The following is a 144,179-nucleotide window of genomic DNA, read 5'->3' as shown; positions in this document are numbered from 1 at the left end:
AAGAAGGAAATCTTTTGAACCCCAAAAACGCACTTAGAACCCTTCACACACAAGGAATTAGACCGCAAAACCTGAAAAACCCTCCTGACCTGCTGGACATGAGAGTCCCAGTCATCCGAAAAAATCAGAATATCATCCAGATACACAATCATAAATTTATCCAAATAATCGCGGAAAATGTCATGCATAAAGGACTGGAAGACTGAAGGGGCATTTGAAAGACCAAAAGGCATCACCAAATACTCAAAGTGGCCCTCGGGCGTATTAAATGCGGTTTTCCACTCATCCCCCTGCTTGATTCGCACCAAATTATACGCCCCACGGAGATCAATCTTAGAGAACCACTTGGCCCCCTTTATACGAGCAAACAAATCAGTCAGCAGTGGTAACGGATATTGATATTTAACCGTGATTTTATTCAAAAGCCGATAATCAATACACGGCCTCAAAGAGCCATCTTTCTTAGACACAAAGAAAAACCCGGCTCCTAAGGGAGATGACGAAGGACGAATATGTCCCTTTTCCAAGGACTCCTTTATATATTCTCGCATAGCAGCGTGTTCAGGCACAGACAGATTAAATAAACGACCCTTAGGGTATTTACTACCCGGGATCAAATCTATGGCACAATCGCACTCCCGGTGCGGAGGTAGTGAACCAAGCTTGGGTTCTTCAAAAACGTCACGATAGTCAGACAAGAATTCAGGAATCTCAGAGGGAATAGATGATGAAATGGAAACCAAAGGTACGTCCCCATGAGTCCCTTTACATCCCCAGCTTAACACAGACATAGCTTTCCAGTCGAGGACTGGGTTATGAGATTGCAGCCATGGCAATCCTAGCACCAAAACATCATGTAGATTATACAGCACCAGAAAGCGAATAATCTCCTGGTGATCCGGATTAATACGCATAGTTACTTGTGTCCAGTATTGTGGTTTATTACTAGCCAATGGGGTGGAGTCAATCCCCTTCAGAGGTATAGGAGCTTCCAAAGGCTCCAAATCATACCCACAGCGTTTGGCAAAGGACCAATCCATAAGACTCAAAGCGGCGCCAGAGTCGACATAGGCGTCCGCGGTAATAGATGATAAAGAACAAATCAGGGTCACAGATAGAATAAACTTAGACTGTAAAGTGCTAATTGAAACAGACTTGTCAAGCTTCTTAGTACGCTTAGAGCATGCTGATATAACATGAGTTGAATCACCACAATAGAAGCACAACCCATTTTTTCGTCTAAAATTCTGCCGCTCGCTTCTGGACAGAATTCTATCACATTGCATATTTTCTGGCGTCTTCTCAGTAGACACCGCCAAATGGTGCACAGGTTTGCGCTCCCGCAGACGCCTATCGATCTGAATAGCCATTGTCATGGACTCATTCAGACCCGCAGGCACAGGGAACCCCACAATAACATCCTTAATGGCATCAGAGAGACCTTCTCTGAAAATCGCCGCCAGGGCGCACTCATTCCACTGAGTAAGCACAGACCATTTACGGAATTTCTGGCAGTATATTTCAGCTTCATCTTGCCCCTGAGATAGGGACATCAAAGCTTTTTCCGCCTGAAGCTCTAAATGAGGTTCCTCATAAAGCAACCCCAAGGCCAGAAAAAACGCATCCACATTGAGCAACGCAGGATCCCCTGGTGTCAATGCAAAAGCCCAATCTTGAGGGTCGCCCCGGAGCAAGGAAATTACAATCCTGACCTGCTGTGCAGGATCTCCGGCAGAGCGAGACTTCAGGGACAAAAACAATTTGCAATTATTTTTAAAATTTTGAAAGCAAGATCTATTCCCTGAAAAAAATTCAGGCAAAGGAATTCTAGGTTCAGACATAGGTGCATGAACAACAAAATCTTGCAAATTTTGTATCTTCGTGGCGAGATTATTCAAACCTGTAGCTACACTCTGAAGATCCATTTCAAACAGGTGAACACAGAGCCATTCAAGGATTAGAAGGAGAGAAAGAGAGGAAGGCTGCAGTATAGGCAGACTAGCAAGTGATTCAATTATGAGCACACTCAGAACTAGAGAAAAAAAAAAAAAAAATTTTCAGCAGACTTCTTTTTTCTCTCCTTTCTCAGCCAATAATTTAACCCTTTTGGGCCGGTCAAACTGTCATGATTCTCAATGGCGAGAGAACATAGCCCAGCATATATAAGAACTAGCTCTTGGAAGATGGAATCTAAACTGACCATGAACTAAACCTGCCGCACAATTAACAGTGGCCGGGTAGCGTGCCTACGTTTTATCCCTAGACGCCCAGCGCCAGCCGGAGGACTAACTAATCCTAGCAGAGGAAAATACAGTCCTGGCTCACCTCTAGAGAAATTTCCCCAAAAGGCAGACAGAGGCCCCCACATATATTGGCGGTGATTTTAGATGAAATGACAAACGTAGTATGAAAATAGGTTTAGCAAAATCGAGGTCCGCTTACTAGATAGCAGGAAGACAGAAAGGGCACTTTCATGGTCAGCTGAAAACCCTATCAAAACACCATCCAGAAATTACTTTAAGACTCTAGTATTAACTCATAACACCAGAGTGGCAATTTCAGATCACAAGAGCTTTCCAGACACAGTAACGAAACAGCAGCTGTGAACTGGAACAAAATGCAAAAACAAACAAGGACGAAAGTCCAACTTAGCTGGGAGTTGTCTAGTAGCAGGAACATGCAAAGAAAGGCTTCTGATTACATTGTTGACCGGCATGAAACTGACAGAGGAGCAAGGTTATATAGAGACTCCCACATCCTGATGGGAACAGGTGAACAGAGAGGATGATGCACACAAGTTCAATTCCACCAGTGGCCACCGGGGGAGCCCAGAATCCAATTTCACAACAGGTGTGGTTAGGTTTATGGTTAGGGTTGGGATTAGGGTTAGGGGTGAGTTTGGGTTAGGGTTTCAGTTAGAATTGGGGGGTTTCCACTGTTTAGGCACATCAGGGGCTCTTCAAACATGACATGGCGTCCGATCTCAATTCCAGCCAATTCTGCATTAAAAAAGTAAAACAGTGCTCCTTCCCTTCTGAGCTCTCCCGTGCGCCAAAACAGTTTACCCCAACACATAGGGTATCAGCATACTCAGGACAAATTGGGCAACAACTTTTGGTGTCCAATATCTCCTGTTACCCTTGGGAAAATAAAAATTTGGGGGGCTAAAAAATCATTTTTGTGGGAAAAAATATTTTTTATTTTCACGGCTCTGTGTTATAAACTGTAGTGAAACACTTGGGGGATCAAAGTGCTCACCACACATCTAGATAAGTTCCTTGGGGGGTCTAGTTTCCAATATGGGGTCACTTGTGGGGGGTTTCTACTTTTTAGGTACATCAGGGGCTCTACAAATGCAACGTGATGCCTGCAGACCAATCCATCTAAGTCTGCATTCCAAATGGCACTCCTTCCCTTCCGAGCTCTGCCATGTGCCCAAACGGTGGTCCCCCCCACATATGTGGTATCAGCGTACTCAGGACAAATTGTACAACAACTTTTTGTGTCCAATATCTCCTGTTACCCTTTGGAAAATGCAAAATTGGGGGCTAAAATATAATTTTTGTGGAAAAAAATGATTTTTTAATTTCACGGCTCTGCGTTATAAACTGTAGTGAAACACTTGGGGGTTCAAAGTTCTCACAACACATCTAGTTTCCAATATGGGGTCACTTGTGGGGGTTTCTACTGTTCAGGGACATTAGGGCCTCTGCAAATGCAATGTGACGCCTGCAGACCATTCCATCTAAGTCTGCATTTCAAACAGCGCTCCTTGTCTTCTGAGCTCTGCCATGCACCCAAACGGTGGTTACCCCAACATATGGGGTATCAGCGTACTCAGGACAAATTGGAAAACAACTTTTGGAGTCCAATTTCTCCTGTTACCCTTGGGAAAATACAAAACTGGGGGCTAAAAAATAATTTTTGTGGAAAAAAAAAGAATTTTTATTTGCACTGCTCTGCGTGATAAACTGTAGTGAAACACTTGGGGGTTCAAAGTGCTCACCACACATCTAGATAAGTTCCTTAGGGGGTCTACTTTCCAAAATGGTGTCACGTGTGGGGGGTTTCAATGTTTAGGCACATCAAGGGCTCTCCAAACACCACCTGGCGTCCCATCTCAATTCCAGTCAATTTTGCATTGAAAAGTCAAACGGTGCTCCTTCCCTTCCGAGCTCTGCCATGCACCCAAAAAGTAGTTTATCCCCACATATGGGGTATCAGAGTACTCAGGACAAATTGCACAGCAACTTTTGGGGTCCAATTTCTTCTCTTACACTTGGGAAAATAAAAAAGATAATTTTTGTGAAAAAATATGATTTTTTATTTTTACAGCTCTACATTATAAACTTCTGTGAAGCACTTGGTTGGTCAAAGTGCTCACCGTACATCTAGAGGGGGTCTACTTTCCAAAATGGTGTCACTTGTGGGGGGTTTCAATGTTTAGGCACATCTCAATTCCAGTCAATTTTGCATTGAAAAGTCAAATTGCGCTCCTTCCCTTCTGAGCTCTGCCATGCACCCAAACAGTAGTTTACCCCCACATATGGGATATCAGGATACTCAGAACAAATTGTACAACAACTTTTGGGGTCCAATTTCTCCTGTTACCCTTGGTAAAATTAAACAAATTGGAGCTGAATTAAATTTTTGGTGAAAAAAAGGAAAATGTTCATTTTTTTTTAAACATTCCAAAAATTCCTGTGAAATACCTGAAGTGTTAATAAACTTCTTGAATGTGGTTTTGAGCACCTTGAGGGGTGCAGTTTTTAGAATGGTGTCACACTTGTGTATTTTCTATTATATAGACCCCTCAAAGTGACTTCAAATGTTGTAGTCCCTAAAAAAAATGGTGTTGTAAAAATGAGAAATTGCTGGTCAAAATTTAACCCTTATAACTCCCTAACAAAAAAAACTGTTGGTTCCAAAATTGTGCTGATGTAAAGTAGACATATGGGTAATGTTACTTATTAAGTATTTTGTGTGACACAATTCTGTGATTTAAGGGCATAAAAATTCAAAGTTGGAAAATTGCAAAATTTTTTTTTTTTTTCCAAATTTCCATTTTTTTCACAGATAAACACAGGTAATATCAAAGAAATTTTACCACTATCATGAAGTACAATATGTCACGAGAAAACTTTGTTAGAATCTTCAGGATCCGTTGAAGCGTTCCAGAGTTATAACCTCATAAAGGGACAGTGGTCAGAATTGTAAAAATTGGCCCGGTCATTAACATGCTAAACACCCTTGGGGGTAAAGGGGTTAAATTGCTTAGATGTTCACAATAACAGTAATTTTGACCAGGGGTGCCCAACTTTTATATGCCACTGTATATTAGTAAGCTGTATAACTTACTATTTTAGGAACATTTTAGTATTTTTTTTTAACTGCACAACCCCTTTAATATTTAATTTATTTTTCTTCTGTAGGACTTGAAAAATGCCCTCAAAATGTGCTTCACAAAGATGAATAAAGTGTCAACAAAAGAAACTAGTAAAAAATGCTATGAAAAACACTTAGAATGTTTTTTTAAGTACTGAGAAAACACTGTGCATGAGAAGGAGGCCTATTGATCTATTTAACAGATACTTTCTTCACTGCCTTGTAAAATCTTAGTCAAGATTTAAGCTTTTGGGGTGAAAAATGATGGCGAGTTCCAACAAAAGAAGCTAAAAAAAAATTAGCCGCTGAATAGATCATTACACAAATTAGTATATGAGGGGAATGTATCAATCCCCAATAATGATCTCTTAGAAATTAAGAGGATCATTATGAGACATGACAGAAAATGAGGTCAGTAAATGACTTGTTGACATACCCACTCAGTCATCTTCAGCTCCACTAAAAGGCTCCAGTGGAGCTGAAAGGGAATAGCTAGCCAAAGTAAAAGCTTATTACATCCCATGCAATTTTACCTTCTATATGTATGGTAAAATGTATGTATCAAAAAGTGTTCCATAGTAATCAAAATTAATTTATTGTTTGGATCACAAGTAGTGTTGAGCAATACCGTCCGATACTTGAAAGTATCGGTATCGGATAGTATCGGCCGATACCCGAAAAGTATCGGATATCGCCGATACCGATACCCGATACCAATACAAGTCAATGGGACACCAAGTATCGGAAAGTATCCTGATGGATCCCAGGGTCTGAAGGAGAGGAAACTCTCCTTCAGGCCCTGGGATCCATATGAATGTGTAAAATAAAGAATTAAAATAAAAAATATTGATATACTCACCTCTCCGACGCAGCCTGGACCTTACCGCTGTGAACCGGCAGCCTTCTTTGCTTAAAATGAGCGCGTTCAGTAGCCGTGACATCATGGAAGGTGCTGAACGCGCTCATTTTAAGCAAAGCAGGCTGCCGGTTACTACCAGGCGCGTCAGAGGGTGAGTATATCCCTATTTTTAATTTTAATTCTTTATTTTTTACATGGATATGGATCCCAGGGCCTGAAGGAGAGTTTCCTCTCCTTCAGACCCTGGGAACCATACACTGGAAACTTCCGATTCCGATTCCCGATACCACAAAAGTATTGGATCTCGGTATCGGAATTCCGATACCGCAAGTATCGGCCGATACCCGATACTTGCGGTATCGGAATGCTCAACACTGATCACAAGTTAACTTATGTCATTTCTTCTGAATGAATACATGCAAGGTTCATAATCTTGTGTGGATATTAGAATAATTAGTCACAATGACTACATGCCTGTGTGTTTAAATACTCCTGAAAGTTGAAGCAATAGAGAATTACATGACAGACACTTGTTTGACCTTATTACCGTTTTTATATTTAGTAATGTTCAACTTCCTTAACTTTAAATATAGACAGTCTCCTACTGAACTCATAAAGCCTACCCCTTTCTTCCCATCCAATAACTTAAGTGAAGTGATAGTGTTCCCCCACCTCCCCAATGCACACTCTCACCGAGTATCTATGTAGCCTCCTTCTATGTAGCCTCCTTAGGCCCACAGTTGGTTGCCTCTGCTACACAGCCTTCTTAGTCACTCTATGTGATCCCAACCACACACTACTTTACTTCCTATGCTTAGACCCTTTTATAGTATTTACTATGCACCCACTTACACCTTTATAAAGAAAGAAGTGTTTCAGCTAAAGTCGCTGTGGAAGTCCCAGGATTATAATCACAAAACCAGACATGCCATTTCAACTGCATTTCAATTTGTGTTTATAATTACAAATCCACCTAGGAACTGAGTCTCTCATTCACCTTCCTTCCCCCCCCAATTCCAGCAACTATTGGTCTAAGGGTGGGTGGAACAATTTGTGTGAATTTTGGGGGGAGAATGATATATGGGAATAATCGTGAATTCTATAATAAGATCTTCTGTTAATTTGAGATGGGCGCACCCGAACAGTAAAGTTCGTCATCAATACGGAGCACCTATTGTTTGGGCAAGGACACTGAACACGGACTTCACCAGGAAGTCCGTGTTACTGTTCAAGTTCAGCCCTCCGAACACCAGGTATGGCAAACACTGCTTCTGATCGGCAGTAAAATCATCACTGCCGGTCAGACAGCCATGGTTCCCATGCTGTCAAAAGACTGCGTGAGCGGGCATCTGTGTCGAAGGTATAAAGTTTATCTCCAGTCATTGCTGTCAGCTGATGGGGCTACTGCTGCTAATAACAGCGAGAGCAGGAGCGAATGATGGGAGTATTCATCTGTCAGCACCCGTGCTGTAAACAAATAATTAAAAAAACATTGTGGGCTCCCATGTATATTTGATAACAAGCCAGGCAAAACTGACAGCTGGGGGCTGCAACCCTTATCTGTCAGTGTTAGCAAGGCTGGTTGTTATCAAGAATAGAGTGGTCCCCACTCTGATTTTTAAATTATTTAAATAAATAATTTTAAAAAACAGCATGGAATCCGCCCCAATTTTGACAACCAGGTAGAAAGCTGGGGGCTGGTATTCTCTGGCTGGTAAGGGGCCATGAATATTGGCTCCTACCAGCGTAAAAATTTCAGCCCATAGCCGTCCAGAAAATATGCAACTAATAGATGCGTCAATGCTGGCATTTTGCCCGGCTCTTAAGTGTGGTTCATATTTATGGGGTTGATGTCAACTTTTAATTTTCTGGTGACATCAAGCCCATAGGTTATTAATGGAGAGGCATCTATAAGACACTTATCCATTACTAATCCTATAGTTGTATGGCAAATAAAGACACAGCCAGAAAAAAGTCCTTTATTTGACATAAAACAAAACATGCTTTTCCATTTTTATTTAAAAATAACAAACACAGTTATACTCACCTAATGCACATTCCACTGAAGCCCTCATCTTCTGTAATGAAATATTGGTGACTAGTGGTGACGTCATCGAGTTTACTGCCAGTCACTGAGGCTGCGATCCCAGATGGAAAATGAACTGCAGTGACCTTGGTGAGACCACAACTAGTACGGTGAGAAAAAGTCTCAAAGTGCAGAGGCGAGCTCACCTCAGGTCACCGGGAGAATTTCACTGCAGCGAATTTGAACTGCGGTGAACTCACTTGTGCATCATGAGACTTTTTCTCACAGTGCCAGCGGTGAACTCACCAAGATCACTGGAGTTTTTTCTTTTCTGGGCAACAGCAGGTTGCTATTTTTAGGTTGGTGGAGGCCAATATCCATGGCCCCTTACCAGCCTGCGAATACCAGCCCCCAGCTGTCTGCTTTAGCTTGGCTGGTTGTCAAAAATGGGGGGAACCCCACAACATTTTTTAAAATTATTTATTTAAATCATTAAAAAATATAGTGTGGGGACCCCTCTATTCATTATAACCAACTTTGCTGAAGCTGACAGCTGAGGGTTGCAGCCTGTGGCTGTGATTTTTCCTTGGCAGGTTATCAAAAATAAAGGGGAACCTACACTATTTTTTTAAAATTATTTATTTACAGTGTGGGCGCTGCCTAAGCAGTAGTCTCATCAGCTCACACCAATGACCAGAGGTCAACTTTATACCTCCGATCACAGCTGCATGCTCACACTGTCTTTTGACAGCATGGTATCCAGTGCTGTCTGACCGGCGTTGATGATTTTACCGCCGATCAGAAGGGGTGTTTGCCACAGGATTTATAAAAAAATAATAGTTTATGTAAACCAAAATTGAACTTTTATTAAAACATTGGACACTTCAAGTTTAATTTATGAAGCAAGAAGTGGCAAAAATTTGGTGAAAGACGGACTCAGATACACCCTGTATTAGACATAAAGAAGGGCCTCATACACATTCTGTTCAAATTGTCATGTAGTGGTACTCCTAGATTCATAAAAGCTATACAAAGCCTTCCAAAAATTGCAAGCAGGAGCATCCATATCCCATTGAAGGCACCAACTGGAGTGCCTCATTCAAATATTAAGAAAGTGTAGTTGTGTTACACCTACACTCATAAAGGCTCTGTACACAGTGCAAAGCCAGAAAAAAAATAAGGAGGGTCATCCATAGACCCCTGAAGGTAGCAACTGGTGGGCCTCATTAAAATATTTTGAAAGCGTAGTTGATGTACTTCTACTCTCATAAATGCTTTGCACAAAGTGCAAAGCCAGGAAAAAATATAATAAAAAGGGTCATCCAGTCATCCATACGCCCTTGAAGACAACAACTGGAGGGCCTCACTCAAATACTGAAGATAAACATCACTTTATGTGTTAATGTCAATTGGTGGTGTGAAAAAGTTGGGCTAATCCAGGCTTTGTTAATTTTTATCAGAGTGAGCCTTTCAGCATTTTCTGTTAACATCCCAAAGTATCTGTCAGTTATGAGTTATGATCTTCCCATCGGCACTAAAAAGTCACTCAGACAAGACGCTAGCAGCACAACACCTCCAAGGCATAGAGGGACAAATCATGTCAGATGTTCAGCTTTGAGATCCAATAGCTGAAGTTCGCAAAGGAATTAGGAAGTATGGTGGTTTTGTCGGCCAGTTATTGCTTGATCATCTTTAAAAAGTTTTCTCTCCTTGTCAAAAATACTATCATCAGGGCATGGATGCCTTGAGGGTGTCTTGATATTGGCCCAAGCCTTTCACAGTGTGCAACAGACTCTGCTGTACCTGGTGTGTGTCTCCCTCGCCTTTCCTCCGTGGTTGGGCAAAGAAGCTTGCTCCCTGCCACTAGTGTTGTTAGATGGAAAATTTTTCAACATACTTTCCACAATGGCCTTCTGGTATAGAACCATTTTAGTAGACCTCTCCAGCTCAGCAAGGATCCTTGTAGCTTGTGTCTAGCAGGGTGAACAGCCAGTACTCTTTTTTGGCCAAGATGAGTGCAATGCAAGGGTCACGGGAAAAGCAGCAGTACATAAAGTCTGCCATATGTGGCAAGATCCCTACAGCCAACACTTCCCTATCTCCACCATGATGACTACTCTCATCTCCTCGTCCATCTCTGCCTCTTCTTTCCCCTCTCACCCCATGCATGTAGGAGATATGGGATGAAGCTTGTGTGGGTACTTGCCTCTGTTGCGCTATCAATCAGCTCCTGTTCCTCTTTATCCTCAGCCTCCACCTCCTCATTGTTACCCAATCTGTGCTGAGCAGATGAGATAAGGCTGGGCTTGGTAGTACCTCTTTGTCTCATGTCTTCCTCCATCTCCCCCTGGTATGCAAGCAAAGCTTCAGCTTTAGTTGCGAGCAATGACTGTTTAAGTAGCCACAGAGATGGGATCGTTGCACTGATTATGGTGTCACCATCTTTGTTTCAATCCTCAACATTTTGGAGAGCTGCACTAATGACAGACATCCATGCCCACTCTTCAGTCGTTATGTGTGTAGGGTGCCCAGAGTACCGAAGAGCATGTTGCAGCTGGAATTGACAACTGGCCTCTGCTGCTCACAAAGTCTTGCCAGCATGTGCAGTGTGGAGTTCTAGTGTGTGGTGATGTTGCACACCAGTCAGTGAGCTGTCACTTGTATGCGCTGCTGCAGCACTGCCAAAGTGGTGGAAGCAGTAGCCGACTTACGGAAATGTACGTTGATGCAATGTACATTTGACCAGTGTCTCTGACAAATCTGGGTAGGTTTTCAGAAGCTGCTGAACCACCAAGTTTAGCACATGGGCCAAACATGGTACATGTGTGAGCTTGCCAAGCTTCACAGCAGCCACCAGGTTACGGCTATTATCACACATCATCAGGCCTGGCTGGAGGATCAATGGCAGGAGCCACAGATCTGTCTAATCTGTTATTCCTTTCAATAACTCTGCCGTTGTGTGCGGATGTCTCCTAGACAAAATAGCCTAGGCAGAGTCTGTTGCTTTGCTGATGCAGTGTTGCAGAGCTTCCATCTTCTGGTTGATGTAGACAACATGCTCTGAAATACCAAATCGGAAATGGTGGATAAGGCAGAGCAGCAGGAGGTGCAGGAACTGGTGGAGGAGGTGGATGAAACCCTGATAGAAGTAGGGTCAGCAATCCTTGGTGTTGGTAGCACATATGCTGTGCCAGGGTAGGACTCAGCCTCAGCCTCTACAATGTTCATCCAGTGTGTCGTCAGAGAAATGTAGCATCCCTGGCCGCAAGCGCTTGTCCACATGTTGGTTATTAAGTATACAATTCCAGTAACTGTGTTGGTAAGGGCACGGGTGATGTTCCTGGACACATAATGGTGCAAGACGGGGATGCCATACCAGGAGAAATAATGGTGGCTGAGGACCGAGTACTGAGGGGTCGGCAGAAATACTCTATGTATACAATCCTTTATGGCAACATTTCCATGGCAAGCAGCCTGGAAATGTGCCAGTTTAGCATGTGGGAATGTGGGTGAGTGGCTGGGAACTTTCTTTTGCATTCTAAGGCCTGGGGTAGGAACAGCTGAACACTGTGCTGGGACAAGTATTTGGAAGTACCTGATGATGATGCCTCAGAAAGTGTAAGGACAGGTGCAGGACAGGAGGCATCTGCACCAGTGTCATGGACGGGGGATTGGGAAGCACCTAGCATGGGGGAAGAGGCAGTGCTGTCACCCGCTGGAAACAATTCTGGACCCGGAATTCGGCACACGGAGTCGGATGCTTAGATGATATGTGCTTCATTATGCTGGTGTTGGTTAAGCTCTTAGTGATCAGGCCCTTGAGGATCGTGGCATCACAAGTGTTTCAAATTACCATTTTTTTGATACAGAACTCTCTTTAAAAAAGTCCCAGACTGGAGAACATCTAAATTTCTGATAGAGAAATTCAACCTTGTCAGTGCTCTGCGAAACAGTTGCCTGCCTTCTCACTCTGGTCACCCTCTTCCTTTCTGTTTTAGTGCTGCTGATCCCTCCCCCTAAGTGCTGCTGGCCTCGCTCTGCATGCCAGCTTCTCAGGTTGGGTCGGTGACTTCGTCATTAACCACCCTGTCAAACACCGCTGCACCCTGGTGCTTCTTACTTGGTCACTTAAGAAAAACCTGACTTATCGGCAACTGTTTCTCATAAGCATCTACCTCCTTAGCCAAAACTTGCCATTCCCCATCATCATCTTCTTATGACTGTGGCTGTTCTAAATTTTGTGCATCACGAAACAACATCTCCTCTTGTCCCTCTTGGCGCATGCAGGGTGAGAGGCCACAATCAAGAAATTATGTTGTATAGAATTCCTCAGAGTGTTCTAGTGTGGGATTAATGATCTCCAGAAACTCAACATGGTCAGGGTGAGGATTAAGTGATCGAGACTGTTGTCTAGTGAGACTGGACTATGTGGTAGACTCGATGTTGCTGCCAGGCATGCAGGAAGCATTATCTTCTATCTAACTGGCCAACTATTCGTAGATAGTGTGTGACAGCAGTGTTGAAAAATGGTTTTATCTGGTGTCTAGCCATAGCCATGTATGTTAAAGTCACATTGACATTACAAAGGCTGAGTTTGTTTAAAAAGCTTGAGAGGGGTTGGATAAAGTAGGAGACCTTAGAGTATTACATGAGTCTTTTCAAGGCAATTGGAGGTTTTGCAGTATATAAAATTCACAGCAAAGCAATTTGCGAAGCACCAAGCATCAAATTTTTGGGAAAAGTTTGTCGAAGCTGGCAAATTCGAAACATTTGCTCATCTCTCAGACCAGTAAGCATGATAAGCAGAGCACAAAGGTGCAGTATATGCAAATCATGAGATGCAATATAACCCCAAGATGAGCTACTATAAATGTGGTTAAGTAGAACTTCGTAGTAGTGAGTATCTGGTTAGTCTACACCAGGAATCCCCAACATTTGGCTTGCTGGCCCATGTCGTGTAACTCGTGGTCGCCTGCCAGCTCGGTTCATTAGCATCAGGTCTAGCAAATACCTATAAAGAACCGGTCTCCAAATAGTAACTTTTGTTAGTACCCCACATAGAAGAGCAGATCTGGATATACATATACTGTCCTTAAAAATTTAGGTCTAATATTAAGTATGATAAGTTCGACATAGGATGATATTACCTGTCAGGAATAGTTTGAAGCTGAAGGCAATAGTGTCATGGGAATGCTGGATGCGAGAATACTGAAATGGGGTAATGTAAGAATCCCTGGATGTAAGTATAATGCCCCGTAGGATTTTTGTGGGAAAGCTTTGGCAATCATAATACCAAAAATGGGAGCCATCTGTATTACTACAGCGAGGCCGATGTCAGGGGGATCTTGATGTGGCTCATGACCCTTTCTCAGAGTTGAATGTGGCTTTCAAGGTCTAAAAGGTTGGATACCACTGGTCTACACTGACAACGGTGTACTTTAAAAGAGCAGTGTGAAGTAAAACGTATCAAATTGCTGGGAGTGTAGCAACTTCCATTGCATTCCATTCCATTACATTGATGTGAAGGCAAACAAAAAAAGTGACTTAAAGGGAACCTGTCAGCAGGATTGTGCACAGTAACCTACAGACAGTGTCAGGTCGGCATTTTATATTGATTAAAATGATACCTTGGTTGATGAAATCGGTCTTGTGGTTGTTCTTTAATCTTTATTTTCAGTTTTTAGTTAATGATATGCTTGTGCTCTGGGGAGGGGCTGTGGGTGGGGCTTTATGTGGTGCTCTTATTAGCTATTCATAACGAAGACTGCTGACAGGTCACTGATACCTCAGTGACCTTCCCCCTAGTTTGCATAATGAATATCTGTACATACTAAAAAAAAATCTTCTGCAGGCAGGTGCCAGCCGTGGCATGTTTCACGTCCCAATAATACATGTTCTTGATGTTATTCAGCTACAAAAAAAATCAATTTGAAAATGGCGCCCACTGCGCAATAGCAGCTATCGGTGTATATAGCTGTGATTCGATAGCTGCTACTGTGCATTTGCCGGCAGAACCATCTTACTGGAGAAGAAAAAAAAAACCTCCTCCAAGATGGAACCGCCCACGTCTGCACAGTAGCAGCTTTCGGCTATATCCGACACTGTCTGTAGGTTACTGTGCACAATCCTGCTGACAGTTTCCCTTAAAAAATGCAAATAATGAATTGGCATCTATATATCAGATTCTATAGACATGCCTTTCTAGCTGTAAACCTTTTTTTTTAAAGTAAGTATCCAAGATTAAGTTAAAAGAGCACTTCAGATGAGACTCTATCTACCACAATATTCTATTTTAACCCCTTAAGCCCCGAGGGTGGTTTGCACGTTAATGACTGGGCCAATTTTTACAATTCTGACCACTCTCCCTTTATGAGGTTATAACTCTGGAACGCTTCAACAGCTCTTAGCGATTATGACATTGTTTTCTTGAGAGATATTGTTCTTCATGATAGTGGTAAAATTTCTTTGATATAACTTGCGTTTATTTGTGAAAAAAAACGGAAATTTGGCAAAAATTTTGAAAATTTCACAATTTTCCAACTTTGAATTTTTATGCCCTTAAATCACAGAGATATGTCACGCAAAATACTTAAAAAGTAACATTTCCCACATATCTACTTTACATCAGCACAATTTTGGAACCAAAATTTTTTTTTGGTTAGGGAGTTATAAGGGTTAAAATTTGACCAGAAATTTCTCATTTTTACAACACCATTTTTTTTTAGGGACCACATCTCATTTGAAGTCATTTTGAGGGGTCTATATGATAGAAAATACCCAAGTGTGACACCATTCTAAAAACTGCACCCCTCAAGGTGCTCAAAACCACATTCAATAAGTTTATTAACCCTTCAGGTGTTTCACAGGAATTTTTGGAATATTTTTTAAAAAATGAACATTTAACTTTTTTTCACACAAAATTTATTTTAGCTCCAATTTGTTTGTTTTTTACCAAGGGTAACAGGAGAAAATGGACCCCAAAAGTTGTTGTACCATTTGTCCTGAGTACGCTGATACCCCATATGTGGGGGTAAACCACTGTTTGGGTGCATGGCAGAGCTCGGAAGGAAAGGAGCACCATTTTACTTTTCAATGCAAAATTGACTGGAATTGAGATGGAACACCATGTCGCGTTTGGAGAGCCCCTGATGTGCCTAAACATTGAAACCCCCCACAAGTGACACCATTTTGGAAAGTAGACCCTCTAAGGAACTTATCTAGATGTGTGGTGAGCACTTTGACCCACCAAGTGCTTCACAGAAGTTTATGATGCAGAGCCGTAAAAATAAAAAATCATATTTTTTCACAAAAATGATCTTTTTGCCCCCAATTTTTTATTTTCCCAAGGGTAAGAGAAGAAATTGGACCCCAAAAGTTGTTGTGCAATTTGTCCTGAGTACGCTGATTGTTGTGAACTCTGTGTTCAGGCTCCCTCTTGTGGTCACTGGTGGTATGGTGTGACTTTTGCTTTGGGCTCCCCCTGGTGGCTTTGCCTGTTATCCTGCTGGTCTCTGGCAATCAGCTGGTTCGTTATCCTCTGGGAGGTTCCTATATAGCTCTGTTTTACTTCCACTTGTTGCCGGCTGTCGATGTAATCAGTGCTACTCAGATTCCTTTTGACTACCTTGCTCCCAGTCCATCCAGGATAAGCTAAGTTTTGTTTGCTCATTTTTTTGATCAGCAGTGTTTATCATGTTTTCTGTTCCAGCTTGCTAAAATGTAATTCCCTCGCTTGCTGGTTGCTCTAGTGGGCTGAGTTTCTCCCCACACACCGTTAGTTGGTGTGTGGGTTCTTGAAATCTCAGGATGGATATTTTGTAAGGGTTTTTTATTGATTGCATAGACCCCTGCTCTATTTTCTGCTTTCTAGTACTAGTGGGCCTCTTTTGCTGAATCTGATTTCATCCCTATGTATGTGCCTTCTTCTTACTTCACCGTTAATATTTGTTGGGGGCTTCTATATCTTTGGGGATTATTTCTCTGGAGGCAAGCGAGGTCTTTCTCTCTCTTTAGGGGTAGCTAGTCTAGGAATTTTTTAGGCACGTTCACCGGCTACCTCTAGTTGTTTTGGATAGGTTCAGATTTGCGATCAGTCCAGTTACCATCTCCCTAGAGCTCGTCCTTAGTTTTATCACTTGCTGATTTATTTGTGATCCTCAGCCACTAGGGATCATAACAGTACAGCCGGCCCGCAAAGTGTTAATTGCATGGCAGAAGCAGGAGAAAAGAAGCCTTGAGAAATTTTTTTTTTTTTTTAGTTGTTGCCGTGTGTCTAGCTGCTGTGCTAGCTTCTCTCCTCCTCTTAATCTTGGTGTGGCTCTGAGTTCAGCTGCTGACATGGATGTCCAGAGCTTGGCTTCCAGTCTGGATCATCTTGCTGCTAGAGTTCAGAGTATTCAGGATTTTGTTGTTCACAGTCCTATGTCTGAGCCTAGGATACCTATTCCGGAGTTGTTTTCTGGAGATAGATCTAGGTTCCTAAATTTTAAGAACAATTGTAAGTTGTTTCTTTCTTTGAAACCTCGTTCCTCTGGTGATGCCGTTCAGCAAGTTAGGATTATTATTTCCTTTTTGCGTGGTGACCCTCAAGATTGGGCCTTCGCATTGGCGCCAGGGGATCCTGCATTGCTCAGTGTGGATGCGTTTTTTCTGGCCCTTGGATTGCTCTATGAAGAACCTAATCTTGAGAACCAGGCTGAAAAAGCGTTATTGGCCCTCTCGCAGGGGCAAGATGAAGCAGAGGTGTACTGCCAGAAATTTCGGAAATGGTCGGTGCTTACTCAGTGGAATGAGTGTGCCCTGGCTGCAAATTTCAGAGAAGGTCTTTCTGAAGCCATTAAGAATGTCATGGTGGGGTTCCCTACGCCTGCAGGTCTGAATGGGTCAATGACTCTGGCCATTCAGATTGATCGGCGGTTGCGGGAGCGCAAACCTGTGCACCATTTGGCGGTGTCTTCTGAACAGACACCTGAATCTATGCAATGTGACAGAATTCTGACCAGAAGTGAACGGCAAAATTATAGACGGCAAAATGGGTTGTGCTTTTACTGTGGTGACTCAGCTCATGTTATCTCAGCATGCTCTAAGCGCAAAAAAAAGGTTGATAAATCTGTCACCATTGGTACTTTACAGCCTAAGTTCATTTTGTCTGTTACCCTGATTTGTTCCCTGTCATCTTACCCGGTTAATGCCTTTGTAGATTCAGGTGCTGCCCTGAGTCTGATGGATTGGTCATTTGCCAGGCGCTGTGGTTTTGATTTGGAGCCTTTAAAATTCCCTATTCCACTAAGGGGAATTGACTCTACGCCATTGGCTACGAATAGACCTCAGTACTGGACACAAGTGACCATGTGCATGACTCCTGTTCATCAGGAGGTGATTCGCTTTCTTGTATTGCATAATTTGCATGATGTTGTCGTGTTGGGTCTACCATGGTTGCAGACTCATAATCCAGTCCTGGATTGGAAAGCTATGTCTGTGTCAAGTTGGGGTTGTCAGGGAATTCATGGTGACGCTCCTGTGGTGTCAATTGCTTCGTCCACTCCTTCTGAAGTCCCTTCGTTTTTGTCAGACTACCAGGATGTATTTGAGGAGCCCAAACTCAATTCTCTACCTCCTCATAGGGACTGTGATTGTGCTATAAATTTGATTCCTGGTAGTAAGTTTCCTAAGGGACAACGTTTCAATTTATCTGTGCCGGAGCATGCTGCCATGCGGAGTTATATAAAGGAGTCTTTGGAGAAGGGACATATTCGTCCATCCTCTTCCCCTCTTGGTGCGGGAATCTTTTTTGTGGCTAAGAAGGATGGTTCCCTGAGACCTTGTATTGATTATCGCCTTTTGAATAAAATCACGGTCAAATTTCAGTATCCTTTGCCATTGTTAACTGATTTGTTTGCTCGCATTAGGGGGTCTAGTTGGTTCACCAAGATAGATCTTCGTGGTGCGTATAACCTTGTGCGTATAAAACAGGGTGATGAATGGAAAACTGCATTTAATACGCCTGAAGGCCATTTTGAGTACCTGGTGATGCCTTTTGGACTTTCTAATGCTCCTTCAGTCTTTCAGTCCTTTATGCACGACATCTTCCGTGAATATCTGGATAAGTTTATGATTGTGTATCTGGATGATATTCTGGTTTTTTCGGATGATTGGGAGTCTCATGTTAAGCAGGTCAGGATGGTCTTTCAGGTCCTGCGTGACAATGCTTTATTTGTGAAGGGCTCAAAATGTCTTTTTGGAGTCCAGAAGATTTCTTTTTTGGGTTTCATTTTTTCTCCTTCTACTATTGAGATGGACCCAGTCAAGGTTCAGGCTATTCATGACTGGACGCAGCCTACATCGGTTAAGAGTCTTCAGAAGTTCTTGGGTTTTGCTAATTTTTACCGTCGCTTCATAGCTAATTTTTCTGGTGTTGTTAAGCCTTTGACGTATTTGACCAAGAAAGGTTCTGATGTGACTAATTGGTCCTCTGCGGCTGTGGAGGCCTTCCGGGAGCTGAAGCGCCAGTTTTCTTCGGCTCCGGTCTTATGTCAGCCAGATGTCTCACTTCCCTTCCAGGTGGAGGTTGATGCTTCCGAGATTGGAGCGGGTGCTGTTTTGTCACAGAGAAGCTCCGATGACTCTGTGATGAAGCCATGTGCTTTCTTTTCAAGAAAGTTTTCGCCTGCCGAGCGGAATTATGATGTCGGTAATCGGGAGTTGTTGGCTATGAAGTGGGCATTTGAGGAGTGGCGACATTGACTCGAGGGAGCTAAGCATCGTGTGGTGGTCTTGACTGATCACAAGAATTTGATTTATCTCGAGTCGGCCAAGCGGCTGAATCCCAGACAGGCTCGTTGGTCGTTGTTTTTCTCTTGTTTTGATTTCGTGGTTTCGTACCTGCCTGGTTCGAAGAATGTGAAGGCTGATGCTCTTTCTAGGAGTTTTGTGCCTGACTCTCCTGGAGATTCAGAGCTGGCTGGTATTCTTAGAGAAGGGGTGATTTTGTCTGCCATCTCCCCAGATTTGCGACGTGTGCTGCAAGAGTTTCAGGCGGATAGACCTGATCGCTGTCCACCGGAGAGACTGTTTGTCCCGGATAGATGGACCAACAGAGTCATCTCCGAGGTTCATTCTTCGGTGTTGGCGGGCCATCCTGGAATATTTGGTACCAGAGACTTGGTGGCCAGGTCTTTTTGGTGGCCTTCCTTGTCGTGGGATGTGCGTTCCTTTGTGCAGTCTTGTGGAATTTGTGCTCGGGCTAAGCCTTGCTGTTCTCGAGCCAGTGGTTTGCTGTTACCTTTGCCTGTCCCGAAGAGGCCTTGGACGCACATTTCCATGGATTTTATTTCAGATCTCCCTGTCCCTCAGAGAATGTCTGTCATCTGGGTGGTGTGTGATCGTTTTTCTAAGATGGTCCATTTGGTGCCCTTGCCTAAGTTGCCTTCCTCCTCTGAGTTGGTTCCACTGTTTTTTCAAAATGTGGTTCGTTTGCACGGGATTCCTGAGAACATTGTTTCTGACAGAGGATCCCAGTTTGTGTCTAGATTTTGGCGGACCTTTTGTGCTAAATTGGGCATTGATTTGTCTTTTTCGTCGGCCTTCCATCCTCAGACGAATGGCCAAACCGAGCGAACTAATCAGACCTTGGAGACTTATTTAAGATGTTTTGTTTCTGCTGATCAGGACGACTGGGTTACTTTTTTGCCGTTGGCCGAGTTTGCCCTTAATAATCGGGCTAGTTCTGCTACTTTGGTTTCTCCTTTCTTTTGTAATTCGGGGTTTCATCCTCGTTTTTCCTCGGGTCAGGTGGAGCCTTCTGACTGTCCTGGAGTGCATATTGTGGTTGATAGGTTGTATCAGATTTGGAATCATTTGGTGGACAATTTGAAGCTGTCTCAAGAGAAGGCTCAGCTCTTTGCCAACCGCCGTCGCTGTGTGGGTCCCCGACTTCGCGTTGGGGACTTGGTGTGGTTGTCTTCTCGCTTCGTTCCTATGAAGATCTCCTCTCCTAAGTTCAAGCCTCGGTTTATTGGTCCTTATAAGATTCTGGAAGTCCTTGACCCTGTGTCATTTCGTCTGGACCTCCCAGCATCATTTGCTATTCATAATGTGTTCCATCGCTCGTTGTTGCGGAGGTATGTGGTGCCTGTGGTTCCTCCGGTTGAGCCTCCTGCCCCGGTGCTGGTTGAGGGAGAATTGGAATACGTGGTGGAGAAAATCTTGGATTCTCGTATTTCTAGACGGAGGCTCCAGTATTTGGTTAAATGGAAGGGCTATGGTCAGGAGGATAATTCTTGGGTTGTCGCCTCTGATGTTCACGCAGCCGATTTGGTTCGTGCCTTCCATGTGGCTCATCCTGATCGCCCTGGTGGTTTTCATGAGGGTTCGGTGACCCCTCCTCAAGGGGGGGGGTACTGTTGTGAACTCTGTGTTCAGGCTCCCTCTTGTGGTCACTGGTGGTATGGTGTGACTTTTGCTTTGGGCTCCCCCTGGTGGCTTTGCCTGTTATCCTGCTTGTCTCTGGCTATCAGCTGGTTCGTTATCCTCTGGGAGGTTCCTATATAGCTCTGTTTTACTTCCACTTGTTGCCGGCTGTCGATGTAATCAGTGCTACTCAGATTCCTTCTGACTACCTTGCTCCCAGTCCATCCAGGATAAGCTAAGTTTTGTTTGCTCATTTTTTTGATCAGCAGTGTTTATCATGTTTTCTGTTCCAGCTTGCTAAAATGTAATTCCCTCGCTTGCTGGTTGCTCTAGTGGGCTGAGTTTCTCCCCACACACCGTTAGTTGGTGTGTGGGTTCTTGAAATCTCAGGATGGATATTTTGTAAGGGTTTTTTATTGATCGCATAGACCCCTGCTCTATTTTCTGCTTTCTAGTACTAGTGGGCCTCTTTTGCTGAATCTGATTTCATCCCTATGTATGTGCCTTCTTCTTACTTCACCATTAATATTTGTTGGGAGCTTCTATATCTTTGGGGATTATTTCTCTGGAGGCAAGCGAGGTCTTTCTCTCTCTTTAGGGGTAGCTAGTTCCTCAGGCTGGCTCGAGACGTCTAGGAATTTTTTAGGCATGTTCACCGGCTACCTCTAGTTGTTTTGGATAGGTTCAGATTTGCGATCAGTCCAGTTACCATCTCCCTAGAGCTCGTCCTTAGTTTTATCACTTGCTGATTTATTTATGATCCTCAGCCACTAGGGATCATAACAGCTGATACCCCATATGTAGGGGTAAACGACTGTTTGGGCGCATGGCAGACCTCGGAAGGGAAGGAGCACCGTTTGACTTTTCAATGCAAAATTGACTAATGTCAAAATGTAGGTCAATGACCTATAGTCACCTTCAGTCGCGGTGATGCGCCCCCTGGTGGATGTCCTCATATGACCTGGAGCGTGGGAAAAAGTTCCCAGGCTGCAGTTCATGAGGACATCCACCAGGGAGCGCATCACCGCGACTGAAGGTAACTATAGGTCATTGACCTAGATTTCCTTCATTCACCGGGGCTTACAGACACGAGCACAGCTGCATTAGCAGGGCTCCTGCATGTAAAATATTTTAACCCCTTCAGATGGATTACCTCGTGGGATGTGACAGTTCATTAGAGAGGGTATGTATATTGTGGGTTTATTATTTTGCCAAGCGAGGGTCTTCAAATGGATTGAGAGAGCAATAAAATATTAAAACAACCGGTGTGTTTATTTCATTAAAATACTTTTTAATCATGTGTGTGTGTGTTTTTTAACCCTTTAATACAATTGGATTAATAATGGATAGGTGACATAATTGACGCCTCTCCATTATTAATCTGGCTTAATGTCACCTTACAATAGCAAGGTCACATTAACCCTTCATTACCCCATATCCCACCGCTACACGGGAGTGGGAAGAGAGTGGCCAAGTGCCAGAATAGGCGCATCTTCCAGATGTGCCTTTTTTGGGGTGGCTGGGGGCAGATGTTTGTAGCCACGGGGGGCCAATAACCATGGACCCTCTCCTGGCTATTAATATCTGCCATCAGTCACTGGCTTTACCACTCTGGCGGAGAAAATTGCGCGGGAGCCCACGCCAATTTTTTCTGCGATTTAACCCTTAAATTTAATAGCTACAGCGCCGAAATTTTGCACATACACACTACTAACATTAGTAGTGTGGAATATGCAAAACAAAGGGGGATATGAGATGGTTTACTGTATGTAAACCATGTCTCATATCATGTCGGGTTTGGGAAGGAGAAATGAAAAGCCGGCAATTGAAATGCCGGCTTTTCTCTAACACCGCTGCGTATTTCTTGCAATGCACACGCATGGTCCGTGTGTAATCCGATTTTTTCTCGCACCCATAGACTTGCATTGGCGAGTCTCGGCCGAGATACGCTGACAATCGCAGCATGCTGCGATTTAACTCGGATCCTGAATACGGTGGAGAAAATATCGGATGATGGGAGCTGCACCATAGATTAACATTTGGCCGAGTGCTATGCGATTTTTTATTGCATAGCACTCATCTGTATTACGGTCTAGTGTGACCCCGGCCTAAATTGGACCCCAACCGTTGTTGTCCAATTTGTCCTGAGTATGCTGATACCCCATATGTGGAGGGAACCGCTGTTTAAGCGCATGGCAGAGCTCGGAAGGGAAGGAGCGCCATTTGGAATGCAGACTTAGATGGATTGGTCTGCAGGCGTCACGTTGCATTTGTAGAGCCCCTGATGTACCCAAACAGTAGAAACCCCACACAAGTGACCCCATATTGGAAACTAGACCTCCCAAGGAACTTATCTAGATGTGTTGTGAGAACTTTGAACCCCCAAGTGTTTCACTACAGTTTACAGCGCAGAGCCGTGAAAATAAAAAATCTTTTTTTCCCACAAAAATGATTTTTAGCCCCCCAAATTTGTATTTTCTCAAGGATAACAAGAGAACTTGGACTGCAAAAGTTGTTGTCCAATTTGTCCCGAGTACACTGATACCCCATATGTTGGGGTAAACCCCTTTTTGGGCGCACGGGAGAGCTCGGAAGGGAAGGAGCACTGTTTTACTTTTTCAACGCAGAATTGGCTGGAATTGAGATCGGACGCCATGTCGCGTTTGGAGAGCCCCTGATATGCCTGAACAGTGGAAACTCCCCAATTCTAGCTGAAACCCTAATCCAAACACACCCCTAACCCTAATCCCAGCTGTAACCCTAACCACACCCTTAACCCTGAAACACCCCTAACTCTAATCCCAACCCTAATCCCAACCGTAAATGTAATCCAAACCGTAACCCTAACTTTAGCCCCAACCCTAACCCTAACTTTAGCCCCAACCCTAACCCTAATTTTAGCCCCAACCCTAACCCTAACTTTAGCTCCAACCCTAGCCCCAACCCGAGCCCTAACCCTAGCCCTAACCCTAACCCTAGCCCTAACCCTAGCCCTAACCCTAGCCCTAACCCTAACCCTAGCCCTAATCCTAATGGGAAAATGGAAATAAATACATTTTTTAAATTGTATTATTTTTCCCTAACTAAGGGGGTGATGAAGGGGGGTTTGATTTACTTTTATAGCGTTTTTTATATCGGATTTTTATGATTGGCAGCTGTCACACACTAAAAGACGCTTTTTTATAGCAAAAAAGTTTTTGCGTCTCCACATTTTGAGAGCTATAATTTTTCCATATTTTAGTCCACAGAGTCATATGAGGTCTTGTTTTTTGCGGGACAAGTTGTCGTTTTTATTGGTAACATTTTCGGACACGTGACAGTTTTTGATCACTTTTTATTCCGATTTTTGTGAGGCAGAATGACCAAAAACCAGCTATTCATGAATTTCTTTTGGGGGAGGCGTTTATACCATTCCACGTTTGGTAAAATTGATAAAGCAGTTTTATTCATCGGGTCAGTACGATTACAGCGATATCTCATTTATATAATTTTTTTATGTTTTGGCGCTTTTATACGATAAAAGCTATTTTATAGAAAAAAAAATTATTTTGGCATCGCTTTATTCTGAGGACTATAACTTTTTTATTTTTTTGCTTATATTGCTGTGTTGTGGCTCGTTTTTTGCGGGACAAGATGACATTTTCAGCGGTACCATGGTTATGTTTATCCGTCTTTTTTATCGCGTGTTATTCCACTTTTAGTTCGGCAGTATAATAATAAAGCGTTGTATTTTTGCTAGTTTTTTTTTTCTTACGGTGTTCACTGAAGGGGTTAACTAGTGGGACAGTTTTATAGGTTGGGTCATTACGGATGCAGCGATACTAAATATGTGTACTTTTATTGTTTTTTTTTAATTTAGATAAAGAAATGTATTTATGGGAATAATATATATATATTTTTTTATTTAGGAATTTTTTTTTTTTTTTTTTTTTTTACACATGTGGAATTTTTTTTTTTAACTTTTTTACTTTGTCCCAGGGGGGGACATCACAGATCACTGATCTGACAGTTTGCACAGCACTCTGTCAGATCAGCGATCTGACTTACAGCGCTGCAGAGCCTGGTCTGCACCCGGAAGTAATCCCAGTAGGACCCGGATGCAGCCCCTCGGCCATTTTGGATCCGGGGCCTGCAGGGATAGGAGGTAAGAGACCCTCGGAGCAATGCGATCACATCGTGTTGCTCCGGGGGTCTCAGGGAAGCACGCAGGGAGCCCCCTCCCTGCGCGATGCTTGCCTATACCGCCAGAACACTGCGATCATGTTTGATCGCAGTGTGCTGGTGGTTAATGTGCCGGGGGCGGTCCGTGACCGCTTCTGGCACATAGTGCCGGATGTCAGCTGCAATAGTCAGCTGACACCCGGCCGCGATCGGCCGTGCTCCCCCCCGTGAGCGCGGCCGATCGCATATGACGTGCTATCCCGTCACTGGGAATTAAGTCCCAGGTCACCTTGATGGGATAGTACGTCCAATGGGATTAAGGGGTTAACTATTATTTACTGACAACCAGATTGCCAGGTCATTCCCCTCACTGAATAATATTCAACATGATCATTGGTGATAAAATGCTTCAAGGTGATTGTATTTGTTATCATGTGCAATTATGGTAGTTTTTGTGGATTTCCAGTGGCGTGGAATGATTGACTTAACAGCTATTAGAAAGTGCCTAAGGATATATTTCTTTGCCTTTGAGATTGAATCCGGAGTAATGTAAAATGGGCCTATTTGGGCAGAGTGTTTGACTCTGCTATCAGTGAGACTACTGTGCAATGATAAAATTGAATTCCATAACCCAGAAACCAATGGGAATTCCCACCGTATAGGTAACATAGACATGGCTACACATCCACACCATCAGCGCAAGTTCGAAACAGAGAGTAAGATCCTATGTAGCATAGTGGGACAACGGTACCATCTAACTAGAATCACATTTATTTTTAGGGGCACAACAAATAATAGGTAATTTGTGGGAGAGTATGAATGCCAATCTTATGCTGAAATTTGACTACTCAATTCTTTCTCCCAAGCCCCATTAAAGGATAGAGGGGCATTGCAGGTGTCACCTTTTGTGTTGCTTTGTACAAGTATATACAAGACAGAAGTTTAATACAAGGACCTACTTCAGTGATTAAGGTTTCAAACTGAGTGAGTTCATCCTTTATACTAGTCTGAGATGTTTGAGCATTTAAAAATGACCTGAGCTGGAAATAAGACAGCCATGATAGAAGTATGAGAGTGTATCTCAATCTAACCCCAGCAAATTTGTCCCAGATTGGAAATGAGTTTGCACCTGAAGTAGGGATGAAATCTGGTTGGCAAACAAGGGCAATAATGGTCCCAACCTACATTATGATGTTGATAGATTAAGAATTACTCCCATGTTTGAAAAAGTGTTGCATGAGAATTGGTAATTGTTTAGTTTGCACACATATTTTGTTGATCCATGGCAAAGATGTGAGTGTCCAGGAAAAGAGGTCTCTCAGTTTCAACCATTACTTATTTTCCACAGACCACTGTTCTCATAAGAATTGCAGATCGGGCAGATTCAGACCCCCATTTTTCTTGGGATGACACAATATTTTAATACGCATTCCCGGCCTTGACGTTCCTATTACAAACTTGCTAATGACTTTGTTGAGAAGGGAGAAAATGGTCTGTGGAACACAGACAGGAACGGTCTAGAATATATAAAACATTTTTGGCAAAATGTCCATTTTGATCACATTAATACGACCAAACCAGGACAAGAGTTTCAAGTTATCATTTATTAGATTCTGAAAAATTTGTTCAAGGATGGGAATATAATTTAGACTATACAGATCATCCAAGTTCCCTGGAATTTGTGTACCCAGGTAACCTAGTTGTTACTAAGGAAAGCTGGAAATTAGCTGTGGTGTCAGTTCAACATTAAAAGTTGTGTTCATGGTTTCTTTTTTTAGAGTAGTTGACTTTAGAATTACTTACATGGCCAAATTCTTCGAATTTCTTTATTTTAGAGTGAAATGAAATAATTGGGTTTTAAACACAGAGCAACAAGTTATCTGCATTTAGAGCTAGTTTACTGTGATGTCAGCCTATAGTATCTCCACTAATATCTGGAGTTTTACGTAATGCTACCTCTAAATGTTCCATCACTAATGTGTAAAGGAGAGTTGATAATGGACACCCTTGCCTTGCCTCATTTTTAATAGAAAATGTGTCAGATAGAAGGCCATTTAACCTACCTCTCACTTTAGGGTCAGTGTATAAGGATAGAATTTTAGATAACAAGAAAGGGCCCACCCCAATTTGTCATAAGTTGCTCTTCAAGAAAGTCCATTGCACTCTGTTGAATGCTTTTTAAACTTCGACAGAAACAAGGCACATTTGGATCCCCTGTTTTTTGCATTTGAAATTAACAACAATGTTTTATTTCTATTATCCCAAGGTTCTCTACCCTTAACGAAGCCAACCTGTAAACTTTTGTTCTATTTTTCCGTTTTGTTCCAATTCACCTTCTTTCTCCGTCATACAGTATATCAATGAAATGAGATCTGTACCACATCTATATTAATCACCGTCTTTAATCTCTATGGGAAACATATTGCTAAGTCCCAGATTGAAGTCAGAGTTACAGTCCTGAGACAATAGTTAAAATGCTAAATTGCAGGCTTGAATGGGAATAGACCTGACCTTTTTTAAATCAACTTTCCATTTACAATCTCGGTGCCGTCTGGTAGAGAACTGGTAGTGTTTGAGATGAAGGGTATGTAAGGTTCAACCTCAAAACCTTTTATTTAACAGTTGCAGATGAAACACAAAGAAATGAAGATTTTGTGGGTGAGCTATAAGGGAAGAAAAAGCCATACGGGGCTAAATAGTTGTAAGTCAGCAGCCAGGCAGAAGCAGACCAAGGACATTATGAACTAAAATGTCATAGTAACATTAGATCAAGCTGCGGCGTATATCAAGGCAATATCTAGTAAAGGTTATCAGAATACTGAACCTTGATGCGGTTCGAAGGCGCAGCTCTGAAGCATATTAACTGAGAATTTGTTTGGTTTTGTCAGCATGTCTGTGACCCTTAACATTATTTTATAACATAGTGTTTTTCATTTCATAAACTCTAATTGGACGAAATGTCAATGTTAACATCACCATAATTAAAACTATTGCTGACTAGTGATCTTTTCCCCTCTCAGTCATTAAACCTGAATCTCAGTTGCTCTGACCTTTCATTTCTGCAGAGGGACTACAATTTCAGTCCAAACTGCAAGTTGTAATCCTTTATGAAATTAGGTAGATGGTGCAGTTACGTCTCGGCAAGAAATGTGAGGCCATCGTCTCTATATAACTTCCACCTGTATTCTTTGTTGCCCTTGGTGGCTGCTGGAGGAAATACATTTCAAGGTTGATGTGATGCAGGTTAGGAGATGCTTTCTATGCAGAAAAGGATTAGACTATCAATCAGGTCGGAGGCGATTACCTGAGAGCCTTGTAAAAAGGAGAATGCCGCTTATCTCCAAGTGTTAGCCAGTGACCTTAACATTGCATGTCAATCATAACACAAAAAATATATATAGGCAATGCCTATTTTCACTGTATTCTACTAGTGTCTTCATATATGCAGCGGGGTCTTTGGACAATATCAGACAAGAGGATTTGAGTGGATCTTCTCCCGCTATAGGAACACCTTTAAATGTATTATTGAAGGGTTATTCAGTGGCATGACTAAATTATTTACTTGGTGATTTAAAAAATATATATATATATATATATATATATATATATATATATATATATATATATATATCTTTGATATACAAAAGTTTATGATTATTACTATTTTTTCCATTATATGCATATAGGAAAGGATATAACAGGCTTATAATTTACCTATAAGCAAAATGTTATAGATAAGATTACATCAACAGAACAAGCTGGTATCTTTACAAATCCTTTGCGGAGTGACATTGAGGGTATGTTCACATTTTTCTGCTTTTATAGATTCAGTGGTCAAATTTGTATACCTGCAAAAGGCTGGGCAAGGCTGCAGAACAATAGGTAAGCAGCTTGGTGTGAAGGCAACAACTGCTGGCTTAATTATTAGAAGATATAAAAGCACAACATGACTGTAATTCTTCCTTGTGGGTTCCATGCAATATCTCACCTCGTGGGGTAAGGATGATTCAGAGTAAGGTCAGGAATCAGTCTAGAAATACATGGAAGGACCTAGTCAATGAGCTGGGACCACAGTCTTAAACATTACCGTTAGTAACACACTACGCCGTCATGGATTAAAATCCTGCAGGGCACGCAAGATTTCCTTCTCACACAAGCACATGTCCAGGCCTTTTAAAGTTCACCAATGACCATCAGAATGATTCTGAGGAGGCTTGGGAGAAGGTCAGGTGGTCAGAAGAGACCAAAATAGAACTTTTTGGTATCAATTTCACTCATGTTTGGAGGAGGAAGAATTATGAGTGGGGGAAACATAATACTTTGAGGGTGCTTTTCTGCAATGGAGACAGGACGACTGCACCATATTGAAGGGAGGATGGATCCGATGTCATGCTACACAAGATTTGGCCAACAACCGGTTTCTCTCAGTAAGAGTATTGAAGATGGGTAGTGGCTGGGTCTTTCACCATGGCAATGAACTGAAACACACAGCAAGGTCAACTACGGAGTGGTTCTGTAAGAAGCATTTCAAGGTCCTGGAGTGGCTTAGCATGACTCCAGACCTGAACCCAACAGAAAATCTTTGGAGGGAGCTGAAACTCAATGTTGCCCAGTGACAAACCCGAAACCTGAAAGACATGGAGAAGATCTGTATGTAGGAGTGGGCTAAAATTCCTGCAGCAGTGTGTACAAACTTGTTTAAGAACTACAGGAAACATCAGACCTCTGTAATTGCAAACAAATGTTTTTGTATCAAATATTAAGTTCTGTTTTTCTATTGTATCAAATACTTATTTCATGCAATAAAATTCAAATTAATTATGTAAAATCATACAATGTGACTTTCTGGATTTTTTTTATATTCTGTCTCTCAAAGTTAAAGTGTATCTTTGATAAAATTTACTGACCTCTCCATTCTTTGCAAAAAGGAGAAAACTGGGAGCAGATAGGTATAAATATAATACAAAGTACTTTATTAGATAACACACAAGTTACATGCTTGATAGCAAGATACATAAAAACATATTAGCAACGCATAGAATGCCCAAGGATGGGAATAAAAGGAGGGAGACACCCCCGGTGTGCGCTGTTAGAGGAGATCACCACATGATAACATACAGTGTATAAAGGGTATGCTGCTGTGTATCCAAGGCTATCTATAGTAGCATAAAGACGCCATGTGGCGGTTGGAAAGGTATTTAGCTAGCAGCACTTACCCAAAGAGGAATCTCCAATGCGGGGCACACCGGGTGGGATCCACAAGACGCAACCCCCATTCTTTGTATGTGGGAAAACTTTCAAAATCGGCAGTGTATCAAATACTTATTTTCCCCACGGTATGTGTATTTATAAATAAATATTGTGGTAGATCGACTCACTCAGCTGTACACAGGGATAGACGCAGGAACACTGTTTCTTTAAGTCCTTCACAGGTTTATTGTACATGGGCAAAAACAGGAACACAAAAAACAAAGTGGTAACACAAAGCACAATCTTTGTAGTTGCAGGGATTTGCCCACTCCGGGTTAGCAAAATACATGGTTCTGATTAGCATAAACATGAACACCTCTCTTGAGCTAGCCTCTCCAGAGACACAGGGACACTGAATTCCTCAGCAGGCTGATGATTTAAATCCCAGACCACACCCAGGGGTGGAGATATGGAAAACAATCTCCCACCCACTCTTTGGCTGTTCTCAAAAACCCAGCCCTTAAAACGGCTGCTTAACCCCTCTCAACACTTAGCGTGCTGGAGCAAAAACTTCTGGGTTTCATATCACTGAAGTTAATAGCCTCAGTGAAACATATCTCCTCTCCAGCACTTTGCCAGTGACTTTGTCACATATTCCCCCTCTGCCCAAAGCCGGGAGTTTTGACACATTCACTCACTAAACAGGGCAGTCTGGAGAGGGCATCTGCATAGCCATGTAGTTTTCTGGGTCTGTGCTCCACATGAGAACTAAAGTCCTGGAGTGCTAGGAACCACCTAGTCAACTGGGCATTCTTCCCCTTCCTTCCCTCATCCATTTCAAGGGCACATGATCTATCATTAGCCTGAACTTCCGGCCTATCATGTAGTACTTCAACTGCCCATTTGATGGCCAATCACTCTTCTCTACGATGGCATAGTTCTTTTCACAGGAGGAGAGTTTCCTACTCAGGTATAGGACTAGATGATCATCTCCATCTATTTGTTAGGACAACACAGCTCCCAAACTGACCTCAGAGGCATCTGTCTGTACCACAAACTCTTTAGTGAAGTCCGGTGTGATCAAAACCGACTGTCTACATAGTGCGAGTTTGAACTCTTGGAACACCATTTCCAATTCAGATGTCCATTTGGCCATCGATGACTTTGTGCCCTTAAGAAGATCAGTCAGGCGGGTGGCTGTCTTGGCAAAATTTGTTATAAAATGCCAATAGTATCCCACAATTCCCAGAAACGCCCGAACTTGCTTCTTGGAGGCTGGTATCAGCCAGTTTTGGATTGCCTCCACCTTATTTACTTGCGGCTTTATTTTGCACCTTCCAACCATATAGCTCAAGCATTTTGCCTCTTCTTTCCCCATGGCACACTTCTTTGGGTTTATGGTAAACCCAGCCATCGTCAGTGCATCCAGTAACACCTGGACCTTCTGCATGTGACTTTCCCAATCCGGGCTGAAGATCACAATTTCATCCAGATAAGCTGCGGTGTACTTTTTTTGAGAGGCTAGGATCTGGTCCATGGCCCTATGGAATATAGCTGGCAGCTGGGACTCCCTGCAAACTAAAGGGCATTCTGGTATACTGAAAGCATCGGTCAACCTGGTAAATCCAAAAACAGGCCACGGTTCTGCTGAGACGACACGGTTGCTTCTGGGCTGGTGACAGTGTCTCTGCCACTGTGACATCCTCAACCTGGACTTCAGGATTGGCCCCCAGGCATGTAGTTTCCACTGGTTCCCTGTCTTGCCATGATTTGAGCAGGTGAATGTGGTATACCTGGTACGACTTTCTTCTCAATGGTTGGCGGACCTTGCAGTTGACATCACTCAACTTTTTGACCACCTCATGCGGCCCTTGCCATTATTTTATTTTATTTTTATTTTGTGGGGATTAACATCAACACGGTCTCCAGGGAGTAACTCCAGGTTGTAGACCCTTGCCTGGGCCTCTTGTGCTTGAAGGAGGCTCTCCTCCACAATTGGCATCACCCTCGCAATCCAGTCCTGCATCTAAGCCACATGTTCGATGATGCTTTGTGGGGTGTTACCTCTGCTTCCCAGGTCTTCCTTGCAATGTCCAGAAGTCTATCGAGAGTGCCATCCATATAGCAGCTCGAATGGTGAGAACCCTGTAGAGGACTGTGATACTTCTTTAATGAAGAACGGAAGGTACGGTAGTAGGCAATTCCAGTCTCAGGCATCCTTCTCCACGATCTTCTTAAGCATAGATTTCAAGGTGTTGTTGAACCTCTCCATAATGCCGTCCATCTGCGAATGGTACACCGATGTCCAGAGTTGGGTAATTTGGAGAGCCTTACACAACTCCCTCATCACTTGAGACATATAAGGAGTCCCTTGATCCATCAGGAGCTCCTTTGGCAGGCCCTTCTGGGAGAAAATATGGACTAGTTCTTGAGCTATACTCCTGGCAGAGGAGTTTCTCAGTGGTACCGCCTCTGGGTACTGCGTTGCATATTAATTTACCACCAGGATGTATTAATGACCCCTGGTGGACTTAACTAAGAGCCTGACAAGATCCATGGCAATCCGGTCAAATGGGACCTCTATAATGTGCAAAGGCAGTAGGGGACTGTGGAAATGGGATACGGAAGCATTTAGCTGACAGATAGGGCCAGATCAGCAGAAATTAACAATGTCTCGGTGACATCCAACCAGTAAAACCTCTGAAGGACCCGCTCTTGAGTTTTATCTACTGTCAGATGCCCACCCAAGACATGAGAATGGGCCAGATCTAATACCCTACAGTTATAGGGGTTTGGTTCCAACAACTGCTCTATCACTTTCCCTCTTGGTTTAGTGACCTGATAAAGCAGCTTTTCATTTAAAATGAAATATGGAGACCAAATGTCAGCCCTCGGCATTTGAGCAACCCCATTTATCACAGACATATTGTCAAATGCACTTTTTAACAAAAGATCCTGCATTTAGGCAGTCCCAAAATTCCCCCCAGGAACGCCCAACTCAGGAATTTTGGCCTCACTGGTCACCATCTCGAACTCGTCACCAGCAAGGGCTCACAGGGGGAACTCATCCACCTCCAATGCGATGAGGATTCATCACGGTTGAACCGGCTCCTGTCTGAGTCACTTGGCATCTCACCTTCCGCTGTAAGCCCCATAACAAGCTAAAGTCCCGCCCTATTATCACCAGATGTAGCAGGTTCTTAACCTCAGACTCCTCACAGTTGTGGCTCTACTAACCCTCTTTTGAGATTCGGACTCCTGGGTAACCCAGGAATCTAACTAGAGTAAGATTTTTGGAAAGTCTCACGGAGTCACACACCACTTTTAAGACATTTCTGATTCCTTAAGAGACCTCTTAATAATTCAGGAGCTACTCACTCTAGCATGGCCCCTCATCAACTTGAACAATGCTGGTTTAGAAGAATCAAACCTTTGTGTGCACACAACCTAAGAGTTCAACCAAAAAGTTAAAAACATCCATAGGCAAGAACCAACAACCCCTCTGATAAAACATAGGTTTATTAATCCATCCATAATGTGTGCTGAGCACTATTGCCAACATTTATATCCTTCTTCCAGTAAAGTGTCCATATCGTTACTGTGGCCCATTCATATTAAATAGCACTTCCTCTATACTTTAGCATAGCACAAACTTGGTCTCCCAGAACAGAAACTCATTGAAAGTGTTACTTCACCATTTGGTTACATCTCAATTCACTATTGACTTTGGGGAAATGTCATATTTTGTTGCGGTTGCTTTATATCTAAATGTATATATAGATTTTTTTCAAGTTCCGATGGAAATTTAAAGAAGTACAGAGTATAATCTGTGTGGCAGCCAATTTTTTATTACTCTAAATATTTGTGGGCACATGCATGTCAGAATGAATATGGAATAGATGATCTACAGGAGAAAAGTGCTTTTAACACTTTCTATTTCCTGACATGGCTTGATTCTATTGCTGCTATATTAATCATGTTGTACTGGGGAAGGTAATGTATTATGGCAGCAATATCAATATGGCACCACGATGGTTATAAATCTGAGATAAAATCCAAATGTTTATTTTATCGACGTAATAAAAACTGGAAAAAAAATTCCAAAGGAAAAAAATATATTTTTATAAAATATAGTCAGAGTTTGCAGGAAGAGTTGAGGGGGTAAGAGAAAGTGTTTGTAGTCTAACCTTGGAGACACAGTGGTGTGCATAGGAGCTGTATACCAAAATATATATAAAAATGTACTTTGTCTTTTAAATAGATTGTGGCAAGAAAAAAATAGATCTCATTGTTTCTCTTAAAGGGAACCTGTCATGTAAAATAATGCTATTAACCTGCAGATATAGGGTTCATCTGCAGGGTAATAGCATTCTGCAGCACCTACTCTGAGAGCCCCGCTGCCAGGAGGAAATTAACTTTATTCCCCCTGGCAGCCTCGCTGTTCCAGTGACATGGTTGGTGACTGCACAGTTTCAGTCACTGCTCAGTAACTGTGCCCCCAGCACTGACTGACAGCAGGCTTAGCATTAGGATTGACTGTCAGTCAGTACGGGGGCAACACGGTTACAGACACCATTCTCTATACACTTAGCAGTGACTGAAACTATCAGCGACAACATTTTGATTCAAAGAAAGCCTGCCGGGGTTAATAAAGTTAATTTCATCCCGGCAACAGGACTCTCAGTTCAGGCACCACACTGTGTCAGAAAACTACTAACCTATAGATTCGCCCCATATTTGCAGGTTATTAGTTTTATTTCACTTGACAGATTCCCTTTAACCCCTTAAGCCCCAAGGGTGGTTTGCACGTTAATGACCGGGCCAATTTTTACAATTCTGACCACTGTCCTTTTATGAGGTTATAACTCTGGAAAGCTTCAACGGATCCTGGAGATTCTGACACTGTTTTCTCGTGACATATTGTACTTCATGATAGTGGTAACATTTCTTCGATATAACTTGCGTTTATTTGTGGAAAAAAAACGGAAATTTGGCGAAAATTTTGAAAATTTTGCAATTTTCTAAATTTGAATTTTTATGCCCTTAAATCACAGAGATATGTCACACAAAATAATTAAAAAGTAACATTTCCAACATGTCTACTTTACATCAGCACAATTTTGGAACCCAAATTTTTTTTGTTAGGGAGTTGAAAGGGTTAAAAGTTGACCAGCAATTTCTCATTTTTACAACACCAATATTTTTTAGGGACCACATCACATTTGAAGCCATTTTGAGGGGTCTATATGATAGAAAATAACCAAGTGTGACACCATTCTAAAAACTGCACCCCTCAAGGTGCTCAAAACCACATTCAAGAAGTGTATTAACCCTTCAGGTGTTTTACAGGAATTTTTGGAATGTTTTAAAAAAAAATGAACATTTAACTTTTTTCACAAAAAATTTACTTCAGTTCCAATTTGTTTTATTTTACCAAGGGTAACAGGAGAAAATAGACCACAAAATTTGTTGTACAATTTGTTCTGAGTACGGTGATATCTCATATGTGGGGGTAAACCACTGTTTGGGTGCATGGCAGAGTTTGGAAGGGAAGGAGCACCATTTGACTTTTCAATGCAAAATTGACTGGAACTGAGATGGGACGCCATGTTGCGTTTGGAGAACCCCTGATATGCCTAAACATTGAAACCCCCCACAAGTGACACCATTTTGGAAAGTAGATCCCCTAAGGAACTTATCTAGATGTGTGGTGAGCACTTTAACCCACCAAGTGCTTCACAGAAGTTTATAATGCAGAGCTGTAAAAATAAAAAATCATATTTTTTCACAAATATTATATTTTCACCCCAAATTTTTTATTTTCCCAAGGGTAAGAGAAGAAATTGGACCCAAAAAGTTGTTGTGCCATTTGTTCTGAGTACGCCTATACCCTATATGTGGGGGTACACCATCGTTTGGGCGCATGGCAGAGCTCGGAAGGGAAGGAGTGCCATTTGAATTTTCAATGCAAAATTGACTGGAATTGAGATGGGACACCATGTCACGTTTGGAGAGCCCCTGATGTGCCTAAACATTGAAACCCCCCACAAGTGACACCATTTTGGAAAGTAGACCCCTAAGGAACTTATCTAGATGTGTTTTGACAGCTTTGAACCCCCAAGTGTTTCACTACAGTTTATAACGCAGACCCGTGAAAATAAAAATTCTTTTTTTTTCACAAAGATTATTTTTAGCCCCAGTTTTGTATTTTCCCAAGGGTAAAAGGAGAAATTCGACCCCAAAAGTTGTTATCCAATTTGTTCTGAGTACGCTGATACCCTATATGTGGGGGGAAGCACCGTTTGGGCGCATGGCAGAGCTCGAAAGGGAACAAGCGCCATTTGGAATGCAGACATAGATGGATTGGTCTGCAGGCGTCACGTTGCATTTGCAGAGCCCATGATGAACCTAAACAGTAGAAACCCAACACAAGTGACACCATTTTGGAAACTAGATCCACCAAGGAACTTATCTAGATGTGTTGTGAGAACTTCGAACCCCCAAGTGTTTCACTAAAGTTTATAACGCAGAGCCGTGAAAATAAAAAATATTTTTTTTTCCACAAAAAATATTTTTTAGCCCCGTTTTGTATTTTTCCAAGGGTAACAGGAGAAATTGGACCCCAAAAGTTGTTGTCCAATTTGTCCTGAGTACGCTGATACCCCATATGTGGGGGGAACCACCATTTGGGCGCATGGCAGAGCTCGGAAGGGAAGGAGCACCATTTGGAATGCAGACTTAGATGGATTGTTCTGCAGGCGTCACGCTACATTTGCAGAGCCCCTGATGCACCTAAACAGTAGAAACCCCCCACAAGTGACACCATTTTGGAAACTAGACCCCCCAAGGAACTTATCTAGATGTGTTGTGAGAACTTTGAACCCCCAAGTGTTTCACTACAGTTTATAACGCAGAGTCGTGAAAATAAAAATTAATTTTTTTCCCACAAAAATGTTTTTTTAGCCCCCAAAATTTTTATTTTCCCACGGGTAACAAGAAAAATTGGACCCCAATTGTTGTTGTTTGTCCAATTTGTCCTGAGTATGCTGATACCCCATATTTTGGGGTAAACCCCTGTTTTGGTGCATGGCAGAGCTCGGAAGGGAAGCAGAACTGTTTTACTTTTTCAACGCAGAATTGGCTGGAATTGAGATCAGACGCCATGTCGCGTTTTGAGAGGCCTGATGTGCCTAAACAGTGTAAACCCCCAATTCTAACTGAAACCCTATCCCAAACACACCCCTAACCCTAATCCCAACCATAACCCTAACCACACCCCTAATCCTGACACACCCGTAACCCTAATCCCAACCGTAAATGTAATCCAAACCCTAACCCTAACTTTAGCCCCAACCCTAACTCTAACTTTAGCCCCAACCCTAACCCTAACTTTAGCCTCCACCCTAACTGTAGCCCTAACCCTAACTGTAGCCCTAACCCTAGCCCCAACCCTAGCCCCAACCCTAACCCCAACCCTAGCCCCAACCCTAACCCCAGCCCTAGCCCCAACCCTAGCCCTAACCCTAGCCCTAACCCTAGCTCTAGCCCTAACTCTAGCCCTAACCCTAGCCCTAACCCTAACCCCAACCCTAGCCCTAACCCTAACCCTAGCCCTAACCCTAGCCCTAACCCTAACCCTAGCCCTAATGGGAAAATGGAAATAAATACATTTTTTAAAAATTTTTATGTTTCCCTAACTAAGGGGGTGATGAAGGGGGTTTGATTTACTTTCATAGCGGGTTTTTTAGCGGATTTTTATGATTGGCAGCTGTCACACACTAAAAGACGCTTTTTATTGCAAAAAATATTTTTTGCGTTACCACATTTTGAGACCTATAATTTTTCCAGATTTTCCAGGTCTTGTTTTTTGCGGGACGAGTTGACGTTTTTATTGGTACCACTTTTGGGCACGTGACATTTTTTGATCGCATTTTATTCAGATTTTTGTGAGGCAGAATGACCAAAAACCAGCTATTCATGAATTTCTTTTAGGGGGGGGGTTGTTTATACCATTCCTTGTTTGGTAAAATGGATAAGGCAGTTTTATTCTTTGGGTCAGTACGATTATAGCGATACCTCATTTATATCATTTTTTTAATGTTTTGGCGCTTTTATACGATAAAAACTATTTTATAGAAAATAATTATTTTTGCATCGCTTTATTCTGAGGACTATAACTTTTTTATTTTTTTGCTGATGATGCTGTATGGTGGCTCGATTTTTGCGGGACAAGATGACGTTTTCAGCGGTACCATGGTTATTTACTGTATATCCGTCTTTTTGATTGCGTGTTATTCCACTTTTTGTTTGGCGGTATGATAATAAAGCATTATTTTTTGCCTCATTTTTTTTTTACGGTGTTCACTGAAGGGGTTAACTAGTGGGACAGTTTTATAGGTCGGGTCGCTACGGACGCGGCGATACTAAATATGTGTACTTTTATTGTTTTTTTTATTATTTAGATAAAGAAATGTATTTATGGGAACAATATTTTTTTTTTATTTATTTATTTAGGATTTTTTTTTTTTTTACACATTTAAATATATATATTTTTTTTTTCGCAGTGTGCCAGGGGTTAATGTGTCGGGGGTGGTCCGTGACCACTCCTGGCACATAGTGCCGGATGTCAGCTGTGATAGTCAGCTGACACCCGGCCGCGATCGGCCGCGCTCCCCCCGAGAGTGCTGCCGAACGCATATGACGTACTATCCCGTCACTGGGAATTAAGTCCCAGGTCACCTTGACGGGATAGTACGTCATATGGGATTAAGGGGTTAAGGATACATTTCCATATTGGCCATTTATTTTATGTAACTTGTTAATGATGGTGACGCCTGTATACAGGGATTGCCCTGTGCTTGGCAACTTTCCAAACGTCCCTAGAAGTAAATAAGGTGCATTACTAGCTCTCTATTCCCAGTACTGCAAATTGTGCTCCCAGTTTATTTTTCTCCTTAGCCAGGCTATCGACTAAAAAAAAATGTTTCTTGGAAAACCTTTTTAACTATGTCTAACTACCTCATGCAAATCTAAATACCAAAAAAAATAAGAAAGGAAACGGGCATCAAAATACACAGAAATGAAGAAAGGAAATGAGATTGGTAGAAGAAGGAAGAGGCGGTTGGAAAAGGAGACGATTAAAAATCAGGACAGGAGTGGAATGTTGTATTGACGTAGGAAAAAATGTCTCGAATCATTGTAGTGAAAGTCACCTACAAATATCATTGTCTTTGAACTTGACCAAAACAATATGCCCCATGTCATCTGAATGAACATCCATGAGGAAACTCAGCTCGGGAAGGACGCCTGCAATGGTGAATGGAATGTGCAACTGAGCTGATCCCTTGCTTCCAGCACTGACGTATGTATGGTACACGGATTGGCCGGGGCTAGTACAGCATATGGGGGGGCAGTTGAAATAAGTGAGATGCATGGAGCCTTGTTAGACTTTGTCAGGAGGACTGATGGCCTAGCAGGAAGAACCGGAGACCCCGCTAGGGCCCATGTTAGAGGAAGAAGCAGTACAGTAGAGTCCTTCAGATTCACCGTTTCACTTGCCCCATGGGCAGGGCTTTGCAGTAGCTTAGGTATCCATGGTTACGACCACTCATATAATGACAGCTCTTAGTGGTCGCAACCATGGATAGCTAAGCTACTGCAAAGCCCTACATGAGGTAAGCGCCATAGCGAATCTGAAGAACTATACAACATTTCTAATTGTAGGTATTTACTAATATTATTAATATCACACATACTAAATATTGGGATAGGATCTTGGAGATGGGAATAACCCTTTAAGTACCATGTCTTGTATGGGACGAATATATATCAGCCCCTACTATAGCTATGGCCTGATTGTTTTAATTTTAACAAGGAAGTGGCTGCAGTCAGAGAGAAAGGCCATGGACTGAAATGCAAAGTAATTCTTATTAAGAACAATATTTAATTAGACTAGATAAAAAGGTAATTTCAGATACATATGATTTTGCACAGACAGTTTCCCTCTGTTATTACTAGGTAAGAAAATTAATAGACTCCATCTGAAACAATTTCACTGTGGACGATTCAGCGGTTTCCTAAATTCAGCGGACATTTCATTTATGAAAGCACTTTCAAGCTATGTTAAGCAAGTCACCCCTGAAATGATGATTTTATCCATTGTTGGAGGATACATGTTGCAGCCGAGTGCTTCACTTATTATTACACTTTTCCATTACATAAAAAAAATATAGAGAGAGCATGGTGAAACAGCTTCACCGCCTTATAATAGAGCCAATTTCTCATTAAGAAATTGGACCTTTAAATAATTTGCTACCAAATACCATATAATTATTGAGCCTCTTAGCTAGCATTTCCCAAATATAGCAACTTCCCCAGTCAGAAATTTTCAGAATCTTTGATAGAAAAGCACATCAATGGCAGGTACAAAGGCAGCGTTGGACTTCTGTTCAACTAGGGGTAAAGGTGTACTTTGAGATACTAGTCCAGCATCGAAATATCTTAGGCAAGACAAAGCAGCTTATTGACCACCCATGGCACACAGGGTATATTCAACAACAGCCCTCTGCATCACCCACCATCTATGAATTGTTTCCCTCAAATGTAATTCCTTTATTCTTTCCTGGTAAAAATAAATCTAAATAGATATTGTCAATGGCATGTAATTCCCAATTTAGGCAAAAGAATAATTTTTAGGCGGCATCATGTCTAAGGCTACGTTCACATTTGTGTTGTGCGCCGCAGCGTCGGCGACGCAACGCACAACGCAAACAAAAACGCAGCAAAACGCATGCACAACGCTGCGCTTTGCGACGCATGCGTCCTTTTTTTGGTTGATTTTGGATGCAGCAAAAATGCAACTTGCTGCGTCCTCTGTGCCCGGACACGTGCACTGCAGTGACGCATGCGTCGCAAAACGCAAGTGCAACGCATGTCCATGCGCCCCCATGTTAAATATAGGGGCGCATGACGCATGCGGCGACGCTGCGGCGCCCGACGCTGCGGCACAGACCGCAAATGTGAACGTAGACTAATTGTGTGGCGGCAATTAAAAAAGTTGACATTTTCTTGATATAAGCTATATATTAACTTCAAATTTACTAAATTGCAGGTTTTCCATAACTGAATCTATATACTCAAAATGACAATAAATTAACACATAGTTATTATTTGTGCAAAGTTAACAAAGGGAAAGGTGCTGTCCACTTTGCATAACCAGTAGGGATGAGCGAACATGCTCGATGATACTCGGATATCACTAGAGTATCTGCGTGCTTGGATGTACTCAGCACTCGACGAGCATTGACTGGTGCTTGCATTAGAATTCCCGCCCCACATGTTTGGCACCTGTTACATAGTAAATAAACATACGGGGATTGCCTGCCAGTCACTGTAATGCCATAGCCATCTTGGTAGTGGCATTACTGTGATTGGCTGGCTGCATTACCTCATCAGAAGTTATAAAAGGACAGGCGCCACCATGCTCGGCACACTGACGCCATTGCACAGCTCAGGGACAGTTGTGATTGGAGGGAGAGAGCAGTTATCCAGGCCTGTGTGTGCATAATTTAAACTAATCAGAGTTCTCTGGTGGTGATACTGGTGCTGATGCTGAACCATCATACTAACAGTCCTCCTAAGGGCTAATTTTGCCCTTTGCTGTTTGTATCAAACACATTCTTCATTTAGCCTAGGAACAGTTACAGGAGCAGGCAGAATACAGCCTCTAGGCAAGGCTTAGGGCTTTGTAGTCTATTGCCAAATATATAGCTGCTGCACTTGACCACATTCTTTCTTGGGAGGGGTGAAAAAATTGACTATATTGTTATCCATACAGTTTAGCTTAGTGCTACATTATAGTTTTATCTAACACTCAAAAAAAGTCTTTAAAAATTCTCGACTGAATTAGTCATCCATAGAGTTTAATGTGGTTAGTGCTACATTCTGGTTGTATATAAAACTCACAAAAACTGTTCAATTTTCTTTTTAATTCAATTAGTCATCCATGCAGTTTAAAGTGGTTAGTGTTACATTTTAATAGAATTTAAAGCTGCAAAAAAAGTTCAAACATGTTTTCTGGATTAAATTAGTCATCCATAGAGTTTAACATGGATTAGTGTTACATTAAAATGGTATATAAAACTCAAATAAGTTCAAAAATTATTTCTGGATTCAATTAGGCTAGTTTCACATTTGCGTTTAAATCCGCAGCGTTTAAAACGCATCCGCAAGTGGTGGAAAAAACGCATATAAATGCGGCGGTTTTTAGACGCATGCGGTATCGCATGCGGTTAAAAAAACGCCACGTTTGTTCGCGTTTATATGCGTTTTTTCCTGCGTTTGCGTTTTTGGTGTGCATGATGAGAAATTTCACAAGAGAAAAATCAAGATAACCAGACACCGCCAATGGGACTACAGAGGGCGTGTATTATGGAATCTCTATATATAGACCCTAGGGCTACTGAAATCTTAACAGTTTGCTACTGTATCCTGTGTCATGATGGATCTTCACATGGAGAGCTTTTATTTCAACCTGGATTTAAGCATCAAGCTGTTTCTTGCCTGTGCTTTTGCTTGGGAGCAAGACAGAAATCGTGAAAGATGGAGAAGGAGACAACGTAGGTGTTTTTGGAGACACCCCATTATCGAACTACGTGAGAGCCGTGGAGCCTATCACATGCTGTATGCCGAGCTTAATGCCAACCTGGAGAAATTCCAGGAATACACAAGGATGTCGCCAGACTCGTTCCGGGATTTGCTTGCTCGTGTCCAAGGAGCCATATGGCGACAGGACACCCAGCTCCGTAAAGTGATTCCACCGGAGGAACATCTGCTGGTTACATTAAGGTACGTTCCAAATCTAAACCAATGACAGTCCAAATTTTGTGTTTTCTGACATGTATGTTTTGGGTATTTTCCTTTCTTTCTTTAGCGTAACCACACCATAAATAGAATAGATTGTAATGTTTTTTGGGTTTGTTTTTCTTACAGATTTCTGGCAACCGGAGAGAGTTTATCATGTCTCCACTTCCAATACCGGCTTGGAATATCCACCCTGTCCGGAATAGTTGTGGACACCTGCCGGGCTTTGTGGAACGTACTCCGGCATGAGTTTATACCCCTACCCACCTTGGACATGTGGCTTGAAATTGCGGAAAAATTCTGGAGTGTGTGTGATTTCCCCAACTGTTTAGGAGCATTATCAAACCTGCCAGAACAGGATCGGAGTATTTCAACTATAAAAAATATTTTTCTGTTGTGCTCATGGCAATAGCCGATGCGAACTGTCTCTTCATCGCCGTGGACATTGGAGCTTTTGGCCATTGCAACGATTCCCAGACTTTCAAGAACTCGGATATGGGCCGCCGTGTGTATGGCAAAAATGTCAATTTTCCCCCCGCCACAACCTCTCCCCAACACTCAAGGTCCACCGATGCCATTTGTTATGGTTGGGGATGAGGCCTTTCAGATGTGTGAAAACCTACTGAAGCCCTATTCCAGTCGGGACTTGAACCACACTAGAAGGATCTTTAACTACAGACTGACCAGGGCCCCAAGAACAGTAGAGTGTACCTTTGGCATTCTGGTCGCTAAATGGTGCATTCTTGCATCAGCCATAAATCTAAAAGTGGAAACAGTGGACGAGGTGGTCAAAGCCTGTGTGGTTCTGCACAATTATATAATGGCTAAGGAGCAACCCAACATTGAACTGGATGAACCAGTTGCACACCCACTGCCCGATTTCCAGCATCACCCGCTGCGGTCAACTGCAGCAGTTGGTCACATGCGGGACCAATTTGCTGCCTTTTTTGATTCAGATATTGGACGTGTGTCATGGCAGGACAATGTTGTGTAAATGTCCTGTTGTAATTAGATCCTGTACCAGTAATTTTCTGATATGAAAATAATATTTCTCATTAATAAACTTTAGTTTTGGTTGTGTTGACCATGTCTCCTATGTTTTTCCTCTACAAACCAAGGCTGTCCTAAAACTGGCAGTATTTGGTCTGTATTTAATATCAGTTTTTGTAATCCAAAACCAGGAGTGAGTAATAAAGGCAGAGGTGCTAGTTATTATGTTAATATCATAATTTACCTCTAATTGTTCCACTCCTTGTTTTGGCTTACAAATACTGATATAAAACATTGGCCACATACTGCTAGTGTTATGGCAGCCATGTTGCTTTATTGGTAAGCTTGTTGATGTCATTGTGTCCTGATTCTGTTCTGCTGTATCCATTGGACACAGACTGAAGAGACAATGACTGTCACACTAAAGAGATCTATACTCATCAAGTCAGGTGTCAGAAATAATGAATTCATGATGCACATATAACAGCCTCATGAATTCACTATTTCTGACACCTGTGCAGGTGAGCATAGATATGCAGTGTGTGACCACCATTGTCCCTTCAATTTGTGTGTAATAGATTATGTACAAAGAAGAGAAAATGGTGGTTATACAAGGCAGTTCTCTACTCACCAGGTCAGGTGTCCTAACTAATTAGTTTTTTGACACCTGACCTGTTCAGTAGAGTTCTGCACTGTATTTCCACCATTTTCTCTTCAGACTGCCACACTAGTCACAGACAAGAAGAGATTATGGAGATAATACATCTAATATTTTTGGGCCCACCTCATATCTGTATACTAAAGACACACAAAGCTGCAGTCTTTTTTTATAACTAATGGAGATATGATGTGGCCCAAAAAGTAAGTGTGTGGTGAAGTTTCTTAGTTGGCGCACGGTGTGTGTTGCTGGCGGCGGAAGACACAATAAACCAAACATAATTGTGGCAAATCAAATTTTTTTTATTTTTTAACAACCAAAAAATTTATTTACTGCGCCGGTTTGGGGTAGAGTGATGTAAATGGGGGGTGTGAAGCACTGAGGCCTGGCTAACCGTGGATGACGCAGAGGTGGCAGGAGAAGGGGCAATGAAACTAGAAGGGTCTGGAAGTTCGGGGATGGGGCTTGACACATGAGAGGCTTGAGACGCACTGGAAGGGTGAGACAAACCTGACATTACAGACACATTGGGAGGTGAAGGGGGAGGAATGCTAAGAGTCCTCTGTTTGTTTGTTTTTTGTGTTTTTTTTGGTTTGCCTGGTTGTGGGAGGTCTTGGTGGGCTCATATGGCGTGGCGTGGTGGTGGGTGACCTGTCAGGGTCCAGCTGCACTGTGTCAGAGTCCATAGTGCTCAGAGATCGTGCAGCCATGCCAGAGCCCATAGTGCTCGTAGAGCGTGCAGCCATGCCAGAGTCCATAGCGCTTGTAGAGCAGAAGGCCATGCCAGGGTCCTGCTGCATCATGGTGGTGGCGGTACGGAAGGCCATGCCAGGGTCCTGCTGCATTGTGGTGGTGGCAGTACGGAAGGCCATGCCAGGGTCCTGCTGCATCGTGATGGTGGCGGTACGGAAGGCCATGCCAGGGTCCTGCTGCATTGCGGTGTCAGTGGAGGAGGTCCAAGCAGGAGCAGTGGTTGTCATGGTGGTGGCGGTGGGATGTCCAACTGCACTCGGCATGGTGGTGGTGCTGTAGTGGTGTCCGGCTGTGGAAGGAATTGAGGTGGCCGTGCAGTGGGATGCAGCAGAGGTTGGCATTGAGGTCAATCGTGACAGTGAAGGCACAGGTGGATATGCCGCCACTGTCTGCTGGAAATACTGACTCCGCTGCATAGTCTGCATGTAAGCAGCATTGCAGGCCTGCATGACACTCAGCTGGAGATCAGGAGTAAGGTGTTCCAACATGCCCTGCTCAATTTGGTTAAAAAATGATGTGCTGGCCTCTGGAGGTCTGCTTTCACTTGATCAAGGCTTTTGCTGACCTCATGGATACGTGCATTCAAGAGGCTATGTGAAACATCCAGTCGGTCACCCAATGCCTTGATTGCTTCATGTAAAACCGAGCTCAAGTGCAAAAACTCAGGCATGAGTGACCTGTCCGAAGCCCTCTGCTGCTGCCGGGAGAAGCCCCAAAAAAAGGGGCAGTGGAAGAAGACTGCGAAAGGGGAAGACCTGATGGACCAGCTCCCTGGTCTCCAGTTAGTGTGGAAGGCCCACTTGCTGCTGTGCTGCTGGATGGCTGGGACGAGTCCGTGGCTGTCGGATGAAGGACCGCTCCAGAACCTGAGCCAACATTATTGCTGTATGTGCTGTGAAAAAAGAAAAAAGAAAATTAATACCAAAAATTAACCAGACGCAAAATCCTGTGGAATATAAAAATACAGATTATGGCAATACAATACAACCTAATGCATGTGATAAATACTTACGTTCTCTGGGCAAGGACCGGTCTTAAAAATGCCAGAACTCGATGGTATTTGTATCTTCTGATCCTTGCTCCTGAACCACTGGGAACACGGCTCTCTTGACGCAGGTCCTTGTTGAAGCGGTCCTTCATCGAATGCCAACGTGTTTTGACTTTGGCCACTGTTAAAAAAAAAAAATTGTAGTCAGAAAAAGGACTTTTGGCCGTGCTCACACAACTGTCTGTGATGACAGAAACTCCTGAGAGTTTATTTCATCACACACACAGTCGAGTGAGCACGGCCAAGGTCTCTGCTGCTTCATACTGCAGTGCAATACTTACCAAATGCATTTCGGACCCGTGTCGGGGCATTGTCCGAGCCATCCCACATCTCTTTGGCCACCTCATTCCATAAGTGCCGGATCGTGACGTTGTTTGAGTGCAGTGGATCCCGGGTGTCCCACAACGGGACTCGCTCCTGGACCAGGGAGATGAGGAGGTCATTCTCAATAAGATCATCCTCCCGCTGTGAAACCTAAAAATTAAATAAAGTCATTAAAGTTTGCTCAATTAACATAAGAAAAAGAAAGAAAAAAGATGCTGAGAAATGGAATGAATAGGAAAGTCAACATACAAAAGGATTCCAGAAGAAAAAAGTAAAGAAATACGAATGGAAAGAAAGGAAGATTCAAGAATATTACACTAAGGATACATAAAAAGTCAGCCTTGTATACGTACCCGCTGCCGTCTTTCCACCGGACCTTGACTCCGCTGCTCCTGCCCTGTCTCTGCCGCAGTAGAAGAAGAGCTCTAAAAAAAAGAAAAATTCAAATTGTCACATGTGTAGATGTGACAGTGAATACTTACCAATCTGATGAGGCAAGTACTCACCTCATTGACATGCTCGACTTCAGACGGCCCAGGAAGAAACTCCTCATGAGAAGAATCCGAAGAAGACATTCTGATGCATGTAGAAAGAAAGAAATGGCATAAATTAGGACATGTAGAGAAAGAAAATAGAAAATAAAGGCATTGGCTAGGATATACTCACATTGTTCAGAGGCTTGTTTTCTCAAAGGTGCTGTGGTCTGTATGTTCTGCTTGGCTGTCCGCTGTGGTCCATCTGCTCTGCTTGGCTGTCTGCTGAGAAGTGACCTGCAACTGTCCATACCCTCCATTTATCACCTTGTATGTGGGGGGTGGCTTATCAGTGTCTAGACATGTTTTTCTCTTGTGGAACGCATGCGTTCATGAACGCAACCAAACGCATGTGCTTGTAAACGCATGCGTTCATATAGACAGCAATGCCTTTTTTGTCGCAAGCCTTGCGCAATCGACCGCATGCATTTCCAGGCGGCAAATTGATGACTCTAAAAATTACTACATGTTGCATTTCCGCGCCAAGCCGCAAACGATGAAACGACTCATGCGTCGTCAAACGCAGCAAAACGCGTCAAACAAAAACGCATGTGTCCCTAATGTTAAATATAGGAATACACAACGCATGCGGATATATGCGGTACAAACGCTGCGGACACAACCGCAAATGTGAAACCAGCCTAAGTCATCCATAGACTTTAACCCACTGCTTAGTATTACATTACAGTGGTATAAAAAACTCCAAACAAAGGTTAAATTTTTTTTTCTGGAATTAGTAATCCATAGAGTTTACCATGGTTAGTGTTACATTGTGCTGGTATATAAAACTGCAATAAATAAAAAAAAATGTTTGGATTTAATTAGTTATCTATACAGTTTAACATGCTCTTTGTAAAATTACAGTGGTTTAACATTTTTGAAAACCGCTTGGCCTGCTACAGTCGACTACATTTTTTGGTTCCAAAAGTTGACTATTGTCATTCATATAGTTTAACATGCTTAGTGATACATTATCGTGGTATATAAAACTCCCAAAAAACTTTTAGATTGGTTCCAAAAATTGACTATTGTCATTCATGCAGTTTAACCTGCTTTGTGTAAAATTACAGTGGTTTAAAATGTTTAAAAACCACTTGGCCTGCTACAGTTGACATTTTTTTGTTCCAAAAGTTGACTATTGTAATTCATACAGTTTAACAGCTTAGTGTTACAATATCGTGGTATATAAAACTCCCAAAAAAGTTTAATTTTTTTTCTCAATTGAATTAGTCATCCATAGAGTTTAACGTGGTTAGTGTTACATTACAATGGTATATAAAACTCAAAAAAAAAATTCAAAGTCCCAGGAGCGCCTGCTCGCCGCCGAACAGTACTGGTTATAATGGCTGAACCTGGAAGGGCAGCAGTAACCAAACGTGCAGTATCTGTCCGAGCCAGGCGCTGGGACCAATGTCTCTGCTGAGCAGGTTCCACTGCGGCTGGAGAAGAATGGGAGACCACAGCAGACAAGGTTCGAGATTCCCCCTGTGCAGCGGCAGGAACTCGACACCTAACACTACGTGGGCAGTGTTATATATTACGTCGCTGTGCTACATATTACGTGGGCTGTGTTATATACTACGTGGCTGTGTTATATACTATGTGGCTGTGTTATATGCTACATGGGCTGTGCTATATACTATGTGGGCTGTGTTATATGCTGTGTTATATGCTACATGGGCTGTGCTATATACTATGTGGGCTGTGTTATATGCTACGTGGCTGTGCTACATATTATGTGGGCTGTGTTATATACTACGTGGGCTGTGTTATATGCTATGTGGCTGTGCTATATACTACATGGCTGTGCTGTATACTATGTGGGCTGTATTATATGCTACTTGGGCTGTGTTATATACTACATGGCTATGCTATATACTACATGGCTGTGCTATATACTACGTGGGCTGTGTTATATGCTATGTGGGCTATGTTATATACTGCGTGGCTGTCCTATATTCTATGTGGCTGTACTATATACTACATGGGCTGTGTCATATACTGCGTGGCTGTCCTATATTCTATGTGGCTGTACTGTATACTACATGGGCTGTGTCATATACTACGTGGCTGTTAAATATTACATGGGCCGTGTTATATACTACGTGGCTGTGCTATATACTATGTGGCTGTGCTATATACTACGTGGATGTGCTATATGGTACCCATTTTGCACTTTTACAAATGTCCTACGTTAATACATTCTGTTTACTTTACAAAGCTTTCCATTAAAAAATTGTCATATTCAATGTAAGCAGTTTTTTTCTTTGCAGCAAGTTCAGCTAACAATAAAATGCCTACTGGTAACTGAGGCAGAGGGAGTAGGTCACAAAAATTGGCATATAAGGGGTTGACTTATATAAAGCCACTCTGCTGTGTGGTATTGTAGAATTTACAATAGCTATCACTTATGTTAGAAGTGAAATCTACGTGGAAAAAGATAGAACCGGAGGATAGAAGCCGCGCAGACCACAATAAAGGTAACAGAGTTACACACACACTCTGTTTATTAGCCTACGTGTTTCGTGGCAAACTGGCCACTTCATCAGGGCATCCAGGATGCCCTGATGAAGTGGCCAGTTTGCCACGAAACGCGTAGGCTAATAAACAGAGTGTGTGTGTAACTCTGTTACCTTTATTGTGGTCTGCGCGGCTTCTATCCTCTGGTTCTATCTTTTTCCACGTGGATCCATACTGTTTGCCGGGAGCCTGCTGCGACCATACGTGCTTATCCAAGGGAGTTGTGACCTATCACAACCAGACCAGGTGAGTCTGTTTTGTGGGGGTCCCGGTGATTGCGATACCTGAAGGTATTACTCTATGTGCGCTTCTTTTTCTTGTTTTTAGAGAAGTGAAATCTGACATTGTACTATACCTATATTTCTCTGCTGAATCTGTGCATCATGAATCGTTGTATGTGTTAAAGAGGGGGGCCCACTGAGACTCTTTCGCCTGGGGCCCTCAAAAACCTGGAGACAGCCCTGTATGCAATACAATATGATAGCGTTAAGGCATTATGGGGAGTCCCGGACGGCTGCATCTGAGGTCATGTGAGTCTTTTCTTTTTCTGCAATGTGTACAATGCTGGTAAATATTTTTTTTTGCAATTTGCTCCATGCGAAACGCTAATTATTCATATTCACTTGATTGATTAAATTCCTAAAAATGTAATGTGACTTTAACTCACATCAAAATGATTTGCTCATCTCTACTTACTTGCTACCTATTATATACAATCCTTGATTACTTCACACAGCTCTTCCATGGTATATCTGTGTCAATATAGGCTAACCATTTCTTCATTGTGTATTACTACTTATGCATGTAGCTAGTTGTCATGATTAAGGGAGCTTAGTCTCCAGAAACGCGTTGAGATTCTTACCCATATGGCTCGTGCTGAAGTCTGTATCCTCTACGTTTAAAGTTTGTGAATAAAGAAAACTCTTTTCTACGGATTCGGTGAAGCTGGACATTCTCTTCTTTTTTGGATTCTAAAAAAAATTCCTCCTCCAAGATGGCGCCACCCGCGCCTGCGCAGTAGCTGCTCGGAGATAGCCGAGGTCAGGGGATATTATTACACAGAGGGTCCAGGATGGGAAGATTATTAAAGAAGGATCCAGGACAGAGGATGTTATTTTAGGAACGGGCCAGAAAAGAGACATTATTACAGGAAGGGGCCAGAATGGTAACATTATTACAGGTCTAGGGACACTATTACAAGAATAGGCCAGGATGGGGATGCAAACATTTATGTCTTTTTAGGATCTAGAACACTACAAGGGCTCATATTTCTGAACACCATGCAGGTGTGGGCCCCAGTCCAAGTTTTAAATCGAGGCCCTCGGACTCTAGTTATGCCACTTGAGATAGACTTGTGCTTTAAATTGTGCCAAGTTCTGTTGTAAGTTTTAATGAAATTAATGGAGTCTTGCTAGCCTTGACCTCTGGCTGAAGATACCGTCTTTTTATACATTTTTAAAAAGTGATGGGACAGTAAAAAATGTATAAATTTTAGAGCAAAAATGGTATGCATCAAAACTTTTTTTTTGCCTAAGAAGACTTTCCTAAAGCCAATTTCCATCTCTTTTTCAGTTCTGGATAGTTCTAGATCAGAATCTACAGAAGACGGACATTTTATTTATGCTGGACTGATCTTCATCTTTACCTTTGTGTGTTTTCTAAAGCAGAACAGGCAGAAGTTGTAACATGTCCATCCTGCCATTTGTTGTAGACCTGGGAGGAATGATAAGTTGCAGGCATTTACATGATGGTCGGTTTCATCTTGTGCAGAGCCCCTTCGATTCTTCCGTCTTTTGTCAATCTACAAAGAAACAGACCTGATGAATGGATGTTGGTTGCTGGGATTTTTTCTTTCCTAAAATTGTTTCACTTTGAAGTCAACTCATTTTCTCTGCAATTAAGTGCCCACAGGAAATCCACTTTCTTAGAAGGTTGAAGGAAGAGAATAATTTGTTGTTTGAGTGATGGGTTTCATTAAACGCAGGATTGTCATGCACCTTCATTATCAAGCACCATAATAAGAGTTCATAGTTTGTATGTTTTCTTCATATTCAAAGGTAACCAGCTAAAAAATATTTTGTTCCACAGTATACAATTGAACAGTTCAGACGTTATACAATATTCTGCTCTCTGAGGATGTCTTTTCCTTTCTGTCCGTTCATTATCAATTTTGGAAGGGAACTCCTGACAGGGATTCTTAACCATCAGGAAAATGGAATCTACTCCTGTACTGTCAAAATGATCAAAAGCCATTGGATGGGATAGTTGCCTAAACCAATGATGACTTATGTCAATGGTCAGAATATTTCTTTATGTTTTTTATTTAATAAGTATTCTTACTAGGCAGCACCAATGGCAGATATCAAAGATTTCATAGAGACCAATACAATTATCCCCCATTCTACAGTACAACAGCACTGGTGGTGCACATTTCCTCAGCAGAGGGCACAACGACAAGTTCTGTCAGAGTTTTCCTTTCAAGGGCACCTGTCAGGAGCTTTTGGTTCAACAAACGAATCACATTGATGGGTACAGAGGTAAGGAGACAGGTAGAAACATGCTTTCCAAGTCATAAATGCATAAGTAAATGAGGACTCAAGTGAATGGAGAGACCAGGAAGTGCACAGGTCCTCCTCATTAATCCCTACTTAGCACCAGCTCCAAATTCTCAGTTGATGTCTCTTCTATGTCTCTATGTCTTCTGATTTGTAGATGCCATTCAAGTACATGGCGTGGCAACGGGCAATGAATAATGTGGAGGAGCCATTCCACTAGCCAGAAAATGGCTCACTTTTGCTGCCCTTGTTTCTTCAGACTTCAGAATTGATTTTCTTAGTAATGGAAACTATAATTTGCATCCAGATAGGTATGTTATTTTTCTTAACTTTGCTTTTATTAGCAAACAAAGTAATGTTATAAGTTTGGTGACCTCAAAGCTCCAGTTTTAATTAAAAGTCCAGCAGTTTGTTCTTTTGCACATAAAATGCTGACTCAATTATAATATTCTAGCTACAGTATGTCTGTCATGGTTCCCAATGGCAGGGGAACGTCAGGACACATAAATAACGAACGAGCTCTTGGGTGATGGAATCTCGAGCTGACCGTGAGCTAAACCTACCACACAACTAATAGTGGCCGGGGGGCGTGCCTACGTTTTATCCCTAGATGTCTCTCGCCAGCCGGAGAACTAACTTACCCTAGTAGAGGAAAAAACAGACCTGGCTTACCTCTAGGGAAATTCCCCCAAAAAGGAGACAGAAGCCCCCCACATATATTGACGGTGAGTTCAGAGGAAAAGACATACGCAGTATGAAGGTAGGTTCAGCAAAGCGAGGTCCGCTTACTAGATAGTAGAAAGATACAAAAGGGAACTGCACGGTCAGCTGAAAACCCTTTTAAAATACCATCCTGAAATTACTTTAAACTCATGTGTCAACTCATGACACCGGAGTGGTAATTTCAGCCCACAAGAGCTTCCAGCTACAGAGAAAGACTTAACTGTAAACTGGAACAAAAATGCAAACAAACTTAGGACTAAGAGTCCAACTAAGCTGATCAGTAGTCTAGGAGCAGGAACATGCAACAGAAAGGCTCTGGTTACATTGATGGCCGGCAAGGCAATGACTGAAGAGCAGGAATAAATAGCAACTCCCCACTACTGATGAAAACAGGTGAACTGAGAAAGAAAACACACCCGAGTCACCAGTACCGCAAGCCACCACCAGAAGGAGCCCAAAAGCAGATTCACAACATATGTCATTTGTTTCTTCCCAGCTTAGTTGGATCTACACGTTTTAAACTCTTCTATTATGGGCAGCTGTCATGTATTCAACACACAACTTGCCTATATTGAATAACTATACATTCTTACATCTTTTCTGACTCTCTCTCTACTTTTTGTGAGTGCTATGTGTTGAGTCACTAGTGTACCATTATGTAATGCCACTTCATCTTGTCTCTCTTGCCACCTGCTTGTGATTTGTATCTCCCCGTCTGTTCCTATAAGCAGAAGACAAGAGAGCGCAATGTGAAACTGCTCATGGGAATTCACAACACTCTGTGTATACAGCACTGCAGAATCTTATGGGTATATACTGTATAGGACACTCTGCGGTATTAGTTAGAGGAGTGTCAGAAAGAATAGAATATTATTCTATTATTCTGCCAGGGTTGTCCACTATCCCAAAGTTCCTGGATAGCTGGTAAAATAAGGGACCTCATTTTTCAATTTCTTAAAGAGAACATTTTGGATTAGAACTCAAAATGTGATAGCGTGTAACAGAGATTAGGTCATATTTTTAAATCAATCACTTTCATATTTCTAGAATAGTTTATTATTGAATTAAATCTTGATTGTTTAGGCCTGCTAAAGCAAAATATTTATAATATGCAGTATTGCAATGAGTCGTGCGAAGTATTACTTTATGGACAAATATGCAATTTGTCTTATCAAAAAGGAAGAGGACTAGAACTCTATTGGAAGCAGTGACCCTAAAAGTCAATATCGACTCTTTAACGAGCCTTTCAATATAACTTAAGATAAAAGCCAAACCAGAAACTCACACAATTAAAAATATGGAGTGAAACATGTAAATCGGTGGATTATAGGCGGTAGGGAAAAGCACAGGCTGAATGCCCCTTATGCCCAAAATCTCTCACAGCGTACACAAACAGCATACTCAAAGGTGTCAGAAAAGATGTAGTATGCTCCTGCATGACCATTATTAGGGCAATACAGATGGTACTAATGGGCCAAGGTAATATGAAAATACTATTTTATAGAAAAAAAGCCATCTTTAAAGGTCAAAGTTCCGCCTAGTGATATAGAATTGGTTTTCTTAGTTCAGGGCAAATTAAGTACTGTATTTTTCACATTATAAGAAGCACTTACCCCCAAAATTTTTTTGGGGAAAATGAGGATTCGTTTTATAATGCGAATGTAGCTTACTCGCTGGGATGGAGCATGGTCCCAGAGTCACTGCTGCAGAAGGTTTCTGGCAGCGGCAGCAAAAGTGGGGCGATGCTGGCGGTCACAGGCTGGTAGGGGTTTTTTTCTGCACCAACATTTTGCGAAAGTCTGGAGCCTCCGCACTTTCCGTGCTTTTCAATGCGGTGGACTCTGGGAAAATGGCACATGTGCAGATTGAGATCTAGGCACCACATCCTACTAGCCTTGGGTGCACAGCATTGCCCCACTCCTACCTCCACCGATCACCACCTCATACCAGCCTAGTGTCCACAGCATCTCCTGCCTCCACCGTCAGCTACTGCAGCAGCAACCCTGCCACCTGGTACCCCACTCCACCCCTCATTTGGGTTGAATCACATCAGGATGTAGTAATCCTCCTGCTTTTGAAACTCGTTGGATGGGGTTCAGCTCAAGCATGATCTTGAGCTGAACCCCATGGATTATGGGGTGGATTATATTTATCATCATTAGGCATTTAGGACAACATTGGATCATTCAGAGATCCACAATGAACGTCTGGAGTGAGTTTGCTGCACTGAAAGTAAAGGGGCCGAATAATATTGCAGGCCCCACTTTGCAGTTTTTGAATTTCCACAAAAATTTAAAATAACCAATACATTTCAATAAACTTCACAATTCTGTTCTCCTTGTTGATTCTTCACCAAAAATTTACATTTGGTACCTTTATGTTTGAAGCATGATATGTGGGAAAAGGTTGAAAAGTTCCAGGGGGCCGAATACTTTTGCAAGGCACTGTACTAACAAGGTCAGACAAAATTGACTAAGTTTAAGTTTCTTGCCATGGAGGCATTCAGCCAGCTGGTCATATATAAAGACTATTATCTATTGAGACTTGCATAACGGTCAGTACTGAAACTGACACAATTACCATCAGAGTGCATATGAGTATCACATTACAAGGAAGACTGATGCTAAATATCTATATACTCTGCACATATCAATCCTGCAAAGCATCCAATTTCTCTACATGTGAAAGTACAACTACCAGGACATCTTCCTCCTTTTTTAGTCAGAATTTATTTATTTATGCACTATAGTCACTTTATTAAACGCATCTCCAGCATATCCTCCCATAGTGCCATTTGGATTCTCTTTCCTATATATAGGTTTCATATGCTCTTAGCAAAAAGTTGATATTGCTTCCCAAACAGGCAGCTGGGAACTGAATAGTGCCAAACGCCAGAGCAACAGAGTCCTTTGCCTTTGTCATTATCAATGAATAGAGAGTAAAATCTTCTTTATTGAATATTGAATAAAAACATAATATGACAGAGTAACAGAATAGAAACAAGGTGCACAGGCTAAGCGTTTTGAGCTGCTCACCCTCTCTTAAACCCTTCCCAACATGCGACATATATATACAGCTGCGTTCCCGCAAATTGCTGTATATGTATTTACTTGCAATCACGCTCTCTCCCGCTGAGCTCCACAACAATCAAGTGCGGGTGCCAGCTCTATTAGAGAGCTAACACCCTGCAGCAATGCCCACAATCACCGTTTAACCCCTCTGATACTGCTGTCAATAGTGATTGTGATTGCATTGTGCTGATGGTCTCCATGGTGACTCTGGGCCAAAAAATGATGGCAGGGTCACCCAGAGATAGTGGCCCATGGCCGGACTGGCCATTTGGCAATTCTGGCAAATGCCAGAAGGACCGGTCTGGTTGTGGGCTGCCTTGTGTGCTACGTTTTTAACAGAATTAATGTTCTCAACACACCCATACTGTTAACAGTTGTGACGGAGCACAAAACCGATCACTCCGTCACTTACCTCAGCATGCCGTGGGTATAATTAGAAATATTGGTCTTGTAGTTAATCTTCCTTTCCTCCATCCAGGGTAATATTAGTAATATATCCCATCTGGTTATTGGGGACGGGGACACCATGGGCCTGTGTGATTTCAAATGCCAGGGCTGAATTTCATCCCCAGTCCGTACCTGTGGTGGCCTGTAGGCTCCTGGTCAGAGCAGGCGCTTACATGCCTCCTCCCTGACTGCGAAGCACTGTTCTAATGCCCTGTGATGCAAAAACATTGCAGAGTATTAGATCAGCGATCAGTCAGCGTAAAGCTGATGTCCCATCCGGAGATAATGTAAAAAAGTAAAAGAAAAAAGGTTTTAAAAAATTATCATTATACTGCCAAACAAAAGTGGAATAAAACATGAAAGATGAATGTAAATTAGAATGATATTTTTGAAAAAGTAATCGTGTCCTGCAAAAACCAAGCTGCCATACAGCTACATCAGCAGAAAAAAAGGTATATCTCTCAGAATAAAGCGATGCAAAAATAATTATTTTTTTGATAAAACAGTTTTTATTACATAAAAGCTCCAAAAAATAGAAAAAAAGATATTAAAGTGGTATCGCTGTAATCTTACTGACTCAAGAAATACAGATTTGGGGATCCTCTGCCATTCTTCCTTGCAGATCCTCTCCAGTTCCATCAGGTTGGATGGTGAATGTTGGTGGACAGCCATTTTCTGGTCTCTCCAGATATCCTCAATTAGGTTTAGGTCAGGGCTCTGGCTGGGCCAGTCAAGACTGGTCACAGAATTGTTCTGAAGCCACTCCTTTGTTATTTCAGCTGTGTGCTTAGGGCCACTGTCTTGTTGAAAGGTGAACCTTTGGCCAAGTCTGAGGTCCAGAGCACTCTAGAAGAGCTTTTCTTCCAGGATATCTCTGTACTTGGCTGCATTCATGTTTCCTTCAATGACAACCAGTCATCCTGTCCCTACAGCTGAAAAACACCCCCATTTTTTACACATACTACAGTTTAGAATTATCACCATAAGGCCGGGGACACACTTAACGTATAAAAAAACGGTCCGTTTTTCACGGCCGAGAATCGCACAAATGTTTCAAAAACAGTGATCCGTGTGCAGTGCGAGGATGCGATTTCCTCGCATCAAATGATCCGTGTGACATCCGTGTGACATCCGTATGGCATCCGTATGCCGAGTTTTTCTCGCAAGCTTGCAAAACTGACATCTAATGGATTTATGTGCTCAAATGTTCGGGAAAACATATATACAGTATATATATATATATATATATATATATATATATATATATATATATATATATATGTCATTGAGACACATATATATATATTCTGTATTTATATTTCATTCAGCGCGATATCTGTGAAAAGCCGGTAATTGAATTGCCGGCTTCACATTTCTCCATTATGAATCTGGCTTAATGTCACCTTACAATAGCAAGGTGGCATTAACCCTTCATTACCCCATATCCCACCGCTACAGGGAGTGGGAAGAGAGTGGCCAAGTGCCAGAATAGGCGCATCTTCCAGATGTGCCTTTTCTGGGGTGGCTGGGGGCAGATGTTTGTAGCCACGGGGGGGCCAATAACCATGGACCCTCTCCTGGCTATTAATATCTGCCCTCAGTCACTGGCTTTACTACTCTGGTGGAGAAAATTGCGCGGGAGCCCACGCCAATTTTTTCCGCCATTTAACCCTTTATTTGAGCGGCTACAGCGGCCAAATTTTGCACATACACACTACTAACATTAGTAGTGTGGAAATATGCAAAAAAAAGGGGGATATGAGATGGTTTACTGTATGTAAACCATGTCTCATATCATGTCGGGTTTGTTGAAGGAGAAATGAGAAGCCGGCAATTGAATTACCGGCTTTTCTATAGAACACAGCTGCGTATTTCTCGCAATGCACACGCATGGTCCGTGTGTAATCCGATTTTTTCGCGCACCCATAGACTTGCATTGACGAGTCTCGGCCGAGGTACGCTGACAATCGCAGCATGCTGCGAGTTCCCTCGGATCCGAAATACGGTGGAGAAAATATCGGATGATGGGAGCGGGACCATAGATTAACATTGGGCCGAGTGCTATGCGATTTTTTATCGCATAGCACTCGTCCGTATTACGGTCTAGTGTGACCCCGGCCTAAAGGTCTATCTTCATCTCATCACACCAGAGAATCTTATTTCTCATAGTCTGAGAGTCCTTCATGTGTTTTTAAGCAAACTCTACGTGGGCTTTCATATGTCTTGCACTGAGGAGAGGCTTCTGTTGGGCCACTCTGCCATAAAGGCCCTACTGGTGGAGGGCTGCAGTGATAGCTGACTTTGTGGAACTTTCTCCCATCTCCTTACTGCATTTCTGGAGCTTAGCCACGGTGATCTTGGGGTTCTTTTTTACCTCTCTCACCAAAGCTCTTGCTCCTCTGAGGAGCATTGCACAGCAAATAAGCCTCCTTACCTTGACAAGCCAGAGCTGGAATGTCACTCTCCACAAAGAGAAACCTTACCCCTTAGACCTCAGTCCAGAGCCTTTCACCTAGCCAAATCAGTTCTCATGCTTCGCACTGACGAGGGCCAATAGCCCGAAACACCGTGTATGCGAATTGAGATACTGATTTGGCTTTTATCCTAAGTCATATTGCAAGACTCGATAAAAGGGTTGATTGTGACTTGTAGGATTGCTACTTCCAACAGGTGGTGCTATAGAGTTCAAGTCCTCTTTTTCTCTGAAGAGGCAATTTGCATATTAAATTTCCCAGAGGAGCATTGCATGGTGAATAAGCCTCCTTACCTTGACAAGCCAGAGCTGGTATGTCACTCTTCACAAGGAGAAACCTTACCCCTTAGACCTCAGTCCAGAGCCTCTCACCTAGCCAAATAAATTTTTCTGCTTCGCACTGACGAGGGCCAACAGCCCAAAACACCGTGTATGCGAATTGAGATACTGATTTGGCTTTTATCCTAAGTCATATTGCAAGACTCGTTAAATGGTAGATTGTGACTTGTAGGATCGCTACTTCCAACAGGTGGCGCTATAGAGTTCAAGTCCTCTTTTTCTCTGAAGAGGCAATTTGCATATTAAATTTCCCAGAGGAGCATTGCACGGCGAATAAGCCTCTCTACCTTGATAAGCCAGAGCTGGTATGTCACTCTCCACAAGGAGAAACCTTACCCCTCAGACCTCTTTTTTTTAATAAATTTGCAAAAAATTATACATTTCTTTTTTTTCAGTCAAGATAGGGTGCAGAGTGGACATTCATGTAAAAAAATGAACTTTTTGGAATTTACCAAATGGCTGCAATGAAACAAAGAATGAAACATTTATAGGGATAAGAATACTTTCCGTACGGACTGTAAAGGTACCTTCACACTAAACGATATCGCTAGCGATCCGTGACGTTGCAGCATCCTGGATAGCGATATCGTTGTGTTTGACACGCAGCAGCGATCAGGATCCTGCTGTGAGATCGCTGGTCGTTGCTGAAAGTCCAGAAGTTTATTTCGTCGCTGGATCTCCCGCAGACATCGCTGAATCTGTGTGTGTGACACCGATCCAGCGATGTCTTCACTGGTAACCAGGGTAAACATCGGGTTACTAAGCGCAGGGCCGTGCTTAGTAACCCGATGTTTACCGTGGTTACCATTGTAAAAGTAAAAAAAAAAAACACATACTCACATTCCGGTGCCCGGCGTCCGCTTCCCTGCACTCCTCCTGCATCCTGTGTAAGTGCCGGCCGTAAATCAGAGCGGTGACGTCTGCTCTGTGGGAGATGCCGGAGATGTCCGGCGCTGACACAGGATGCAGGAGGAGTGCAGGGAAGCGGACGCCGGGCACCGGAATGTGAGTATGTGTTTTTTTTTTTTACTTTTACAATGGTAACCAGGGTAAACATTGGGTTACTAAGCGCGGCCCTGCGCTTAGTAACCCGATGTTTACCCTGGTTACCTGGGGACTGCGGCATCATTGGTCACTGGATAGCCATCTGTGTGACAGCTCTCCAGCGACCACACAACGACGAAACAGCGACGCTGCAGCGATCGGCATCGTTGTCTATATCGCTGCAGCGTCGCTTAGTGTGAAGGTACCTTAAAGGCCCCGTCTCACATAGCGAGATCGCTAGCGAGATCGCTGCTGAGTCACTAGTTTTGTGACGCAACAGCGACCTCAGTAGCGATCTCGCTATGTGTGACACGTACCAGCGATCAGGCCCCTGCTGTGAGATCGCTGGTCGTGTCGGAATGGCCTGGACCTTTTTTTGGTCGTTGAGGTCCCGCTGACATTGCGGAATCAGTGTGTGTGACACCGATCCAGCGATGTCTTCACTGGTAACCAGAGTAAACATCGGGTTACTAAGCGCAGGGCCGCGCTTAGTAACCCGATGTTTACCCTGGTTACCAGTGTAAATGTAAAAAAAACAAACCGTACATACTCACCATCTGATGTCCGTCAGGTCCCTTGCCGTCTGCTTCCTGCTCTGACTGAGATCCGGCCGTACAGTGAGAGCAGAGCGCAGCAGTGACGTCACCGCTGCGCTCTGCTCTCACTGTACGGCGGCTCAGTCAGAGCAGGAAGCAGACGGCAAGGGACCTGACGGACACCGAAAGGCGAGTATGTACGGTTTGTTTTTTTTGGTAACCAGGGTAAACATCGGGTTACTAAGCGCGGCCCTGCGCTTAGTAACCCGATGTTTACCCTGGTTACCCGGGTGCTGCAGGGGGACTTCGGCATCGTTGAAGACAGTTTCAACGATGCCGAAGTCGTTCCCCTGATCGTTGGTCGCTGGAGAGAGCTGTCTGTGTGACAGCTCCCCAGCGACCACACAGCGACTTACCAACGATCACGGCCAGGTCGTATCGCTGGTCGTGATCGTTGGTAAATCGCTATGTGAGACGGGGCCTTAAGTTTGGATGGTGACAGCAAATATATCTGTGCTGTTTTTCTAGTACTGTCTAACAAACATTTATGAGGTTATCTCACTGGATTATCTCAGGGTCATCTATAGATGTAACTAACGATCAGAATGTGTTTATTTAGAGGGACATACTCTCTCAAATTCAAATAAACACTTATAGTATTGACTGTTTGCGCAACACTCACTGAGCAAGCAGATATGTATTAAGGCCCCGTCTCACATAGCGAGATCGCTAGCGAGATCGCTGCTGAGTCACAAGTTTTGTGACGCAACAGCGACCTCCATAGCGATCTCGTTATGTGTGACACGTACCAGCGATCAGGCCCCTGCTGCGAGATCGCTGGTCGTGTCGGAATGGCCTGGACCTTTTTTTGGTCGTTGAGGCCCCGCTGACATCGCTGAATCGGTGTGTGTGACACCGATCCAGCGATGTCTTCACTGGTAACCAGGGTAAACATCGGGTTACTAAGCGCAGGGCCGCGCTTAGTAACCCGATGTTTACCCTGGTTACCAAAAAAAACAAACAGTACATACTCGCCTTTCGGTGTCCAGGTCCCTTGCCGTCTGCTTCCTGCTCTGACTGAGTCTCGCCGTACACTGAGAGCAGAGCGCAGCGGTGACGTCACTGCTGTGCTCTCACTTCTCACTGTACGGCCGGCAGTCAGTGAGAGAGCAGGAAGCAGACGGCAAGGGACCTGGACACCGAAAGGCGAGTATGTACTGTTTGTTTTTTTTGGTAACCAGGGTAAACATCGGGTTACTAAGCGCGGCCCTGCGCTTAGTAACCCGATGTTTACCCTGGTTACCCGGGTGCTGCAGGGGGACTTCGGCATCGTTGAAGACAGTTTCAACGATGCCGAAGTCGTTCCCCTGATCGTTGGTCGCTGGAGAGAGCTGTCTGTGTGACAGCTCCCCAGCGACCACACAACGACTTACCAACGATCACGGCCAGGTCGTATCGCTGGTCGTGATCGTTGGTAAATCGCTTAGTGAGACGGGGCCTTTAGGTTCCTTAATCTGATAAGCACTTAAGCACGTTTGCTCATGGTGTTGATGTTGGCTTGGTGAGGGATTTCCTTTAGGGTCAGATAGTCTAATTGACTTGGAACGGGGATGCCATATCGTCTCCCCTAGGGTGCCAACCTCCGCTGCCAGGTAGGGAAAATAGTTAGTATTACCTTTATTTCCCTTGCTTATATCCTTTTAAAAAATGTTTTTGACCTGGCCTAAGACTATCTTTACTCTGATTCTCTCACCATTTTTTGGTATTATTCTATTGATACTTTTTTACCATTTTTAAAGGAATTAAATAAAAGTTATCTTTTAGGTCTGAGTTTCTTTAGGTCCTACAATGGCACAAACAATATTGTGCTTGTATGGCTCATGGGAGTGATGCGTGAAAACACTTGACTCATGGGGGAGATTTATAATTCGCCGTGTCTTACTACATTTTTAAAGAGATGGTGCTTAGAACCAAGAACAATGGCCATCACCAACCACAGCCAGATATATACAGTGTTCTGTACTTTCTGGCAGACACTGGCATGAATTACAGCAGAAAAATATGCTAGCTCATTGCAGACTTATTGTAGATTTCAGTTTGTGATGCTAGTAGACTTTTGTGAAAAACATCAGTCTTGATATATTTTTCCACCTAGTGTAGGAGATCGGTGTATTCACAAGGACAGCCTTCCTCCACTTTTTTTGCCCTTCTGCCTTGCCCACATAAAGTTTTTGCCATACTGAACCAGCATAGTCTGATGACAAATCTACTTACATGGCATAACCTTAGGGTGGACCATTAATGTGACATTGTTGGGGATCTGATTCCGAGACCCGGGCTGAACTGCAAATTGAAGTCAGTGGTCTGGGGCTATAATGCCAGGCACAGCCAAGCCACTTTGCTTGTATAAACATTGAAGGGGACTTAGGCCTTTATTCTGCAGATTGAGTGGAGGCACAGCTCCCTGAAAACCCTTTTAAAGGCTCTTTTCTTGATAGTTAAAAGCCATAATTAATTAATTCAGTTCAATGCTGTTAAGTTGTAAAATACAATAAAAAAAACTCCAGGTAGGGGGTGTGAATATTTTTTTTATAGGTACTGTATATATTATGGCAACTGAAACAATTACTTGTAACAAGCAAATAAATATTTACTTTCGATTTGTGAGCACTTGGAGAAATAATACAGATATACGTAGTAAAAATTATAGTTTCCAAATAAAATAGGTTTATTTTTAGAAAACGTGTTATCAAGCATTCAGCAGAAATGGTTTTGGTTTGTAAATCAAATTAAAATTGAATAAAAGCAAAATCCATGAAATATATTGCAAGCCCTTTGTTCCTAAATTGCTGCTAGTAATACTCTTTTTTTATTACTTATTATAGTGTTCAAGTCTATATAACCCTTACAGCTCATTATTTTAACCATTTGTGCCCTTGCCTTTCTCACACTGTTCATTGCATAATTAAATTAAGCTTGGGCATCTGGCTTGGAAAATATTTGACCACAGGGAATTAAAATGGATTCTGAGCAAAAACAACCTATGGTTGAAAGGGCTTGAAAGAGTAGTCTAACAAATCAAGTACAAACATTAAAGGGAAAATGGAGGGTATGACCTTTACCGCATGGATGAGGAAACTGGAGCTTACATACAAATACATCTGAATTTGACAACATTTTGATTTGTGTTTGTGTTGCAACCTTATTTTTTGTGAAAATAAGAAGATTAGCAGAAGTTAAAATGTAATGTAATTTTTCTTAGAATATTTTATGTAATATAATGGGACAATTTTAGAAAAGTATTATGTTTTTCATTAGTAAAATGATAATTTTTTTCAGACTATATTTAGAATATTGCACATGGACATGCACAAGTGCTTCTCACAAAATTAGAATATCATCAAAAAGTTAATTTATTTCACTTCTTCAATCCAAAAAAGTTAATCTAATATATTATATAGAGTCATTACAAACAGTGATCTATTTCAAGTGTTTATTTCTGTTAATAATGATGATTATCGCTGGCAGCCAATGAAAACCCAAAAGTCATTATCTCAGTAAATTAAAATAATTTATAACACCAGCTTGAAAAATGATTTTAAAATCTGAAATGTTTGCCTACTGAATTACTGCATCAATTCAGCGTGGCATGGAGGTGATTAGCCTGTGGCACTGCGGAGATGTTATGGAAGCCCAGGTTGCTTTGATAGTTCTTAAAACTTTTAATTTGTATGCCCTTAAATCAGAGAGTTATGTCACACAAAATAGTTAATAAATAACATTTTCCACATGCCTACTTTACATCAGTACAATTTTTGAAATATAATGTTTTTTCTTAGGAAGCTATAAGGGTTAAAAGTTGACCAACGATTTCTCGTTTTTTCAACAAAATTTCCAAAACCCTTTTTTTCGGGACCACATCACATTTGAAATGACTTTGATGGGTTTATATGACAGAAAATACCCAAATGTGACACCATTCTAAAAACTGCACCCCTCAAGGTGATCAAAGCTACTTTCAAAAAGTTGTTTAACTCTTCATGTGCTACACAGGAATGTTTGAAATTTGGAAGGAAAAATTAACATTTTTTGTTCACAAAAATTTCAATTAAGACCCAAGTTTGTTTATTTTTACAAGGGTAACAGAAAAAAATGGACCCCAAAATTTGTTCTGCACTTACTCCTGAGCATACCGATAAACCATTTGTGGAAGATAACCATTGTTTGGGCACATGGCATGGTTTGTAAGAGTGCCATTTGACTTTTTGAATGCAAAATTTGCTTGAATGATTAGCGGACACCATTTTGCATTTGGAGAGCCCCTGATGTGCCTAAACAGTTAAAAAACTCATAAGTTACATCATTTTGGAAACTAGACCCCTCAGGGAACTTATCTAAATGTGTGGTGAGCAACTTGAAACCCCAGGTGCTTATCAGGAGTACATAACATTGAGCCATGAAAATAAAAAAAATCAAATTTTTCCCACAAAAAATGTTTTCTAGCCCCAAATTTTGCATTTTTGTAAGGGTAATAGTAAAAATTGTACCACACAATTTGTTGTGAAATTTCTCCTTAGTATGCTGATGCCCAATATATGGAGGAAAACTACTGTTTGAAGTCACAGCAGGGCTTGGAAGGGGAGGAGCGCCATATGACTTTCTGAACGCAAAATATGCAGGAATAATTAGCAGACACCATGTTGTGTTTGGAGAGACCTTCATGTGCCTAAACAGTGAAAACCTGCACAAGTAACACCATTGTGGAAACTAGGCCGCTCAGGGAACTTATCTAGATGTGTGGTGAGCACCTTGAACCCCAAGGTGGTTCTCAAATGTTTAGAACATTGAGCTGGGAAAATAAAAAATATAATTTTTCCTACAGCAATGTTTTTTAGCCCCAATTTTGGCATTTTCCTAAGAGTAAATTGCACTATACAATTTGATGTGCAATTTCTCCTGAGTACGTTGATACTCCATATGTGGGAGAAAACTACTGTTTGGGCGCATGGCAACACTTGGAAGGGAAAGAGCACCATTTAACTTTTTGCTGGAATCATTAGTGAACTCCATGTTGTGTTTGGAGAGCCCCTGATATGCCTAAGCAGTAGAAACCCCCACAATTGACCACCTTTTGAAAACTAGACCCATCAAAGAATGTATCTAGATGTGTGGTGAGCACTTTGAAATCCCAGGTGCTTTACAGACGTTTATAACGTTGAGCTGTGAAAATAAAAAAATCACATTTTTCCCACAAAAAAAAGTTATTTTAGCCCTAATATACAGAACCCCTAAGTCCTAGAAGAGAAGCTAGAAGAGAAGTTTTCCCCCTCAAGTGACCCCATATTGGAAATTAAACCCCTTTGGGAATCTATTTACAGGTGTAGTGACAATTTTGGCTTCATGGGTGTTTTCCAGAAACAAGCAGCAGTAAATTGCATACTGCTGTTATGCTGTAGTGACCAGTACATTGTAACGACCAGTACGTTGTGGTGCCCAGTACATTGTGCCCAGCTCATGCTTCTGGAGACATGCACCTGTAAATTAGAGGGGCTGTCATAACTACAGAAATGCCAAACTTTTGGATGCTAAATGTGGCTTAGGCACACTGGGGTTCAGAAAGGAGGGTGCATTTCAATTTTGGAGGGCAGAATTTGCTGGATTTCTTTTTGAGTGCGAGGAGAAATAGCACTTTTCCAGAGCCTTTGTGCTACCAGTAAAGTGGAAACCCCCTATATTTCCATTGACAGATGAAAGACCTGAGTGGGGACTTGCTATTTTTGTGGCTTGAGTTGAAGCTTTTATTGGGAACATTTTATATGATGTTTGGGATCACATTTATCATGCTCTCTATGCTGAGCACTTACTTTGCAGTTTGCATCTAAATCTCTGAATGACGTCATTTAGATGTAACCCCCAAGCGATCCACTCACCATAATGAGGCAGCAGAGTTAAGGCCCCGTCACACATAGCGATTTACCAACGATCACGACCAGCGATACGACCTGGCCGTGATCGTTGGTAAGTCGCTGTGTGGTCGCTGGGGAGCTGTCACACAGACAGCTCTCTCCAGCGACCAACGATCAGGGGAACGACTTCGGCATCGTTGAAACTGTCTTCAACGATGCCGAAGTCCCCCTGCAGCACCCGGGTAACCAGGGTAAACATCGGGTTACTAAGCGCAGGGCCGCGCTTAAAAACCCGATGTTTACCCTGGTTACCAAAAAAAACAAACAGTACATACTCACCATCTGATGTCCGTCAGGTCCCTTGCCATCTGCTTCCTGCTCTGAGTGCCGCCGTACAGTGAGAGCAGAGCGCAGCGGTGACATCACCGCTGTGCTGTACTTTCACTTTCACTTTGCGGCGCTCAGTCAGTGTGGGAAGCAGACGGCAAGGGACCTGACGGACATCAGATGGTGAGTATGTACTGTTTGTTTTTTTTTACATTTACGCTGGTAACCAGGGTAAACATCGGGTTACTAAGCGCGGCCCTGCGCTTAGTAACTTGATGATTACCCTGGTTACCAGTGAAGACATCGCTGGATCGGTGTCACACACACCGATTCAGCGATGTTAGCGGGACCTCAACGACCAAAAAATGGCCCAGGCCATTCCGACACGACCAGCGATCTCACAGCAGGGGCCTGATCGCTGGTACGTGTCACACATAGCGAGATCGCTACTGAGGTCGCTGTTGCGTCACAAAACTTGTGACTCAGCAGCGATCTCGCTAGCGATCTCTCTATGTGTGATGGGGCCTTTACTCTGGACTCCGTCTGGCCTCTGTTCAGCTGTTTCCTTCTTTTCAGAAGTGCTGGCCATGAGGGATGGGGTCTTGTCTCCGGGGGGCATAGCTTGCAGGATGGTTGCTCAGTCCTGATATTACATTCTAAGAGATGCACTCCTAGCATCGCCGTTTCCAGCAATGATACTGTATGGGGACACTGAGATGCAAGGCCCCCTGTGTTAGCTGCTGCCAGTGGGTGCTGGATACCATACCTGCTGGGGCAGTCAGATGGTGGGAGATTCCCTCCAGTCTTCTCTCCCATCCTCCGGTGTCTCTGTGGTCCGGAGGTGGAGATTGGGCATTGCCCCAGCGTGGTCAGGTGACTGCTGGCAAGCAGATTTAAATCTGCCATTTCCTACTTTTGCTTCTGATTATTCTCAGTTCTAGTGAGTGGTTAAGGTCAGTGTTGCTGTGCTTCTGAGGAGGTACATGCTTTGGTGCCTGTGCTTGGTTTATTATTGTTCACCTTAGTTTATGCAGTTGCACTGTGGTTTTTTGGGTTCTGATGTTTGCTGTTATGATCCTAGTGGTAGAGGATCGCAGAAGTTCCAGCAAAGTCCGCAAACACAAAAACCAGCTCATAGGGAGGTGGCAACTTGGCTGACCGTATACCTGATCCTAGCACAACTAGAAGTAGCTGGGGAACGTACCTACGTTGATTCTAGACGTCTCGCACCAGCCGGAGAACTAACTAACCTTTTCAGAGAAAATAAGACCTCACTTGCCTCAAGAGAAAGGACCCCAAAGTTATAATACAAGCCCCCAACAAATAATAACGGTGAGGTAAGAAAAAAAGACAAACGTAAGGATGAACTAGATTTAGCAAAGAGAGGCCCACTAATTAATAGCAGAAAATAGGAAGAGGACTTATACGGTCAGCAAAAACCCTACAAAAATATCCACGCTGAATATCCAAGAACCCCCGCACCGACTAACGGTGTGGGGGGAGAATATTAGCCCCCTAGAGCTTCCAGCAAAAATCAGGAATAACATTATGAACAAGCTGGAACAAAATAGAAGCAATGCGAAATAACAAAAATAAGAAAGCAGGACTTAGCTTATTTTGCAAAGAACCGGAGACCAGGAGTCAGGAGCAAACAGACATAGACTGACTACATCGATTCCAGGCACTAGACTGAGTTTCCAGGAAGTCTAAATATGAACACCCAAGGCCTAACGAACTAGGTGGGTACCAACCTGGAGAGAGATAATCCAAGTGTCATACCGCTAGTGACCACAAGAGGGAGCCAAGAAATATAGTTCACAACAGTACCCCCCCTATAAGGAGGGGTCACCAAACCCTCACCAAGACCACCAGGGCGATCAGGATGAGCAGCGTGAAAGGCACGAACCAAATCGGCCGCATGAACATGAGAGGCGACCACCCAGGAATTATCCTCCTGACCATAGCCCTTCCATTTGACCAGATACTGAAGCCTCCGTCTAGAGAGACGAGAATCCAAGATCTTCTCCACCACGTACTCCAACTCGCCCTCAACCAAGACCGGAGCAGGAGGGTCAACAGCAGGAACCACAGGCACAACGTACGGCCGCAACAAAGACCTATGGAACACATTGTGAATGGCAAACGACACCGGAAGATCCAAATGAAAAGAGACCGGATTAAGGACTTCCAAAATTTTATAAGGACCAATAAAGCGAGGCTTAAACTTAGGAGAGGAAACCTTCAGAGGGACATACCGAGAGACACTTTGAGCCCTTCACAAACAAAGCATTATCACGCAAAACCTGAAACACCATCCTGACCTGCTTTACATGAGAATCCCAATCATCAGAAAAAAACAGAATATCATCCAGATAAACAATCATAAATTTATCTAGATACTTCCGGAAGATGTCATGCATAAAGGACTGAAACACTGAAGGAGCATTAGAGAGCCCAAAGGGCATCACCAAGTACTCAAAATGACCTTCGGGCATATTAAATGCAGTTTTCCATTCATCTCCCTGCCTAATGCGCACAAGGTTGTACGCACCACGAAGATCTATCTTGGTGAACCACTTGGCACCCTTAATCCGAGCAAACAAGTCTGACAATAGTGGCAAAGGATACTGAAACTTAACAGTGATTTTATTCAGAAGCCGATAGTCTATACAAGGTCTCAAAGACCCGTCTTTCTTGGCTACAAAAAAGAATCCCGCACCAAGAGGGGAAGAGGATGGATGAATATGTCCCTTCTCCAAAGACTCCTTTATATAAGAACGCATTGCGGCATGCTCAGGTACAGACAGATTAAATAATTGTCCCTTAGGAAATTTACTACCAGGAATCAAATCTATAGCGCAGTCACAGTCCCTATGAGGAGGAAGGGCACTGGACCTGGACTCACTGAATACATCCTGATAGTCCAACAAATACTCCGGAACTTCAGAAGGAGTAGAAGAAGCAATAGACACCGACGGGGAATCGCAATGAATTCCCTGACAACCCCAACTTGACACAGACATTGCCTTCCAATCCAAAACTGGATTATGGGTCTGTAACCATGGCAGACCTAAAACGACCAAATCATGCATTTTATGCAGAACAAGAAAACTAATCACCTCCCGATGTTCAGGAGTCATGCACATGGTCACTTGTGTCCAATACTGCGGTTTATTCTCCGCCAATGGCGTAGCATCAATCCCTCTAAGAGGAATAGGATTTTTTAAAGGCTCCAGGACAAAACCACAGCGCTTGGCAAACGACAAGTCCATAAGACTCAGGACAGCACCTGAATCCACAAATGCCATAACAGGGTAGGAAGACAATGAGCAAATTAGAGTTACAGACATAATAAACTTAGGATGCAAATTACCAATGGCGACAGGACTAACCATCTTTGTTAGGCGTTTAGAGCATGCTGAGATAACATGTGTAGAATCACCACAGTAAAAACACAACCCATTCTGACGTCTATGATTTTGTCGTTCAGTTCTAGTCTGAATTCTATCACATAGCATTGAGTCAGGTGTCCGTTCAGACAACACTGCCAGAGGATTAGCAGATTTGCACTCCCACAAACGCCGATCTATCTGAATGGCCAGAGCCATAGTATCACTCAGACTTGTAGGAATGGGAAAACCCACCATCACATTCTTAATGGCTTCAGAAAGGCCATTTCTGAAATTTGCGGCCAGAGCACACTCATTCCATTGAGTAAGCACGGACCATTTCCGAAATTTTTGGCAATACACTTCAGCCTCATCCTGGCCCTGAGAGATAGCCAGCAACGCTTTTTCTGCCTGAATTTCAAGATTGGGCTCCTCATAAAGCAATCCGAGCGCCAGAAAAAACGCATTAATATTTGCCAATGCCGGATCTCCTGGCGCCAATGAAAAAGCCCAATCCTGAGGGTCGCTACGCAAGAAAGAGATAACAATTTTAACTTGCTGAGCTGAGTCTCCAGACGAGCGCGGTCTCAAAGATAGAAACAATTTACAATTATTCCTAAAATTCCCAAATTTAAATCGATCACCAGAGAAAAGCTCAGGAATAGGTATCTTAGGCTCTGACATAGGACTACTAGTAACAAAATCCTGAATGCCCTGCACTCGTGCAGCAAGCTGATCCACACTAGTAATCAGAGTCTGAACATTCATGTCTGCAGCAGAGCTTCAAGCCACTCAGAGGAAAAAGGGGAAGAAGAAAAAAAAAACAAAAAACTCAGAACTACTTTTCTTTTAATCCCGCTTCTGCAATGCATTAAATATTCACTTTAGGCCTGGAATACTGTTATGATCCTAGTGGTAGAGGATCGCAGAAGTTCCAGCTAAGTCCGCAAACACAAAAACCAGCTCATAGGGAGGTGGCAACTTGGCTGACCGTATACCTGATCCTAGCACAACAACTAGAAGTAGCCGGGGAACGTACCTACGTTGATTCTAGACGTCTCGCACCAGCCGGAGAACTAACTAACCCTTTCAGAGAAAATAAGACCTCACTTGCCTCAAGAGAAAGGACCCCAAAGTTATAATACAAGCCCCCAACAAATAATAACGGTGAGGTAAGAAAAAAAGACAAACGTAAGGATGAACTAGATTTAGCAAAGAGAGGCCCACTAATTAATAGCAGAAAATAGGAAGAGGACTTATACGGTTAGCAAAAACCCTACAAAAATATCCACGCTGAATATCCAAGAACCCCCGCACCGACTAACAGTGTGGGGGGAGAATATCAGCCCCCTAGAGCTTCCAGCAAAAATCAGGAATAACATTATGAACAAGCTGGAACAAAATAGAAGCAATGCGAAATAACAAAAATAAGAAAGCAGGACTTAGCTTATTTTGCAAAGAACCGGAGACCAGGAGTCAGGAGCAAACAGACATAGACTGACTACATCGATTCCAGGCACTAGACTGAGTTTCCAGGAAGTCTAAATAGGAACACCCAAGGCCTAACGAACCAGGTGGGTACCAACCTGGAGAGAGATAATCCAAGTGTCATACCGCTAGTGACCACAAGAGGGAGCCAAGAAATATAGTTCACAACAGTTTGCCCTGTTTGCTGTTTGTGCGTCCGGTCACCAGCCGCCTTGCCACCTGGGAGGGACTCTGCTAAAGTTCCCCCTTACCATGACTGGGAGGTGGGTGAAGAGCATACTCGGCCCTCAAGGGTGTGCGGTAATGCGTCGGCTAGCGCCAAGTGTCACGGACACATTGCTCTTGCTGGCTATCAGTAGGTCATTTCACCATCACCCAGCATAACAATTATAATAGATACAAAGGAAATGGATCGGGTTCACCACAGCACATGACGTCATGTGAGCCTTTTGTGACTTTTGTAATCTTATTTATTGTGTAAAATAGTAGTGGGCATTTTTTTAGTGATTCATGCGACTCAAAATGCAAATTGCATGAATTATGCTAGGACATGCGAATTTAATAACATTTTACATAAATTTGATTCACACCAGTTGTGACTAGTAGAGAAAAGGAGAAGACATAGATAGATCAATAGATCATGTGACTAATGCAAGGCTCCTAAAGTGGGATACTAAACTAGATTAACTGCTGATGTTGTAATGCCAAAAAATAACCACATTTTGACAATTTGGTAATTTAGGTTCTGAATAATATGACAGAAGGTATCTAAGTGTTACAGCTGTAATATGAAGGTGAGTAAAGATCCTTGAATCATGTAAAGGAGGGGGAGGGCAAATATGCACTAAGTTCTCATATCCTTGGTAGTTTTTGTGCAATAATCTTTACATCTCATCGCTATATAGAGTGAAGGGGAAACTACAGCTCCAAACTATTTTTTTGGAGAAGTTGGAGACCACCATAGATTGACTGCTGATTTTATAAAGCAATAACCTATCCGACTCAGCAATTTTACAGTTATCTTTATTATTCAGTCTTTTCATATATTTTGTCACATGTTAAAGTTAAGAGCAGTGACCACAATAATCAAACCAAAATCCACATTTGGCTCTAAAATGTACTACACTTCTAATAGGTAATCCATCACATTTACTTTTAACAATGTCATTAAACAAGACTTTCATTAACAGAATTGTGTAATGTAATATCTTGCAAAAACAAAGAATTAATAAAATTGACCAGGTAACGTAAACATTTTCTAATTAATTTAAAGTAATTCTGAATGATTATAGTGTAGGTTATTTTCTATCACCACTATCTTTGTAATCCAGCAATAATATATCATTAGTATTTCCTGTTATAGTTGACTGCATGTATTGAATCCTTCATTGTCATTTCATTTGAGAAAATGATTCCTTGGAAAATTTAGAAAATTATTCATCGATGTATCATGTTACATATTCAAAGCTATTAAATATATATAAGGAAGACTGCACGTTGGAACAATTTATCATCATTCATTTAGTGCATGATGCCAAAAAAGAATGAAGTTTTGTTTAGTTCACTGCAAAATAGAAGACAAATTGTAAATTAATATAATATCTGAATCTTTTTAAGACAATGGGTTATTCTTTATCCTTTTGCTCTGCTGTTCCATGATTATTTTTAATAGTAGATACACACATGCTAAATCTATAACCTCAAGTGCCCTTCTGTGGTGACCAACTAAAATATTAGCAAAATAAATGTTTTATGGGGTAATGTTGGCAGGAAATCCAAACGAAACAGGTGGTATTGTATTATTTCAATATAACATAATGATGCAGCCTGGCTCCCATCTGTACAGCATGCGGTTGTGTCTACTTAAAGAGTATGAAGCAGCTAGAGTATGCACCGGGGATAGCGTTAGCACACAAATAAGCAATGGCTGGCTACTAAACACAATAATAATCCAGCTTCTAGGTCCTCAGGGTTAAATATTAGCTTGTAAAATTTCCATTTCTTCATAAAATATTAAAAATGTAGAAAAGCAGAGTACACTGTGCAATGTGAAGTTCTATGAGATTTAATCACAACTCATTAGAGATATAACACGATGAAAAAGTTTTACTGATGGCTCCTCAAGTTTTTAGATATTGTCCGAACTTGTTGGTATTAGCAAAACATGGTCTTCTCTTAATATATGTATATAAAAAAGGTCAGAATATCATGAAAAAAACAACTAGCAAACTACTGCTTACCCATCCCAATGATTGATAGATATGAATTGAGTGATTAGTGCACTAATGGTTAAAACAAGTAACCACTGCAGTCTGTGATTGGCTGAGTGGTCATTTCTGGTGTATTGGGAGAGACCAGGAAGTAGACACCATCGTTGACCCAGAACATGAGCAAATGGGGATTGGTGATGTCAATACAGTATCTATTTTTTTTTCTTTTTTTTTGTTATCCTGTTTCCCAGACAGGCCTTTAATGCAGTAAATTTTCTTTTAGTAAATAAATTTGGAATGAAACATTAAAAATGAGCTTGACTGGGGAAAAAACAAGTTCTGGATTAATATTTGTACATTGTAATTGTGTTCTAGATTATATAATGACTAATGTGTGGAAAATCATATCATTTCTAAATAACTGGAGTAAGATTTCTGGTGTGAGGTTTGCCATAGCTCATGAATAGAGATGGGCGAACCTGAACAGTAAAGTTCAGCATCCGTACCGAACACCTACTGTTCGGGCGCAGACACCGAACATGGACTTCACCAGGAACTCTGTGTTACTGTTCGGTTTTGACTCCCCGAACACAGGGATTGGCAGTAAAATCATTACCGTCAAATGACAGTGTAAGCCCACAGCTGTGATCGGAGGTAAAAAGTGTACCTCTGGTCACTGGAATCGGCTGATGGAGCTACTGCTCTGCAGTTCATTGGCCCGGCTGGGAACACAGCCTCGATGACCTGTGGTGACGTCACCACTACTCACTGAGGCTGTACTCACAGCACCTCATTCCTCGATGGTTATCAGACTGGATGTTCGCATCTTGACACCAGGTTGAAAACTGTTTATCCCCAAACATGGATTATGGCATTGGACAGAACGTCTGATAGGTGAGGGATATGGTTGCTTTTTATTTTTGATTTTTTACAGGAGATGTTGGCTTCAGTGAAATTAGGAGTTAGGTGAGTATTTTTGTTGTTTATTATTTTGTTTTTTTACAGGAGACGATGGCTTCACTTTTTAAATAAAAAAGTAAACGTGTGCTTTTGTATTTCAAATAAAGGGCTTTTTACTTGCTGTGTGTGTTAGGGCTAGCGGAATGCACCGAGTAAATATAAATGTTTTATTGAAACAGATGCGTTCGCAGCCCGGGGTCCACCGTGCAGGAGAACCTGCTGCTAGGAAACGGCGGCACTATATGGCGGTATGAACCAGCTCTGTTAGCTTCACAGAGCAGCTGAGAAAGCAAAGCTCTGTTCCCTGTTAACTTTCACAGAGGCACAGGCTAACTACCCAAATTAGAGCAGTCAGTGGTCATGCATGCATACAAAACTCCTCGCCGGAGGTGCCAGCATTCTAGGGGCTTATTTCAGCTGGGTCCCTGAATACATTCAAACACAATCTCCTCACCGGAGGTGCCAGCATTCTAGGGGCTTATTTCAGCCGGGTCCCTGAATACATTCAAACACATGACCACACTGGCGCAAAGCACATAACTTGAAAAGACACTAACGCATGGCCGTGCGGCCATGCGAGCCTTAAATAGATGCAGCACGTACAGGACCTTCCTAGAAGGACCAATGAGAGGCTGCTACAGAGCCTGCGCACCTACAGGACCTTCCTAGAAGGACCAATAGAATTGACAGCAGTATCTGAACATGTGACCCTTGATCTCCACTGAGAGATCTTACTTTGGGCATGCTCAGAATGAGGAAAGCAGGACTTAGTCCCAGCAGCGTCTGCTCGCCACTGCCCAACACTGGCCTCAATGGCAGAAGCGGGAAAGGGAGCAGCAACTCTTTGCACAGAGTCAGCATGAGCGAGACGCTGGGACCAACGTCTCCGCTGAGCAGGCTCCACTGCGGCAGGAGAAGAATGGGAGACCGCAGCGGAGATGGCCCGATTCCCCCTGTGCAGAGGCGGGAACTAGACCCCTGACAGTGTGTTTGTTTACAATATAACTAAAGGATTAGTAATGGATAGGCATCCTATAGATGCTGTATGACTGGCGGTAATGATTTTACTGCAGATCAGAAGCATTGTTTGATGCACTGTCATGGACATGACAGCATGGCAAAAACTGGATGTTCGGGTCCCCCATTCAAGTGAATGGGGTCTAGGTTCAGGTTGGGGTACTGTTCTGGTACCCAAACTTTTTTTTAACTGTTCAGAAGAACCAGCTGGACCCGAGCATTCAGGGGAGCATTCAGAGGAAACTCTCCTTCAGGCCCTGGGATCCATATTCATGTATAAAATAAAGAATAAAAATAAAAAATATTGATATACTCACCCCTCCGGCGGCCCCTGCTCTTAGCGGTGCCTCCGTTCCTAAGAATGCTGAGTTAAGGACCTTCGATGACGTCGCGACTTGTGATTGGTCGCGTGACCGCTCATGTGACCGCTCACGCGACCAATCACAAGCCGCAACGTCATCGCAGGTCCTTCACTCGCTCATTCTTAGGAACGGAGGCTGCTGGTTGCAGCGGTTAAAACCAGGGCGCGTCAGAGGGTGAGTATATCCCTATTTTTTATTTTTATTCTTTATTTTACACATGAATATGGATCCCAGGGCCTGAAGGAGAGTTTCCTCTCCTCCAGACCCTGGGAACCATACACTGGGAACTTCCAATTCCGATTTCCGATATCACAAAAATATCGGAACTCGGTATCGGAATTCCGATATCGCAAATATCGGCCGATACCCGATACTTGCGGTATCGGAATGCTCAACACTAATCAGGGCCAAAAATATCTAAAATACAGTTAATGCATGTAGTACACTTGATTAACACATTTTGCTAAGTATGTCTTCTTGGTTTTCACTGAAATGATGTAACACTTACCAGACTTACACAGACTATAATTACCTTCTAGCACGAAAGCTCCAATGTATGTATGCACCAGGAGCTACATGTATTGGACACATACTGCTGTTAGATGTTGTAAATTCTACTGGTCACACAAAATAATTAGATGGCAGTAGGCGATGTTTAATCTGGTTTCAATTTACTAATTAACTTGAATGTTTAAAACTAAAAGTCCACCATTGTAAAGTAGCAGCTTTGTGTGGAAAAGTCGCCGCTGTGAGTTACTGCTGTATTCTGTGTGTGGTAGCTCAGGAGGGCATTATTTTTTAGAAATGTGTTTATGAGACCATAAAAGTAATTGTGTGCTGAGAACTATGCGGAATCTGGAACAGTTAATAAACACTGAAAGGAGTTTATCCTCTTCACAGTAAACTTCATTTTTATTAATCAAAATCTGATTTAACTATGTGGTTAATTACTGTTGTGCAGGTTTTATCAACTCTGTGTTGTGTTATGTTAGGTCTGTCTCTAATTAAAGTCTCTTTTGCTTGTTTCTGGGGAAAAAAGTAGAATGTAAGTTACAAAACAGCTTTTTATACAATCTTTATGACATGAATTAAATGTCTTAGCGCTACTTGTAGCTGGGAACCCTCCTTGCAAGACTCATTTTATAACAAGAGGCAGTTAGTTGTCTCCTTTAGCAGGAAAATTAATGATTGTACTGTGCAGTATTCATATATTAAAAATGTATTTATTGTTTGGTCGACAAACCTGTTTGAATATTTACATGTAGAGATTTACAGTAGTTTATTTTGATATAATTTTGGAGTAAATACAACTTTTTGATTTCTTTCTAGATCAGACATTTACAGATACAAAGATATTTTTTTATTTAATTTTTTTTTAATAGGTAAAAAGAGGGGTAATTTAAGCTTTTATATTTAAAAAAAATAGGTCTGTAATTTTTATTGAAGGTACACTGCAACTGTGAGAGACAGAATCTTAAAAAAAAATAAAAAATAGAATATCACATTGTATGATTTTTACATAATTAAATTGCATTTTATTGCATGAAATAAGTATTTGGTGCAATAGAAAAGCAGAACTTAATATTTGGTACAGAAACCTTTGTTTGCAATTACACAGGTCAGACATTTCCTGTAGCTCTTAACCAAGGTTGCTCACACTGCAGCAGATATTTTGGCCCACTCCTCCATACAGATCTTCTTCAGTTCTTTCAGGTTTGGGGGCTGTCGCTGTGCAACATTGAGTTTCAGCTCCCTCCAAAGATTTTCTATTGGGTTCAGGTCTGGAGACTGGCTAGGCCTGTCCAGGTCCTTGAAATGTTTCCTATGGAGCCACTCCTTAGTTGCCCTGGCTGAGTGCTTCTGGTCATTGTCATGCTGGAAGACCCAGCCACAACCCATTTTAAATGCTCTTACTGAGGGAAGGAGGTTGTTGGCCAAAATCTCGCGATACATGACCCATCCATCCTCCCATCAATATTACGCATGCAAATCATGTTGTCCTTAGCAAACCATGACCAGATCTGCATTTACAGCTCATGTTGCCCTAGGCACTCAGCCTCAGCACATCTGTGGAACCTCAGATGGTCTCATAATATTGACCTGAATGACTCATTTATCATTGGCCAGTCTGTTCCTCATTTACATTCTATTAGATGTTGCTGTTCAGGACAACTCCTTCTTACTTCAAAGTTACCCCTGTCTGACAGGAGCCCAACTATTCTAATATCTTGCCACCAGCTTTGATTGACAAAGAAGCTCCATGTTGATGCTCATATTTCAGATCAATAAAAGGCCATGTAATATATGATTACTTGGAGTCTTCCTAGGTAGAAGACAAGACATTCTGGCTATTAAATGGACATCTGGAGCATTCAAACTTGCTTTCATTACTTCTTCAGCCCTAATAGGGTATATTGGTCATGGAAATACCTTGCCTTTGAAGGATAACAATTACTTAGTTGTAAATGTTTGCATTTTTTTTCTTTTTTTTCATACCTTCAGGTATATTATGACTACCAACAGAATGTTCTTATGAATTTGTGAACCAAATATCATTAAAGGTTATTATTTTGGGCTCTGTAAAAGGGCAGCAAAACTATATTTTTGTACCGTGTTAGCCAGTAGGTAGAAAAATACTGAGTCCTCAGTGGTTGATATAATTTAATGGCTAACTGAAAAGATGGTAACAAATATCAAGCTTTCAAGACTAAACAGGTCTCTTCATCAGTCTCAGATTTTCTGTTATGCTGAGCCTGATGAAGAGACCTGAGTAGTCTCGAAAGCTTGCCATTTGTACAAGGGCGGGCTTTCAATGTAATTTACAACTGAAAAAGTCACAGGTTTTGAATGATATTCAACAGTTTGTACTCAGATTTAGCCATCATTCTCCAACAGATTTTAAGGGTCATATAATACTTAAAAAAATCACAAGTGTTTTACTTAGTCTTTATTCAGATAGAGATGAAGTCATGACATATGTTGCAAGTAAACCTTGAGCCAGAGTCATTTTGTCCTGATTTATTCCTGTCTGTAAGTGAAACAAATTGCTTTAACTGCTTTTGCTGAGGTCCATCTAGTCAGATGGCTCATGCTTTGGAAGTCGAAAAGAAACATTTTGATGATCGTATTTCAGCACTGTAGAGGTTTATTGTTGATACAATTATATATCACAAGCACAACACGTCTCGCTTTCTAGCCTGATGGAAAATCAGATATTAGTCTGGGAGAAAGAATAATTCTCAGCCCAGCTGCTCATATTGCTTCGCTGCTTTAGTTTTAGGTTGAATAAAATCTTGAAACATGTTTAAAAATTTGATTACAGCTTATAATAACAATAATCACCATGAAATCGGTTGTTACTACAGTTAATGACCTGGTTATTAGTTCAGCAACCGCCTAAGTTCCCCTCTGGCCATTAAATAACAAGCTGCCTGTTAGTTTCACCTTATGTCTCTTTTATTCGCCATCCATAAAAAGATAAAAATAACGTTGCATCTGTTGTTCTCCTCTTGTACATGTGAAATTCTTTGTAGAAATTTTTAGAAAGTAAATTAGAATACTGGAGAAATGGTGGAAATCATGAGACCAGCTGAAAAGAAGATTTTTATTTAAGAAAATAGAAATCAATGGTCAGTTGCAGACTAATGATTCTACTTAACATAACTTATCAAAAGTGGTCACAGATGTCCCTAATGCCCCCCCAAAAGATCCGACTTTCTAGCATGCAAAATGGGATCACCCAACCTTCCATAGCCATAGATTCTACATGTTATCGAGAGAACTTGCTCTTTACACTACCCCAATGTTGCTTCATCCTCTGTCGCAACCAGTTAGTATGTTCGGACCCTAGGTTAGTGTAAAGTTTGAGATCTTGCAATAACACGACTTCTCACACTTTCACCATGAGGTAGTCCATGGGGAATTGTGGGATCCTGCTCTGCATGTCGGGACCCTACAACAAAAAAGTTCAGACCAAACTTTTGTTAGAAAGTCAAGTCCTTTAGGGGGGCCACTTCTGGCCACTTTTGATAATAAGTTATATTTAGAAAAATAAACAAACAGTCTTTGTCTCTTTGTCTACTCACTGATCTCTTAAATTTAAATGCCAGCCGCAGACTGGTGGTAGGTACTCTTTAAATGATTCAGACTGATAAAAGTGGTTAAAACTGGTTAATACTCACCCTTACTGATTAATTTCAGCTCATGTCTCAATGCTTACCCAATCCAATTATCACTTGTTATCAAAAGTGGCCATAAGTGTTCCTAATGCCAGCCTAATGGACCCAACTGTCTAGCAAAGTTCAGGTCTGAACTCCTGGGTTGTTAGACCCTGGCATGCAAAGTGAGATTATACCACCATCAGTGGTCCCTCTTATAGGGAAAGTGCGAGAGCCTGCATGTTATTGCCAGATCCCCGTCTTTGTACTAAACTAACACTGCCGCATTGTCTAACGATTTTACAGATCAGTAACTGCTTAGTAAAGTATGATGTAGGGCTGGGTTAGTGCAAAGCTCAAGATTTCACAATAACACAAGCCTTCTCACAATTTCACCTCAAGAGGGCCCAAGGAGGATTGCGGGATCGCGTCCTGCATGCTGAGATCCCACAACCCAGAAGATCAGAACAAACTTTTGCTGGAAAGTCCATTAGGGTGGCATTAAGGACAATTCTGGCCACTTTTGACAATAAGTTATACTTTCAATAAATCATCCGTCTTTGGCTGCCCATTGATTTCTTAAATATAAAATACAGCCACAAACTGGTAATAGATACTCTTTAAACAGTTAAGTCTAATAAAAGTGGATTAAACTAATTAATATTTGCCCTTATTGATCCCCCTCAGCTCCCATCCTAACGCTTACCCAGTCTATACTAGTCTTTATTTCCTAGTCCATTTTTAATACACTGGAAATGGCATGCCAGCTCCAGGGATGTCAAGCTCAAATATAAAGAGGACCAAAAACATCCAAATGACCCCGATCAAAAGTTCACATAGCCCATTTCTTAATACCGTGTATTGCTCCCTCTAACATCAATGACAGCTTGAAATCTTTTGTGGTAGTTGTGGATAAGGTTCTTTATTTTCTCAGATGGTAAAGCTGCTCACTCTTCAGTGTGTAAATTCCTGGGCTGTCTAGCATGAACTGCGCACTCCCCAGAGTGGCTCAATGATATTGAGATAAGGAGACTGAGATGGCTGTTCCAGAACCTTCATTTTGTTCTGCCGTAGCCAATGACAGGTCAACTTGGCCTTGTATTTTGGATCTTTGGCCTATTGGAACGTCCAAGTACGTTGCATGCGCAGCTTTCGGGCTGATGATTGCAAATTTGCCTCAAGTATTTGCTGATAATGTGCGGCATTCATCTTTCCTGTGCCTTTGTAGCTCACACATCTCCAAAACATCAGCAATCCACCTCCGTGCTTTACAGTAGGAATGGTTTTCCTTTCATCATAGGCCTTGTTGACCTCTCTCCAAATATAACGTTTATCGTTGTGGCCAAAAAGTTCAATTTTGGTCTCATCACTCAAAATTACCTTGTTCCAGAAGTTTTGAGGCTTGTCTCTGTGCTGTTTTGCTTATTGTAGGCGAGGTACTTTGTGGCTCATCAGAGCATTGATTCTCTCATCCAACAGAATTGGCTCGCTAACACTAATGACACACGGCTCAAACTCTAAACAGATGCGGCACTCACCCTAATGTTGCAGAAATCAGTGTCTTTTATTCGCTTTATGCGACATTACACATTTGCGGAGAGGCAGCAGGAGACAGAGAGGGGTGCGGGGAGAAGAAAGTGGACGACGGCCGTTTCAAGCGGATGCGCTTCTACGGGTCCAGGTGCCACTTTCCACTCGTCCACTTTCTTCTCCCCGCACCCCTCTCTGTCTCCTGCTGCCTCTCCGCAAATGTCTAATGTTGCATAAAGCGAATAAAAGACACTGATTTCTGCAACATTCGGGTGAGTGCCGCATCTGTTTAAAGTTTGCATTATGTGGATTTCTATTTTCTTGTTATATGAAGAGCACCTCCTGTACATGCAAGAATAGAGTTTTGTGTTAGAAGTCTTTGGAAAAATCTGTCCTCTATAGTCACAGCCTGTGAAGATTATCCACATTACCTGGTGCCGCTCAATTCTGGATCTGTTGTTTGCTCGGCTCAAACTCTACTCAGAGTTTGAGCCAAATGTCAACTTAGTGTGATCTTACTCTGTCACATAAGAGAATCGTATCACAGGTGCGGGGAAGATAGAGAAATTAATTTCTCCATCTTCTCCATTATTTGTGTCTGCAGATGTCAGACTGCATCCGATTGATATCCGAGTGAAGTCCAATTTTTAACACGCACCCATAGACTTGTATGGGTGCGTGTCATTTAATTAGCGGAACCACTCACAACATGCTGCAATTTTTTTTCATGGTGAATCTCGGCATGAGAAAAAAAAATGCATAATTGTAGTACACCATAGAACAGTGTTCCCCAAGTCCGGTCCTCAAGAGCCACCAACAGGTCATGTTTTGAGGATTTTCTTAGTATTGCACAGCTCATTGAATGCTTGCCTGTCCAGGTGATGCAATTATCACCTAAGCAATACTAAGGAAATCCTGAAAACATGACCTGTTGGTGGCTCTTGAGGACCGGACTTGGGGAACACTGCCATAGAATAACATTAGTCAGAGTGCTATCTAGTAGAACGTCAGATAGAAATTGTCTGATGTATATGATGCGAGCGGCCCTTACAGCTTTATTTGTAAACTTTTTGGCCTGGTCCGTTGGCTTGGATATTGGTAAGGCTTTCCAGGGAGAAATTCAGAAGTCATTGAGGTCCCCATCATCACTTTGTGTTAACCCGGTTGTTAGGTATGTCATCATTTTCTAAAACTGGAAAAGCCATTTAAATTATCATTCAAATGTATATATATATATATATATATATATATATATATATATATATATATATATATGTGTGTGTTTTCAATAATTTTTATTGTAGTTTTTAGAATATATGGGGAGGGAAAAAAGGGAGGTATAAAGTAGGTATAAGGGGAAAGGGAAGGAAATGATAATTATGATGAGAGGAGAGAGAAAAAAAGGGAAAATAGGGTGGGAAGGAATAGGGAGAACTTTAGAGTTCTTTTTAAGTTGAGAAGAAATGTGTAACATGACACTGCAGAACAAACTGCAATAACAAACAATAAATGAAACAACAACGAAGTCACATCATAATTAAGATACCAAGATACCGTACAGTAACCCAGTAAATTAAGAAGATATAAAAATGTATATACTGTATATTTTAATACTTATTCTTTGCTTAGTTATTCTGAGATTTAGTAAGATACCAATCACACACGGATCAGTGCAGAAACAAAGAATCATAGTTTTATTCTATTTTATTATAGTTTTACTCTACTATTTCTGCTCAAGAGGACGACGTTACTTTATGCTACATACAAAACATATTTGTCACAATCTATCTATATAATCGTCTAAGGGTCACTTCCGTTTGTTTGTCTGTCACGGAAATCCCACATTGCTGATTGGTTGCGGCCGGCCGCGACCAATCAGCGACGGGCACAGCCACGAATTGGCCCCTCCCTACTCCCCTCCAGTCAGTGCCCCCTCCCTACTCCCCTCCAGTCAGTGCCAGTGTGTCGCCCCATCCCGGACCATCTTTTTACTATTGATGCTGCCTATGCAGCATCAATAGTAAAAAGATATAATGGTAAAAATAATTTTAAAAAAAATTGTGCTATTCTCACCTTCCGCCGTCCACCGATGCGCGCGATGCTGCCGCCAGCTTCTGTTCCCAGTGATGCATTACGAAATTACCCAGATGACTTAGTGGTCTCGTGAGCTGTGTTATATAGTACGTGGCCTGTGTTATACACTGCGTGGGCTGTACTATATATTACGTGGGCTGTGCTATATACTATGTGGCTGCTATATATTACGTGGCTGTGCTATATACTATGTGGCTGTCTGTGTTATGTGGGCTGTGCTATGTACTATGTGGCTGCTATATACTATGTGGCTGCTATATATTACGTGGCTGTGCTATATACTATGTGGCTGTCTGTGTTATGTGGGCTGTGCTATATACTATGTGGCTATGCTATATACTACGTGGCTGTGCTACATACTACGTGGCTGTCTGTGTTATATACTACGTGGCTGTGTTATATACTACGTGGCTGTGCTATATACTATGTGACTACTATCGGGCTACCATCTAGTTATATTAATATTTGTACATTTAAAAACACATTTGGCAGATGGCAGAGAAATATCATATAATGGTTGAAAAAAGGATACGGAAGCATTTTATAATCAGTGAAGAATGCAAATAAGGTGCACGATTCTCAGTATAATTATCTCTAGAGGGATTCCAGTCCCAGGAGCCAATGATCTATTTATATATGATGATATGGGTTGCTTAGGATAAATATAGAGCTATTGGCAAAGCTATTTTGCTTGTCCTTGTGAAATCTACACCAATGATTGAATCACTTTTGCTGCATCAGCCTGAAGGTTTATGTGGTTTTCGCATGTCAATGCCATCAACCTATTCATACTTAAACAGTAACCAATGTTTTAATTTTTATTTTATAAAACAATAGTACACATGAAAATTAGCAAGTTTGTAGTATAGCTTATCAGAGAAATGTGCATCTTTTTCCTCTTGGATAGAATTTACACTCTCAAATCATAGGTAACATTTGTGAAATCTGTGTTCTGTGTTCAGTGAAGACAAATTTTCCCATTATTGAGAAGACAGCGGCTGCCTTTAACCCCTTAAAGGGAATCTGTCACCTACTTTTTTGTATATAAGCTGCGGCCACCGCCATCAGGGGCTTATCTAAAGCTTTCTTTAGTGCTGTAGATAAGCCCCAGATGTAACCTGAAAGATAAGAAAAACAAGTTATATTATACTCACCTGGGGGGGCGGTTCTGTGCGGTCCGGTCCGGCGCCTCCCATCTTCATATGATGACAACCTCTTCTTTGCTTCCTGTTGCTGCTTCTGTGCAGGCGTACTGATTTGCCATGTTGAGGGCAGAGCAAAGTACTGCAGTGCGCAGGCACCGGGAAAGGTCCGAGAAGCCCAGTGCCTGTGCACTGCAGTACTTTGCTCTGCCCTCAACATGGCAAATCAGTACGCCTGCACAGGAGCCACGACACAAAGCAAGGAAGAGGACGACATCGTATGAAGATGGGAGGCACCGGACCCGAACCTGCGACGCCCATCGGACTGGACCGCACCGGGACCGCCCCTGGGTGAGTATAATCTAACTTGTTTTTCTTACCTTTCAGGATACATCTGGGGCTTATCTACAACATTACAGAATACTGTAGATAAGCCCCTGATGCCAATGGCCGAAGCTTATATATGAAAAAGTAGGTGACAGATTCCCTTTAACAACAGCTGAGATGGCTTTTAACGGCGGTCATTAAGTGGCCTTATTCCTTAGTGCTGCTTTTTAACAATGCTGAGGAATAAAAGAATAGCACCGCCCAGCGGCAATTCCCAAGGGTGTCAACTGTCACAGCTGACACCCTGCTGTATCGTCCCCAGCCAGTTTTGAAGTCAACCCCTTAAATACCGCTGTCAATCATGACAAAAATATTTAAGTGATTACAAGGGGGTCACAAGACCAGTGTTCAAAATAAAAATTATGCCTGTCCCAAGTTGGGATTAAGTAAAAAGGTAAAATAAAATACGTGAAAAAGTAGAAAAAGACATGTAATTGGTATGGCCGTGTCCAGAACGATGTGCTCTATAAAACTGGCAAGTTATTTATTCAGTATGGCGAATGGAGTCAAAAATAAATTTCGTTTTTTCATCATAGTGACTCACAAAAAAGTGAATGCAAAGTGATCAAAAACTGAGGGCTCTACACTTTATGGGGGCACAATGTATGGGCACTAAAATGGCATATTTGCAATTCTCCAGAATATATCATAGTGCGGATGTTACAAAATAGTCATTGCAGCCATACAGTAGATGAATTCATTGAGAGGTGCAATTTCTACAATCGGGTCACTTTTGTTTTTTTTCTGCTGTTCTGGCACCTTAGGTTCTCCACAAATGTTGCCCGCAAACTATTCTAGCAAAATCTTTGCTCCAAAAGCCAAATAGCGCTACTTCTTTCTCAGCCCTGACGTGTAGCCTAAGAGTAATATCTGATGACATATGGTGCATCTCAATATTATTACATTCTATGAGGCACCTAGGGGTTCTAAATATTCACTACAACCCTACATGAATTCCTTAGACAGTGAAGTATCCAATATGTGGTCACCCGGGGTGGGGGGGTCTACTGTTCTGGCACCTCAGGGGCTTGGCTAATGGAGCTTACAATCTATTCAAATGGAATATGCATTCTAAAAGTCAAGTAGCGCTCCTTCCCATCCAATCCCTCCCATATGCTCCAACAGTAGTGTTCAACCACATATGGGGTACCGCTACATTTGGGAAAAATTGCATAAATAATTGTGAGGTCCAATTTCTCCCATTACCCCAAGTGTACATTATAAATTTGGTGCTAAGACAATATTTTACTAGGAAAAAAATCATTTTTAGTTCTCACATCTAAATGTTAGGCCAGGTTCAGATTTCCATTTGGGGGCTTTGCGGAGGGCTGCGTACGTCCTCCGTTAAGTCCTGCCTACTTCCGCATTCTTCTGCATACATCTTGTGTATCTATCTTTAACATTGGGAATGCAGGACATGCGGATGTATGCGGACGTGTCATTTTGACTTGCCCGCCGTCCGCTCAGAACATAACTGTCGGGCATGTCAAAACAATGCATCCGCATGTCCTGCGTACTTAATGTTAAAGATAGGTATGCAGGACACATGCAGAAGTATGCAGAAGTTGGCGGGGCTTAACGGAGGATGTTCGCAGCCCTCCGCAGAGCCCCCGAACGCTAATGTGAACTTAGCCTTATAAAGTTTTGTAAATTAACTGTAGTTTAAAATGCTCAGAACATCCCTAGATGAACTTCTGGAGGGGTCTAGTTTCCAAAATGGGGTCACTTGTGGGGGGTTTCTGCTGTTTTCACATGTCAGGAGGGGTTCTCCAAATGCGACATGGCATTCACAATCTATTCCAGGAAAATAGCGCTCTTTCCTTTCCTAGCCCTGCCATGTGCCAAAATAGAAGTTTTGACCAAATATGAGGTATCATCCCATTTGGGAGAAATTGCTTTCTCCTACCATCTATTGTGAAAATAAAAAATTTGGGGCTAAAACAACATTTTTGTGAAAATTTTCCATATGATGACCAAATTCTGTGCGGTACCTATGGATTCAAAATGATAACTATACCCCTGTATAAAATCATTGAGGGATGTAGTTTCCGAAATGGAGTCACTTGTGGGGAATTTCCACTGTTTAGGCACATCAGGGGCTCTCCAAACGCGACATGGAGTCCTATCTCAATTCCAGCCATTTTTGCATTCAAGAAGTCAAACGGTGCTTCTTCCCTCCCAAACCCTGCCATGCACCCAAACTAGTCTTCCCCCACATATGGGATATCAGCATCAACAGGAGAGATATAAAAACACATTTTGAGGTCCATTTTCTGCTGTTACCCATGAGAAAATAAAAAATGTGGGGCTAAAAGTACATTATTGTAGGAAAAATTTGATTTTTTATTTTCAAGGCTCTACTGTGAAACTGTCTAACTTCTGTGAAGCACCTGGGGGTTTATGGTGCTCACCACTCATCTAGATACATTCCTTAGGGGGTCTACTTTCCAAAATGGGTCACATGTGGGAGGTTTAGGTAGAACAGTGACTCTACAAACGCAATATGGCGTCCGCTCTTGATTCAGCCATTTTTGTATTTAAAAAGTCAAATGGTGCTCCTTCCATTCCGAGCCTTGCCATGCACCCAAACAATGGTTTCCCCCCACACTTGTGGTATCTGTCATATCGAACAAATTGTACTACCATCATGAAGTTCAATATGTCATTAGAAAACAGTTTCAGAATCAGTGGGATCCGTTGAAGTGTTCCAGCATTGTTACTTCATAAAGGTACATTGGACACATTTAAAAATTTTTGCTGGACCTAGGTCTTTTTTCAACCTACATAACTATGAATAACTATGCCATTAAAGTCAAAATTGGCTCAGTCACTAATGCAATACAACCGCACATCACAATTTTAAGTTTTAGATTTTTAAAATATTTAGAGAACCATTTATCATTTCCTTGCTACTTTGTGTTGGTATATCACTAGTGATGAGCGAATATATTCGTTACTCGAGATTTCCCGAGCACGCTAGGGTGTCCTCCGAGTATTTTTTACTGCTCGGAGATTTATATATATATCACATATATGAATACTTTTTCAGGTTATTGTATACAGAGCAAGAAGTATGAGTCTAGTAATAGGCTTAGTGGCAAAAGTGAAAATTGCTAAATTTCAGAATGTTGTAATGGGAATAGAGATACATAAAGTTGAACATAAGATTATCAAAATGAAAAATAAAAACAATACATTTAACCGAAAAATCCCATTTAAACAGTAGGCCATTTTCAGTTGATGCATTTCCATTGGTATTCCAATTTTTGCATCTTAGCAATGCAGTTTTAATCCCTAAAACTTCCACATATATTTACTTATATTCTAGAATATAAACTTGATGTAATGCTTGTTTTACAGAAAAGCAGCTTATTTCTCATATTACATTATATTTGCAGTACATTGTATGCCTTTACATTTTGTTGCCTTCATTTCGTTAAAATGCGGAGATTGCATTTACCCTTTAGCACAATGAGTTATGACATTCTGTAGACTTGTCCCTTGCCGTATACCAACTAACATTCAAGGAAACATTAGATTTTCACTTACCACAAGATTTAACAGCCTGTGGGTCAGCGTGGCCTTATAAATATCCCTATTGTTAATTTTCTGTTGCACACTAACAGTTTGTGGCTTAAAAAACGATGCAGAATTACAACCACATAATATTTATGGCTGTGGAGGTATTACTCAGACTCAATACTGAAGCAGAGAAGGTGCAGATGTAGCAGTTGTTAATGACACAATTTAAAAGGCTGCCTGGCAGACCATGCTTCTGCATCTTATTACTATGCTGTCATACACTATTATGCCTGTGCATCGATTTCTTTTCAGCTATGATGACTAGAACTGCATTTCTGTTTTTGAAGGTTCAGAGTTCAGATGCTTAGGAGCTTTTTACACTGCTAGAGCATTGTATCACTTCCAATAGGCTAAAAGACTTTATTCTCATCTTCAAAGATGAATATAATTGCAAAAGTGCTTATAAAAACAAGCAACTTTCCAATTTTTTCTTTATTAAAATCCCACCTCTCAAAATAATAAAAATTGTATTTATTATTTCTTACTGCTTGCTATCTAGAATATAAACCATCAATTCTATCTAGTAGCAGTGAGTTAACTCCTTTACCCCCAGCCAGTTTTCACCTTCCTGACTAGACCAAATTTTACAATTCTAACCAGTGCCATTTTATGTGGTAAAAAATTCTGGAACTCTTGAACATATTTCAATAATTCTGAGATTGTTTTTTCGTTACACGTTGTGCTTTATGTTAGCGGTAAATTTAGGTAAATATTTTTTGTGTTTATTTGTGACAATAACAGAATTTTGCCAAACATTTAGCAATTTTCAAACTTTTAGTTTTTATGCCCTTTAACCAGATAGCTGTATCACATAAATAATTAATAAATAACATTTCCCACTTGTCTGCTTTACATCAGCATCAGTTTTTAAACATGATTTGTTTTAGTTAGGATGTTCGAAGTGTTAAAGTTGACCAGCGATTTTACATTTTCTGTAGAAATTTACAAAACCAATTTTTTTAGAGACCTCATCCCATTTGAAGGGCCTATGTGAAAGAAAGTGCCAAAAATTGACATGATTTTAAAATCGGCACCCCCTCTAAGTGGTCGAAATCACATTCAATATGTTTATTAACGCTTCAGGTAATTTGTTGTGCAATTTCTCTCGAGTATGCGGATACACCATATGTGGTGTACTGTTTGGGAGCACATCGGGGCTTGGAAGGGAAGAAGCACCATTTGACTTTTGGAAAGCAAAATTGGATGGAATAGATATTGGAAATCTCCCACAGGTGACCCTTATTTTGGAAACTACACTCCTCAAGGAATTTATTTTGAGGTGTGGTGAGCAACTTGAAACCCCAGGTGTATGACAAAAATTTATAATGTTGAGCTGTGAAAATGAAACAAGAGTTTTTTTTCCACAAAAATGTTTTTGCCCAACATTTTTCATTTTCACAAGGGTAACAGGAGAAAATGAAATGGACCAAACAATTTGTTGTGCATTTTTTCCTGAGTACTCTAATACCCCTGTTTGGGTGCATGGAATAGCTTGGAAGGGAAGGAGTGCCATTTGAATTTTGGAGTGCCATTTTGGCTGGATTAGATTGCTGGCACCAAGTCACATTTGAAGAGCCCTTGACATGTCAAAACAGCAGAGACCCCACAAGTGACGCCATTTTGAAAGCTAAACCTCTTGAGGAATTCATCTAGGTGTAAATTGAGCATTTTTAAACCTCAGGCGACTAACAGAATTGTTTAACATTGAGTAAATGGAAAGTTACCATTTTTTCCACTATAATATTGTATTGGCCCCAAGTTTTTAATTTTCAGAAGGGGTAATGGGAGAAAATAAATATTACAATGCAAAGCTCAGAAGGGAAGGTTCACTGTTGTGAAATTGGATTCTGGGCTCCCCCTATGGCCACTTGTGGAATTTAACTTGTGTGCATCATCCCCTCTGTTCACCTGCTCCTATCAGGATGTGGGAGTCGCTATATAACCTTGCTCCTCGTTCAGTTTCATGCCGGTCAACAATGTAATCAGTAGCCTTTCTGTGCATGTTCCTGCTACTAGACAACTCCCAGCTAAGTTGGACTTTTGTCCTTGTGTGTTTTTGCATTTTGTTCCTGTTCACAGCTGCTGTTTCGTTACTGTGTCTGGAAAGCTCTTGTGAGCGGAAATTGCCACTCTGGTGTTATGAGTTAATTCTAGAGTCTTAAAGTAATTTCTGGATGGTGTTTTGATAGGGTTTTCTGCTGACCATGAAAGTGCCCTTTCTGTCTTCATGCTATCTAGTAAGCGGACCTCGATTTTGCTAAACCTATTTTCATACTACGTTTGTCATTTCATCTTAAATCACCGCCAATATATGTGGGGGCCTCTGTCTGCCTTTTGGGAAAATTTCTCTAGAGGTGAGCCAGGACTGTCTTTTCCTCTGCTAGGATTAGGTAGTTCTCCGGCTGGCGCTGGGCATATAGGGATAAAAAAACGTAGGCATGCTACCCGGCCACTTCTAGTTGTGCGGCAGGTTTAGTTCATGGTCAGTATAGTTTCCATATTCCAAGAGCTAGTTCTCATATATGCTGGGCTATGTTCTCTCGCCATTGAGAATCATGACAGTTTGACCGGACCAAAAAAGGGTTAAATTACTGGCTGAGAAAGGAGAGAAAAAAGAAGTCTGCTACAATTTTTTTTTTTTTTTTCCCCCTCTAGTTCTGAGTGTGCTCTTAATTGAATCACTTGCTAGTCTGCCTATACTGCAGCCTTCCTCTCTTCCTCTCCTTCTAATCCTTGAATGGCTCTGTGTTCACCTGTTTCAAATGGATCTTCAGAGTGTAGCTACAGGTTTGAATAATCTCGCCACAAAGGTACAAAATTTGCAAGATTTTGTTGTTCATGCACCTATGTCTGAGCCTAGAATTCCTTTGCCTGAATTCTTCTCGGGGAATAGATCTCACTTTCAAAATTTTAAAAATAATTGCAAATTGTTTTTGTCCCTGAAGTCTCGCTCTGCCGGAGACCCTGCACAGCAGGTCAGGATTGTAATTTCCTTGCTCCGGGGCGACCCTCAAGACTGGGCTTTTGCATTGGCACCAGGGGATCCTGCGTTGCTCAATGTGGATGTGTTTTTTCTGGCCTTGGGGTTGCTTTATGAGGAACCTCATTTAGAGCTTCAGGCGGAAAAGGCCTTGATGTCCTTGTCTCAGGGGCAAGATGAAGCTGAAATATACTGCCAAAAATTCCGCAAATGGTCTGTGCTTACTCAGTGGAATGAGTGCGCCCTGGCGGCGATTTTCAGAGAAGGTCTCTCTGATGCCATTAAGGATGTTATGGTGGGGTTTTCTGTGCCTGCGAGTCTGAATGAGTCCATGACGATGGCTATTCAGATCGATAGGCGTCTGCGGGAGCGCAAACCTGTGCACCATTTGGCGGTGTCTACTGAGAAAACGCCAGAAAATATGCAATGTGATAGAATTCTGTCCAGAAGCGAGCGGCAGAATTTTAGACGAAAAAATGGGTTGTGCTTCTATTGTGGTGATTCAACTCATGTTATATCAGCATGCTTTAAGCGTACTAAGAAGCCTGACAAGTCTGTTTCAATTAGCACTTTACAGTCTAAGTTTATTCTATCTGTGACCCTGATTTGTTCTTTGTCATCTATTACCGCGGACGCCTATGTCGACTCTGGCGCTGCTTTGAGTCTTATGGATTGGTCCTTTGCCAAACGCTGTGGGTATGATTTGGAGCCATTGGAGGCTCCGATACCTCTGAAAGGGATTGACTCCACCCCATTGGCTAGTAATAAACCACAATACTGGACACAAGTGACTATGCGTGTTAATCCGGATCACCAGGAGGTTATTCGCTTTCTGGTGCTGTATAATCTACATGATGTTTTGGTGCTGGGATTGCCATGGCTGCAATCTCATAACCCAGTCCTCGACTGGAGAGCTATGTCTGTGTTAAGCTGGGGATGTAAAGGAACTCATGGGGACGTACCTTTGGTTTCCATTTCATCATCTATTCCCTCTGAGATTCCTGAATTCTTGTCTGACTTTCGTGACGTTTTTGAAGAACCCAAGGTTGGTTCACTACCTCCGCACCGGGAGTGCGATTGTGCCATAGACTTGATCCCGGGTAGTAAATACCCTAAGGGTCGTTTATTTAATCTGTCTGTGCCTGAACACGCTGCTATGCGAGAATATATAAAGGAGTCCTTGGAAAAGGGACATATTCGTCCTTCGTCATCTCCCTTAGGAGCCGTTTTTTTCTTTGTGTCTAAGAAAGACGGCTCTTTGAGGCCGTGTATTGATTATCGACTTTTGAAAAAAATCACTGTTAAATATCAATATCCGTTACCACTGCTTACTGATTTGTTTGCTCGTATAAAGGGGGCCAAGTGGTTCTCTAAGATTGATCTCCGTGGGGCGTATAATTTGGTGCGAATCAAGCAGGGGGATGAGTGGAAAACCGCATTTAATACGCCCGAGGGCCATTTTGAGTATTTGGTGATGCCTTTTGGTCTTTCAAATGCCCCTTCAGTCTTCCAGTCCTTTATGCATGACATTTTCCGCGATTATTTGGATAAATTTATGATTGTGTATCTGGATGATATTCTGATTTTTTCGGATGACTGGGACTCTCATGTCCAGCAGGTCAGGAGGGTTTTTCAGGTTTTGCGGTCTAATTCCTTGTGTGTGAAGGGTTCTAAGTGTGTTTTTGGGGTTCAGAAGATTTCCTTCTTGGGATACATTTTTTCCCCCTCTTCCATCGAGATGGATCCTGTCAAGGTTCAGGCTATTGGTGATTGGACGCAACCCTCTTCTCTTAAGAGTCTTCAGAAATTTTTGGGCTTTGCTAACTTTTATCGTCGATTTATTGCTGGTTTTTCTGATGTTGTAAAACCATTGACTGATTTGACTAAGAAGGGTGCTGATGTTGCTGATTGGTCCCCTGATGCTGTGGAGGCCTTTCGGGAGCTCAAGCGCCGCTTTTCTTCCGCCCCAGTGTTGCGTCAGCCTGATGTTGCTCTTCCTTTTCAGGTTGAGGTCGACGCTTCTGAAATCGGAGCTGGGGCGGTGTTGTCGCAGAGAAGTTCCGACTGCTCCGTGATGAGACCTTGTGCTTTTTTTTCCCGTAAATTTTCGCCCGCCGAGCGGAATTATGATATTGGGAATCGGGAGCTTTTGGCCATGAAGTGGGCTTTTGAGGAGTGGCGTCACTGGCTTGAGGGGGCCAGACATCAGGTGGTGGTATTGACTGACCACAAAAATTTAATTTACCTTGAGTCTGCCAGGCGCCTGAATCCTAGACAAGCGCGCTGGTCGTTGTTTTTCTCTCGGTTTAATTTTGTGGTGTCTTACCTACCGGGTTCTAAGAATGTTAAGGCGGATGCCCTTTCTAGGAGTTTTGAGCCTGACTCCCCTGGTAATTCTGAGCCCACAGGTATCCTTAAAGATGGAGTGATATTGTCTGCCGTTTCTCCAGACCTGCGGCGGGCCTTGCAGGAGTTTCAGGCGGATAGACCTGATCGTTGCCCACCTGGTAGACTGTTTGTTCCTGATGATTGGACCAGTAGAGTCATCTCTGAGGTTCATTCTTCTGCATTGGCAGGTCATCCTGGAATCTTTGGTACCAGGGATTTGGTGGCAAGGTCCTTCTGGTGGCCTTCCCTGTCACGAGATGTGCGAGGCTTTGTGCAGTCTTGTGACGTTTGTGCTCGGGCCAAGCCTTGTTGTTCTCGGGCTAGTGGATTGTTGTTACCCTTGCCTATCCCGAAGAGGCCTTGGACGCACATCTCGATGGATTTTATTTCGGATCTGCCTGTTTCTCAGAAGATGTCTGTCATCTGGGTGGTGTGTGACCGTTTCTCTAAGATGGTCCATCTGGTTCCCTTGCCTAAGTTGCCTTCTTCTTCCGAGTTGGTTCCTCTGTTTTTTCAAAATGTTGTTCGTTTGCATGGTATTCCGGAGAATATCGTTTCTGACAGAGGGACCCAATTCGTGTCTAGATTTTGGCGGGCATTCTGTGCTAGGATGGGCATAGATTTGTCTTTTTCGTCTGCTTTCCATCCTCAGACTAATGGCCAGACCGAGCGGACTAATCAGACCTTGGAGACATATTTGAGGTGTTTTGTGTCTGCGGATCAGGATGATTGGGTTGCTTTTTTGCCTTTGGCGGAGTTCGCCCTCAATAATCGGGCCAGCTCTGCCACCTTGGTGTCCCCGTTTTTCTGTAATTCGGGGTTTCATCCTCGATTTTCCTCCGGTCAAGTGGAATCTTCGGATTGTCCTGGAGTGGATGCTGTGGTGGAGAGGTTGCATCAGATTTGGGGGCAGGTGGTGGACAATTTGAAGTTGTCCCAGGAGAAGACTCAGCTTTTTGCCAACCGCCGTCGTCGTGTTGGTCCTCGGCTTTGTGTTGGGGACTTGGTGTGGTTGTCTTCTCGTTTTGTCCCTATGAGGGTTTCTTCTCCTAAGTTTAAGCCTCGGTTCATCGGCCCGTACAAGATATTGGAGATTCTTAACCCTGTGTCCTTCCGTTTGGACCTCCCTGCATCCTTTTCGATTCATAATGTTTTTCATCGGTCATTGTTGCGCAGGTATGAGGTACCAGCTGTGCCTTCCGTTGAGCCTCCTGCTCCGGTGTTGGTTGAGGGTGAGTTGGAGTACGTTGTGGAAAAGATCTTGGACTCTCGTGTTTCCAGACGGAGACTCCAGTATCTGGTCAAATGGAAGGGATACGGTCAGGAGGATAATTCTTGGGTCACTGCCTCTGATGTTCATGCCTCCGATCTTGTCCGTGCCTTTCATAGGGCTCATCCTGATCGCCCTGGTGGTTCTGGTGAGGGTTCGGTGCCCCCTCCTTGAGGGGGGGGTACTGTTGTGAAATTGGATTCTGGGCTCCCCCTGTGGCCACTTGTGGAATTTAACTTGTGTGCATCATCCCCTCTGTTCACCTGCTCCTATCAGGATGTGGGAGTCGCTATATAACCTTGCTCCTCGTTCAGTTTCATGCCGGTCAACAATGTAATCAGTAGCCTTTCTGTGCATGTTCCTGCTACTAGACAACTCCCAGCTAAGTTGGACTTTTGTCCTTGTGTGTTTTTGCATTTTGTTCCTGTTCACAGCTGCTGTTTCGTTACTGTGTCTGGAAAGCTCTTGTGAGCGGAAATTGCCACTCTGGTGTTATGAGTTAATTCTAGAGTCTTAAAGTAATTTCTGGATGGTGTTTTGATAGGGTTTTCTGCTGACCATGAAAGTGCCCTTTCTGTCTTCATGCTATCTAGTAAGCGGACCTCGATTTTGCTAAACCTATTTTCATACTACGTTTGTCATTTCATCTTAAATCACCGCCAATATATGTGGGGGCCTCTGTCTGCCTTTTGGGAAAATTTCTCTAGAGGTGAGCCAGGACTGTCTTTTCCTCTGCTAGGATTAGGTAGTTCTCCGGCTGGCGCTGGGCATCTAGGGATAAAAAAACGTAGGCATGCTACCCGGCCACTTCTAGTTGTGCGGCAGGTTTAGTTCATGGTCAGTATAGTTTCCATCTTCCAAGAGCTAGTTCTCATATATGCTGGGCTATGTTCTCTCGCCATTGAGAATCATGACAGTTCACCATATCGGAATGAAGATTTCGCTGGACTGGTTTGAGGGTTCCATGTCACATTGGCAGAGCACCTGACATGCTAGAAAAGCAGATCCCAGCATAAGTGACACCACTTTACAATCTATACCCCCAATGAATTCATCTAGGGTTGCAGGAAGCATATTGACACCACATGTGCCTCACTGAATTTTATACCATTGGGCGATGAAGAAAGAATAAATTAAATTTTTAGCACTAAAATATTGTTTTAGGCCCAAGTTTTAAATTTCTATAAGGGCTAATAGGAAAAATGGACTGCACAGTATGTTGTGCAATTTCTCCTGAGTGTGCCAATACCCTACATGTAACCGAGATATACTTTTCAGGCACAGAAGCTCAGACGGAAAGGAGCGCCATATAATAGTGCAGATTTTGTTGTTATGGTTTTAGGGTGCCATGTCACATTAGCAGAGCCCATGAGGTGCCAGAACAGCAGAACCCCTCCATAATTGACCCCATTTTACAAACAACACTTCTGAATGAATTCATCTAAGTGATCATATTGACACCATGAGTGTGTTACAGAATTTTATACCATTGGGGGGTAAAGAAAAGATTATTACGTTTTTACCACAAAAATTTAGTTTTAACCCCAGATTTTACATTTTTACCTGGGAAAATGAGTAAAATGAACCAAAATTTGTCACAAAATTGCTGCTGAATGTGACAATACCTCATATGTAGCTGTATAGTACTGCTAAGCCACGTGGTAAGACTCGGATGGGACGGAGTACTATTTGGCTCTTGGAGAACAAATTTTTGTAGAACAGTTTGCGAACATTTTGAACATTACGCCCCATGAGAAATTATCTACAGGTGTAGTGACAATTTTGACTCCATGGATATTTTCTATAAACAAGCAGAAATTAATGTAAAAATTGCGAATCTGCCATTGTAGTGCCTGTACGTTGTAGTGCCCAGTACATTGCAATGCCCATACATTGTGCCCAGCTTGTGCTTCTAAAAACATGGACCCTATAAATTAAGTGGGCTCTCATCACTACAGAAATGCCAAATGTAGACGATAACTGGGATTGAAGCACATTGTGAGGCTCAGAAAAGAGGGGGCGTTTGGATTTGGGACTGCAGAATTTCCTGGATTTCTTTTGGGGGATGAGGAGCCATTTTGCTTGTCTGGAAACTTTTTGTGACCCGTAATGTGGAAGCCCCTTTATTTCCATTGACAGATGATGGACCTGAGTTGGGACTTGGTTTTTTGTATATTGAGCTGAAGCTTTTATTGGGAACCTTTTTGCATCAAATTTTGGATTACTGTCATGCTGGGTGAAAGATAACTAAGTGCACAACAGCGGAAAGAGGGAACGGGGAGCCCAAACATTAGGGAAGAGGGGAGTGGAGGCCCCTAGGCAGATCTAAAATCACACTGTCTGACCTAAATGTCACTATATAAGTTATGAAACTTGAATAAACAGCACGGTCACAGGAGCGCTGAATTGAAGCCAGGACAAAAATATTGGTGCAAACCACAACGCGTTTCAACAGTACCCCTTCTTCATCAGGTGGAAGTATATTGGGAGTTGACAGGAAGGGGTGTTTAAGGGCAGTACAACCAATCAAAATTAACATTCACTCAAACAAGTCACATGATAAAACACATTATAAAACAACACAACCAAATAAAATGCAAAAACATAAATGCTTCCATTAAAAGAATTAAACACATCATAAAACAAAACACATATATTGTTAAATAAAAGATTAAAAAAAGGTCTAAAATGAGCTCAGAAAGGAAAAATTACATAATAACATTCTCAATAGTGAGATTTAACCCCTCGGGAGCCAACGAGCCCAATTTGAAAATCCAGAAGCTTTCCCTTTTAAGAAGACTACCATAACGGTCAGACACAGTCTCCGGAATAAAATCTATGATAGTTAGTTTAAGAGATTCCATGTTTTTTTGGTGTGTAGTTAAAAAATGTTTGGACAGACTATGCAGCAAGAAACCGTTCCGAATATTTTGACGATGTTTGTTCAATCTTGCATGCATAGTCTTTAGGTGCGGCCCACGTACTGAAGGCCGCAACCGCATTCTATCAGATAAACTACACACATGGATTGACAGTTAACATGATACTTAATTTTATAGCTAGTGTTAGTGGTGTTGGATTTAAATTCCATAGACCCATTTTGGATGGCTCTGCAGCACAGGCATTTAGCTGTCCTGCAGGAAAATCACCCAGCATTCTCAACCACATCATAGATAGACAACAACTATGAGAGTCAAAATTTAGAATACAAATCCTGAAAATCACTTTGTCTGATTTAGCAAGGTTTATTTTTCACATTATGGTGGAAAGTAAGTATTTGGTCATTAACAAAAGTTCTTCTAAATATTCTGTTATATATCCTTTGTTGACAATGACAGAGGTCAAATGTTTTCTGTAAGTCTTCACAAGGTTGGCACACACTGTTGGTGTTATGTTGGCCCATTCCTCCATGCAGATCTCCTCTATAGCATTGATGTTTTGGGCCTGTCGCTGGGCAACATGGACTTTTAACTCCCTCCAAATGTTTTCTATGGGGTTGAGATCTGGAGACTGGCAAGGCCACTCCAGGACCTTCATATGCTTCTTACAAAGCCACTCCTTCATTGCCCTGGTGGTGGGCATGGCATCATTATCATGCTAAAAGACCCATCCACGTTTCATCTTCAATGCCCTTGCTGATGGAAAGAAGTTTGCACTCAAAATTTCACGATACATGGCCCCATTCATTCTTTCATGTGCACGGATCAGTCGTCCTGGTCCCTTTGAAGATAAACAGTCCCAAAGCATGATGTTGCCACCTCCATGCTTCACAGTAGGTATGGTGTTCTTTGGATGCAACTCAGCATTCTGTCTCCTCCAAACACGAGTTTTGTTTCTACCAAACAGTTCTACTTTGGTTTCATCAGACCATATGACATTCTCCCAATACTCTTCTGGATAATCCAAATGCTCTCTAGCAAATTTCAGATGGGCCCAGACATGTACTGGCTTAAGCAGGGTGACACATCTGGCACAGGAGGATCTGAGTCCCTGGCGGCATAGTGTGTTACTGATGGTAGCTTTTGTTACGGTGGTCCCAGCTCTATGCAGGTCATTCACTAGGTCCCCCCTGGGGGGTTGTGGGATTTTTGCTCACCATTCTTTTGATCATTTTGACTCCATGGGGTGAGATCTTTTGTGGAGCCCCAGATAGAAGGAGATTATTAGTGGTCTTGTATGTCTTCCATTTTCTTTTATTGCTCCCACATTTGATTTCATCGCACCAAGGTGCTTGCCTATTGCAAATTCAGTCTTCCCAGCCTGGTGCAGAGCTGCAATTTTGTTTCTGGTGTCCTTCAACAGCTCTTTGGTCTTCTCTGCACCATAGTGGAGTTTGGAGTGTGACTGTTTTAGGTTGTGGACAGGTGTCTTTTATACTGATAACAAATTCAAACAGTTGCCATTACTACAGGTAATGAGTGGAGGACAGAGGAGCTTCTTAAAGAAGAAGTTACAGGTCTGCGAGAGACAGAAATATTGCATGTTTTTAGGTGACCAAATGCTTATTTTCCACCATAATTTGCAGAATAAATCTTCCCAAATCAGACAATGTGATTTTCTGGATTTGATTTCTCATTTTGACTCTCATAGTTGTGGTCTACTTATGATTTCAATTACAGGCCTCTCTCATCTTTTTAAGTGGGAGAACTTGCACAATTGGTTGTTGACTAAATAATTTTTTTCCCACTGTATGAGCTCAAACCCGCATCATGCTGCAGCAATTGAATGTATTTAAACCTTCAGCACAGGTGTGTGATTTGCAGCAGAAAGTGGAGGTAACTATTGGATCCTAGAGGGAAAAAGATATCGCTCCATAACAGATATGAAAAAATCAGAAACATGCTTGAGCTAATCGCAAATACCTTCTACAGCCGGATCCAGGATAACTGTCTGTCACATCTGCCACACCCGTGACAATTACATTGATACTCTTAAATACTCTGAGCACTTGGGTTTCCATCTAAATCTCTGAGTGATGTGATTCAGATTAAACCCCCGAGCAATTATTATTATTTTTTTTTTATATATTTTTACAATTTTTGTAAACTTTTTCTAGTTTTCCTAGTTAGTCTCTTTATGGAACTTTAACTTTCATTACTCTGACCGCTGGTATAATGCACTGTAATGCATTACACCTCTCAGTGCTGCCATGACAGAAGTCTCATAGACCATGGTCTAACAAGGCCATCAAAGCTGGCAGATCCGGAGGTCGTCTTGGTGACCTTGGGTTGCCATGACAACGATTGGGCCCTCGCAGTGACATCAAGGTGGTGCTGATTGGAAGGGAGAGCCCCCTACCTCTCTCAGCCTTGATGAATATTGATAGCAGCATTTAGGGGGTATATGACTTGGGATAGAGCGGGCACCGCTCCTGGCAATGACAGCCGACTCTCTGTTATTACTTACATCGAGATACTGGTGGCTATCACAAGGGCACAGCTCCTCGTTCATGGTCATGAACCCTTCCCAACCATAACGTAAATTTACATCAAAGGTTGTGAAGGGGTTATGATGCCCAATTCTTGACAACTTTTTTTTAGTATGCGCTGCACTGAAGAAGACCAGAATCACTGAAGTGCACAGTTAGCACCCGGTGCTGGCCAGCTTCAGTGATATGATGCTTCCCTGATGGTACAAAGTAAAAACTACCTCATGTAGCAGCATTGGCTAATGAAACTTTTTTGAATTTATCAAATGGCTGCAATGAAACAAAGAGTGAACATTTTTAAGGGGTCTGAATACTTACCGTACCCACTGCGTGTGTGTATATATATATATATATATATATATATATATATATATATATATATAGCTGAGCGGATTGACTTGATACAAATTAATTTTGTGCTGAATTCCATGAAACTCATAGCAAATTCAAATAGGTAGTGTAAAAGAACAGCAATTGGCCTTCTTTGTCTGTGGCAAACATTTTAGTGGGAAGGAAGCGGAGGGCATTATGAAATATATGGCTCACAACTCATTTTATCCACAGTTGGTGGATGTTACCTCAAAAATCCACATCAGTTTGAGCAAATGTTTTGTCGAATATCAGTCTTGTCATTTCTAAATTATGTCACTGTTAGGGCTAGCGGAATGCAACAAATAATTAGAGAAAAGGAATAAGGTGCGTTCGCAGCCTGGGGTCCACCGTGCAGAGATGGAACCTGCTGCTAAGCAATGATGGACTATATGGTGGTACAATGAGAATACACACACGGGTTAGCTTCACCCTGTGTGAAAGAAACAAACCCTGTTGCATCACAAGGCCGCAGTACCGCACATAAAGGAAATAATAATAAAGTAGCATGAGAGTGCATGCGGTGCCGCACTGACGGACGCCACTAACCACCCAGACTTGGGTTTGGAAAGCGCTGTGATAGCGCACGGCGCCGCACTGGCGGTCACAGCAATAGACGCTGTTTGTGTACTATGTTGGTAAAGTCGGGCGCTAGATTACAATCATCCTCCTTACGCAAACATTCAAACACAAGGGAGGGGATGATTAAAGAGCAACTTTCACTCACAACACACACATAAACAAGTGTATACTAGAGCATGGCCATGCGGCCATACTAACCTTTTATAGCTGCAGCAAGTTCAGGACCTTCCTAGAGAACCAATGAGAACTGCTACAGTAACTGAGCAACTTCAGGACCTTCCTGGAGGACCAATAGGTGCTACTGCAGTACCTGAGCATGTGACCCCAGACCTCCACTGAGAGGTCTTCCTTTGGGCATGCTCAGAAGGGGAAAAGCAGGACTTAGTCCCAGAGACGTCTGCTCACCACTGATCAGTACATGCTACAATGGCAGAGCCTGGAAAGGCAGCAGTAACCCATTGCACAGAACCAGACTGAGCGAGACGCTGGGACTGACGTCTCCACTGAGCAGGCTCCATTGTGGCTGATGCAGAATGAGAGACCGCAGCACACAAGGTTCGAGATTCCCCCTGTGCAGCGGCGGGAACTTGACTCCTAACATTACCCCCCCTCCTAAGGCCCCCCTCTTTGGGCCTCGCTACGCTCAAAGGCTGCAATGTGCAGCGGAGCCCGAATGTGCTCTACAGGTTCTCAGGTCCTGTCCTCAGGACCGTGGCCCTTCCAGTCCACCAGATAGTATTTTTTGCCATGTACTACCTTGCACCCCACGATAGCATTCACCTAGTACTCATCCATGGACGAACCTGATATCCCGGCAGATGACTCAGAAAACCAGGACATATAAACGGGCTTTAAGAGGGAGATGTGGAAGGTGTCTGTCATGAATCCCAATGGCTAGGGATAGCAAGGGACAAGCAAAGTAATACAAAATATCGGACGAGCTCTAGGGTGATGGAACCTGGGCTGACCGCTGCCCTACGCCTGACAAACGCAACTAGAGATAGCCAGGGAGCGTGCCTACGTTGGTTCTAGACGCCACGCACCAGCCTAAGAGCTAACTAGTACTGCAGAGAAAATAAAGACCTCACTTGCCTCCAGAGGAATGAACCCCAAAAGGTATAGTTGCCCCCCACATGTATTGACGGTGAAATGAGAGGAAGGCACACACATAGAGATGATATATATAGGTTCAGCAAATTGAGGCCCGCTGTAAACTAGAAAGCAGAACGATACAAAAGGGGTCTGAGCGGTCAGCAAAAAACCCTAATCAAAAAAACCATCCTGAGATTACAAGAACCCATGTGCCAACTCATGGCACATGGGGAGAACCTCAGTCCACTAGAGCTACCAGCTAGCATAGAGACATAATAAGCGAGCTGGACAAAAAAACCAACAACTGAAAATCAGCACTTAGCTTATCCTGAAAGATCTGGGAGCAGGTAGGCAGGAACCAAACAGAGCACATCTGAATACATTGATAGCCGGCAAGGGAGTGACAGAAAGGCCAGGTAAAATAGGAACCACCCAGCCTCTGATGGACAGGTGGAAACCAAAGGCCGCAACCCACCAAAGTCACCCAGTACCAGCAGTAACCACCAGAGGGAGCCCACAAACAGAATCCACAACAGGTGTCGGTGATATCAAGGCGCGGAGGAATAGCCAAACGGTAGACCACAGGGTTAACCTGTTCCAGAACCTTGAAAGGACCAATGTAGCGAGGCGCAAACTTAGTGGGCTCAACTCGCAGCCTGATGTTACGGGCGGAGAGCCACACTAAGTCGCCAGGAGCGAAGGTCGGAGCGGGTCGTCGGTGAGCATCGGCAGAAACCCTCATTCTCTCCTTGGAAGCCCGAATGGCATCCTGTGAGTGGTCCCAAATGTCACGTACCTCCACTGCCCAGTCTGCCACCCTGGAATCAGTGGATGACACGGGCATGGGCACAGGGACACGCAGTGGGTAAAGCTGCCGCAGCCACGCTAGCAGCCTAAACAGCTTTTGCGGTAACATCCACCGCTGAGGTTGCACGCTCGAGAGCCGCCAACCTGCCCTCCAGCAGCTGGATGTACCCCTGCAATCACTGTTCGTTTGTCATTACTTAGCCAGACCCTGGCGATAGTATAATGTTAGGGCTAGCGGAACGCACCAAATAATTAGAGAAAAGGAATAAGGTGCATTCGCAGCCTGGGGTCCACCGTGCAGAGATGGAACCTGCTGCTAAGCAATGACGGACTATACAGCGGTACAATGAAAATACACACACGGGTTAGCTTCACCCTGTGTGAAAGAAGCGAACCCTGTTGCATCACAAGGCCGCACTACCACACGTAATGGAAATAATAATAAAGTAGCACGAGAGTGCATACGGTGCCGCACTGACGGACGCCACTAACCACCCAGACTTGGGTTTGGAAAGCGCTGTGATAGCGCTCGGCGCCGCACTGGCGGTCACAGCAATAGACGCTGTTTGTGTATTATGTTGGTAAAGTCGGGAGCTAGATTACAATCATCCTCCTTATGCGAACATTTAAACACAAGGGAGGGGATGATTAAAGAGCGACTTTCACTCACAACACACACAAATAAACAAGTGTATACTAGCACATGGCTGTGCGGCCATGCTAACCTGTTATAGCTGCAGCAAGTTCAGGACCTTCCTAGAGAACCAATGAGAACTGCTACAGTAACTGAGCAACTTCAGGACCTTACTGGAGGACCAATAGGAGCTACTGCAGTACCTGAGAATGTGACCCCAGACGTTCACTGAAAAGTCTTCCTTTAGGCATGCTCAGAAGAGGAAAAGCAGGACTTAGTCCCAGAGACGTCTGCACACCGCTGATCAGTACAGACTAAAATGGCAGAGCCTGGAAAGGCAGCAGTAACTCTATGCACAGAATCAGACTGAGCGAGACGCTGGGACTGACGTCTCCACTGAGCAGGCTCTACTGCGGCTGATGCAGAATGAGAGACTGCAGCAGACAAGGTTCGAGATTCCCCCTGTTCAGCGGCGGGAACTCAACTCCTAACAGTCACTTCTGTAAGATTCCAGATTCTCTATCTGGAGATATTTATGCTATATGTATCTTTATTTGGACTCCCATTGGTTGTGAAGTGAATTGTTACTCAGTTATATATAGTCGATAATGGCAGCTGGCAGCCTATTAAATTATTTGTCTCTACAGATGATCGAATCCACAGAGATTTGAATTAAGGAAATCTCAAAAATGTATCAGGAAAATTCACTTCACATCAAAGTAATTTGATGTGAATTGAATGTTCCTTTTTTATGCTCTGATTTCTCTTCTCAAACCTCAAAGCATAATAAATGTGGAATGTAAAATTAAAAAGCTTAATTTTCACCTCACCTGTCCTGCTGCCTGTGCAGCCTGCCATCTTAACTCGCCCTCTGAAATCCCTGTTTGTTGTGCTGTTGTGGCACATATTGTGACTTCACAACGTTACGAAGTGAACCTCTGGGGCCTAATAATGTCCATTATATAGCAACAGTAATTTCACTGGACCTTTACAGAAATTATCACAACTGTCTCCATTGGGGCTCACAATCTAAATTCCCTTCCTTAATGCGTTTGGAGTGTTGGAGGAAACCGGAGTACCCAGAGCAAAATCACGCAAACCCATAAGTCAGGCTGAAGATATATGCAATGAGAGAAGGCAAAATGAAGAGATGTGGTCAATCTGATGGCAGGCTGCGGTGGTGAAGGGAGAAGTGAGCATTGAGTCAAATTTTAATATTTTCTTCTAACGTTTTTCTGGCCTTTTACAGTTTAGCAAGATGGCGCCCCCAGCAGGCCACTATTTTACTGAATTCACAAAGAGGGAAGTGCAAAAGATTCATATTTTGAAGAATACTAATTAGTTGTAGTTGTAGTTCTCATCATTACAACTCTCAGTTTGAACTAGACAAAGTGATGTGTTTATTATCTGGCTTCAGAAACTCACAGTAGTTAAGTTGACATTATACTTTCCCTGCAGCAGTGGAAATGTAGAATCACATGGCGCCCATGTGAATGAGTGACTAACCATGGCATACATGGTCAGGCCAAATCCACTAAAGTGTAAGATGGTTTAATTTAGTTATTCTCCACTCTCCTTCGTAAGGGGTGATCCAAAGTGCGGTTGAGCAGCACCTCTTCTGACATTATTGAAAGTATGAGACAGGTTTACAATTGAGAATTTTTGAAGAGCAGAGTGTCAATCTCTTAGGGTGCTGGCATGGTGGCCAACTGGATTGTTACCAGAAGCAGATTGCAGAAACAAGTCTAGAATTTGTTGACATATTTATTGATAGTTTCTGTATTTAAAATTCTCTTTAAACTTCCACTAAAAAGCTAGCGCCTAACACGTTTTTAAACATAAATGTATAAAAGCTGCTATAGCAAAAAGTACAGAAACATCTTCTACAAAGCTAAAATCGGTGCCTTTGTTAAACCCGGGCCACGTTCTTGAGTTACAAACAATAAAATAAAACTTTGCTGTTAAGATTAAGTTTTGCTAAGAACCTGGACTGCTGCCAACCTCTCACATCCGTATTTAATACCCGCTGACCACACTTATGGCAGGCACAGAAATCCCTTTAAAACAAATGAACTGCTACACAATAAGAACATTCTGTACAAGCTACAAGACTCACATAAGCAAGTTCACAAAGGGGACATGAAAGAAAGCTTACTAAACTAGACATAAAACACCAAATTAAGTGTAATGAGAAGAATTAATACACTGCTCACTTCGGCTCTATTACTCATAACCAGTTATCAGCCCATGGTATGAAGGCTATGTATATATCATCCTGCCTAAAGTATGCGGAATATAATTACATCTTTCATGGCGGTTGTGGGTGTTAATACATTATGGCCAGAAAGGCGTGCAGATTTTTGGACTGTTTACAGGCTTTTGTTGGTTTTCTCTTCTTTTTTCTTGGATGGTTTGTTAGTTTTCTAATACAAAAAAGACCTGGCAGTCACTTAAAAAGAAGTGTACTTTACAAATAAGATAAGTCAAGTTCATGCACATTGGGTTGCAGGGATAATATTAATATTAAAAACAAGTAAAAGTTATATAGTTGTCTCTATGAAAAATATTTTTTTTGCCATTTCGACCAGCAGATATGGCTAATGCATGTAGAGTATGGTTCCAGCTTTAACGTATGCCAAACTCAGCAATACCATATAACATCCTGCAATACTATCAGAGAGGCATTTTGTTGGTTCTAAACTAGATTGATAGATATAGATAGATAGATAGATAGATAGATAGATAGATAGATAGATAGATAGATAGATAGAAATATGTGAGTGACATATATAATCAGTGGTTTGTGTTTATAGCTTACTGTACATGTATTTTAGAAATAAATAAATACATTTCTAAAAAAATGGCGTGGGATCCCCCACAACTGTATTAACCAACAGACAGAAAACAAACAGTTGGGGGCTGATGTTTATAGCCTGGGAAGGGGGTAATACACATGGAGCTTCCAGGCTATTAATATCACTTCACAGCTATATACTTAGCCTTTGCTGGTTATTAACCCCTTCATGACCCAGCCTATTTTGGCCTTAATGACCTTGCCGTTTTTTGAAATTCTGACCAGTGTCCCTTTATGAGGTAATAACTCAGGAACGCTTCAACGGATCCTAGCGATTCTGAGATTGTTTTTTCGTGACATATTGGGCTTCATGTTAGTGGTAAATTTAGGTCGATAATTTCTGAGTTTATTTGTGAAAAAAACGGAAATTTGGCAAAAAATTTGAAAATTTCGCAATTTTCACATTTTGAATTTTTATTCTGTTAAACCAGAGAGTTATGTGACACAAAATAGTTAATAAATAACGTTTCCCACATGTCTACTTTACATCAGCACAATTTTGGAAACATTTTTTTTTTTTGCTAGGAAGTTATAAGGGTTAAAATTTGACCAGTGATTTCTCATTTTTACAACAAAATTTACAAAACCATTTTTTTTAGGGACCACCTCACATTTGAAGTCATTTTGAGGGTTCTATATGGCTGAAAATACCCAAAAGTGACACCATTCTAAAAACTGCACCCCTCAAGGTGCTCAAAACCACATTCAAGAAGTTTATTAACCCTTCAGGTGTTTCACAGCAGCAGAAGCAACATGGAAGTAAAAAATGAACATTTAACTTTTTAGTCACAAAAATGATCTTTTAGCAACAATTTTTTTATTTTCCCAAGGGTAAAAGGAGAAACTGGACCAGGAACTTTGTTGTCCAATTTGTCCTGAGTACGCTGATACCTCATATGTGGGGGTAAACCACTGTTTGGGCGCACGGCAGGGCTCGGAAGGGAAGGAGCGCCATTTGACTTTTTGAATGAAAAATTGGCTCCAATCTTTAGCGGACACCATGTCGCGTTTGGAGAGCCCCCGTGTGCCTAAACATTGGAGCTCCCCCACAAGTGACCACATTTTGGAAACTAGACCCCCCAAGGAACTTATCTAGAAGCATAGTGAGCACTTTAAACCCCCAGGTGCTTCACAAATTGATCCGTAAAAATGAAAAAGTACTTTTTTTTCACAAAAACATTATTTTAGCCTCAATTTTTTCATTTTCACATGGGCAACAGGATAAAATGGATCATAAATTTTGTTGGGCAATTTCTCCTGAGTACACCAATACCTCACATGTGGGGGTAAACCACTGTTTGGGCACATGGTAAGGCTCGGAAGGGATGGAGCGCCATTTGACTTTTTGAATGAAAAATTATCTCCATCGTTAGCGGACACCATGCCGCGTTTGGAAAGCCCCTGTGTGCCTAAACATTGGAGCTCCTCCACAAGTGACCCCATTTTGGAAACTAGACCCCCCAAGGAACTCATCTAGAGGCATAGTGAGCACTTTAAACCCCCAGGTGCTTCACAAATTGATCCGCATAAATCAAAAAGTACTTTTTTTCACACAAAATTTCTTTTAGCCTCAATTCTTTCATTTTCACATGGGCAACAGGATAAAATGGATCCTAAAATTTGTTGGGCAATTTCTCCTGAGTATGCCGATACCTCTTAAGGGGGGGGAAAACCACTGTTTGGGTGCACGGCAAGGCTCGGAAGGGGAGGCGTGCCATTTGACTTTTTGAATGGAAAATTAGCTCCAATCGTTAGCGGACACCATGTCGCGTTTGGAGAGCCCCTGTGTGCCTAAACATTGGAGCTCCCCTACAAGTGACCCCATTTTGGAAACTAGACCCCCCAAGGAACTTATCTAGATGCATAGTGAGCACTTATAACCCCCAGGTGCTTCACAGAAGTTTATAACGCAGAGCCGTGAAAATAAAAAAATATTTTTTCTTTCCTCAAAAATGATTTTTAGCCCAGAATTTTTTATTTTCCCAAGGGTAATAGGAGAAATTGGACCCCAAATGTTGTTGTCCAGTTTGTCCTGAGTACGATGATACCCCATATGTGGGGGTAAACCACTGTTTGGGCGCACGGCAGGGCTCGGAAGGGAAGGCACGCCATTTGGCTTTTTGAATGGAAAATTAGCTCCAATCATTAGCGGACACCATGTCGCGTTTGGAGAGCCCCTGTGTGCCTAAACAGTAGGAACTCCCCACAAGTGACTCCATTTTGGAAACTAGACCCCCAAGGGAACTTATCTAGATGTGTGGTGAGCACTTTGAACCCCCAAGTGCTTCACAGAAGTTTATAACGCAGAGCCGTGAAAATAATAAATGTGTTTCCTTTCCTCAAAAATATTTTTTTAGCCCAGAATTTTTTATTTTTGCAAGAGTAACAGGAGAAATTGGACACCAAAAGTTGTTGTCCAGTTTCTCCTGAGTACGCTGATACCCCATATGTGGGGGTAAACCACTGTTTGGGCACATGCCGGGGCTCGGAAGGGAAGTAGTGACGTTTTGGAATGCAGACTTTGATGGAATGGTCTGCGGGCATCATGTTACGTTTGCAGAGCCCCTGATATGCCTAAACAGTAGAAACCCCCCACAAGTGACCCCATTTTGGAATCTAGACCCCCCAAGGAACTTATCTAGATGTGTGGTGAGCACGTTCAACCCCCAAGTGCTTCACAGAAGTTTACAACGCAGAGCCGTGAAAATAAAAAAATCATTTTTCTTTCCTCAAAAAAGATGTTTTAGCAAGCAATTTTTTATTTTCACAAGGGTAACAGGAGAATTTGGACCCCAATATTTGTTGCCCAGTTTGTTGTGAGTACGCTGATACCCCATATGTGGGGGTAAACCACTGTTTGGGCGCACGTCAGGGCTCGGAAGGGAAGTAGTGACATTTGAAATGCAGACTTTGATGGAATGGTCTGCGGGCGTCCCATTGCATTTGCAGAGCCCCTGATGTGCCTAAACAGTAGAAACACCCCACAAGTGACCCCATTTTGGAAACTAGACCCCCGAAGGAACTTATCTAGATGTGTGGTGAGCACTTTCAACCCCCAAGTGCTTCACAGAAGTTTATAACGCAGAGCCGTGAAATAAAAAATAATTGTTCTTTCCTCAAAAATTATGTTTTAGCAAGTAATTTTTTATTTTTGCAAGGGTAACAGGAGAAATTGGACTCCAACAGTTGTTGCCCAGATTGTCCTGAGTACGCTGGTACCCCAAATGTGGGGGTAAACCACTGTTTGGGCGCACGTCGGGGCTTGGAAGGGCGGGAGCACCATTTGACTTTTTGAACGCAAGATTGGCTGGAATCAATGGTGGTGCCATGTTGCGTTTGGAGACCCCTGATGTGCCTAAACAGTGGAAACCCCTCAATTCTAACTTCAACACTAACCCCAACACACCCCTAATCCTAATCCCAACTGTAGCCATAACCCTAATCACAACCCTAACCCCAACACACCCCTAACCACAACCCTAACCGCAACACACCCGTAACCCTAATTCCAACCCTAATCCCAACCCTAACCACAACTGTAACCCCAACACACCCCTAACCCTATCCGTAACCCTAACCACAAGCCTAATCTTAACCCTATTTCAAACTCTAGCCCTAATTCCAACCCTAACTCTAATTCCAACCCTAACCCTAAGGCTATGTGCCCACGTTGCGGATTCGTGTGAGATTTTTCCGCACGATTTTTGAAAAATCTGCAGGTAAAAGGCACTGCGTTTTACCTGCGGATTTACAGCAGATTTCCAGTGTTTTTTTGTGCGGATTTCACCTGCGGATTCCTATTGAGGAACAGGTGTAAAATGCTGCGGAATCCGCACAAAGAATTGACATGCTGCGGAAAATACAACGCAGCGTTTCTGCATGGAATTTTCCGCACCATGGGCACAGCGGATTTGGTTTTCCTTAGGTGTACATGGTACTGTAAACCTGATGGAAAACTGCTTCGAATTCGCAGCGGCCAATCCGCTGCGGATCCGCGGCCAATCCGCTGCGGATCCGCGGCCAATCCGCTGCGGATCCGCTGCGGATCCGCTGCCAATCCGCTGCGGATCCGCGGCCAATCCGCTGCCAATCCGCTGCGGATCCGCGGCCAATCCGCTGCGGATCCGCTGCCAATCCGCTGCGGATCCGCTGCCAATCCGCTGCGGATCCACTGCGGATCCGCTGTGTATCCGCTGCGGATCCGCGGCCGATCCGCGGCCGATCCGCTGCGGATCCGCTGCCGATCCGCTGCCGATCCACTGCGGATCCGCTGTGTATCCGCTGCCGATCCGCGGCCGATCCGCTGCGGATCCGCTGCCGATCCGCTGCGGATCCGCGGCCGATCCGCTGCGGATCCGCTGCGGATCCGCTGTGTATCCGCTGCCGATCCGCGGCCGATCCGCTGCGGATCCGCTGTGTATCCGCTGCGGATCCGCGGCCGATCCGCTGCGGATCCGCGGCCAAATCCGCACTGTGTGCACATGCCATAACCCTAACCCTACCCCTAACCCTAACCCTACCCCTAGTTCTAGTTCTAACCCTAGTTCTAACCCTAACCCTAGTGGAAAAAAAATATATATATATTTTCTTTATTTTATTATTGTCCCTACCTATGGGGGTGATAAAGGGGGGGGGTTTATTTATTATTTTTTTATTTTGATCGCTGTGATAGAACCTACCACAGCGATCAAAATGTACTTTGCCGGCCGGCAGATGCGGCGGGCGCACTGCGCATGCGCCCGCCATTTTGGAAGATGGCGGCGCCCAGGGAGAAGACGGACCGACTTCGGGAGGCTCGGTAAGTATGAGGGGGTGGTGGGGGGGTGGATCGAAGCACAGGGGGGGGGATCGGAGGACCGGGGGAGCGGACAGGAGCACGGGGGAGCGGACAGGAGCACGGGGGAGCGGACAGGGGGACGGAGGGGGGTACCGGAGAGAACGGAGGACTGGGGAGGAGATCGGGGGCGGTGGGGGGGGCAGAACATGATTTCCAGCCATGGCAGATGCTATTGCAGCATCGGCCATGGCTGGATTGCAATATTTCACCATTTTCATAGGTGAAATATTGCAAATTGCTCTGATTGGCTGTTGCACTTTCAACAGCCAATCAGAGCGATCGTAGCCACGTGGGGGCAAAGCCACCCCCCCTGGGCTGAAGTACAACTCCCCCTGTCCCTGCAGATCGGGTAAAATAGGAGTTAACCCTTTCACCCGATCTGCAGGGATGCGATCATTCCATGACGCCACATAGGCGTCATGGGTCGGATTGGCACCGACTTTCATGACGCCTACGTGGCGTCAAAGGTCGAGAAGGGGTTAAAATAGGGGACCCCACTAAAAAAATGGCGTAGGGTCCGCTTATAATTAATAACCAGCAAAGGCTAGGCAGACAGCTGCGGGCTGATATTAATAGCCAAGGAAGGGCCCATGGATCTTGGCCTCATCCCAGACTAAAAACATTAGCTCTCAGCTGCCCCAGAAAAGGCTTATACATAGGAAATGCCAATTCTGGCACTTAGTCTCACTCTTCCTACTTGCCCTGGTGCATTGGCAAGTGGGGTAAAAGTATTGGGGTTGATGTCAGCTTTGTATTGACAGCTGACATCAACCCCAGGAGTTAGTAATAGAAAGGCATAGTCATAATGCATAGTCATATTGTAAATAAAAAACATCCTGAATAATGTCCTTTAGTTGAAATAAAGACACAAACACCTTTTTATTAATTAAAAATAAAAAAGCACAGTTATACTCAGCTTGACACCTAATCCACTGATGCCCATGCCCCCTGCAAAAGAGTTAAAATAATCAACAGCCATATCCTTCACTTACCTGACATGAAGATAATTCTCCTATGCCCATGTCCCCTATAAAGGAGTAAAAAAAATAAACAACCATATTCCTCACCTCTCCAATGAGAAGATAATCCATTTGTACCTTTGTGAGTCTAGCTCTGCTACATCTACTTGGCCGGCTGAACGCTTGCATGATGCGAGCGTTCAGCCTGCCAGGCAGCAGAGACAATAAGCTGTGCTTGTCAGAGGAGCTCAGTGCCTCACGATGAGGTGAGAAAGTTGAACGAAGTTCATATCCAATAAACTTTGTTCACCTTACTGATGTCAGTGCAAGCTAGTTATTAATTATAGGGGAACCCTCCATCATTTTTTTGGGGGGTCCCACATTTTAATAGCCAGTAAAGGCTAAGTATACCACTGTGAGCTGATATTAATAGCCTGGGAAGCTGCATGTGTATTATCCTCTTCCTAGGCAATAAACATCAGCCCCCAGCCGTCCGCTTTCCCTCTGCTGGCTAATAAAACTTTGTGCATCCCACCTCATTTTTTTCATATGTTTATTAATTAAATGCATGTACAGTTAGCTACATAGGCACTGTACAAATTATATATGTCACTGACATTTTTATATCTATCTATTCTATGTTTATATAAAGGGTGGGCTATTTATATGGATACACCTGAATAAAATGGGAATGGTTGGTGATATCAACTTCCTGTTTGCAGCACATTAGTATATGGGAGGGGGAAAACTTTTCAAGATGGGTGGTGACCATGGCAGCCATTTTGAAGTCAGCCATTTTGGATCCAACTTTATCTTTTCCAATGAGAAGAGGGTCATGTGACACATTTATCATTTATGTACTGTGAGAGTGTAGAACCTAATGATAGTGTAGACTTGTTTGAATGTAACACAGCTCTGCTGGAGTATCTTTCTGTCGCTGTGTGCGATTGGCACACAACGTGTTTCAGCACTGAATGACATTTAATTTAGTGCTGGCAAACTATACGTTCGCTGCTTTGTTTCGCCATTTTCCTTACTAGCTGCAGTTTACCATCCCTGCACGGTGGACCACGGGTGGCAAATGGACTTTATTATTATATTTTATTTAGTGCATTCTGCCAACTCTAACATGTGAGTCTCAGTGGATATTTGATTAACACTTCACTTATACTTACAATGATTGCTGTAGTTGATTTTTTTTTAAAGATGTTGTCACCATTTAACAGCCAAAATAAAACCTATTGCATATTTTTCAAACTCAAATGGTTTTGGTAGTTTGACTTGGTTTACTTGGAAATGAATTTCCATCCCATTATTTTTTTCTTACAATATGCCTAAAGTCCTGAAACGCTGTTTGCCAACTTAAGTATAAAAAATACTTTTTTTGACAATTTTTTTCTTCCTGTGTTGTTTTCCCCTTGGTGTTGTTGTTAAGGCTTCTTTCACACTTCAGTTGTGTGGCGTCAGTTGGGTCCGACATCGTGGCGGATCGACGGATCCGTCAAATTTCATGCAAAAACGGTTCTAACGGATCCGTTTTTTTAACGGATCAGCTGCCCTAATCCGTTAAAAAAACGGATCCGTTAGAACCGTTGCGAACGTTTTTACATCCGTTGCAACCGTTTTTTGACGGATCCGTTTTTTAAAAGGGGAGGATTTCAATGTGATTGGCTACTGAAAACTTCTGGAAAACTATATATAGCGTGTATTTACACCACATCTTTGAAAGGTTGTAGAGAAAGTGGCAGAAATGGAAGGAGTCCTGGCGAACATTGCAAAGATCTATGCAGATTTTACTTTTGAGGCAAATCAGTTGGCAGTCAGCGTTCGAGAGAGGGAGGAACGAAGACTGCGAATCCTACGGCAGCGGCGTAAGAGAAGGCTGTGGATCCATCCCATCACAGCACAACGTATGACCCGTGGTGTTTATTCCACGCTTTACATGGAACTAAGGGAAAACCCTCAAAAGTTCTTCAATTATGTGAGGATGAGAGCTGAAAATTTTGCATTTTTATTGGGCTATGTGGAAGACTGTATACGGAGACGAGACACCCAGATGCGATTCTCAATATCACCAGCAGAGCGTCTCATGGTGACTATTCGGTAAGTCATTTTTTTATTAAATGATTCTCATTCATCAGACTTATAACTGTGTTGGTTTTTTTTGTATTTTTTTTATAAAGTATTGTCTTTTCTTTTTGTTAACAGATTCCTTGCAACTGGAGAGTCCTTCTCATCCCTCCATTTTCAATTTCGACTTGGGATATCCACCATCTCGGGGATCATCAGAGATACCTGCCGGGCATTGTGGGAGTGCCTACAAGTGGAATACATCCCAGAGCCATCACAGGAGAGGTGGCTGGAGATCGCCCAAATTTTTCATCAGATTTGCCAGTTTCCAAATTGTGTTGGAGCAGTTGATGGAAAGCACATAAGGATCGTCAAACCTTCAGGCTCTGGGTCACAGTTTTATAACTATAAGAAGTATTTCTCTATTGTGTTGATGGCCATAGCTGACGCACAATGCAAGTTCATCGCTGTGGATATAGGTGCGTATGGACGTGCAAATGATTCACAAATCTTTAAAAATTCACCAATGGGGCGCCGTTTATATGGAGAGACATTTGATTTTCCGCCCCCTAGACCTCTCCCTGGAACCACCGGTCCACCGTTACCATTTGTTTGTGTTGGAGATGATGCCTTCCAGCTTTCCCCACATTTGCTTAAACCCTTTGGAAGTAGTGGACTGACCCAGAGGAAGAAAATTTTCAATTACCGTTTAACCAGAGCACGCAGAGTAGTGGAATGTGCCTTTGGCATCCTAACTGCCAAATGGAGAGTGCTACTAACTGCCATTAAACTGCAGACTGAAACTGTCGATGATGTGGTCAAAGCGTGCGTTGTCCTGCATAATTTTGTTCTATCAAAAGAACAAGTTTCCCTGGAGGATAATGTTTCAGAAAGCACCTTACGGGATTACCAAAACCCCACTTTTCGCAGTCCAGTTGCAGTCTGCAGAATGCGGGACAGTTTTGCAGACTACTTCATGTCTCCTGCAGGATCAGTTGACTGGCAGTATGAAATGGTGTAAAAAATTTATTTATTTTTATACTTGTAAAAATACCAATTTTTGTTTGCATACAAAATCTTTTTACTTTAATGCAGCATTGTATGTTTTGCAACGGTACCCTTTAAACACTGTTAATGTTACTATTGCCATAACCTTGGTGACTTAAAAAATTAAAAGAAAAAAAAAAAGAAAGACAATAAAAATTTTTTTAAACCAAACAACTGTTTATTTATTGACTTTTACAGATTCTCATAGTTTTGGGTGGAGATAGTAGCGGAGGGGCTGACAGGCGGGCGGACCACGTCGAGAGTGGGGGACAGGACATCACGGGGAGGAACAGAAGTGGAATGGGTGGTGAAAACATGAGGTTGTGTAGAGACTTGAGGTGCAGATGTGGTGTGTGTGAGGTATGAAGGTGTTGCTGGGATTGATAACGGAGAAGTTAAAGGGGAAGAATGGAAGGGGGACGTTAAAAACTGGGAAAGACTAAGGGGGGAAGGAACAAATGACGAAGGAGTAGAATGGACGGGAGGAGGACGTACAGGAGGAGGACGGATGGGAGGATAGACGGTGGATTGAGAGGGGAAAGGTGTTGACACATGAAGGGTAGGTGGAGGGGCATGGGATATCGCCTGCGCTAGAGCAGTGTGGCAGCCTTGCATCACATGCATCTGCAGGTCAGGAGTTAGATTTTCCATGTGCCTGAGGACCGACTGAAAAAAACAGTGCCTTGGTGACTGGTTTGCATCTGATTGCATCCTATCAAGACGACTGCTGAGTTCAAGTATGCTTTTGTTAAGCATATTGTACCCAGCAGACGTTTGCTCACTCAAAAGCTTGATGGCACTGTGAAAGGATGCATTCAGATGCAAAAAGTCAGGCGCATAGCTCCTTTCCTGACCTCTCTGGCGCTGCCGTCCTGACCACAAAGTTGGTCTAGAAGTTGCGGCAGTGGCAGAGGGGTGGGGTAAAGGGAACTCTAACTCATCACCTGCAGCTTCAAGTGACGAAGTCCGCCCTGCTGCTCCAGCGCTGGTGGATGAGGCTGAGGGATCAAACAAAAGGGTAGGTGCAGAAACAGAGGGGTCGACGTGGTCCCCGGTGGCGGACTCTCGAGGGATCGCTCCAGAGGGCTGCAACTCTGATGCAGGCTCCCGAGTGCTGCAGAAAGTGCTGTTAAAGAAGAAGAAAAAAAATATTAGTATCTTTATATTACAATTGCCCTTACTGCAAAAAAATTGAAGGTTACACATTTTTTCAGTTTGACTGAAAATATGTGGTGTTGAATATTTACCTTCTGCTCAGCAGCGTCGACCGTAGGAACGACAGGGCTCTGGCATGTTTGTATCTGCTCCTGCGTCCTCTAGATCCACTCGGGGCCTGCATCTCCTTATTAAACTCCCTCTTGAAGCGATCCCTGATTGACCGCCACCGCACGATAATCCTGTTACCTGGAAAGAGATAGCAAAAATTGGTTACTATACACCACATTAAATCATGCTAAAATAAGGTTATGAAGTGTGAATACTTACGCGCTAGATCCTGGGCCCCAGCATCGAGTTCCTCCCAGTTATCCATAACAGCACTGCACACTTCCTCCCATAGCCGTCGGGTGATTAACTGGTCAGCATGGCGGCGGTCCGACATGTTCCACAGCGGCTCCCTACTTTGTACTGCTTCGATGAGGGTGTTCACATCGATGCCCTCCTCTTCATCATCTTGTTCGGGAGCACGCTGTGAAGCCTACGAAAAATATAACAATAAAAAGGGAAAGATTACAACACATGAATTTTACATTTTACTACACAACAAAACAAAAAGGAACTTACTCTTCGGCGACCGCCGCGATTATCATTCCGACGACTATGGGAGGTGCTTTGAGGAACTCTATGTCGAGCCCCGGATTGTGAGGACTAATAAAAAAAAAAAAAAAAAAAAAAAATTAATAATGTTCTTAGATTGAGGCATATGTATTGTGTGTGCTGTCATGAATGTTTGTGTTGGGTGTAGTGCATTGTATGTGAGGATCGGTCTGTTCAAAACTTACACTATGCGCTCCCGCTCCTTGTCTTTCTCCACCCTGTCCGTCTCCTTCTGTAAGCCCCTCTGCTTCATATTCCTGTGAATACAGAACACATAAAGGGTTAAAAAACAATGACCATAGTTGTATCACCAAAAAATTTTACAGAACAAAAAAAAAAAAATACAATACCTCAGTTTGCTGCTGATGTGCTGGGGGGCTCTCAGAAGAAGACATTATGGTCTTTGCGTACCTCTTGGTCCCAAGTATCTGTAAGTATACAGACAGTTCTAAGCTACTATACACAAGGATAGATGCAGCTGTAGGATTTAACAGTTACATCTTTTTTAAAAACTTTTACATTTCATCCCACACAAAATGAAATTTTTTTTCTAACCGTCATACTTTATATGGTAGATATGCTTGATGCACAAGCTGCCAAACCCTCTAGCCCTGTTTCCCCACCAAAAAAAACCCCCAAGAACCCTTTAAAGCAACACCAAAACTGAAATTGATATGCACAATGCGCATGTTGGTAAAAGCCACCTATCAAACCTTATCAAAAATGTTCCTCATTCGAACTTAAAATACCAATTCCAAAAATTGGTAATTATGATTACCCTACAGTTTGTATTTTCTAAAACCGGATAACATATTCTATACACAAGATTTGCATTACACATTTATATATATAACCTTTACTGCATGTTTACCCAATATTACATTTATCTTGAAATGAGACTACTGACAGTTTTGTGTAATTTTTATTACTATTTTTAAAAAAAAATTTTTTTTTTTTAATGGTACAGTAGGAGCTACACTGCTCTTTATTTGAAATACTATAACATTTGGGATAACAACAAAAATGCAGAACACATCACACATCATTTATACACACACACAAAACTCATTTTACACCACAGCTATAAAAAATAACAGCTTAAATAGTATGAAAAACATATAAACAGGGCAGGCAGGCGCACGCACACAAGCACGCACACAAGCATGCACGCACACAAGCACGCACACAAGCACGCACGCACACAAGCATGCAAGCACGCACACAAGCACGCACGCACGCAAGCACGCACGCACGCACACAAGCATGCACGCACACAAGCACGCACGCACACAAGCATGCACGCACGCAAGCACGCACACAAGCACGCACGCACACAAGCATGCACGCACACAAGCACGCACACAAACACGCACGCACACAAGCACGCACGCACGCATGCATGCATGCTGGATGGCAGTACTCACATGGCTGTCTCAGGCAGGGTCTGGCTTGCAGGGCCTCTCTGGCTGGATGGCAGTGCCTGGCTGGCAAAGTCTTGCTGGCAGAGTGTCTCTGGCTTGCAGGGCCTCTCTGGCTGGATGGCAGTGCCTGGCTGGCAAAGTCTTGCTGGCAGAGTGTCTCTGGCTTGCAGGGCCTCTCTGGCTGGATGGCAGTGCCTGGCTGGCAAAGTCTTGCTGGCAGAGGTCTTGCTGGCTGGGTCTGGCTGGGTCTCTCGGGCATGGAAGGGTCTCTCTTGCTGGCTGGTACATTTGGGAATGACCTGTCCTCTTTATATAGTTTTTGGGTTGTCTGGGCAAAGTTGCAACTTTTTGGAGCATGCTCAATCAAAAAAAGCGGATTGAGGCGACGGATCCGCCAAAAAACGGATCGCGACGGATCCGTCGCCCATAGGCACCCATTCAAAAAAAAGGCGGACGCGACGGATCCGCCGCGTTCCGCCTTTTTGCCGGCGACAAAAAACGTTACAAAGTCCGTCAATGTCTAGACAACGTCCGCCAAATATCGACGGATCCGTCGCAAGGCGGATGGAACGGACGACCATCCGCCACAATCCGTCTCTAATGCAAGTCAATGGAAAAATAGTGGATCCGCCCAAAAAAAAAAACGGATCCGCCATTTTACGAAAATGGCGGTTTTTGACTGACGCCGAAAGACTGAAGTGTGAAAGAGGCCTAAGCTGTGACTTTGGAGGTGGACTCTAAAACAGTCACTCTCCTTCCCCCTCTGGCAACTGACAGTATAAGCTCTTCTTATTTCCTTTGCAGATGGAGTCTTCTTGGCCATATTGTCACACTCCTGTACAGCTTTATTCCTTTCATGAAAAGCATGGTAGAAAGTTATTTCTATTGAGTTCCCTGCTAGGGAAAGAGGATCACAATGCATAGACCTGGTCTGCAAGGAGAGTCACTGAGCATTTGTGTGTCAACCAGCACCCAGCTCATTAGGTCAATGTGCATATTTTCTAACTGTTCACTAAATCATCTTTTAAGCAGCATATTAATGTCTAAATTTAATATATAAAAAGCATGATCTATACAATGAATATGATATTTAATGGAGTGATAGCCCCTTTAAGACATATATTGTTTAATGTTCCACCAACTTAAAAATTATATCAGGATTCTGTTGTCCTTCTGAAGACTGACCACTAGTTGTTATACTATTACCCATCTTGAGAATTTGTTTTGCAATTTCATTCTTGGGTACTGGAGGTTCCTATTATGTTCTGCATTCACCCTTTACTAAGATGGGAGATGTTGAATCTATTGAAGCCATCTTGTTTCCTGTTTGTTCCTACTTAAATGAGTTATCCACTACTTGGGACAACCCCTTTTCAATCCATATAGTTCCCCATTTCAAAATATCAACACTAATACTCACCTCTGATGCCAGCGCCATTCCAGCAGTGTTGGCACTGTCTCTCCTGGCGATTGCATACCAGTGTGAAGTTACGTGAACTCTTAGGACAAGTGCAGCAATGTCAATCTCCCCACCTTCAGACAAATCACTTAAAGTGAGAGAGCAGAAGAGCTGGAATGGCGCGGCATTAGAGTTGAGTATAAGTGTTGTTAATTTAAAAGAGGGGAAAATAGGGAAGGAAAGGAGTTGTCCCGAGTAGTGGACAACCCATTTAAGGCCACATGGAACTCTGACTCACTGCATGAGTACCACGTCTAGCCATTAAATATAGATTTGAGCTAATGGTCCTTCCTGTTATCTATGCCCTCAGGCCCTTTTAAAATACATTTCAAGAAATTAGCTCGGACTTTTCCTTGCTGCTGAGAGAATAGTTAAATCTTGTAGACCTTCATCTTTCACATCTTGGGTTCATTATATCCTATAACTTGAGAAATTGAAGGTGTTGATGGTGAACTCTAGGTCATACTTAGATAATCACTTTACTTCCTAAAGGACTTGACTAGATTTCCATTTTAAAAAACTCTCAGGTTATTTTTTTAACTTGACCTATCTTTTGTTGGCTCAGCTATGCTGTTTGCTACATGTATTTTTTGCCACACCTTTGTAGCTTACCTGTTCTGCAATGTTGCCCAGAAAATTCCCCAATGTGTAGATCCAATCAGGCTGAGTTTTTTTTAGTATTTTTCCATGTTCATTAGGCACATTCCAGTGTGTCTCCTATATTTGCATTGCATATAATCACTTGAATAACCCTTTTGTTTAGTTTTTTCATGTTTTAAAACTTTCTAAAATTGCAAATGTAAAAATGTACTGTTCACAAGAGTGCATTTTTTCCCATAAACTCTGTAAATGAATTCCAGTTTCACAGTGTCTGTAATCTGCTCTCAGTCTTTATGATAGATACATGAAAATTAAGTGAAATTGTCCACACTAATCATCTCAGGTAATCAATATCGCATATTCATTTCATTCATTATTTCTTAATAGATAGTACTTTTGATACCATAGATTAATTTAATTGTACACCTTAAGCAGATAAATTAAATGACACTATCATATAATTTTATTGTCCATATTTCACACACTATTATGTTAATTTCATCTAATTGTGTGATGTAATGATATTAACTTTTGATTGGCACTTTTTTTAATTAAATATGCTCTTTTTTTAAGTTCTCTAATCTATAATCTTTCTGACTCTTCTGAAATTAAACCCCTTTATCTTTAAAAAAGACTATTTTTTTACTTAAATGGAAGCTATAATCAGAAATTGACATTAATTAAATTGAGCTCTTGAGTTGATTTATTTTTTAAATAATATTGGCAATTTTACTTAGCAAAATCTGTATTAAAAAAAAAAGTTGCAATTTCTCACTGACAATTGTTTTTGTTTTTAAACTCATACTTCCTTTTATTCTTGGAAATAACACATAGACAGTCACAAAGGTCAGATCCCAGCCCTATCTTTTGTATTGAAGTGTCTAATGAGTCATTTTGAAGGGAAGAGGAGCAAGGTTTGATGTGACAGATCATATTGTGATTGGTGATTGGTGGATCCTGTGTTATCACCTGTGTATAGGGTTGAGCGACTTTTATTTTTATAGGATTGGGTCGGGTTTCACGAAACCCGACTTTCTCAAAAGTCGGGTCGAGTGAAATCGGCCGATCCTATAAAAAAGTTGGGGCCGGGGTCAGCCGAAACACGAAACCCAATGCAGTGTGTTGTGAATCCGCTTTTTGGGCTCCCCTGGTGGTTGCTGGTGGTACTGGTGACTTGTGTGTGCTTTGCTGTCTCAGTTCACCTGCTCCCATCACTGTTTGGGAGTTTCCTATTTAGCCTTGCTCTCCAGTCATTTCCTTGCCGGTCATCATTGTAACCAGAGCCTTCGGTTGCATGTTCCTGCTACTAGTCTGCTGATCAGCTAAGTGGACTTTGTCCTTTTGTTTTGTATCTTTTGTCCAGTTTGCAGTTTTTGTTATTCTCTGTAGCTGGAAGCTCTTGCGGGCTGAAATTGCCACTCCTGTGTCATGAGTTGACACAGGAGTCTGAAAGGGTTTTCAGTTGACCGTGAAGTCCTCTTTTGTATCCTTCTGCTATCTAGTAAGTGGACCTCTCTTTGCTAAATCTACTTTCATACTGTGTATGTCTTTTCCTCTTAACTCACCGTTATTACATGTGGGGGGCTGCTATCATAGTAACATAGTAACATAGTTAGTAAGGCCGAAAAAAGACATTTGTCCATCCAGTTCAGCCTATATTCCATCATAATAAATCCCCAGATCTACGTCCTTCTACAGAACCTAATAATTGTATGATACAATATTGTTCTGCTCCAGGAAGACATCCAGGCCTCTCTTGAACCCCTCGACTGAGTTCGCCATCACCACCTCCTCAGGCAAGCAATTCCAGATTCTCACTGCCCTAACAGTAAAGAATCCTCTTCTATCTTGGTGGAAAAACCTTCTCTCCTCCAGACGCAAAGAATGCCCCCTTGTGCCCGTCACCTTCCTTGGTATAAACAGATCCTCAGCGAGATATTTGTATTGTCCCCTTATATACTTATACATGGTTATTAGATCGCCCCTCAGTCTTTCTTTTTTCATCTTTTGGGGTATTTCCCTAGAGGTAAGCCAGGTCTGTTCCTTCCTCTACCAGGCGTAGTTAGTCCTCCGGCTGGCGCGTGGCATCTAGGAAGTCGTAGGTATGCTCCCTGGCTACTATTAGTTGTGTGGTAGATTTAGCTCACGGTCAGCTCGAGATTCCATCACCCAGAGCTCGTCCGTTATTTTTGTGTTCTGATGTTTCCTTGCCATTGGGAATCATGACAGTATGACCGGCCACTGTTAAAGTTATTGGCAGAAGAAAGGAGAGAAAAAAGAAGTCTGTAGATTTTTTTTTTCCCCCTATGCTTGCTCCATAGTTGGATCAGTTGTATTTCAGCTCTAATTACAGCCTTTGCTTTTCTCTCCTTCTAATCCTTGAATGGCTCTGATCTCACCTGTTTAAAGATGGACCCTCAGAGTTTGGCTGTAGGTTTAAATAATCTTGCTACCAAGGTTCAAAATTTACAAGATTTTGTTATACATACTCCGATGTCTGAACCTAAAATTCCTACACCAGAGGTGTTTTCCGGAGATAGATCTCGGTTCCTGAATTTCAAATATAATTGTAAATTGTTCCTTTCTCTCAGACCTCACTCCTCTGGAGATCCTGTCCAGCAGGTTAAGATTGTAATCTCTTTGCTGCGAGGTGACCCTCAAAATTGGGCATTTTCATTGACACCAGGGGATCCTGCGTTGCTCAATGTGGATGCGTTTTTTCTGGCTTTAGGGTTGCTTTATGAGGAACCTAATTTGGAGATTCAAGCTGAAAAAGCTTTGATAGCCCTATCTCAAGGGCAAGATGAAGCTGAGATATACTGCCAAAAATTTCGTAGATGGTCTGTGCTTACTCAGTGGAATGAGTGCGCCCTAGCGGCAAATTTCAGAGAGGGCCTTTCTGATGCCGTTAAAGATGTTATGGTCGGGTTCCCTGCGCCCACAGGTCTGAATGAGTCCATGACAATGGCTATTCAGATTGATCGGCGTTTGCGGGAGCGCAAACCCGTGCACCATTTGGCGGTATCTTCTGAAGAGACGCCAGAGAAAATGCAATGTGACAGAATTCTGTCCAGAAGCGAGCGGCAGAATTATAGGCGTAAAAATGGGTTATGCTTCTATTGTGGTGATTCTGCTCATGTTATATCAGCATGCTCTAAACGTACAAGGAAGGTTGACAAGTCTATTCCAATTGGCACTTTACAGTCTAAATTTATTCTGTCTGTAACCTTGATTTGTTCATTATCAGTTATTACCGTGGATGCCTATGTGGACTCTGGCGCCGCTCTGAGTCTTATGGATTGGTCCTTTGCCAGGCGCTGTGGGTTTGATTTAGAGCCTCTGGAAGTCCCTATACCTCTGAAGGGTATTGATTCTACGCCTTTGGCTTGTAATAAACCACAATTCTGGACGCAAGTGACTATGCGTATGACTCCAGACCATCAGGAGGTGATTCGCTTCCTTGTGTTGTACAATTTGCATGATGTTTTGGTGCTTGGATTACCATGGTTACAATCTCATAACCCAGTCCTTGACTGGAAAACAATGTCTGTGTTAAGCTGGGGATGTCGGGGGGCTCATGGGGACATACCTTTGGTTTCCATTTCGTCATCTATTCCCTCTGAGATTCCGGCATTTTTGTCTGATTATCGTGATATTTTTGAGGAGCCAAAAATTGGTTCACTCCCTCCCCACAGAGATTGTGATTGTGCCATAGATCTGATTCCTGGCAGTAAATTTCCAAAGGGTCGTTTGTTTAACTTATCTGTACCTGAACATGCTGCTATGCGAGAGTATATTAAGGAGTCCCTGGAAAAGGGACACATTCGTCCTTCTTCATCTCCTTTAGGAGCTGGTTTTTTCTTTGTACCTAAAAAGGATGGCTCTCTTAGGCCTTGTATTGATTATCGACTCCTGAATAAAATTACAGTCAAATATCAGTATCCGTTGCCACTGCTGACTGATTTTTTTGCTCGCATAAGGGGGGCTAAGTGGTTCTCTAAGATTGATCTTCGTGGGGCGTATAATTTGGTGCGAATTAAGCAGGGGGATGAGTGGAAAACCGCATTTAATACGCCTGAGGGCCATTTTTAGTATTTAGTAATGCCTTTCGGCCTTTCTAATGCACCTTCAGTCTTTCAGTCCTTAATGCATGATATTTTCCGTGAATATTTGGATAAATTTATGATTGTGTATATGGATGATATTTTGATTTTTTCTGATGACTGGGAGTCTCATGTTCAACAGGTCAGGAGGGTTTTTCAGGTTTTGCGGGAGAATTCTTTGTGTGTAAAGGGTTCAAAGTGTGTTTTTGGGGTTCAAAAGATTTCCTTTTTCGGGTACATTTTTTCCCCTTCTTCTATTGAGATGGACCCTGTCAAGGTTCGGGCTATTTGTGACTGGACGCAGCCTACTTCTCTTAAGAGTCTTCAGAAATTTTTGGGCTTTGCTAATTTTTATTGTCGATTTATAACTGGTTTTTCTGGCGTTGCTAAACCTCTGACGGATTTGACCAAAAAGGGTGCTGATGTTGCCAATTGGTCCCCTGCTGCTGTGGAGGCCTTTCGGGAGCTTAAGCGCCGCTTTTTGTCTGCCCCTGTGTTGCACCAGCCTGATGTTTCTCTTCCTTTTCAGGTTGAGGTCGATGCTTCCGAGATCGGTTTTGTCGCAGAAAAGTTCCGACTGCTCAGTGATGAGACCTTGTGCGTTCTTTTCTCGAAAATTTTCGGCCGCCGAGCAAAACTATGATGTTGGTAATCGGGAGCTTTTGGCCATGAAGTGGGCATTTGAGGAGTGGCGTCATTGGCTTGAGGGTGCCAGACATCAGGTGGTAGTTTTGACTGATCACAAGAATCTGATTTATCTAGAGTCTGCCAGGCGCCTGAATCCTAGACAGGCACGATGGTCGTTGTTTTTTTCTCGGTTTAATTTTGTGGTTTCATACTTACCGGGTTCTAAAAATGTTAAGGCAGATGCTCTTTCTAGGAGTTTTGAGCCTGACTCTCCTGGGGATTCTGAACCTGCTGGTGTCCTTAAGGATGGGGTGGTTTTGTCTGCTGTCTCCCCAGATCTACGACGTGCTTTGCAAGAATTTCAGGCGGATAGACCTGATCGTTGTCCGCCTGGTAGACTGTTTGTTCCTGATGATTGGACCAGTAGAGTCATCTCGGAAGTTCATTCTTCTTCGCTGGCAGGTCATCCTGGAATTTTTGGTACCAGAGATTTGGTGGCTAGATCCTTCTGGTGGCCTTCCCTGTCTCGGGATGTGCGTGTTTTTGTGCAGTCTTGTAATGTGTGTGCTCGGGCCAAGCCTTGTTGTTCTAGGGCTAGTGGGTTATTGTTGCCCTTGCCTGTTCCGAAGAGGCCTTGGACGCACATCTCTATGGACTTTATTTCTGATCTCCCTGTTTCTCAGAAGATGTCTGTCATCTGGGTGGTGTGTGACCGTTTTTCTAAAATGGTTCATTTGGTACCATTGCCTAAGTTGCCTTCCTCATCTGAGTTGGTCCCTCTATTTTTTCAAAATGTGGTTCGCTTGCATGGTATTCCGGAAAACATCGTTTCTGACAGGGGAACCCAGTTCGTGTCTAGATTTTGGCGGGCATTCTGTGCCAGGTTGGGCATTGATTTGTCTTTTTCGTCTGCATTCCATCCTCAGACTAATGGCCAGACGGAGCGAACTAATCAAACCTTGGAGACTTATTTGAGGTGTTTTGTGTCTGCGGATCAGGATGACTGGGTTGCCTTTTTGCCGTTGGCAGAGTTTGCTCTTAATAATCGGGCTAGTTCTGCCACTTTGGTTTCTCCTTTCTTTTGCAATTCAGGGTTTCATCCTCGTTTTACATCTGGTCAGGTGGAATCTTCGGATTGTCCTGGAGTGGATGCGGTGGTGGATCGGTTGCATCAGATTTGGGGACAAGTGGTGGACAATTTGAAGTTGTCCCAGGAGAGGACTCAGCAGTTTGCTAACCGCCGTCGTCGTGTTGGTCCTCGCCTTCGTGTTGGGGACTTGGTGTGGTTGTCTTCCCGTTTTGTCCCTATGAGGGTTTCTTCTCCTAAGTTTAAGCCTCGGTTCATCGGTCCTTATAGGATTTTGGAGATACTTAACCCTGTGTCCTTTCGTTTGGACCTCCCGGCATCTTTCGCTATCCATAATGTATTCCATCGGTCGTTGTTGCGGAGATATGAGGTACCGGTGGTTCCTTCTACTGAACCTCCTGCTCCTGTGCTGGTGGAGGGTGAATTGGAGTACGTTGTAGAGAAGATCTTGGATTCCCGTATTTCCAGACGGAGACTTCAATATCTGGTTAAATGGAAGGGCTATGGTCAGGAAGATAATTCTTGGGTAACTGCCTCTGATGTTCATGCCTCGGATTTGGTTCGTGCCTTTCATTGGGCTCATCCAGATCGCCCTGGCGGTTCTCGTGAGGGTTCGGTGCCCCCTCTTTAAGGGGGGGGTACTGTTGTGAATCCGCTTTTTGGGCTCCCCTGGTGGTTGCTGGTGGTACTGGTGACTTGTGTGTGCTTTGCTGTCTCAGTTCACCTGCTCCCATCACTGTTTGGGAGTTTCCTATTTAGCCTTGCTCTCCAGTCATTTCCTTGCCGGTCATCATTGTAACCAGAGCCTTCGGTTGCATGTTCCTGCTACTAGTCTGCTGACCACGCCCCCTGAAGAAGGACCTCCGAAACGCGCGTCGGGGTGGGCAGGAGCCGTTCCCTCTCCTCTATTACAACTTGGGTATGTTCCCCTGCATACTGGCTATGCATCTACACGCTGCACATGTATATTTATACTAACATCTTTTTACTCAGATGGCGTAGTAGATTCCATTCCCATATACTGGTTTTGGATATATATTGGGCACTTTTTGTCTCTATATATGTTGCACTAAGTTGTACGAGGAGCGTTGTTCGTGTCTCCCTGCGGTCCATGGTGGCCATTGGCTGTTTTATCCCTTGCTGTCAATTTCCTTTGTTATATTGATTATCTATTTAATAAAGTTTATACTTTTTCATTATATGGATTCATTGCACCATTTTTCCGCATCGGTTGTTTTCTGCTGTCTCAGCATTGGTGTTTTCTTTCTACATCCATAGTAGCAGGTTCCTATATATTTTTCTACCTGTTTATTATCACCATGGTCATATGGTTACAACAATTTTGCCTGTTTTGTATTCCTTGTGTTTATATGCTGATCAGCTAAGTGGACTTTGTCCTTTTGTTTTGTATCTTTTGTCCAGTTTGCAGTTTTTGTTATTCTCTGTAGCTGGAAGCTCTTGCGGGCTGAAATTGCCACTCCTGTGTCATGAGTTGACACAGGAGTCTTAAAGTAATTTCAGGATGGTTTTTTGAAAGGGTTTTCAGTTGACCGTGAAGTCCTCTTTTGTATCCTTCTGCTATCTAGTAAGTGGACCTCTCTTTGCTAAATCTACTTTCATACTGTGTATGTCTTTTCCTCTTAACTCACCGTTATTACATGTGGGGGGCTGCTATCATCTTTTGGGGTATTTCCCTAGAGGTAAGCCAGGTCTGTTCCTTCCTCTACCAGGCGTAGTTAGTCCTCCGGCTGGCGCGTGGCATCTAGGAAGTCGTAGGTATGCTCCCTGGCTACTATTAGTTGTGTGGTAGATTTAGCTCACGGTCAGCTCGAGATTCCATCACCCAGAGCTCGTCCGTTATTTTTGTGTTCTGATGTTTCCTTGCCATTGGGAATCATGACAGCAGTGCAATGGGATACTATGGTTCCCAGGGTCTGAAGGAGAGGAAACTCTCCTTCAGGCCCTGGGATCCATATTAATGTGTAAAATAAAGAATCAAAATAAAAAATATTGATATATTCACCCTCGGACGTGCCCTGGTACTAACTGGCAGCCTTCCTTCCTAAGAATGAGCGCGTGAATGACCTGCGGTGAAGTCGCGGCTTGTGATTGGTCGCGAGCGGTCACATGGGCGGTCACGCGACCAATCACAAGCCGTGACGTCATCTAAGGTCCTTCACGCGCTCATTCTTAGAAAGGAAGGCTGCCGGAAAGAAGCAGGGTGCGTCCGAGGGTGAGTATATTCCTATTAGGTATATACTCACCCTCGGACGCAGATATTTAGTTTGTGTCTGCGCAGCTGCATGATTTGCGGCTGCTAGACAGCCTGAATACATGTGGGGATTGCCTATTTGTTAGGGAATCCCCACATGTGTTCAGGCTGTCTATCAGCCGCAAATCATGAGGTGCGGCGACACAAACATAATCTCCGAGCATGCCCAAAATACTCGGAGATCACCAGAGCATGCTTTGAAATCACTAGTTTCTTGTCATTGTAATCCTGACCTTACTGATAAGAAAACTCCTGCAAACGTTGAAGACAGGAAGTATGAGTCTAAAAAGCCCCATTGGTCAGTGTGAAAATTGCAAGATTACTATTTTTAATAAAGTTTGCAATATTTAAAAAATAATAAGTGTAATATCAAAACCTGTTTTACACAGTAGGTCATTCTATAAAGATCACTTCTCTTTAACGTTTACAAAAAATTATCTAATTCCTCACCAATTCCCTGTTGTTTTTGGGCAGGTGCTTTTTGTGTGAACCTACCAGTCTCTGTTCACCAGGATCAAACGTTGATTTGTCAACATGACATATAACTGCTGTGGTCAACCACTCAGAAGCCATTTCAGCAGCCAATGACTAAATGCAGTGGCACATGTTGTATCAATACGTCATTGCTGGGGTTTGGTTGGAGATCCCGGAGGTGATGGCATTCCAGCTTGGGGTAATACCAAGATAAGCATTATTAAGTATGCTCTTTTCTGCCATTGTAAATCCAGGTGATGGACAACCCCTTTATTATCAGTGTAGAGTATAATTAAAGGTGAATTTTGGAACGTAGGCAATTTTTTTTGGTTATACTTACTTTCTTTAAAAATACTTTCTTTAGCACCATAGATCGATCCTTGCCCCAGCTGGCAGTAACGTGATAACTATTGAGAAATCATATCTCATAACCATTATATGACATATCATCTAAAGCAGATGTCGAGTGAAAATTTGACATAATGTTCAATCGTTTTGAGAGTTATCAGATTCATTTCAAACAAGTTTGAGATGCAGTCAAAAGGCATGTTTAAAAAGTTGTTAAAGAATGTAAGGTAGGATAGCAAATTACTAAAATGCATTGTAGAAAAAACATTGGTCACTTCTACAGGGAGACAAAATAATAGGGGATATTATTCTATCCAAACCTATTCTGAGATAGGTTACTTGCCTATATAAACACTCATGTTTAGTTGATGGTGGTTTGTCCCTAGCAGGGTTCACTTGGGGCCTGTCCTTGTTAGGACAGGAGTAGTACTAGGGGCACGACAGAAAAGCCCTATATCCCCCTCCCCCTCTCCCACCCTTCCTATCCAGACAAGGTAACAGGTGAAACCTGCTGTGGATGTTTGTCCGTTCCTATTGGTGAGATCAAACCAATTTTTATTCATGAGCACTGGTTTGCATGAGCATTTTATAAACGTGTCTTTTGTGTCATGTTAGTTTGTCCATTTTATTATAGTGATTAAAAGTTAAGTTTTAGATTATTGGGAGACTCTCCGATCTACACTCTATTTATATCCATGAGGATAGTGTATTAGTGTGACTCACTTCACATTTCCGCTAGTTTTGCCTATATAAACACTGCCACAGGTTGCAGGTGTAATCCCTGATGAAGGCAATCGTAACCGCAGAAACGCGTTGGACAAACAAGAACTCTTTTTTCCCAGAGAGAGTCCATACTGCTTCAGTGATGTCAAACACTTGCAAGGTGGAAGCTTTTCTGAACAGGTGTTGGTATAGGAGTGACCGGCCGGCACCATACCAACATGGTTCTTTTGCAAACACCACATGAATCCTGCACATACGATTTCCCCGCGAATACTGTATGCATTCAGGCACTTCAGAACACAGTAATACAGGGTGAATCTGAACATTAAAGTTTGGTGTCTGTACCGAACATCTACTGTTCGGGCATGGACACATGTCCATGTTACTGTTAGGGTACTGCCCCTGAACATCAAGCAATCACTACTTCTGATTGGCGGTAAAATCATTAATGCCAGTGAGACAGCCGTGGTTCCCATGCTGTCAAATGACAGCGTTAGTCTGCAGCTGTGATCAGATGTAAAAAGTTTACCTCTGGTCACTGGAGTTGGTGATGGAACAAATGCTCCCATCAGTATATGTCTACTGCCACTAATAGCAACGAGACCAGGTGGCGCCTGATGGGAGTACTCCAAGAACTGTCGTGGGTTACCTTGTATTTTTGATAACCAGCCAGGCAACCCTAAGCTGTCAGCTTTAGCAAGGCGGGTTGTCAAGAATAAAGGGGTCCCTATGCTGTATTTTTTAATTATGTCGAGTGAGGTCTCGATTATTTTTTAACAACCAGCCAAGCTAAAGCAAACAGCTGGGAGATGGTATTCCCAGGCTGGTAAGGGGCAATGGACATTGGCCCCCCAGCCTAAAAATAGCAGCCCAAAGCCACCCAGAAAAGGTGCATCTATTAGTAGAGCAAATTCCAGTGCTTTGCCCAGTTGTTCCCACTTGCCCTATAGCGGTGGCAAGTGGGGTTCATATTTGTGGGGTTGTCACCTTTGTATTGTCTGGTGACATCAATTCCACAGGTTAGTAAAGGAGAGGCGTCTATAAGACACCTATCTATTACTAATCCTCCAGTTGTATGGTAAATAAGGACACCGCAAGTATAAAGTCCTTTATTTGAAATAAAAACAAAGCACACTTTTACTTTTTTATTTAAAAATAACAAGCACAGTTATATTCACCTAGCGCCAATTCCATTGAAGCCTTTGTCTTCTGTAATAAAACAAAAATAAAAAACAACCATGTCCCTTACCTATCCGATTTTCTGCCCCACGCTGTAATCCATGTCTGGGGATAAATAGTTTTCAACCTGGACATTGCCAAGATGAGACCGTGTAGGCTGAGAACCACTGATGAATGAGCTGCTGCGAGCACAGTATCAGTGACTAGTGGTGACATCAACAAGGTTGCCGCAGGTAACTGAGGCTGCATTTCCAGCCCCTGAACTGTGGGGACATTGGTGAGAAAATGCCTCAAGGTGCAGCTGTAAGTTCAAGGGAAGAAATTTCTCACAGTGAATTGTGGTGAACTCTCTGAGCTCAGCATTGCACTATAAGATCTCACCGATGTCACCACAGTTCAGACACCTGGCTGGAAACGCAACCTTAGTGACCATCGGTAGTATCGATAATGTCACCGGTCGTCACTTTTGCTACACTGGCAGCAGCTCAATCTCCTAGTGGTTCTCAGCTTGGACAGTCACATCTTGGCACCGTGCAGGTTGAAAACTGTTTATCGCCAGTGACCATAGGTAGTCTTTTTACCTCCAATCACAGTTGAGAGTTCATGCTGTCATTTGTCAAATGACAGTGTGGGAACCACAGATGTCTGACCGGCGGTATTGATTTTACTGCCGATCAGAAGCCGTGTTTGCTGTGCTGTCATGCACATGATGACGTTGCAAACACTGGATGTTTGGGCCCCCCATTCAAATGAATGGGGTCCGAGTTCAGGTTCGGGTACTGTTCTTTTTTTTATCTATTCGGCCGAATCCTCCAGACCTGAACATCCAGGGGTCTGCCCATCACTACACAGGATTCCTCATAACTGTAGGGTGGCAAAAGACTCCCCGCATCCATCCTGACAAAGCAGTATCCAGAAAGGATCATTATTACTACACATCATGAACAAGTAAGGAAGCTAGTTCAGCTATCCTTCCCAACATTTTTGAACACCTATTTAAATACTCCTTTTGAGCTCATCTCAAACTTGTTTTAATTTGGTATTTCAATGGACTTAGCCAGTGTGCACCAAGGCAAAGAGTGTTTTTGAGTATGCTGCCCTAAAGAAGACAGGTGATAGCGCTAGTGTTAACCGTATTTGTCAGATTATAAGGCCCCTTTCACACGTCAGTGTCTCCGGTACGTGTAGTGACAGTTTTCTCACATACCGGAGACACTGACACACGTAGACACATTAGAATCTATGTGTTTGTGCACATGTGCGAGTTTTCACATGGACCGTGTGTCCGTGTGCAAAACACGTAGACATGTCCGTTTTTTCCGGCATCACGGACCACAATACGGACGGATGAGCATCCGTGTGCTGTCCATGCGTTTTTGCAAACATTGTATCATTATTATAGACAGGTGTCCTGAATTTCATGTGAAATTAAGAAATAAACTCAGTCTGGCCTTTTCCTTGCTGAGGTGAAGTAGTTGTGTGTGCAGGCACATTTGTGTATTGCTTCTCCTGTATTTTGATGATATAATGGCCCCTCGTGTTGATACTGAGCGCCTAATAGGTCTTGTGGAACAACACCCAGAACTTTGGGACACTCGTGTGGAGGGATACCACGACCGGCTGAATATAGAGCGTGGATGGCGTGCAGTAGCAGAAGCATTGTTTGCACGTAGTGGTTGGTCAACATATTCCCCATCCAAGCAAGCGAAGTATGGTGAGTGGACCCATGGATGTTCCTATGTCATAACAAACTGTACTTACTTAATTCATATTTCAAATAGTGCTTACAGTGCTGATGTGTTAGTGATTTTGTTTGTAGGCCATCAAAATGGCATGTAATGTGGTAATCCTTAGCACTATTATAGTCACTAGATTTCTGAATGTGGTTGTTGAATGGCAAACAAACTTCATGAGGTAACTTGGAATACTGTTTGTCCAATCCAAAAAAAAAACATGGTCAAATTGATGTTTCAAAATGTTAGCAAACATTACTGTTGTGCCTCATCTGGACAACCATGCTTCTGCAAGGCCCAAAGTAGACTTTCCCATGTTCAGTGTTGGTCTGAGGGGTTTTTTTTGTTTTACCGCCACTTTTTTCCTCTTCACTTGTTTATTTCAGTATTAGTTATTTTACAAAACCCCTGCAAATATCTTACACCAATACTGCCCTTACAGGTGTCTGGCAGGCATTGTAAAGGATGTGTATACTTACTACTCTACACACATAAATCTTGAACATAGTTTTTGTAGATAAGAACCCTAGCAATGTGTGCATTATGGTGCTGGCTACAGTTGTTAAATGTAGGCATGGCAGGAGGTAAGAAGTTGCAAGAATTAGATGTATAGTAAGGCCATAGCTGCTGTTGACTTTTGTGAACATACTGAGCAAGTGACCATTAAAGGCATATTTTTTTTTTTAATTATGTTTGCGTATATTACATAGGCGTAATATTTTTGTTTTTTTCTTTGACAACAGTGGTTTTGTTGAAACGATGCTGGCGCTCAGCAAGGGACCAGTACCGGCGGGAATATAATCCCCTTCCCTCCACATCTGTGGCATCTAGAAAGCGTCAATATGTTTATTTCCGGCAATTAGAATTCCTGCGCCCAGTCATGAAACTCAACCAGTAAGTGTACTGCTTCAACTAGCTCAATTTTAAATGTTGGTTCACAACACCAATATTGTTTGAGGCTAACTATGTATGTGGCACTGTCAATACTCAAGTAAGACACTTTGTACATGCACATGTAAAATGGCTTGAAACACGCCTATTTTTTTGTATTTAAACAAAAAGGTTCCAGATGAATACTCCAGAAAAAATAAAAGTTTCAAAAATGGTTGCATAAAGATACCAAGGTTGTCAAAATTGACATTTTAAATATAAGGTTGTGACCTTAAATCCCCTATTGGTAGGTTTGAGAATTTTTTCAAGGCTATTATTTGAATTTTTTAAAAAAACATGTTTACTTTACAACTTTAACGACAATGTCCTTTTCTTTACTCCTAGGACTGTGGACAACTTGGATGATTCTGTTGAGTCACCAACAGTGGCTGCCTCAGCACGTTGTACGTCAGCATCAGAGACGGATCACACAGCTGAGGCCAGTCAAACAACACAGCCACAACAGCCATCTCCTGCTGGGGAAACAAGCACTGAGGGTATGATTGGAAGCAGCCAAAATCAAACAGAACAACCATCACAGGCATCAAGCGCACCAGCACCCCAGGCATCACAAGCAGTATCAAACAATCCACCATGGTACATACCACCTAGCGTGAGAGGAAGACAGAGCAGGCGACATGAGGAGATCAGGATGTTGCCAGAAGCAATTGATGCAAGAGTCCTGCATATACTGAACTCAATGACACCAGAATCAGATGTTGATCGTTTTTGCCGCTCACTGTCTCCCTGTCTGGCAAATGCCCCCACAATCCGCCATCACGGAAGGTGTAGGCCCAGAAAACACTACAGAAGAATCAGTGTCTACTCAGGATGATTTCCAAAATGTTTAAAGTTTCACAATGTTAAAATAATTGTTTTTCAAATATGTGGCATGATACAATGGCATTAATGCACATTATTGCTCATATGTTGTTTGTAAATGTTAAAACGGGTTTTTGTGCCTACGATTATAAAAAGTTTGGGTTAACAACAAATTTATGTACATGTTGTGTTTATTTGGATCAACATTACTAACTAGTTGTAGGCTAGGTGGCACCAAGTGATAAAGTGCACAATATAGTTTGCAAATAAAAAATAATTAACAAGTACTGAAGGTGGAAACGTGTGTTTAGAATGCCAAATTGCTAATTAGTGCACGTTTCCCTCATCTAACCCTTTAATTACAGGCCCAAGCCTTTAATTGCAGACTTAAAAAAATCTCTGAGGTACGTGTCCACACGGATGGCTCACGCATGACATACGGATGACATACGTAACTTCAAAACGGACACACGGATGACACACGGAGTATACGGACACGGATATCTCCGGTACCATTTTTTCCGGTACCTGAAATATCAGGACGTGTGAAAGAGGCCTGAGACACACTTTTTTCCCCAAAAATTTTGGGGAAAATGGGGGTGCGTCTTATAATGTGGCTATACCTTACTGGCCACATTACATTACTGACCCTGGTCCCAGGGTTACTGCTGGAGGAGGCAAGAGTGGAGCGTTGCTGCAGGTCACAGGCTGGGATGAGGGGGTGTTTGGATGTGTGCCAGTGTTCAGTGGTTCGGGGTCTCTGCCGACATTTTGTGAAACCCCAGAGCAACCGTACTTACATGGTTTACTATGCGAGGACTCTGGGAAAATAGCTGCCAGGGGCGTATGAGCAGATGGAGATATCGGCACCAAGATCTTGGGAGATGAGATATGGGGGACTCTGAGCAGTGGAATTGAGATATTCGCTATTTTTTTTCCACATTTTACATTTATGATACACTGGAGTCAAGCCAGATCCCAGAGCATAAAAATTGACATTTGCATAAAATAAATTTGCTATGATTAAAATTACTTAGGAAATGGTGAATTTGAATCGAATCAGATCTGGTCATCTCCAGTGACCAATAAGGTCGAAGGTGTATATTTCTTTACATGTTTTGAGTCATCCCACCACGAGAATTAGGTTCATCATTCCTGTACAATTACTTCATTTACATGAAGCCAAGCATTTGACTTCACCAGATGTTATATAAACACAAACTTTATCTACAATCCAACCTGAACAAAACGGAAGCAAATGCCACTATGTAAAAAGATAAATGCTTTATTCAAAACAAGTTTAAAAAGTTTTTTAACACATATTAAAAAATGAAGATACAAGTGCACAATATAACTGCCTATTAGGTAGTACACCCCCACTTATCTTGGCTCTCCCACCAAGAGATTGCCATCCATATAGCTACATATCATAAGGGCAAAAAAAGGCTCCTATAGATGCAAATCATGCCCCACTAATTTCCCTTCATCTAGTGTGACTAATCCTAGTCTACTGCCCTGGTGAGGCCAATATCGTAGGGATATAAGGGATATGAGGTTAATAAGCCTAAAAAAACTGTCAAAATAATTGCTGTAGCATATATATAGAAAATAGGCTATTTACCAAACCAGGTGGCGCATGTTAAGGTGCATAGTGCTAGTTAACAATCTCTCAAGCCTGAAAAAACTGTCAGAATGTGCAATTCCTCTAATATATACATAAGGTAAACTGTTTACCAAGACTGATAGCATATAGTAAAGTGCATAGTGCTAGATTAACAATCCTTCACATATAATACAAATATAATATTTAACAGGGCAAAGATGCCTCAATATATTAATAAGGTAGTAGACGTTGTTACGTCCCATATATGATGCATTTATAACAGCAAAGGAAAAAGTGCACCGTGCTAAATGAAATATAGCATATATCAGACAATGAACACATATGCATATATTATGGCAGTGTTACCGGCACCAACAATACTGGGAGAACAGTCTAAATAAACATAAGTGTGAATATAAGAGGGCATACAACCTAATTAGGCAGCGTGGGTCCCCGACGCGCGTTTCGCGTTTCACTACGAATCCCCCAGGAAGAAGCGGAACGCGAAACGCGCGTCGGGGACCCACGCTGCCTAATTAGGTTGTATGCCCTCTTATATTCACACTTATGTTTATTTAGACTGTTCTCCCAGTATTGTTGGTGCCGGTAACACTGCCATAATATATGCATATGTGTTCATTGTCTGATATATGCTATATTTCATTTAGCACGGTGCACTTTTTCCTTTGCTGTTATAAATGCATCATATATGGGACGTAACAACGTCTACTACCTTATTAATATATTGAGGCATCTTTGCCCTGTTAAATATTATATTTGTATTATATGTGAAGGATTGTTAATCTAGCACTATGCACTTTACTATATGCTATCAGTCTTGGTAAACAGTTTACCTTATGTATATATTAGAGGAATTGCACATTCTGACAGTTTTTTCAGGCTTGAGAGATTGTTAACTAGCACTATGCACCTTAACATGCGCCACCTGGTTTGGTAAATAGCCTATTTTCTATATATATGCTACAGCAATTATTTTGACAGTTTTTTTAGGCTTATTAACCTCATATCCCTTATATCCCTACGATATTGGCCTCACCAGGGCAGTAGACTAGGATTAGTCACACTAGATGAAGGGAAATTAGTGGGGCATGATTTGCATCTATAGGAGCCTTTTTTTGCCCTTATGATATGTAGCTATATGGATGGCAATCTCTTGGTGGGAGAGCCAAGATAAGTGGGGGTGTACTACCTAATAGGCAGTTATATTGTGCACTTGTATCTTCATTTTTTAATATGTGTTAAAAAACTTTTTAAACTTGTTTTGAATAAAGCATTTATCTTTTTACATAGTGGCATTTGCTTCCGTTTTGTTCAGGTTGGATTGTGTATAGTTGGGAAGTGCCAATAATTAAGCCTTGTTACCTATATAGGTGTAACAAACTTTATCTATTTTATATATTTTATCAGAAAGTCTTATAAGAAGAAAACTTTTCATTCATCTGTTATTACGTATGTTAAAGAGGATAACCCTGGACATAAGAAAAAAAGGCATGTATTTGCTAACAGAGGCAATTACCTGTCTGTTGTACCCAGTGCCGGTTGTTGTGAATTTGGATTCTGGGCTCCCCCGGTGGCTACTGGTGGAATTGAACTGGTGTCTTCATCTTCTCTGTTCACCTGTTCCCATCAAGATGTGGGAGTCGCTATATAACCTTGCTGCTCTGTTAGTTGCTTGCCGGTCAACAATGTTATCAGAAGCCTCTCTGTGCTTGTTCCTGCTCCTAGACAACTACTAGATAAGTTGGACTCTTGTCCATGTTTGTTTTTGCATTTTTGTTCCAGTTCACAGCTGTAGTTTTGTTACTGTGTCTGGAAAGCTCTTGTGAACAGGAATTGCCACTCTGGTGTTATGAGTTAATGCCAGAGTTTTAAAGTAATTTCTGGATGGTGTTTTGATAGGGTTTTCAGCTGACCATGAAAGTGTCCTTTCTGTCTTCTGCTATGTAGTAAGTGGACCTCAAATTTGCTAAACCTATTTTCATGCTGCGTTTGTTATTTCTTCTTAACTCACCGCCAATACATGTGGGGGGCCTCTGTCTCCTTTCGGGGTATTTCTCTAGAGGTGAGCTAGGACTAATATTTTCCTCTGCTAGCATTATTTAGTCCTCCGGCTGGTGCTGGGCATCTAGAATCAACGTAGGCATGCTACCCGGCCACTGCTAGTTGTGTGTTAGGTTTAGTTCATGGTCAGCTCAGTTTCCATCTTCCAAGAGCTAGTTCCTATATATGCTGATGCTATGATCTCTTGCCATTGAGATCATGACAGTTTGACCGGCCCACTAAAGGGTTAAAATCCTTGGCTGAGAAAGGAGAGAAATAAGTAGTCTGCTGAAATTTTTTTTTTTTTTCTCTCCTTTGAATGGCTCTGTGTCCACCTGTTTGCAATGGATCTTCAGAGTGTAACTGCAGGTTTGATTAATCTCGCCACGAAGGTACAAAATTTGCAAGATTTTGTTTGTCATGCACCTGTATCTGAGCCGAGAATTCCTTTGCCGGAATTTTTCTCGGGGAATAGATCTGGGTTTCAGAATTTTCGAAATAATTGCAAATTATTTTTGTCCCTGAAATCTCGCTCTGCCGGAGACCCTGCACAGCAGGTCAGGATTGTGATTTCCTTGCTCCGGGGCGACCCTCAAGACTGGGCTTTTTCATTGACACCAGGGGATCCTGCGTTGCTCAATGTGGATGCGTTTTTTCTGGCCTTGGGGTTGCTTTATGACGAACCTCATTTGGAGCTTCAGGCAGAAAAAACTTTGATGTCCCTATCTCAGGGGCAAGATGAAGTGGAAATTTACTGCCAAAGATTCCGTAAATGGTCTGTGCTTACTCAGTGGAATGAGTGCGCCCTGGCGGCGACTTTCAGAGAGGGTCTCTCTGATGCCATTAAGGATGTTATGGTGGGGTTCCCTGTGCCTGCGGGTCTGAATGAGTCCATGACAATGGCTATTCAGATCGATAGGCGTTTGCGGGAGCGCAAACCAGTGCACCATCTGGCGGTGTCCACTGAGAAATCGCCAGAGAGTATGCAGTGTGATAGAATTCTGTCCCGAAGCGAGCGGCAGAATTTTAGACGGAAAAATGGGTTGTGTTTCTATTGTGGTGATTCTACTCATGTTATATCAGCATGCTCTAAGCGCACTAAAAAGCTTGGTAAATCTGTTTCCATTTGCACCTTACCGTCTAAGTTTATTCTATCTGTGACCCTGATTTGCTCTTTGTCATCTATTACCACGGACGCCTATGTCGACTCTGGCGCCGCTTTGAGTCTTATGGATTGGTCCTTTGCCAAACGCTGTGGGTATGATTTGGAGCCATTGGAGGCTCCGATACCTCTGAAAGGGATTGACTCCACCCCATTGGCTAGTAATAAACCACAATACTGGACACAAGTGACTATGCGTGTTAATCCGGATCACCAGGAGATTATTCGCTTTCTGGTGCTGTATAATCTACATGATGATTTGGTGTTAGGATTGCCTTGGCTGCAATCTCACAACCCAGTCCTCGACTGGAGAGCTATGTCTGTGTTGAGCTGGGGATGTAAGGGGGCTCATGGGGATGTACCTGTGGTTTCCATTTCATCATCTATTCCCTCTGAAATTCCTGAGTTCCTGTCTGACTATCGTGACGTCTTTGAAGAATCTAAGCTTGGTTCGTTACCTCCGCACCGAGAGTGCGATTGTGCCATAGATTTAATCCCGGGTAGTAAATACCCAAAGGGTCGTTTATTTAATCTGTCTGTGCCTGAACATGCTGCTATGCGTGAATATATAAAGGAGTCCTTGGAAAAGGGACATATTCGTCCATCGTCATCTCCCTTAGGAGCCGGTTTTTTCTTTGTGTCAAAAAAAGACGGCTCTTTGAGACCATGTATTGATTATCGGCTTTTGAATAAAATCACTGTTAAATATCAATACCCATTGCCGTTGCTGACTGATTTGTTTGCTCGCATAAAGGGGGCCAAGTGGTTCTCTAAGATTGACCTTCGTGGGGCGTATAATTTGGTGCGAATCAGGCAGGGGGATGAGTGGAAAACCGCATTTAATACGCCCGAGGGCCACTTTGAGTATTTAGTGATGCCTTTTGGTCTTTCAAATGCTCCGTCAGTTTTCCAGTCCTTTATGCATGATATTTTTCGCGATTATTTGGACAAATTTATGATTGTGTATCTGGATGATATTCTGATTTTTTCGGATGACTGGGACTCTCATGTCCAGCAAGTCAGGAGGGTTTTTCAGGTTTTGCGGTCTAATTCTTTGTGTGTGAAGGGTTATAAGTGTGTTTTTGGGGTACAGAGGATTTCCTTTTTGGGATATATTTTTTCCCCCTCTTCCATTGAAATGGATCCTGTCAAGGTTCAAGCTATTTGTGATTGGACGCAGCCCTCTTCTCTTAAGAGTCTTCAGAAATTTTTGGGCTTTGCTAACTTTTATCGTCGATTTATTGCTGGTTTTTCGGATATTGCTAAGCCATTGACCGATTTGACTAAGAAGGGTGCTGATGTTGCTGATTGGTCCCCTGATGCTGTGGAGGCCTTTCGGGAGCTTAAGCGCCATTTTTCCTCTGCCCCTGTGTTGCGTCAGCCTGATGTTGCTCTACCTTTTCAGGTTGAGGTCGACGCTTCTGAGATCGGAGCTGGGGCAGTGTTGTCGCAGAAAAGTTCTGACTGCTCCGTGATGAGGCCTTGTGCCTTCTTTTCCCGTAAATTTTCGCCCGCTGAGCGGAATTATGATGTTGGGAATCGGGAGCTTTTGGCCATGAAGTGGGCTTTTGAGGAGTGGCGCCATTGGCTTGAGGGGGCCAGACATCAGGTGGTGGTATTGACTGACCACAAAAATTTGATTTATCTTGAGACCGCCAGGCGCCTGAATCCTAGACAGGCGCGCTGGTCATTATTTTTCTCTCGGTTTAATTTTGTGGTGTCATACCTACCGGGTTCTAAGAATGTTAAGGCGGATGCCCTTTCTAGGAGTTTTGAGCCTGACTCGCCTGGTAACTCTGAGCCCACAGGTATCCTTAAGGATGGAGTGGTATTGTCAGCCGTTTCTCCAGACCTGCGGCGGGCCTTGCAGGAGTTTCAGGCGGATAGACCTGATCGTTGCCCACCTGATAAACTGTTTGTTCCTGATGATTGGACCAGTAGAGTCATCTCTGAGGTTCATTCTTCTGCGTTGGCAGGTCATCCTGGCATTTTTGGTACCAGGGATTTGGTGGCAAGGTCCTTCTGGTGGCCTTCCCTGTCACGAGATGTGCGAGGCTTTGTGCAGTCTTGTGACGTTTGTGCTCGGGCCAAGCCTTGTTGTTCTCGGGCTAGTGGATTGTTGTTGCCCTTGCCTATTCCTAAGAGGCCTTGGACGCACATCTCGATGGATTTTATTTCAGATCTGCCTGTTTCTCAGAAGATGTCTGTCATCTGGGTGGTGTGTGACCGTTTCTCTAAGATGGTCCATTTGGTTCCTCTGCCCAAGTTGCCTTCTTCTTCCGAGTTGGTTCCTCTGTTTTTTCAAAATGTTGTTCGTTTGCATGGTATTCCTGAGAATATCGTTTCTGACAGAGGGACCCAATTCGTGTCTAGATTTTGGCGGGCATTCTGTGCTAGGATGGGCATAGATTTATCTTTCTCGTCCGCTTTCCATCCTCAGACGAATGGCCAGACCGAGCGGATTAATCAGACCCTGGAGACATATCTGAGGTGTTTTGTGTCTGCTGACCAGGATGATTGGGTTGCTTTTTTGCCATTGGCGGAGTTCGCTCTCAATAATCGGGCCAGCTCTGCCACTTTGGTGTCCCCGTTTTTCTGTAATTCGGGGTTTCATCCTCGATTTTCCTCTGGTCAGGTGGAATCTTCGGATTGTCCTGGAGTGGATGCTGTGGTGGAGAGATTGCATCAGATCTGGGGGCAGGTGGTGGACAATTTGAGGTTGTCCCAGGAGAAGACTCAGCTTTTTGCCAACCGCCACCGTCGTGTTGGTCCTCGGCTTTGTGTTGGGGATTTGGTGTGGTTGTCTTCTCGTTTTGTCCCTATGAGGGTCTCTTCTCCTAAGTTTAAGCCTCGGTTCATCGGCCCGTATAAGATATTGGAGATTCTTAACCCTGTTTCCTTCCGTTTGGACCTCCCTGCATCCTTTTCTATTCATAACGTTTTTCATCGGTCATTATTGCGCAGGTATGAGGTACCGGTTGTGCCTTC

General features: G+C 42.6%; 1 protein-coding gene across 1 annotated transcript; it reads right to left on the bottom strand.

Moving 5' to 3' along the window:
• Positions 1-32,238: 32,238 nt before the first annotated feature.
• On the bottom strand, positions 32,239-118,566 carry LOC143803659 (uncharacterized). Its single transcript, XM_077281440.1, has 5 exons — positions 118,258-118,566; positions 118,020-118,176; positions 117,391-117,898; positions 33,408-33,476; positions 32,239-32,430 (listed from the first exon to the last, which is right to left on the bottom strand). Exons 1-5 carry the CDS (start codon positions 118,370-118,372, stop codon positions 32,239-32,241), a joined length of 1,041 nt encoding a protein of 346 aa, XP_077137555.1. The 5' UTR covers positions 118,373-118,566.
• Positions 118,567-144,179: the final 25,613 nt, after the last annotated feature.

Source organism: Ranitomeya variabilis, chromosome 2 (assembly GCF_051348905.1).
Source record: "Ranitomeya variabilis isolate aRanVar5 chromosome 2, aRanVar5.hap1, whole genome shotgun sequence".
NCBI classification, from domain to species: Eukaryota; Metazoa; Chordata; class Amphibia; order Anura; family Dendrobatidae; genus Ranitomeya; species Ranitomeya variabilis.
This window is presented reverse-complemented; position numbering and strand designations above follow the sequence as displayed.

Excerpts from the sequence above, each read along its gene's own strand:
- LOC143803659 (XM_077281440.1), bottom strand. The coding sequence starts at position 118,372 with ATGTCGGACCGCCGCCATGCTGACCAGTTAATCACCCGACGGCTATGG. Across the intron at positions 118,177-118,257 it reads TGGGGCCCAGGATCTAGCGC|GTAACAGGATTATCGTGCGG; the intron begins GTAAGTATTCAC and ends ATCTCTTTCCAG. Across the intron at positions 33,477-117,390 it reads CTCCTGACCTGCAGATGCAT|GTTGTGTGCACACAAAGGTT; the intron begins GTGATGCAAGGC and ends TTGAACTCTTAG.